The sequence below is a fragment of the Trachemys scripta genome, chromosome 8 (genome assembly GCF_013100865.1).
Source record: "Trachemys scripta elegans isolate TJP31775 chromosome 8, CAS_Tse_1.0, whole genome shotgun sequence".
Classification (NCBI taxonomy): Eukaryota; Metazoa; Chordata; order Testudines; family Emydidae; genus Trachemys; species Trachemys scripta.
The window spans coordinates 29,974,402-30,118,580 of record NC_048305.1 but is presented as its reverse complement, the minus strand read 5'-3'; the positions used below and the strand labels follow the sequence as shown (position 1 = coordinate 30,118,580).

General features: G+C 42.3%; 2 protein-coding genes across 8 annotated transcripts in view; both read right to left on the bottom strand.

Moving 5' to 3' along the window:
* DOCK2 (dedicator of cytokinesis 2) overlaps positions 1-69,375 on the bottom strand; it is a 494,284-nt gene extending 424,909 nt beyond the window's left edge. For both annotated transcript variants that reach the window (XM_034779264.1, XM_034779265.1), the window contains exons 1-13: positions 69,160-69,375; positions 40,990-41,073; positions 31,246-31,286; positions 24,972-25,027; positions 24,493-24,589; positions 23,163-23,311; positions 19,757-19,892; positions 17,343-17,497; positions 11,553-11,634; positions 6,679-6,814; positions 4,882-4,957; positions 2,615-2,691; positions 1,851-1,976 (exon numbers count right to left, since the gene is read on the bottom strand). In XM_034779264.1, the coding sequence (XP_034635155.1) occupies positions 1,851-1,976; positions 2,615-2,691; positions 4,882-4,957; positions 6,679-6,814; positions 11,553-11,634; positions 17,343-17,497; positions 19,757-19,892; positions 23,163-23,311; positions 24,493-24,589; positions 24,972-25,027; positions 31,246-31,286; positions 40,990-41,073; positions 69,160-69,202 (1,258 nt within the window). In that variant the 5' untranslated portion in view covers positions 69,203-69,375. The remainder of the gene's footprint in view (positions 1-1,850; positions 1,977-2,614; positions 2,692-4,881; positions 4,958-6,678; positions 6,815-11,552; positions 11,635-17,342; positions 17,498-19,756; positions 19,893-23,162; positions 23,312-24,492; positions 24,590-24,971; positions 25,028-31,245; positions 31,287-40,989; positions 41,074-69,159) is intronic.
* An 11,626-nt stretch (positions 69,376-81,001) lies between these two features.
* SPDL1 (spindle apparatus coiled-coil protein 1) lies at positions 81,002-143,251 on the bottom strand. 6 transcript variants are annotated; one of them, XM_034779597.1, is made up of 13 exons: positions 143,127-143,249; positions 125,985-126,135; positions 119,326-119,516; positions 117,362-117,538; positions 113,143-113,337; positions 112,645-112,794; positions 110,576-110,674; positions 109,556-109,666; positions 106,222-106,362; positions 104,646-104,758; positions 97,351-97,538; positions 94,766-95,105; positions 81,002-81,771 (listed from the first exon to the last, which is right to left on the bottom strand). In XM_034779597.1, exons 2-13 carry the CDS (start codon positions 126,004-126,006, stop codon positions 81,633-81,635), a joined length of 1,866 nt encoding a protein of 621 aa, XP_034635488.1. In that variant the 5' UTR covers positions 126,007-126,135; positions 143,127-143,249; the 3' UTR covers positions 81,002-81,632. The 6 variants fall into 6 exon arrangements, with proteins under 6 accessions (XP_034635488.1, XP_034635483.1, XP_034635485.1 ...); XM_034779592.1 differs by lacking the exon at positions 81,002-81,771 and having other exon boundaries at positions 94,299-95,105; positions 143,127-143,251; XM_034779594.1 differs by lacking the exon at positions 81,002-81,771 and having other exon boundaries at positions 94,299-95,105; positions 126,000-126,135; positions 143,127-143,251.
* Positions 143,252-144,179: the final 928 nt, after the last annotated feature.

The following is a 144,179-nucleotide window of genomic DNA, read 5'->3' as shown; positions in this document are numbered from 1 at the left end:
GTAGCTGAAGTTGCGTACCTTAGTTCGATTTGGGGGTTTAGTGTAGACCAAGCCACAGATGGCCTTCTGAAAACCTCCAGTGAAGGAGCTTCCACAACCTCCCTAGGCAGTCTGTTCCATTGTCCTATTGTTCTTACAATTAGGAAGTTTTTCCTGAGATCTAATCTAAATCTTCTATATTGTATAGTTTAAACCTCTTGTCCTGCCCTCTGTCGCAAGAGAGAACAACTTTTCTCCATCTTTTTAGGGCAGGCTTTCAAGTATTTGAAGACGGCTATCACATCACCCCTTAATCTCCTCTTTTCCAAACTAAACATACCCAGTTCCTTCAGCCTTTGCTCATATGGCTTGCATTCCATCCCTTTGATCATCTTTGTTGTTTGCCTCTGGATCCTTTCCTTTGGCGACCAAAGTTGGACACAGTACTCTAGCTCAGGCCTAACCAGAGTGGAATAGAGTGGTACTATTACCTCCCATGACTTGCATACTATACCCTTGTTAATGCAACCTAAAATTGCATTGCTTTTTTGCAACAGCATCACATGATTGACTCATATTGAGGTTGTGATCCATGACAACTCCCAGATCCTTCTCAGCAGGGCTGCTGCCAAGCCAGTTATCACCCATTATGTATTCATGCATTTTGGTTTTTTTCCTTAAGTGTAGCCTTTTCTGAATTTCAGTTAGTCATCTATGGCCCAGTTCTCCAATCTATCCAGATCCCTTTGAATTTTAGTTCTATCCTCCAAAGTGTTGGCAACCCCCCTCGCTTTCTGTGAAAATATGATCAGTATGCTCTCTATTCCTACATCCAGGTCATTAATATAGATGTAAAATAATACTGGACCAGAACAGATCCCTGTGAAACACCACTCGAGATTTCCTTCCAGATATCATTCCATTAACAGTTACTCATTTTTTGTGGTTGTTTAACCAATTATGTATCTACTTAATTATAGTTCCACTGGGCTGCATTACTCCAGCTTTCTTATCAGAATGTTATGTGGGGACTGTGTCAAAAGCTTTGCTCCAGTCCAAGTATATTATTTCCACATTTCCTTCTATCCACCAAACCAGTCACCCTAGCAAAGAAGGAAATCAAGGTTTGGCATGGATTTGTTCTTAGTATATCCATGCTGGCTGCTAATGATCACCCCTTCATCCTCCAGGTATTCGCAAATTGAATGTTTTATACATTGCTTTAGTAGCTTCCCAGGTACTGAGGTCAGACTGACTGGTCTATAGGTCCCTTGCTCCTCCTTTTTGAAGCTGGGCACTACATTAGCCCTCCTCCTGTCTTCCAGGATCTCTCCTGTCATCCATGAATTTGCAAATATTCAGAGATTTCTTCAACTAATTCCTTCAGCACTCCGCAATGGATAGTATCAGGCCCCACTAACTTGAATTCATTCAAATTAGTCAGAAGATCTTAAATGTTCTTTATTTATCCCAATCTGCATCCCTTCCTATTTATTGTCTATGGTAATTTCGCTAGTCGTCCAATTACATGTTCTTTTTGTGAGAAGACTGAAGCAAAGTATGCATTGAACTGCTCTGCCTTCCTATCATCTTTGATCACCAGCTCACTTTCTCCACTGAGCAGTAGGCCAACACTATCCCTGATTTTTCCTTGTCTTTAAGTATTTTTGTTTTAAATGATTTATCATTACATTTATTCCCCTAAGTAATTATATTTCACTGATTGATGTAAACTTCTAATATTTAAATTAGAAATCACTCTGAAGGGTACATTGAAGTAAGCTGCAAGTTAAATATTACAGATATTTATACTAGGCTTTATAGTGAAAAGGTGAAAGTCTATTTTCAGGGCAGAACAAATCACCACCTACCTGGCATGATTATTTCAGGGAATCCCAGCTTCCTTGCAACAACTGTTGTCCTGTCAACAAGATGCGGGTAGTCCTTCCTAATCTGACTCATGTCTCCAACAAGCATTTTCATAGTTACCCACAGACCTATAGAAAAAGTGTGTGATTATGTAATTAACTTCTTTTGAGTTTATTTTGAATTAAGTTACCATTTTTCTCTCCTCTAGAGAACTGCTTAGCCATGTCACTTTTCCCAACTGCCCAGCCAAAAAACAGCTATTACTTAGGGCTGGTGTACACCGGGGGGGAGGGAAATCGATCTAAGATACGCAACTTCAGCTACATGAATAACGTAGCTGAAGTGATTTCTTAGATCGACATACCTGGGGTCCACACGGCACGGGATTGATGGCCGCAGCTCCCCTGTCGACTCTGCTATTGCCGCTCGCTCCGGCGGAGTTCCGGAGTTGACGGGGAGCGCGTTCGAGGATCAATATATCACGTCTTAACGAGACGCGATATATCGATCCCCGATAAATTGATTGCTTCCCGCTAATATGGCGGGTAGTGAAGACGTACCCTTACACTATAACTAAAGGCACTTTTCTCAGTGGGACAGGTGCTTATCTAAATAGCCTCTAACTCCCCCCTCCCCAAAGCTTTACATTCATCACTGTCCGCTTTACAGTATATCTAGCCCAATGACTGAAGTACAGGGACTGATTTGAAACCCAGACTCTAAAAAAATATGAAACTAAGATTTATAAATACAAAGACTACTTTACCTTGCCCTCCACTGTCTCCTTTTGATGCTGTGACTTTGCCTAAGAGACTGTGCAAAGAATCATTCTCTGCCACCACCCTAAAGGAAAATAGAAAAAAAATTCCTAGTAAGCACTGAAAATACCAAACAATTAAGAAAGCAATAAGGCCAATGCCCTCAGTCATTGCTCTTTACAACTTTATTATTTACCAATCCCCATCACTACGCACTTAGTGATCATCCTTCAACACGCTCTTGGTCTGTATTTGCAACTACTTAATGTTACCACAATCCTCTATATTTAATATAGGTAATACCATGAATATTGAGATAATGTCAAAGACAGAACTGAAATGTCTTCAAAGACAGCCCCTGAACAACACATTCCAGAGCTGCTGAACAGTTTAAGGTGGTAAAGCTGATGAATCACAGACTTTAGTATTGCACAACAAGGTATTTCTAATCTATTATGTGGATAAATTAATTATTTTTAGGATTGAACTCTTCTAGTTCTTTGGTGGCAGAATCACAGTAGGATTGGCAAGACAAATGTGAAGGCTTCTCCTTTAATATTTTGGCCAGTGTCAGTCAAAGAGTTTCTCAGAATTATTGGGGAGCTACAGGCCACTGCCTATGCTCTATGTACTACCTATAATGATCGTCTGGCATATGGCTTCTGATGGCACAATGATTTAGATATTGGATAAGCGATGTAGCAACTATCACAGCAGCATCATTCTGAGACATCAATAGCATCCACCATCAAGACAGTAAAGAGGGATGTCCATAACCAGATGTCATGCTCTTTGTTCTTGATACTATGGTGATGAGTATAAAACACTAAGATAGTGTTGGACCCATGTCCTTTCTGGATGTTAAAGACCAGTGACCCTATCCAGGCAATTATACCACACTCAGGGTACGTCTTCACTTACCGGAGGGTCCGGCGGCAGGAAATCGATGTTCTGGGATCGATCCCGGAAGTGCTCGCCGTCGACGCCGGTACTCCAGCTCGCCGAGAGGAGTACGCGGCATCGACGGGGGAGCCTTCCTGCCACGTCTGGACCCGCGGTAAGTTCGGACTAAGGTACTTTGAATTCAGCGACGTTATTAACGTCGCTGAATTTGCGTACCTTAGTCCGAAGTGGGGGCTTAGGGGGGACCAGGCCTCAGTGTCTTTGTACCTGAGTCCCCTAAACATTCTAGAAGCAAGTACACCAAATTATACTCAACCAGTTCATGGAGGTAGCTAAACCTTATGTTGTATCTGAGTCTGTCTGGAATGAGATGAAGTCTCCCCTGCCAACTCTGCTGCGTGGTACAGGTTGTGCCTTGTTGCAAAATCAAATGTTTTTGATATGTGCGGTAATCCTAATGGGTTCAATTAGTGCCTTTTCCAATACAGTTTTCGTCATCAGAAGCCAGAGTTGCATTAGAACCCCCTTCCCCTTCCCTTTCCTCTACTATTCAGTTCAGGAATGCTTCTTCTTGATACCCAGCTCAAATGACACAGATGAAATTGTTTAAAAAAAAAAAGTGAAGTGGGGCCAATGCTTAAGTGCTTGGCAAACTGGCATATTCTCCACAGAACATACAAACACTTATAGTATTATGCAGAATGCCATTCAATAACTGTTTCACATGGGTACCTATACTTCAGGCTATATCTCCATTTAATTTATGTGTGAGCACCAAGTTCAGAGTCAAAGATTGCCTTGCATTGCAATTGAAATTTGAACTTCCTTTTTCAAAATTCAGCCACCTTTCAACTTGTTCGGTAGCCCAACTTCGCAGCTCCCTCAAACTCATGACATACATACGGTATTTACCGCCTACAATCATGGAGCCCATTGTTTAGAATGGATTGGTGTACATTCATATGCTTTGGTTTTGTTTAATAGGTCACAATGCTGGATGAGTGTGGAGTGAACACATCAGTTTGAAATCATTTATACTTAGTTGATGCCCTATGAAAAACTTCCATGTCTTTGTCACATTTCATGTTAATAAGCTTGAATCCTGCAGTATTTTTTCCTTGTGGCTACATTTATGAATATCGAAAGGGAAGGGGGGTTTGCTATCTTATTAATATTTTTCACTCATGTTACCATAAAATTTCTTGTTTTCTTTTTAATACTTCAGACTGTACTACATTGATGTTCATAGAATGCACTTAAAATCACTTTATCTGTAATAAAGAAAAGATCCATGACAAGCTCATGGATATAGACAAAAATTTTTGCATGTAAAATGAATTTTTGTATTGTAAAAAATAAATTTGACTCTTACGGGTGAAAGGGAATGAAATGCTGCTTTTCTTCATCACTTTCCACTTTACCTTTTATGGTATCTGTAATATCCATAACTAGAAAAGTAGAAATAAAATTCATTAATATATAACAACATGAAAATTATTCCTCTCTCTTACTAGCACAACCTACATTAAATGCATAAATTGTGCTTCAGGACAGGTATGCATTTTAGGATACAATTTTCAAGGTTATTAGATGGAAAGGTATCATACAATGGTATTTCATCAGTTATTGCTAGCAATGTAAAGTAAAATATACAGTTGATCTTTACCAAAAAAATTATTTACACTCAGTTGGGGTGCCATACGTTGTACCTTACCCAAGGAGATGATCTTCAATATGAATGGAATTGAAGCTGAAGCCTTTGTTAAAACCTAATAAGCTGAACTCTGTGTGTGTATTGGTTTAGAGAGAGAGAGTGAAAGAAAGAAAAAACCCTTTTCCAGGCGCTATGATATAATTTTCCATGTAGAAATGGTTTATTTTAATACTGATTCTCCCATTAACTGTTTCCAATCAACCCAATGGCACTGGAGCTTAGTTTTCCAATATGTAAGTTGTCAGTTATACAGTTTTCTATTTCATTCTTCATTTTAATATGGGGGGGGGGCCCCACAAAAATGTCTAATTCTAGTTTTGAAACCTGATGCAGTAGCACCCAGAAAGAATGGACACTTACCCTACAATATTTGCTGTTCTTTGAGTTGTTTTAGTCAGCGTTGATACCACTGTAGTTGGGCATAAGCCTCATGGACACAAGGCCAAAAGACTTTTTTTTTTTTAAATATCAATGAGCATCAGCATGAACTCTCTGTCTCTGCGGACTCCCATATGAAGGTGTAAAGGGCAATACTTCCTCAGTTCCCTTGTGACTCAAAGCCTATGTTCCAAAAAGCAGGGATGGAGAGCAAGTTGCAGGATCCATACTGATGACATCTCAAAGAACCACAGTTGCTGTAGAGTAAATGTTTTCTGTTCTTTAAGGATGTGTGAGTGCGGATCTCACTGTAGGTGACAGGCAAGCAGCCCCATGCTCTGGGTGTCCCTAAACCCGTGACTGCCAAAACCAGCCTCATATGGAAGCTGTTTAGGGACACCCAGAGCATGGGGTTGTGTTCCAGGCCACCTTGGCTAATAGCCATTGATGGACCGCTGCTCCATGAATTTTTCTAATTCATTTTTGAACTCAGTTATACTTTTGGCCTTCACAGAATCCCCTGGCAATAAGTTCCACAGGTTGACTGTGCATTGTGTGAATTACTTCCTTTTGCTTGTTTTTAAACCTGCTATCTATTAATGTGGACAACATGGGATAGATCACTCGATAAATTGCCATTTTCTGTTCACTCCCTCTGAAGCATCTGACACCAGCCACTGTTGGGAGGCAGGACACTAGGCTAGAAGGACAATTAGTCTGACCCAGTATGACCATTCTTATGTTCTTAGATGATATAGTGCTCTGCTCATATTCAGTGTATATTCTGTGAGATGCTGCAAGCTGCACAGCTCGATATACCTCACACATTAGATTCCTGGAGAATTTTTTTCCATCAGTAATTACTACAAATATTTAAATATGCTTTCATTTACTACATATTTTATTCAGGTGTTTAATCAAAGGCATTCTTCCATATTAAGGTTCATCTTAATGCTTTTTTTCTCTGCCTTTAAATAATCAAGTTTTTAAATTTTTCATTACAAAAAAAGAATAAATGTAAATGGGCTGTGATTAGAAGCAAATGCTGTTAATAATTTTAAATGAAATGGTTGTCACCTGCCACACCAAAAGGCCGACGCAATCCTTGAGTGCATTTTTTCGTATTGCTATCTTTTAGATCCATTCTTCCAACCCGGACTATCTGACAAATCAAATAAACTTTGTCTCGGTTAAGATCTTTGTTTCCAAGATCCTAAAAATAGATGACAAAAAAGAGAATTATTAAAATATGACCATTGATATTCTGCAGCAAATAAAATTTCAACAGGGCCCCTAGTTACAATACCAATTGACAAACAGCAGAAAAAGTAACTAAGCTATAGTCAGGGAAGGAAAGCTATGTTTTAACGTGGTCCAAACAAAGTTGACACTTTAAGTGATATGAAAAGGTAAGGAAAGAGAGAGAAAGGCATTTCCTCACGGCAAGAGCTACAGGACACAGAGTATCCTGATATTATACAAAAGTCATGAGTATGGGGAAACAGAAGAGGCCAGTGCTAGAGAACTGGAAGGAGATGGAGGAAGGATAAAGGAGAGAACCATCTAGAAGTGTTTATCATCATTAGTACAAACAGGAAATCACCCATCTGAATCTCTACTGCAGTGGTTTTCAAACTTTCTAGGCTGTGTACTCCTCTCCAAATAAAGTAGTCTACCGTATACCCCCATCTGAGATAAGGTCATAATATACCTAGGATTAGATTGCCAAATCTTACTACATAAATTGCTTTGTTCCCGATTACAGGATTTTTCTCACACATCCCAGTTTGAAACCCATTAAGCGTCTCCATTAATTCAAAGAGACTGGCAGTTGTAAAACCCATCAAATGCAGCTGCTAACCCAGCACCCTGAATAATATAACATCCCTACCAGCCAAAAGTTACACTAATAATCATCTTCCTTAAGACCTCTACCCCAAAAGCCCAGACAACTCAAGCCTCCTCAAGTGTCTGAGCAAATAGATGGGCTCTGCAGTGTTCCCTGAAGTGAATATGGGCTAATTTCAGATCCAGGGGCATGGGGAGAGTGATCTCAAGTCCCTCTCCTTTCATCTAAGGAGACTCAGGACTGAGGATCTCCACTGATCCCAGTTGTGGCAATATTACAAGGGGGAGAGGCAGTCCCCAGCAGAGAGTCCCCAAAACATTTAGGGCTTTCTAGGTCAACAGCAACTCAAACTCTGCCAGAAACAATAGGCAAACCACACTGTTTCTGGAGCATTGGTGTTATGTGCTCGTGATGCATAATAACCAGTAAAATATTTGCAGCGTCATCAGTTTGAGTTGATTTAATTTAAGCTTTAATTTACAATTACGATAAAGCTAATGTATGGTTTAATTTACTACATGCATTTAAGTAGTCAACTCACAAGGTTGTAAAGAAGTATTTACCATGGTATTCTGGGCCACATCCAGAGAAACAGCCTGACTGCAATTTGGGAGTTCAGTCAGAAATGGAACAAAGTTTTGTTGCTTCTGATGAGATTAGCAATCTTTACAATGTATTCTAATGTTACTGAAAACTACAAAAATTATCCTCACAGCACAGCACAGCACTGCAAGTCAGAAAAGTTTCAGAAACGGTGCAGGATAATCATCCAAGAGCTTGAAAGCTCATGCAAACATCCTGAATCTTCAAGACTGGGGATATATTGTGAGGACAGACCTAGTCATTAGATTTCTTGCACTTCCACTTACAACAGGAAAGGAGAGGATACAGTTATTGTTTAGTGGTTGCCCGGTAGCAACTAATATCATTAGGATTGCAAAAGATTTGAATTTATATCCTTGTTCCCGTGTCTCACACACAGCAAGTTTTCATGAAGTCATTTTTGGTTTGAAAGTTTCATGTTTTTGGTCCCTAACTAACATTTTAAAGCCAAATCTCTTCAGCCATTTTTCAGTTCTACAAAAGTGGGGAAAAAATATCCACTTTCTTTCTTCTTCTCCAAATAGGACATCTCTGACTTACCACTCACTGGATGGAAACTCCACATGTAACCAGTTCCAATTTAGAAGCATATCCAAGGCAAGTTTGGAAAAAAAAAATTGGGACAGGGAGTTGGGAATGTATACCCAACTGAAAATAAAATCATTAAGCACGGTCAGAGTCATCTGCAAAGTTTTCTGCCTTCCCTAAAAGGCCAGCTCCCTTTATGACATCACAGTGTAATTATCAGAACTTTCTAGTCTAGAAAGCTCTGGAAGCCCAGTCCTTCCCTGAAATCAGGGGTTATTTGCATGAGCAATAATATATCATTTGAATGCAGTAAAATCATTGCCTTAACATCAGAAACAAGGAGAACACTACAAGAATGGAAAAGTTACAGCTCCCATAATTTTAGGAGATCTCAGCCATTCTTTCTGCTCCTTAGAAGTTTCATACTTGCATTGAAATAGCTAATTCTGTGTCAAACTTTTTCAGTTGTCAATAATTAAGGCTAAGATTTAGCTGGGGTATTTTTAGTAAACATCATGGACAGGTCACAGGCAATAAACAAAAATTCACGTCCCGTGGCCTGTCCACGGCATTTATTATAAATACCCCAACTAAATCTTAGCTACTTCTGGCACCATCATTGATGAGCAACCAATTGTCTCCACCCCTGACAATTGTGTGTCAGTGCTTGAGTCTCTGCGAAGTCCATTCTTTTATGTTGTCAATCCATCTCTTCTTCTGTCTACCTCTTCTTCTCTTCCCCTGTACTGTCCCTCGGAGGATGATCTTGGATAGGCCAGATGATCTTGTTACATGGCCGTACCACTTCAGCTTGCGCTTCTTCACAGTCATCAGGAGGTCTTCATGTGACCCAGTGCATTGAGTGATGATGTTGTGGACCTCTTCATTAGTGACATGGTTGAAGTAGGAGATGCCCAGGGAAGTATATCATCTCTACCACTGTATTTTCCATTCAAGTTTTGCCATAAGGGTCCACGTCTCACGCGCATGCAGAAAAATGGAGATGACCAATGCATGCAGCAGTTTCAGTTTGGATTTTAGGGAGATGTTCTTATTCCTCCAAAATGGCTTTAGCTTTGCTGCTGCAGCTGTTGTTTGCACAGTTCTTGCCAGAATTTCTGCCTTTGATCTTTCATCAGTGAAATACTTGAACTGTTTCACTGTCTCCAGCTCTTCTCCACTGACTGATATGTTTCAGGGTGGTAACCGTATTAGTCTGTATCAGCAAAAACAATGAGGAGTCCTTGTGGCACCTTAGAGATGATGAAATGGGTTTTAGCCTACGAAAGCTTATGCTGAAATAAATTTGTTAGTCTCTAAGGTGCCACTGCTGACAGTGATATGTGAACTGATCCTGTCATGTTTGTTTGTCATCAGCTTAGTTTTCTCTGCACTGATTTCCATGCCGTATTTTGCAGAGGTTTCATCCAATCATTTCACAAGATTGGCAAGTTCATCATCACATCAAGGCCATCAATGTCATCAGTGAACCGAAGATTTTAGATTATTCGCCCCCCAATGCTGACTGTGCATATGTGATCCTCTAGGGCATCAGTCATTATGCACTCTAAGCAGATGTTGAACAGTGTGAGCAAAAGAAGGCAGCCTTGCCGGACTCCAACAGTGGTGCAAAACCACTCTCCTATTGTGTCATTGACGAGAACTGCACTGCTGGCCTTGGCAGACAATTGTTTAATGGTAAGAATAAGCTTACAACCAACACTGTACTTCTTCATGGTTGACCAGAGAGCTTCATGCCACATGAAGGTTGAAAATCTGTTTTGTGGTACTTCTTCCAGCATGAAAGCTAGCCTGTTCTTCATCGATAATATTCTCTGCTTGTGGCTTCAATCTGTTCAATATGACTTTCAACGTCACTTTAAGCACATTAGGCCCCATTAAAGTTAATCATGGGTACTTAAATGTTTTGCTGAGTGAAGCTGGCCTTAACCCCAGCTTCAAGTTATGATACTGAATTAGGGTTTGAGCAGCAGCTCTCTCAATAGACTAGAGACACACTTGGAAGGGACATTATAGAGCCTCAAAATTATGTGGTTCTAAAAGTAGACAAAAAATTGCAGAAATTCTCTCCTCCCACAACTGCATCATCCAGCACTTATTTTCACCTCTGAGTATTTATGAACATTATGTAGTTTAAACTCTTAACATTACATGAAAATAATTTACTTATATATGCATGGTTGTTTATCATTTTTAGTAAGTTCCCATTAACCTTGTAAGGAGAATTTCCAAATATGAAGGATCTTCCAAGGTTCCTCAGGTTCATTTGATTGGGGAAACAAAGTCACTATGTTGGTCCCCAGGGTGGTTAGAAATTTTCTCATTAATATTCAGTGACACCAATTTAGTGATGTCTTCATCTCTTTATATATTTATAGTATGAATCACTGGTTACTGTTCTGCAAGATGAATGTCTGATTGATATCTACATCCCCCTGCTTATTATACAACATCTGTCTACAGGTTTAGTAATGAAATTCTACTGGATTTTGATATTTGCAACAGTAATGGTATGAACATTAGCTTTTTCCAAATAATTTGACAAATCAGAGACATGAATAAATGCCAAACAGCTTCATCTAAATAATTTATGTCTGTCCTACTACATCATTCATATACCCTTTTGCTAATCTAACCATAAGCAGAGTGCACAAACATTCTCCACCTTAAAATTATAACTTGTAATGAGCCAACTTAATTGGACTTGAAGGGAAAATCATTTAAGTAGTAAGACAAGTTAATCAAACATGACATACCAGGAGGTGAACTCAGGACTAAACAGAGTTAGTTTACAAGTGCTCCTCTCCATTGAATTACTCAGACTAACTTCCTTTCTGAGCTCATTCAAGCCTTCCCGCAACATGTAAAAAAATTCTGGGAGTGACCATTAGCAATGAGAATCCTATTTGCAAGTTCAAAATCTAGTCAAATATGAAGACTGTTTACTCACAGTGAACACCACTTTCAGATTGTTGAGCATATCAATCTCCTTTGGAAAACCTTTACTCCCCCATCTCACCAAGTAATTTTCACTGTTTAAAGAGAGAAAGTAATAATTTGTTAATATCACTTAACAGAATTCTTCACCATGTGTCATTAAGTACTGTAGTACTGCTTAACACACAACACATAGGTGAATACCATACAGTACCACATCTTTAGATTCATAATGCATGATTTGACCATTTCCCCCACTCTTGGCATTGTTCCAGTCACTGAAAGTTTTTTCCTAAGTACATATCCCAAAGAAAATATTGTGCTGCCATTTTTGTGCCCAAAAACAGGGATCCAAAATCATTTTAAAAGACAAAGCAAAAAAAAATCCATTTCTATTTTATCTGAGTAAATATGAAAACTTTATCAGCCCAATATTATCAATTTTTAATATTTGTTTGACTATTTGAATGTATAAGTTTAAAACACAGAAGACTTAATCACTTGTCAAAATATGTTGTAGGTTTATGTTTACAAGTCCAGCTCCTGCACATGTGCCAAAAAGTAACTAGTATCTCTCACTTCTTGCACCAATGCATGAATAAAAAAACAATGTAGAAGCCCAATCCATCACAGTACATCCGCCAACCTCCCAAGATTGCATAAGCGCAGAAGGCCAATGTCTGCTTCAGAGCAGATGGAAATATCCAGGGGCAGGGGCAGCTCTATGTTTTTTGCTGCCCCAAGCATGGCAGTCAGGCGGCTTTCGACGGCATGTCTGTGGGCATTCCGTGGTCACGCGGATTCAGCAGCGTTTCTGTGGGTGATCTGCCAGTCCCACGGCTTTGGCGTACCCGCCGCCAAATTGCCGCCGAAACCGTGGAACCGGTGGACCTCCTACAGGCATGCCGCCGAAGGCCGCCTGACTGCCACTCTCACAGTGGCCAGCAGGCCGCCCCCTGCGGCTTGCCTCCCCTGGCACGTGCTTGCTGTGCTGGTGCCTGGAGCCACCCCTGTCCCAGGGAAAGCACCTCTCATTGGAAAGCCAAAACAAAGAAATGAACTTCATCTTCCATGGAGTAAGTCTACTTCAACGAAGTAATTATGATTACACTTTTTTTTACCACCTCAAATTACCCTTGGAATGAACTACCAGGAGAAGTGGTGAATTCTGGATAGATTGAAGTCTTCTTCAGATCAGGACTGAATGCCTTTCTGGAAGATAATTTGTTTGACTAAAAAGCCGCGGCCAGCACATCCCTTGCCTGCGCCACTTCCCACAGCCTCCATTGGCCTGGGACGGCGAACCGTCCAGTGGGAGCCGTGATCGGCCGAACCTGCCGACGTGGCAAGTAAACAAACTGGCCCAGCCCGCTAGGGTGCTTACCCAGGCGAGCCGCGTGCCAGAGGTTGCGGACCTCTGTTATAGACTAACAGATGTATTGGAGCATAAGCTGCATCTGACAAAGTGGGTATTCACTCACAAAAGCTTATGCTCCAATACATCTGTTAGTCTATAAGATGCCACAGGACTCTTTGTTGCTTCTTATAGATCCAGACTAATATGGCTACCCCTCTGATACTTGTTTGACTAAAGTGTATTGGACTCAATACAAGGTATCTGGGTAAAATTTAATGGCCTGTGAAATACATGAGGTCAGACTAGTGAAGTAATGGTTCCTTCTGGCCTTCAACCCTACAAATAGTACAAAACTCCATCAAAATGAAACAAAATATTTTTAAAACCAATTCTCCTTACATACACACAAAAATCTACCACCAGTTACAGTCTTACATTTTTAAGCCCAAAAGGGACCATTCAATCATCTTTGTAAAACTTCATGAATAATACTAGCAATAGGATTTCTTATTGTTCTCTTGTATTGAGCCCAATAACTTGTTTTGGCTAAAACATATCATCCAGAAAAGTATCCAAGCCCTGATATGACGATATCAAGAGATGGAGAACCCACCACTTTTCTCGGTAGTGTAACAGTGAGGGTGATTAACCATTGGAATAAAAAATTCTGCCTTATTTCTGACTTAAATTTGTCTGTTTTTAACTTCCAGCCATTGGTTCTTGTTATGCTCTTCTCCATTACCTTGACATTTTTAACTTACTGCTTGCTGAATAAGGTATTGGCTAAGGTAAGGCTAATTCTCTTGTTCTCAGAGAGCCAAAGTCAACAGCAAAACATAATCAAAATTAATGTTTAGTCATTCTTCATTACAGAGTGACTGAATTCAAGATGAATGCTCAAAGACAATTCTTTATAAGACCAAAACACGAGTTCACCTTACTCACATCAAGAGTCAATTTAAGCAAATGGCTTGTTGCTTGTCTAAGGTGAGCCGGATTTGGCTCCATCTTTAATACTGAAATCTTATCCAGGATGATTTTTGTTAAAAATTGGCTGTTTGAGAAGAACACAATAAGACTAAGACAGACAGAGAAACCCCCACAATGAAAGGAGAATTATGATACATAAATATAATAGAACCTACAAAAAGAATCATATGTAAGATAGATTTAAAAATAAATTCAATAGAATAGAATACAGCATGGTAACATTTTGGAGGTAAGCAATTCAACATGTATGTAGTTCATCTAGATGGCACTGGTCCTAACAGGACCACTTTTCAGACTCTTAAATCTCACAATGCTACAATTCTAAATTTCTCTGAGCATTTTATTCCAGGCATAACAACCATTGAGAAGTTAATAGAGTTAAGCCCAACAAAAATATAGTAAGTTAAAAAGCACTGCTCGAGTAACACCCATTAAGCACAAAATGTTCACCAAGAAGTATAGCGGCTATTTCATTCAGATAATCCAAAGGAAGAACCAAACATCAAACTGGTCTGTCTCCTCCATGGTATGGCTGCATAACAGTAACCTCTGTTAATGCTACCATGATCAACTGTGGTCTAAATTAAAGTGGGAAGGGGTCCACTTCAGAGCAATGTAGGAAGTAAAATCTGAATCTGATCATCATTTTAAGACTCCTCACTCTTATCACAGGCAATTCTGGAGGTATCCCTGATCTATCTTGAACAAAATGCCAAAGGAAGCTACAATTCCTAACTTTGCTGGCCCCTAAAAGTTGTGGACTGACTATGGACACTGGATTTATGACTTATTACAATGATCTTATAACCCCCTCAGCTTCCTTACCCCCCTCTCCCCCTGCCCAACAAATGGAAGAGTGTTATTGGGCCACTTCATCTTGAATGGTCCCTTGAAATATGAATTATCTACTTATGCTAAACAATCTGCTCCACCTTGTATTTAGCTTTGACACTCAGAATGTTTCCCAGACCTGAAAAGGAGCTCTGGGTAACCTCAAAAGCTTGTCTGTTTCACCAAACAGAAGTTGGTACAGTACAAGAGATTACTTCACTCACCTTATTTCTCTAATATCCTGGGACTGACATGATTACAACAACACTGCATACATAATAGAAGCTACTGTTTGTTACACACTGTCCACAGAGTAGCACCACACTTATATCAGGTCAAATGGCAAATTGCTCATTTTATTAGCCACAAGCAATCATGTCAAAGAAATATACTGAACAGAAATTTACAAAATATCAATTGGGAAATTAACACTCCCTTTGTACTATTTTTCAAATACAAAGTTTCTGTTGTCCTCCTTCCCCCAGAGTTACATGTCAATGAAAATTACATACTTTGGGATCAAGTATCAGAGGGGTAGCCGTGTTAGTCTGAATCTGTAAAAAGCAACAGAGGGTCCTGTGGCACCTTTAAGACTAACAGAAGTATTGGGAGCATAAGCTTTCAGTATTGCATCTGAAGAGGTGAGGTTCTTACCCACGAAAGCTTATGCTCCCAATACTTCTGTTAGTCTTAAAGGTGCCACAGGACCCTCTGTTGCTTTTTACTTTGGGATATAACCCCCCAGCCACCAATATCTAGTACAAACGTGTGTTTTGGGCGCCTTGCTGATCGGAAATGTGCACCAGTTTATTTAGCTTCAAGAGCTTAACTGGTAGCCATCTATATAACACTTAGAGATGGATTTTGCTCTCAAAACATAAAAATCACTGAAAGAAAATTTAGTGCATTTCTGCAAGAGCTACCCTACAGAAGTAAATAGCTTCTGTCCTTTCATTTTCGCGGTTCACAATCCCTTTTCTTCAGGATCTCAGTTTAGTAAATGATATAGCTGAAGTTTGAAGCTTCTTTTACACAACATTAAGAAAAATCACATAAGTGAAAACCTGCCAATCATGACTGACTCCACCAATAGGGAACAAATCCCAAATGAAAAATGGCAATGCTACTACATTGTTCTCCTTGAATTTACCTGGTTACAATACCTACTAATTTCTGAACAGTGACTAGCGAGAGAGTGTCCTATGACTGCAGTTTATTATACTTAAAATAATAGATTCAGTGCTTCTTTTTTCTCCTCTCAGCCCTCATTTGTTTGTTTTCACCTCCTGTTGCCCCATGTGCCTGGTCAGTGAGCTCGTTGGCATTAAAGGTTGTCTTCTTTATTACATGCATTTACAGTGCTAACACAGAGGGGCCTAAAGGTGCTATCCCATTACCAACAACCACCACCCTCTCGCCTTCTCTGTAGCAGCAGAAGGCCTTGCCCAGAGTGCACCACTACAAAGCCACAAAGGCCAAGATCTCAAGGGCAAAGAGCTGGAACTCTACTGGATTCCCCTGCACCAGACTCCAGCAGTTAGGGATTTGCCCCTTTTAAATTTTACCCATTGTTTGCTGTCTTCCCATTCAGAAAGGAGAAAGTGTCCTTATGCAAGTTTACAGCAAATTACTAGTTTTGTCAAACTTCTTCCCAAAAGCATACAACTCGTCAAAGAATGAATCCAATACAGCAACTTTCAAATCTGAGAATTTGTCAGATTAAATTTATAATCCAAATATAAGAATTGCTCAATAGAAAGGGAGCATGTGTGTACGTCTTACGTATGCGTTCTACTGCTCCAGTCCTAATCCTGAAATCCAGTATTATTTGACTCTCCTATATGGTCCAACATATAAACATAATCCCCTGCTTTCCCCATCAATAGAATTTCTTCCATACTAATCACCTAGGCACTGGTAGTCAAGGTGATGGAAACTTTCATAATCAAACACATTTTAGCTGCTGATGGTCAGATGTTTGTATTCTCCATTGCCTGTTGTAAAAGCTTCTATTTTGGCAATGAGACAAAGGAACATTTTTCACAGCAGCGAACTGTCCATCTACTGAATCTCTGTAGCTGCCTCGAGGTTGTCTGCCTATCAGCGATAACAGTGACCTTGACTTTTATTTTTTCTACAGATTTGAACAATCAGCTCAGCTTCTGCCCAAATGTGTTACTGTTTTGATTGAGTGGCTAAGGCTGGACTTAGACCAGTCATACAGAACTCACAAAATTTGATGCCTCACTTGCTACATTGACTGCAAGTAGTTTATTCCAAACGAAGACTGAACAAACTCTAAACAAACCGACTTAACATTTTATTAATCTTTGCTCAAGAAATCCCACACAATGCAGAAATCAGTCAGCTTTGAAGCAATATCAGCAGTCACTTAAGATTTCAAAGCACACTCAAGCCAAGACAATCTGGTCCATTTGCTCTCAATATAGTTTATTTGCTATTACACAATACGCCAGTCTAGCATCACTAGATTCCAGCAGTGCATGTGGTTTTTCCTTTAAAAAACCTTTTTGTACAGTTTTCCCCTTTGTGTGTGCATTGGCCCCTCCAGTTTGACCAACTCATTTTACTATTCATTCTTCAGGGGAAAATAATATAGCCTACCTTATAACTGTATGTTTCTGGGGATCATATAATGACATGAAGAGTTCTGCATCCTCTCCTATTCGGCATACAAAGTTTCTTACAAAGACGTAAAGGCTGTAGGTGGGGGATGAGGAGATTCGGGAGTACGTTCCATAGTCTGGTTGATCCTTTGACTACACACGGGAAGAAAATTATTAATTAGACCAAACTAATTTGAATGCCAGCAAGACCTGCGTTTTCTGCTCTATACTCAAGGTTCTTCTGAAAATGGCCCAGTTCTGCTCTCAATTTAAGCAACATGGTAGGGTAGAATTTAGCCTAAAACATTTATCACACTTTACAATCTTTTCTAGCACCTAACCACTGCTCCAAACATTCCTAAGATACACAGCCTGTATGAACAAGATGATGAGCAGCGAATCTGTTCCTGGACTGTCCTTAAAGTAAGTATATATGAGTCCCTTTGATGTTTTAATCAGTGTTTGCACCTTGCATCACTGCATGTTTAAAGAAAAAAAACAATACAATTCTCTAGAAGTGACTCAGGTTAGCAGGGCTTTAATCTGTCTCGTATCGCTTACTGATGACCCTTCCATATTTGGGGAGCATTGTTTGTTCAACTGAGCTTCTGACTGACAACAAGGCATGTGGTATTAAATACTGATTTATGATACATTATTCACAGTAGTCATGATTTGGAGATTTCATAACTCACTCAAACGTTTTTTTCTTCTTTAACATGTGCCTCATTTTATTTACATTGTGATTAATAAGCAAAAAAAGCCCAAACCTTACATCACTTGATAGTTCTCAGGATACATTTAATATTTATAAAGACAATGAAGTGTAATCATGTGAACCATGTTTTAAAATGTGACTGCAAATTATTTGTGTGCTCTGATCATTTAGACCTTGACATTATCAGCAAGCATACCAAGAGTTGCTAAATTTACTAACTTCCTCTCTCATACACATTAAACGTTTTGGCTCAGTCAGACCAACTAACTGTCAGTAGCTTATATCCCATGACCAGTATTTTCAAGACTTGGTACCTAAATAAAGCTCCTAAATCCCAGGTAAGTGGCCAAAATTCAATAGGAGCAGCAACTGAAAAACACATTGCATATTGGAAAACATAATCCCAACTATACATATAAAATGATGGGGTCTAAATTAGCTGTTACCACTCATGAAAAATATGAGAGTCATTGTGGATAGTTCTCTGAAAATATCCACTCAATGTGCGTGGCAGTCAAAAAAAGCAAATAGAATGTTGTGAATCATTAAAAAAGGGATAGATAAGACAGAAAATATCATATTGCCTCTATATAAATCCATGGTCCGCCCACATCTTGAATACTGCATGCAGATGTGGTCACCCCATCTCAAAAAAGATATATTGGACTTGGAAAAGGTTCAGAAAAGGGCAACAGAAATTATTAGGGGTATGGAACGACTGCCGTCTGAGGAGAGATTAATAAGACTGGGACTTTTCAGTTTGGAAAAGAGATGACAAAGGGAGAATATGATAGAGGTCTATAAAAACATGACAGGTGTGGAGAAAGTAGATAAGAAAGTGTTATTTACTCCTTCTCATAACACAAGAACTAGGGACCACCAAATGAAATTAATAGGCAACAGTTTAAAACAAACATAAGGAAGCATTTTTTCACATAATGCACAGTCAACCTGTGGAACTCCTTGCCAGAGGATGTTGTGAAGGCCAAGACTATAACAGCATTCAAAAAAGAACCAGATAAATTCATAAAGGATAGGTCCATCAATGGCTATTAACCAGGATGGGCAGGGATGGCATCCCTAGCCTCTGTTTGCCAGAAGCTGGGAATGGGTGACAGGGAATGGATCACTTGATGATTACCTGTTCTGTTCATTCCCTCTGGGGCACCTGGCATTGTCCACTGTCAGAAGACAGGATACTAAGCTAGATGGACCTTTGGTCTGACCCGGTATGGCTGTTCTTATGTTCTAATTCTACAAACCAGCAGTTGTGGAAGTCAGACCACATCGGAGCCTTGCCATTCATTTGAGAATCTTATTTTAGGCACTGAGTTTTGATATCTTGGCCCATGTATTTAATCCAGTTCCAGTCACTAACACTCATGTCTATCTTCAGTTGTTGGGTTAGACCAACAGTTGCACTTTTTCATCTTATTCAATGCATGGAGAAACTTGCTGAAGTCACTGTTAGGCAAATTTTGACAAAGTCTGGTAAAACAAAGTAAATATTTACAGCTGAGGTGACATGTTCCATATTTATCAACTAGGGATCAGAAACTGCTCCTTTAAATCAGTGGCAAAACTTCCATTGGTTTTACTGTGAGAAGGATCAAGTTTAAACAAACAGATAACACCTTGTAAACTAAATTAACACTTTCTGAAAGGAAGGGCCAATTTTGGCAAACTGTTCATACCATTTCTTCTTTAATTCGCTCTGTAATTTTATTAGTAGCTTCTTCATGTGCATGAAATAGGCTAATGACGCTGGTTTTATCTGGATCCAAGATATTTCCATCTTCATCTCTAACTATTAGATCTAGCTCAAGTATCCTGTGGAGATTAAAAAAGAAGCACTCCATAAGACATGGTTATTTTCTTCTAGAACAAATTATATTCAACTGACGGTCTTTGAAATTGGATTCATAATAAGCTGTTTGGAATGTTGAAGCAGTCAGTTCAGTCTAATAAAACAAGGAGGACATATATAATTTAAGTAATACATCTGATGACACTGTTTTGTTGAAGATACTTATAAAAAAAATATCTTTTCCCATAGTTTTTTTCAAGCTTTGGTTTTCCCTTTACAGACCCATATTAGGGTTTTATACTGCCACCTATCCCTATAGTATCCAAGTGCCTATCATGTAAAATTGAGCAACAGCCAAACCACTAGTAGATTTCATGAAGACTTTGCCTCTTATTGCTTATTAGGGTATAAACCTTCCCCAGTAGAGTGATGAAGTATCTCTGTCTGTCCCCTCCAATTTCATGTCACCCTGTTCCACCCTCTCAGTGTTGTCCATTTGGCTTCTGCCCTTTCTGCCAAATTCCATTCCTCTGCCAAACATTTCCCACCCTCTCCATTCTCCTTGGTCCTTCCATGATAGTCTTGGGACTCTCCTCCTCCTCTCCAGATCCCTTACCCACTGACTCTCCCCTCCACCAGACTGTCTCCCTCTTTCTCTACTCAGGGTCTCACTCTCTCAAGACTCCACGCACCTCACCATAGGTGTGTCTTCCTTATACTGAAGTCTGCCCCCTTCCAGTTTCTAGCTTGTTCTTAGAGCCCTGCTCTCCTTGGAACGAACAAACAATCTGTGCCCCAGCACTTTTCTTCTGGCACCCCAGCAACTTCCCAGGTTACCCATTCTGCCCCAGCACCTCCTCACTCCTCTTTTGTGCCCACAACAATTCCTCACTGCCCCCCTCAGACTGACACCCTCCACCCCCAACACCAACGGATTTAAATTCAAGCCATTAAATTATCGATTGTCATCGTGATTTCAATCAGCAAGCAGGGAACCCTGATTTAAATTATTGATTTTAATCAGCTTTTGCGTTTGTACTTTTTAGTTATTTTCCAAAGGAAAGGTTGATTCTCATTAGTTGGGAATCACTGAAACATATTATTTGTAACTAACAATGGTCTTTACACTACATTCGATGCTTCTTTTTGCTAACCAGGACAACACACTATATCTATACACATTTATTTAGGCAACTGTATAGCTTACTTTATTTTATTCAGATGCTTTTTTTTTACATTTTTATTATGTTAAACAATGGTGAATTTCTTATTTATTAAATGATTTAATTTCTTCCTTGTGATTTGTGTTAAGCTCTATTTGGATGGAAATGCGAATTCAATTAAAATGTAAAAAAACATTTTTAAACGTTAAGTAAAACTATCATAAAAGTGCTAGATAGTTCAGTATTTTTTTCTTAAACATGTTTTTCATTTAAAAATGGTTATACAAAGGAATTATTACCTTGAGTTAATGAATTGAACTCAGTGTCTGGTCACCATATCCTTCAAGATTTTAAAACCATTAGATGTCATCCCCTTACACCTAGTATTTATTCATATATTGTAAGAAGAAAACAAGCTTTCCTCCTTTTTCAACTTCCAGTTGGTTTCTTAACTTCGAATGAACAAGTCATTGAACTGAACTAGCTAAACAGACTGAAAAGAAGAAAATATTCTCTCTGCACCTGCATCATGTTTCCGTTGAGTCTACAGATGGTAGAGGATTTGAAGCTGGAGTGGGGGCAGGGTCTTAAGACCTCCATTTAATAATTCAGTTAATGTCAACATAAAACACTACCATCTATTTTGACAAAAGCAACCGAAAGATATCAATTGAAAAAAAAAACTTTCCTCTGAATTAAATCAGAGCTCACAAGATACATTTGTGAAAATGTCTGTTTCATACATTAATTACTCATGCTTTCTACTTTTGTGTAGCTTACTCAAGCCTTGTGAATGCACAATTTGCCCCCAGGGGTCATTAAACCCATTATTCATCAATTTGAAACCTTTGTTATGCAACATTGTAGCTCAGATGATCCAGCTCAATGTAAACTCCCCAAACTAACATGTTTAGACCTAAGTGGAAAACTGCTGAATATGTTTATATTAAGAGCTACACCCATGTAAACTCGTGGGTAGACTCAGCAGAAACATGGTACAGTGGTAACCAGCAGTGTCTGAATCAGAACAGGTGTCTCACTCCATAAATGAAAACAAGCTACCATGAGTAAAAGCAAACCACCTCTTTCCCTACAAAAAATAGCTTTCCCCCATCTGAACCAGAGGGAAATTTAATCCCTGATTCTGTGGGTACAATCACTGTAGGCTAGGTACACACTTCCCTGTCACCTAGTGTCAGTTATGTAAGTTACAGTAAATGCAGGCCACAGACAACCCATGATGTTCAATCATACACAGACCCTGGAACTGCCACTACCAGAACCATTTGCAACAGTTCAAGGTACAAGTAATGGACAGAGGCAAAAAGTCTGCCACCCAACTGTGGAAACTGGTTTGCAAAGCTCTCACTCGCATCTCAGGCAATGCAACACCACTCAGCTCTGCCCCTGTATTGCCCTGTGCTTGCCAGTTAGACTATGCAGTGGTGACTCTGCATCAGTGAGAAGCAATCAAAATATGAGTGAAGCTACCATCAAACCCACAGATATTTCACTTGTATTACCAGATTCTCAAACTGACTCAATCTTAATGGGCTTGGCCTGGAAACTTCAAATTATTTTTTTCTCTCGTCATCTTCATCAGGATTTTGTTCACTTCAGGTTCTTATATTTTACCTATGACCATCGCATTTCAGCACCTTTGTTCAGGTGGCAGCATGGTATTACAACCACTAGGTATCTTGAATGGGACTGGAGCTTGCCTTTGTTTGTGAGGCATGTGTGAACATGTTCAGATTGAATATATTAAGTGGATATGAATAGGAGTGAAAACTGCCCAACCTAGAACTGATCCTTCTAATATGCCTGTGTGTCTGCATAAGCAACAGAGATCATGCATCCTGAAATGTTTGATTCCAAATAGGGGAGCAGCTGAAAATTCTGGATGGCCCTGTTCAAGAAAGGATGACCATGACTGCAAGGGAACATGGAGTCTGCTGCTGCAGCAGGGATCGTAGGGGAGTGGTCTGCCAAAAAGGATGGGTAGGTACCCAGTATTCGCAAGCTAGGGACATAGAAGCAGGGAAAAATTGCCCCCAACTCTATACCAGTGACATGTCTGAAAATAAAGGAGCTGTTCCCAGTACTCGTTTAGCACAAGGAAAAACGTACTTGTTGCCATAGTCAATTCTGGATGTGACTTTCTGTTTGAGTTCTTTCAGTTCATCTTTGGGCAGTGTTCCCGACAGAAGCTGTGACCTCCACTCCATTAGGTCGTACATCATAGATTGCACCTGCCGGAACCGCTCTTTTTTGTTTGCCTGAAATACAAAATGTTCACATTTAGGGCTTGGTTTCATTTCAGCTTCCTACATTGTCCTTCATTGAATTGCATTCAATTCAAAATAGTTTAACTTCTACGTTGCTAAGGGTTCAAAGCCCGGGGATGGTAATTGTGTGATTGGATGGAGGTTGGGAGTAGTTTTGTTTTGTGCATTTTACAGTGTTATTTAAAGGGTGCTAATTCTGCAGGAGAAGAACGCCCCAGCTAGAAAACTGGAATAAGAGAGGTGATATTACATCTGTATACCGCACTGGTTAGACCAATATCAAAATACTGCATACAGTTCTGGTGTTCAGCTTAATTTTAAAGTGCAAAACTGGAGAAGGTGCAAAGAAGAACCACAAAAACTATTCAAAGACTGCAGACAATGCCCTACTCTGAGCAATTTAATCTGTTTAGTTTACCAAAAAGGAGATTAATCAAGTCTCCTGCCGAAGTCCAAGTACCATCACTGGGGCAGAGGGAAAAACACTGAATGCTAAAAAAGGGCTCTTCAATATAACAAAGAGGCATAACAAGAATGAATTGTTGGCAAGGTGGAGACTGACTGCCTTTTTGGAGGATAGTTGGAAGAGGGTCTTGAATCGAGGTCTCACAAATCGAACATGAGTGTCCTAAAAAATTGGCTATTCTGGTCTCTCCCCATCTCATCCTCCCCATGTCTGCAAAAGCTCTATCCTGGCCCAGAGAAACCTTCCCAACAAACAAGTGTCAGTTTTGACAATTTCCCATTTTCAGACGAAAAAAGTTTATTGAACGTTTCCTGATCTTCTTGCCTCCTCCTCCTTGAAGCACACGTACTTCACAGGCCAAATATATTATGCAAAATGAGCCAGACACGGGAGACTAATTATCTAATAGCATGAAGTTCAACTACTTCTAAGCAACAATTGCAAGCCATGTCTTTTATTTTAATACTACTGGAGAACAATGTATTGACCCAAAAACTCAGATGAAGAGATCACTTCTTAATTAAATCTTCTCTCAAATCCCACCTTGTATTCCAGAAATAAAACAAAGGCAGTTACAATGACAGTTTGATACATATAAATAAGCCTATTTAACATGCATAATGTAGCATCCCTGGATATCAAGCATTTTTCTCGCCAATCTTCCATCTAATTTGGAAAAGCTAACATGGCAAAAACTTCCCCTCACCACATAGAGTTGTTTCCAAATGCTGCCCCATTCCCATAATGTAGTGGTAACTTCTTGCACCAATGGAATTTCAGCAGGTACTATGTTCTCTGTATTTCTAAGGAGAGGGGAAAAAGTGACAAATTAACATGACTAAAACCTAACAAACCAACAGTGAAGTATTTCTCACTTAATGTCCTAGAACTTAGTTCTTAGACAGTGATGATCCATCCATTAGTAAGATTAAATGACAATTAATACCTACGTTCTCTGTCTCCTTAGCTTGTATAGTTAAAACTAATCAGATAGTTTTATTCCTTTTTAATGAGGTTGCAAGTGTGTTCACAATTCAGTTATTCCATTCCCACTTCCCAATTAATAAAAGCCCAGTATAAACTGAAGAGTCATGTACCAAGTAGATATCTACTTTCATTTTAGATAGAAGCAGTCTAAAATTCAATAATGTCAGTTAACCAAATGCAACAGTGACAATGAAATACCTTTTCTTTTCAACAGTAACTTCTTTGATGTGGATAAAAGATTTCGGAAATATTCCCTATTGGAAACAAAACCAAAAACAACACACATTTGTCATTCTACTCCAGTGTTTCTTAAAACAATAAATTCAAGTTATTCCAAAACACTACACCATGCCATTACCATAGTGATTTTCCCTGTTTATTAACCATAGAAAGCAGACCATAAATGTGCCTTGAAGTCCTCCAATGAGGCAACCAAACCCTGGGTTTTGGTCCAAAGTTATTTATACTTCAAACACATAGCTGGTGGTACTTTTGTTGCCACCTCTCTCTTTTTGCAACAATAAGATAAAATAGACCCCTTAGGTACACACATAATGGTGATGTACTATAAATGGACATTTCCCCTTTATACGTCAATTCTGCTGCTCCTTAGGCAGTTGTTTGCAATTTTTACTGTGCCCCAAAGGCTTCCTACTGCAAAACACTAAGTATCTGTAGTCACCCCTCCTGCCCAAGACACTCACAAGGCTTCTGAGAAGTAAACAAGTCATTATTTATAGGAACTTTGATAAATATTGTTTGGTTACAACTGGATATTTTTAAGAGATCACAAGTTTGGTTGATAAAAGTAATGGTGCTGAAGTGAATACTTAGATTTATGAAAATCAATTGACTTGGTACTGTACAAGATTTTGATTCAACTAGAATGATATACTTCGAGATAGGTCAGTTAGCCAGTGTTCAATCCATTCCATGTGTCATGTTAATTTTTCTAATTGTAAACCAAGGTGGTCAGGGACACAATACCATACTCCAGATGTCCCTAAACTTCCAGCTACTGGAAGTTGGGACTGGATGTCAAGAGATGGATCACTCAAAATTCCACTCTTCTGTTCATTTCCTCTGCAGGATCTGGCACTGGCCCCTATGAGAGACTGGATACTGGGCTAGATTAACCATTGGTCTTACCCAGCATAGCCTTTCTTAAAAGGGGAATCATTATCAAGCTGGTATGTTTTGGGGAGGGATCCTGAAGGGATTGCTTCTTGGTCCTACACTATTTAACCTTTTCATCAGTGACCTGGGAAAAAAAGCAAATTACTGATAAAGCTTGCAGGTGACAAAGATTGAGGGAGTGGTAAATAATGAAGAGTCACTGACACAGAGTAATCTGAATCACTTGGTAAGCAGGGCTCCGGCAACATGCATTTTAAGACCAACAAATGTAAAAAGTCAGACCCTAGGAACAAAGAAAATAGGCCGTCCTTACAAGACTTTATCCTAGGACACACTGACTTTGAAAAAGACTTGGCTCTCATGATGGATAATCAGCTCAACACAAGCTCCCAGTACGATGCTGTGGCCACAAGAGAGCTAATGCGATCCTTGGATGTATGAACACAGACATCCCAAGTAGGAGCAGGAAGGTTATATTATCTCTGTATTTGGCACTGGTGCAACTGCTAGTGGAATCACGTGTTCAGATCGAAAGTCCTCAATTCCGGAAGGATGTTGATATGAACATCAAGATTGGATTAATTCTATAAAATATGCTCTAGTTCAGGCAAGTCCTGTAGCTCACGTTATACAAGCAATCAAACTAGATGATCACAATGATCCCTTCAGTATTTAAAATGTATCTATAAACATATCTGGACAAAATCAGCAACGTTAGTGGTCTGAGGGAAACAGACGACAGAAATGGTAGAGTATATATCGACACTTCCATTGAAGTGAAGGAGCAACAGTCTGAAGGGAAGACGATGACTTAGTGGACCCAATCACCTCTGCCCAATAAATGGCTTTTGTGACAAATAACCTGTCCCTACCACCCTACAAAACGTTAAGCTCACAGTATGGGGCTAAGGCTGTGAGGAATCTGCAGGGTTTCTTGAATGAAACTGAAAGAGCGTCCCTTCCTTACACTTTATGGATAAAGGAAGCCATTTAAACTGACCATATGCCTTCTACATCCACAACCAGATGTGCCCACAAACAACTGAGATTTCAGTAATGTCTAGCAAGGTGCCAGGCACATGCTCTAGCAAGGGATTTTTCTCAAAAAACAGATTTGATTTTCTTATCGTCAATTGATCTCTGCAGACAACTGCTGAGTAGGCAAGGTTAGTTCATCTGATACATACTGGCACTGCAGCAACTGAGTTCTTGCATATTATCCTCAAGGAACCTTTGACTCTCTCAATCTGGTCTTTCGAGGAAGAAATCTCCCTCACGTTAGCAAGCAAAGCTGCTGATATGCCTAGATATGGTAACAGAGCTAGGATTTCTTTGGACTTGAAGGGATTAGAGCCAGCACATCATCTGTGACTGACACATCAAATGTAGCCTAATATGTTCCAGAAATTAAGCCTTTCAGACTTTCCTGGGAACACCCTTTAATTTCAAATGGCTCTCGCTCTAGATTTCAACTTGGAGATTTACTAAATTTTAAACCTCTGGAACATATTTGGCTAGATTTGATGTGTCAGTCAAAGATGATGTGCTGGCTTTCTATATCACAGCTCTCTTGCCCAGTGATTGGCTCAAGCTGGAAACTGAAATTGTTACCCTCCTAATTGTCGTACTACACATATTGAGTAACGGAATCTCATCTGCTGCCTCTTCTGCAGTGTACATCCTAACAGTTCACCTCTTTTTTGAAGGTGGTGGAGGATGAATACATTCATCAGTGTTTCTTGGCCCTTTTGTTTCATTGGGAAGGTCTCATAATACTATGTAGAGGAGTCTCTAGCGCACTTAACTTTGCAGGTTTCTGAATTTACAAAGTAGGTTATATACAAAAATCTACATTAAAGAAATTGAGATCTCAGTTTCAAATATTAGGAAGTGCTAGCATTAAGCTCATGCAAGCTCAGTTAGGCACCTCTATACATATATGTCTTATGATAAATGGCTCCCTCCCATCAGATAGCAAGTCTGTGGCAGTGTGTAATATACTGTTCAATATCCCCCCAATTTAATGAATATTCATTTTAATATGCACATTTTGGTGAATTAGTTGTACAACATTTGATAGAAAGACAGCCATATACAATTCTTTTGGGGCATAACGCTCAACACAAGAGAGTTCAAAGAATAGAGAGAGTAAAAAAACTTTGCAAATTGTTTAAGAAACATTATTGGCCCAATTCAGAATATTTTAGGCAAATAGTTCAAGTGCATCTGGATGAAAATTTTCACTGACCCGAATTTCAAAAAGGATGAGTAAGTGGCTAGTTCTGGTCTATATTTTAAAAGCAAGATTTTCAGGTTCACTTTAGTCTGTTAAGTCATTATCAGCATGAAGGACCAATTTCAACAGCAACTCCTGAGGCAGGAGAAGCTTCAAAAAGGGAGCAGCTCAAATGTCAAGGGGGTGAGGGGATGGGGAGAAAGAGGAGTGACTCTGCTTCCTCACCTTGATCTAGACAACACACATGCAGACAGCAACCTATTCTCTTCATGAAGATTCTGCTGAGGTGCTGCTACTGCACCAGCAGGTATCACCTCCTGTTCTTGATACAGTACCTGAGCATTGGAGGGCCCTCCATAGTACCTGCAACAGGTAGTAATGGCAGCAGGGGAGTCAGGTGGTCTACACATCTACTATTAGCACTATTATTTTTAGTGCTCAGATGGAACACAAATAAATAGATTCTACATATTTATAAAGAAAACATCATTTGCACTGATACCATAACTGATACAAAGAACAGGAGTACTTGTGGCACCTTAGAGACTAACAAATTTATTAGAGCATAAGCTTTCGTGGACTACAGCCCACTTCTTCGGATGCATCCACGGAAGCTTATGCTCTAATAAATTTGTTAGTCTCTAAGGTGCCACAAGTACTCCTGTTCTTTTTACGGATACAGACTAACACGGCTGCTACTCTGAAACCTGTCATAACTGATACAGGACTTCAAGTGACTCAGCCAGAGGTTAGGGGTCTATTACAGGAATGAGGGGGTGAGGTTCTGTGGCCTGCTATGTGCAGAAGGTCAGATTAGATGATTACAATGCAGATGTACCTTAGAGTCTATGAGTCTATGATACTCACTTGCTTAAAACATGACACCACGGGCACTTTAATAAAAGAAAATCAAACCTATAGGAGTCTGGTAAGTTTTATACAATACTTTTAACCTGGATCTCACCTGCCAACTTGGATCTCACCTGCCAACTGAGTAATTCATTTCTCAGTTAGGATTCTTTCTTTAGGTATTTGTAAAACAATTTACAAGATGCCTGTTGGATAACAGTTCCTTGCTTAATCTAAGAACATTAAAGTTGTAATTATGTCCATGTAAACACATCACAGTAAGTAAATAGCTGGTAACAAAGATGCAAATCTGTTCCAGTTTTGGCGGAGCCAAGTAGCAGTAATGTTTACATCATTCACATATTCTAATCTGAACACAGGGCAAAATGTTCTCAGCAAATTTGAAGAAACAAGGGTAGAGATATATGCTGCTCAAGTTTGATCTTATTATAGCTGATGGCTCCCCCTGCCTGAGAATAGCTAAAATTACTGCCCACAGACTACCTTGACCAGAAGTCACAAGAAAGTGTGCTAAACCAGCTGCAGACTCAGGATACATGAAGTGAGATTTAGACCAAAAGTGGGTGCATTCGGACGCAAAGGCAAATACTAAAAAACTTAACTAGTAAATGAAGGAGAGCAACAGATGATAGACTGAACACTTACTTCATAGTAACACCCAATCAAGATGGCTTATTGACTGAAACTGCAAGCTCAATGCTGAATCTTATGTTCATGGATCAATCTGTTCAGGGGCAGGTGGGCTAAGTTGTCTTCTGCACTTTTTAAAAGTATCCCCTGATCCTTAAGCATCCTCCTGTGAGTGGCTATACAGGATTTTTGTCCCCTTTCCCCAGACTAACAAGATTATGGATTTCCTTTATAATAGCTTTTGCCATTTTAGTGTGCACCTGGATCCACAGAAAGTATTAACAGCATAATTAGTTTCCAGTGACTGAAACATGCCCCTCCTAGGGACTGTAGTTTTGAAACTTGTTAAGAACATAATGATCAGGTTACTCAAAGCAGTGAAAATAGGACAAGAATTAGACCCTGTTAAGAAGGTCCTCCATGGATTTGGTTAGGCATTTATATTAAATGACCCAAACATCACTTTACTGACATTAGGAATGTCCTACTTCTCGGATATATTCATTTTCTGCGATAGCTCTGTTCTGAGACTTTCATACACCTGCAGGTAGTGCTGATCACATTTACAAATATTTCATCTCTTTTGCGATATTGACTACTGCTCCCTAGTAGTCTGCATGGTGTTTTATCCTAATAGTGGACTTATTTAAAAAAAAAAATCTGTGTTATCCTCCACTCAAACCCCCAAATAAACTTTTCGGTCTCTGTGACAAATTCAATACAAATCAAGTAAACCTCTAGGTATTTTTTACTGAACTCAGGTTCTTGAGTATGTCAAATGACAAGTTAACCTTGCAGGAAGTCATAACTGAAATGTATTATGTTTGAATTCATAACACAATGAAAGTTGAAGTTAACACAGTAACTACAAGCTAACTGAGGAACTCAGATTCTAACTCTGAAACATCCATGTTGACAAACATGCGCAAGACACCAAAACAATTACAGTTTAAGACTTGTGCTGTCATTCCTAGCCAATAACTTGAAGCTTGATGGGAATTTATATTGAATCTGGGCTTAGGAATGTTTGGAACGAATGCTGAAGCACTTACAATATTTTACAATTTCGCAATAAATTAACTTTTAACAAGTATTTCAGGTCACATCTTCATCAGCGCTCTTGACCTGGAGGCACAGCCGTTCTTTTCTCTTTGATTTGTTTTACACAATCCTCTCTTCTCTTCATATTTAAGAGCAAATTTCAGGTCAAATCCTTTTCACCTTACCCACCATGGAGTGTCCCACCGAACTAAAACAGAATGAGGTGGTTGGGCTAACTGATCGGGGGGAGGGATAGCTCAGTAGTTTGAGCATTGGCCTGCTAAACCCAGGGTTGTGAGTTCAATCCTTGAGGGGGCCACTTAAGGATCTGGGGCAAAATCAGTACTTGGTCCTGCTAGTGAAGGCAGGGGGCTGGACTCAATGACCTTTCAAGGTCCCTTCCAGTTCTAGGAGACAGGATATCTCCATTAATTTTTAAATTTAATTTAATTTAATCAGGATTTGATTCTTTGACAGCTCTGAAATAAACTAACACAAAGAAGTGAAGTTGTTTATTTTTAGCATAAAATCTTACAAGAATGTAAAGTACAGCCTTACCTCGAACCCTTTGTGTCTTACTAGGTATCCTTTGTACCAATCTGGAAAAATCGAGAAGAGAACAGAACTCAGTACAACGGAATACTTGCATAAATTGCACAAAAATAAATTCATATGATGTTTATTATCATCATTGCGTGTAACATAATAAAGCATGGAAAGTAACAGCAAAGCACGTTCAAGATTAAATATAGTACATCTAAAAATGTAAGGCCCTCCATTTCTTGTGTTTAGACAAAATCAAAGTGTGGGGCAGAAAGCACCCATTAGAGTAACTCCCCTTGTATGAATTTGGATCAATATTTGGTCACCCGGTGTTTATGGGATAGGACACATCCTGTACTCCCAACCCATTTATTCCTGGTTATTGTAAATAACCAAGTGTAGCCTATCAAGGCCCATTTACCCCGTATGTAGGAACTAAACATAAAACTTTCAAATCTGATCCCTTTGTGGTATCTTAGTCTTTAATTGATGATACCATTTCCACCCATGGTCCCTTTATGTAAGCACTGAAAATTATGACCCAAGGAAAAAATCTGCAAAAGACGACACTCAAAAAAAGTTGTAGGGAGTTTTAGCTTCTTTTGAGCAAGAAGAATAAAAGCTGTTCTTTTCTCAGGAGTGGCTTTACATGTAGGCATATATAATAGAAAACCACAACTCTGAACTCAACACAAAGCTATGAAGTACTAAATATATCAAACGCAAGCTAGAACAATTAAACCAAAAGGTGTCAAACCAACATGCATTCACTTCTACCTCCATTCCAAGTCTGCTTCTCTAGTGTTGCAGACAAAATAAATTCAGCTAGTCAGATTTTTCCCCTTCATATCATTTTTTGTGAATGCCTGAATGTTTTTAATGCCTTCTCCCTACTTCTCCTTAAGCTTACTTTCTACTGGCATCGTTTCTCTTGATTGCTGGTTCTGTTCTGTTCTTCTCTGCTATCTTTCTTCTTGTTGATCCCTTCTTCACCCATTTCTGCTCTATTAAACCTTTACTTTATTTGATGCCTACAGCAATGCTATTTGTAACAATTTTAATCGGCATTTACTCAAAGCAGCTTGCATTATGTACATAGAGACGTTCTGCTCTCATCTAACAAATTAGTTTTAAAACAACCCATTAAGTTTTCAGACTTGTGGGTCTAGTCTAGTATGTTCCCAGAATACCAGGTAATCTAGGTCACCACAATTCCCAAGACTTGATTTGCTTCACCTTTGTCATTACTCAGACGAAGATGTGACCTATGAATATCTGGTTACTGGATACTGACAGAAACAAGTATGCCCCACCCACTGTTAAACATCAAAATTTTGTAGTTGTTGCAAGAAGAACTAACCCTGAAGACTTCTGATATGCAGCTGAACGAAATAAGCAAAACAGGATGATAGAACGTACTACACAAGCAATACTGCAGAAATCAATAGAGATAGGTATTGAGGCAATACAAGGCATAGTAACATCTTCACATTCTAAACCCACTATTAATCACATAGCTCTCAAACATTCAATCACTCCCAACAAAGTACAAAAAGCAAGTCCTCTGTGCGCTCATTGCTTAAAAAAGTCTACCGAGGCCTGATAGTTCAGAGGAAGATTCAAATACATAGAGCTAAAGTGAGAGCTTTGAGAAATGCAGGACCATCACGGAGGTTTTACTCAATTCGTCAGCATGAGACTCATTCTCTTTTCATCAAAAAAAGCAGTAATAAAAAAGGGCTTGCCCCATTTATACCAAAATAAAGTTGGGATGGGACTTTGCAAGTAGTTTGAAACTTAAATGTTATGCTGTAATACAATTTGGAACGTATACAACAAACAAAAGAGATCTATGCCACCACCTTCAACAAAAAGCATGCTACAGGTCATAGTATATCTGGCAGAGAAACTGGGCCCACTGAGCTTTCAAAGCTGCTTTGTCCAAATATGCCCCAATCCTGCTATCTGATTGACACAAACAGGCCCATACGCTCATATGGATTCCCTCTAATTTGCATGGGATTCTATCTGGTTATTATGTACATCAGACAGCAGGCCACAGTTGGTTACTAATTGTCTGTGTTAACTATTTCACAGAGCTGTTAATAGCCAGGATATGAAGCCAAAATGATTACCCTGGCCCTCTTTTCTTAAGATGTAATAGAAATTGGTTTCACTATGGAAATTCCCCACAAGTACTTCATTTCTTGTTTTGAATTGCATTAAGATGTATTAACCTACAACCCTGTGAACATAACAAGTAGGGGTCACAAAAGGGTGCTAATTGGCTTCTAGCACCGAAGACATCAGGGCCACTGCACATTAGCTGCTAGTTCACATGCTCCACTACAGAAAGGTTTGCCAATCTCCATATAAAGCACTCTTGTTGTGAACAGCAGCACTCCTNGGGCTCCTCCCGTCCTCTTTTTTGCTTGTTGAAATATGGTAACCCTAATTTTGATGCCCTTTTGGGGGAAAAGAGAAGCAAGTTTAGACCTCCAAAGTCTGCCTAGAGAGGCCATCCAGGATCAATGGCTAGTGGAAACAATGCAAAGCTGTTCTTCAGCAGCTAGAAGGGCTGGGAGGGGCAGAAGTAAATCTTGGCAAGGCAGGCAAGGTAAGGAGGACTGGCTACTTCCTCCAGGAGCAGTTCTGGGTGAAGTGGCAACAAAAGGAAAGATCTCCCATCTTAACCCAGAAGTCCAGCCAGGTCAGGGCCCTAATTCTGACTGCACTTTTTGAAAATTTTGTTTTACATAGTAGAATTTAAAGCCCAAGTGGCCACCTTGAGTAGGACATCAATTGACTGCTGTAAAGTTAAAAGGAGCTTGCTTTGGGGGAATGCTCCACTGGCTCTGGCAAACCTGTCACATCCCCAGTCACTTCTGAGGGATGCATTTCTTGCCCAATGGGCCCATCACCATCCCTTGCTCAACTCCATTTTAGAGCCATGAGATCTCTTTTTTAGATGGGAAGGAATGACGTTTCTCCCCTCAAATCAAGACATACCAAACACTAGTAGTGCATACACCAACATCCTTTCCCAAGACCCTGTTGCCCTGTACAACCAGAGAAGAGTTCAGCTCTGCCCATTGGAATGAGTTGGGCTTGGATAGCTTCATATATATCCATTCCAAGGAGGCATGTAGGGAGGCATAGACTGGAACAGGCTTGTGGATCTACCATTAGAGCTAGTGTTTTTTTTTTTTTTTGTCAATTAGTAAATTTGCTGCAAAATATATATTTTTGGTGCACCAAAACTATTTGTTAATTTGGGCCTAATAGAGCAAATAGTTTCAGCTGAAAAAAGTGTACTGGGGTGGGGGAAGGGGATGTCAAATTGGTTTGTTAAAACATTTTTGGAATGTGTTTGGTTTTTCATTTCAAACGAGAAAAAACAAAGAAATCACTTTAACTACCATCCACGGTTACAGTGTCTGGTTCAAATTAAGCAGGCAGGGAAAGGACAATCAAGTTGAGCTGTGAATAAAATGTTTTTTCCCATCCTGAGAAAAATTTTCATTGTAAGAAGCTTCCTGTTCTGCACTGGGAGAAAACTGAGACCCTAGAATTTTTTTGTGCAAAATAGAGACCGCCAGCCCCAGGATTGCCAGAGTTTAGGGCACTCACCTGGGATGTGGAAGATGCAGGCTGTAGTTCCTACCCTACCAGACTTGCACCAGTGACTTGAACGTGGGTCTCACACATCCCAGGTTAGTGCAATAACTATCAGGTTCACACTCTCTCCAATTTCCCATCAGCTCTATAGTTAAACTTTGCAGGTTCTAGGGAGGTTGTGGGTCAGTACTTCTGTGCTTTTTTAAAGAGCCACCCTCCAGTCTACTAGTGAAAATATTTGTGCTCTAGCTGCTCATCATGCATTCCCTTTGCCTCCCCCTTGTTTTCATGCCATACTTCAAGATACCTTCATCTTCCTCCATGGCTCCACCAATTTCCTTCAAATTCCTCATTAAAATCCACCTGTTTATTTTAGCGTTCCAAGATTGATCTCCTCTCCAGCACTGTCTGATGTCATTTTCATTCCTCAGCATATTTCATTTGTGTTTTGTCTGCATTATACTCCAGCCCGTAGAGGCTGCAACCTTGTGCTTCATGGGTTTGTGAAGCAGTGTTCACATTTATGGCGTCTGGTAATAACTTACAAAACTGAACAGCAGCTGAACAAATGTGCAGAACAATAAAGCCTTCCCCTCTTAATTGTATTTTCTGTGTCCTAAGATGGCATTTTAAACAAGAAAAAGAAAAAAATTAAACACCACTGAACTACAGTAGCAATGTTTTCCAGTTCCTATTTAAGGCCAGCTTTAGGAAAAGGGGTAGAAACTTGTCATCATGGATGAATTAGTAGCTTGGTCCTGTGGACCTTGTGTATTTACAACTCCCACTAGTTTCAATGAGAGCAGAACTAGACCCAATGTTACCTGCTATAATCAGGATAGATTGAGAATTGAGTAGTAGAGCCACAAAGAGTTCACTTTTGCACAAGCCATGTTGTAATTCATTGTCGCGAGATGCTCTGGAGCAGTTTTGTTTATTAAATCTTTGCACTATAAAACATCTGTCTAATACTTCTCTTCCTTCACAGTATATATGCAAGTGTAACCACCACAGCTGTGGTTTTGGGTGGGAACCAGTCTCTTACAAGCTGCATGATGAAGAAATGAGGGGAGAAAAAACAAACACTTACCTACAGTAACTGTTGTTCTTAATGGTGTGTTGTGCACATGTATAATTTTACTGCATTTGCATGCCCCCAAAGCACTTAAGTCAGACTCTTGCCAGCAGTACTATTAGGTGGAATGTGCACCCTCACTCTCCTCATACATTGAGCTTAAGTCATAAAATGGGCATGTCCACCACTTCAGTTCCATCTCCCTCTAGTGAAGTTATTGTCTAAAAGTAGTGGGGCAGGTGGGAGGGTTGTGGAATGTATGAGCACACACATCTGAGAACAGTTACTGTAGGCAAGTAATCCATTTCTCTCCTTCAAGTGACATATACATTCTGCTGCCTCTGTAGCAGTTTCCTTACAGATAGTAGGATTTTGAATTATCTGAACCGAGACTGCAATGCTGACTTGCTGAAGCTCGGCTGTTCGAGAGCCTAAGTTATGTACAAATGACTACGTTTCTGCTTTACAGATATCTGTTATCAGAACATTGTTCAACAATACAGAGGAAGTGGACTGAGCCCTGGGGGCATGAGTTGGGGGGGGGGGTTTGGTGGTGAAGAGATTTTTGCAAGATTGTAATCAAGTTTGATACTGTCAGAGATCCAGTGAGATATGTTGAGCTATCACTGATTGGTCCTTTGACTCTCTCTGCATGGGCTATAAAGAGCCTGGGATCACACTGAACAACAGTGCGATCAAGGTGGAACAGCAAAGTTTTGTAAACATCCAAGGTATGAAGTCTTTCTTCATTTGAAAGAATGAGGTTTTGGGGGAAACACTGGAAATGAATAGATTGGTTCTGATGAAAAGATGACACCACATTTTCAATGAACTTAGGGTGTCATCTGAAAGGTACCTTGTCCTCATTCATAGGGGAAAAAAATTAAGGACAGTTAGTTAGCAGAACTCGTAGCTGAGACACTCTTCTTGCAGAAGTTATTGCCTCCAGAAATATAATGGTGATGTTACTAGGGGTTTTAAAGAGTCCATTAGCCTTTAAAGACTAGGTTAAGATCCCATGATGGTACCTGGTCAGATACTAGACAATATAGACATGGACTAGTTTTTTCAGAAATCTGGATACTGGAGGGTGAGAGTTGGGGTTATTTTTTCCAATGTACATTACTTTACATTTATCCACATTAAATTTCATTTGCCATTTTGTTGCCCAATCACTTAGTTTTGTGAGATCTTTTTGAAGTTCTTCACAGTCTGCTTTGGTCTTAATAATCTTGAGCAGTTTAGTATCATCTTCAAACTTTGCCACCTCACTGTTTACCCCTTTTCTCCAGATCATTTATGAATAAGTTGAATAGGATTGGTCCGAGGACTAACCCTTGGGGAACACCACTAGTTACCCTTCTCCATTCTGAGAATTTACCATTAATTCCTACCCTTTGTTCCCGGTCTTTTAACCGGTTCTCAATCCATGAAAGGACCTTCCCTTTTATCCTATGACAGCTTAATTTACATAAGAGCCTTTGGTGAGGGTCCTTGTCAAAGGCTTTCTCGAAAGCTAAGTACACTATGTCCACTGGATCCCCCTTGTCCACGTTTGTTGACCCCTTCAAGGAACTCTAATAGATTAGTAAGACACGATTTCCCTTTACAGAAACCATGTTGACTATTGCTCAACAGTTTATGTTTTTCTATGTGTCTAACAATTTTATTCTTAACTATTGTTTCGACTAATTTGCCCGGTACCAACGTTAGACTTACCGGTCTGTAATTGCCGGGATCACCTCTAGAGCCCTTTTTAAATATTGGCGTTACATTAGCTAACTTCCTGTCATTGGGTACAGAAGCCGATTTAAAGGACAGGTTACAAACCTTAGTTAATAGTTCCGCAACTTCACATTTGAGTTCTTTCAGAACTCTTGGGTGAATACCATCTGGTACCGATGACTTGTTAATGTTAAGTTTATCAATTAATTCCAAAACCTCCTCTAGTGACACTTCAATCTGTGACAGTGCCTCAGATTTGTCACCTACAAAAGCCGGCTCAGGTTTGGGAATCTCCCTAACATCCTCATCCGTGAAGACTGAAGCAAAGAATCCATTTAGTTTCTCCGCAATGCCTTTATCGTCTTTAAGCGCTCCTTTTGTATCTCGATAATCAAGGGGCCCCACTGGTTGTTTAGCAGGCTTCCTGCTTCTGATGTAATTAAAAAACATTTTGTTATTACCTTTGGAGTTTTTGGCTACCCGTTCTTCAAATTCCTCTTTGGCTTTCTTATTACATCTTGCACTTAATTTGGCAGTGTTTATGCTCCTTTCTATTTGCCTCACTAGGATTTGATTTCCACTTTTTAAAGGAAGTCTTTTTATCTCTCACTGCTTCTTTTACATGGTTGTTAAGCCACAGTGGCTCTTTTTTAGTTCTTTTACTGTGTTTCTTAATTTGGGGTATACATTGAAGTTGGGCTTCTATTATGGTGTCTTTAAAAAGCACCCATGCAGCTTGCAGGAATTTCACTTTAGTCACTGTACCTTTTAACTTCTGTTTAACTAACCCCCTCATTTTTGCATAGTTCCCCGTTTTGAAATTAAATGCCACAGTGTTGGGCTCTTGAGATGTTCTTCCCACCACAGGGATGTTGAATGCTATTGTATTATGGTCACTATTTCCAAGTGGTCCTGTTATAGTTACCTTTTGGACCAGCTCCTGCACTCCACTCAGGACTAAATCTAGAGGTTCCCATACCAGCTGCTCCATGAAGCAGTCATTTAAAGTATTGAGAAATTTTATCTCTGCATTTCGTCCTGAAGTGAAATGTTCCCAGTCAATATGGGGATAATTGAAATCCCCCACTATTATTGAGTTCTTAATTTTGATAGCCTCTCTAATTTCCCTTAGCATTTCATCATCACTATCACTGTCCTGGTCAGGTGGTCAATAATAGATCCCTAATGTTATATTCTTATTAGAGCATGAAATTTCTATCCATAGAGATTCTATGAAACATGTGGATTCACTTAAGATTTTTACTTCATTTGATTCTACATTTTCTTTTACATATAGTGTCATTCCCTCCCCCCTCCCTCCCCCCCGCACAACCTGTTCTGTCCTTCCGATATATTTTGTACCCCGGAATGATTGTGTCCCATTGATTGTTCTCAGTCCACCAGGTTTCTGTGATGCCTTTTATATCAATATCCTCCTTTATCACAAGGCACTCTAGTTCACTCATCTTATTATTTAGACTTCTAGCATTTGTGTACAAGCACTTTAAAAACTTGTCACTGTTTATTTGTCTGCCCTTTTCTGATGTGTCAGATTCTTTTTTATGTGAATGTTTATCATCTGATCTGGCCCTCACATTTATGATACCTCAAACCAGTATTGGAGGACTTACTGGAAGGCTTCTTCTGAGAAGATTAAGATTTTGAGCACTTGTCAGCATCAGAAAGCTTCAAGGAGGCCAGTGGCGAAGATGAAAAGCATTATTTTTCACCTGACTTGTGCTTTGAGTTGCTGGTGGCTGGAGGAACATTTCTCATGGATTTAGAATCTGTCACCTCATGTTTGGGATCTGGTTTCAATGCAGGACACATTCCTCTTTCATCAGATGAACTTCTAGACAAAAGTCCCTCTGCTTTTTTATTCTATACATGCAAAGATTTTCAGAGTACACTGGCTAACCAAAGCAAACAGCCACAGAGAACTCCAACTTTCACTGAGAGGAGATGGCAGACAAGGAGAGCTGGGGTACATATGCCACCTAGTGGTACTACTGGCAAAAATCTTCAACTCAGGTGCATTGGGCACACACACACACCTGCAATTTCCAGTTTGCATCAAGTTCCAGTCTTATGTTATTCCTTTTTGCATCTTCCCATCTTAGTTCTGTCTTACTTCCACCCTTTGTCCACATACACCAATAATTTGGAGCAACTCATTCAATGTTAATGATGTGCAACTAGTTTTAAATTTTGGCCAGCATTATTTAATGCATGCTAATAATCATTGTTTGGCACTTGAGGTAAATGGAGTGAGATGTTTTGATTTCTAAAAAGTGTTTCTTGTAAGGCAGCTCTGACATACAAGAAGAGTGAAATATTATGTATTAAAGAAGTTCTTTGTGTTAAGGGGGAATTTTAAAACATAATAAACCTCACACACATACAACCCATGTATTATCTTCAAAACTCAATTCTTCCATCAAATAAGCACAGTGCACCTAAGTGGGGCTGACAACAACCTCAACTCTTTATCCACCTGGATTCCTTCATCCTTAATGTTTTGCATGAAAACCACATACACTTTAACATTTCTGACAACAGATGTCCAAGGATGAATATACTCTGACCCAAAGAAAGCAAATTTAGACTAACCAAGTACAGCAGGACCTATCCTGGTTTTGAAACTCTTACAATATTAAATGTTGTTTTTGTAGTTGTAGTACATTATGTGCTTCTTGGTAGAACAGGTAGATCTAGATGTAAGACAATCCATCTTAACATCTGTGTAACTCTCATCAGTATACTCACAGGTTGAAGGGAAGTAGGGGAAGGGAAAATAAGTTGAATACCCCCTTTCCTTTACCACTAATTAGATGAAAAACCTGAAGTTGAAACTCACTACATCCTTTCATGTTAACCAGGCTTTTCCCAAACACACAGGTGATAAACTGGCTTCATAATCATGTGGTAGGTTTCAGGTGACTTGCATTAGTACATCCTATTTATTGAAATCAATAAAATAAAGACAACTGGCCAATGAAAGCGATTGATGCTTTATTGCAAGTTGAATGGTCAACTGAAATAAGCAGATTGGAAACAGCTTAGTTTAATTCTGAGACTTGAAAAGTATTCATTAATGAAATTAATAAATTTGTTAGTCTCTAAGGTGCCACAAGTACTCCTGTTCTTTTCACAGATACAAACTAACACAGCTGCTACTCTGAAACCTGTTATTAATGAAATAATTAGCCCTGTTTTCCCAGGAATATGTTAATGTAATACTGGTTGATGACGGAAAGCACATGAGGAAATGTGATATAAATGTAAGTTTTCAATGCAAGTAATTGAAAAGAGACACTATATTTTGAATGCAAGTGACTTACCTTCACAGGACTCTAATATATGGACCACATCACCAATCTGCAGAGGTAACTGTGATTCTCCTGCACCTTTAAAGTTGTATATGGCTGCAAAATTAAAGGACAAAGTATTCAATGATTCAAGTAGCGCAAGTCATACTTTTCAATTAAATAGAAAAGTAAGCTATGAGTGATGTTAAGATTTTGACTCCACAATGAATAGACTAGGGAGGACAAGACAAATTATAAATTATATGATGGGGCTATGATTTCAGCAAACAAGTTTCTTCTTTTCTTATCTAACCTAAACACTACCTGAAAAAAAGACAAAAAGAAGCTATGCATTGCTGGTAGTCAAAAGAGGATTGTGTATACATTTTCAAAAGATCATCATCATCACTAGGAATTTAAAGATAATGTTGTGGGAAATACTTTGGTGGTCACTGCCCAAATTCAGCCAAGCATTTAAGAACACGCTTAACTTTAATTACTTGCTTTAGTGTTTGCTGAATCAGGGCTTGTATTTTCCCATTATACATAGTTGTTAAAGCAAAACATGTAATGTATTGAGCGGTTTTGGTCAGGGTTTTAGCCAGAGTTTATTTTGCACATGCATTAGGGTCCCTACTATGATCCAAACACTCACTCTAAATATATATGCACACATTGAACACTTATGCATGCATATAAGTCTAAATAGCTATTATATATGCACAATTGAAGTTCAGGTGCAACAATAGAAAAAAATGCCTGCAGACTATGATTTTATTAATTCAAGCAGCTAAAAATGTTCCTAAGGTAAAGAGTTCAATCTTAAAGCAAAATCATGGCTAATACAGAGAAAGCGGAAAAAGTCTAGTTGTACTGTTTTTAGGACATTTGAATTGCCACAAAAATACTAGATGCTAACAATCTTGCTAACCAAAAGCAAGTAATTCAAATGTGGTTTCAAAGCACAGAAATGAAGATGAGAAGTGGAACAGGTTTCAAGAACATTGTAATAGGCTTTTTCAAACAGTTGTTCATTATCTTTGAGGCCTACAGGATGTGGGCTGGCAGGGTAAGTGTTTGGCTTTTTGTGTATGCAGTCTCCTAGGGGCTGGATGATAGAGGCACATGCTACATAGCGAGAGTGTGGCTAATTAATAAACATCCCACAGAGATCTTGTTAAATGTTTGTAGGGCTGAAACCTTTGTTGTATCAAAAGTAACTTCAATGCAGATATCTATTGCAGAATCTCTGATCTACACTGAAGTACACATTACTCAATGGTCATTTTTTTTAGTTCCATTCTCTTCTCCTCCTAGAACATCCCTATTCCCCCCCACCCTGCCTCACCCCAAAAAAAAACCCAACAAAAAAAAAAAACCACAGAGTACATCAAACCCACAAATTTGCAGTGTCTGTAGTTGAAATGAGCATGATCCAGAGGCACAGCTTCTCTTCAGCATACGTAATTACCTTTCTGTCCTATTTTGCTCCCCTTTGCACTCATGCAGCAGAAAGGCACCTGTGGCCTACTGTTACAGGACCATGAATTCAAGTAAATAAGCTGTATCTTAAATATATATTGCTGAGATCAACTTTGCCTTTCATAAGGCTATCAAGTTGCAATGGTGTAGCTGACAGCAGAATACTGTCCATCATACTCCTTTAAAAAGAAACTCCATTTTATTCTTTTAAAGTTCTTATCTCCTGTAGTCCAAATTCTTCCTTTCATTTGGCCTTCTGTTTTGTTAATACTTTATTGACCTCCTTGCTCATGTTTTCATCATCTAGTGCAGCAGCCGTCAAACTGTGGGTCAAGACCCCAAAGTTGGTCGTGACCCTGTTTTAATGGGGTCACCAGGGCTGGCATTAGACTTGCTCAGCCCAGGGACAAAGCCCAAGCCCCACCGCCTGGGGATGAAGCTGAAGCCTGAGGGTTCCAGTCCTGGGTGGCAGGGCTCAGATTACATGCCTCCCTGTCTGGGACTGAAGCCCTTGGGCTATGACTTCAGCCCCGTTGCCCGGGATGGTGGGATTCAGGCTTTATCCTCTTCCCCACCCCACCCCCCAGGGTAATGTAGTGATTTATGTTGTCAGAAGGGGGTTGCAGTGCAATGAAGTGTGAGAACCCTTGGGCTAGTGCTATTGTGTTGCTTTCAGTATGGTGCACCCAATAATTACTTTTTGAAAGCTTTCCATTCCCTCAGTGTCCCCTGCCATCACCTGAAACACTTCTCTCCCTAAAAGCTTATCCCATAGTCCTACCCATATTTTTTCAAGATCTGTGGACTTGCCACATTCCCTTACTCTTAATGTTAAAGGCATTTTCCCTGACTTTTGATTTATCTAGTGTCATTGATTTGTAGGTGGTATTCCCCTATATTTCCAGCCTAAAAACGAAACTGAATTTCCTTCCCCAAATGGCTTAAGACCTACTACTTTCTCTTAGAATGATTTATAGTAATGTGTATTTAATACTATGTTATTTAACATTTGTTTGAAGTGATACAATATTGTGTAAGCAAAAAGTGTTCTATTGCTAAGCTTTAAGTAAACAGAGTTCATCCTGCTATAAAAGGGTGTACTTGCCCTTTAGCACCCCCTGCTGGCCACCTGCAGTGTCCTGCCAGCATTTCCTTCTGTCCGGGCCCCTTAAGAACTCCATACAGTCCAAAGGTAAAGATACAATTCCCCTGTTTGGGTTGTACTCTACTCAATCCAAATAAACTTGATATAAAAGTCTCTTCCAGCTCCAGACTCAAAATAAAGTCTCCCTGGCCTGTAGTCTCTCCCCTCAGGTTCTGGGCTTGAACAAACCTCCTTCTGGGCTCTCAATAATTCCAGCAGCTTCTCTCAGGAACCCTTCATGCAGCTCTCCATGTAGTTCTTTCCCTTACCTTCCTGGGCTGAGAGAGGTCCACAGATAGTCCTTTCCCCTGCCCGTCTCCTCCATCCTGATGGAAGGCACAGAATATATACAGCCTTCTTCCCAGTGCTTTTTCCAGTTGGCTGGGAGAGGGGGCAGCCTTGCCTCATCAGCTCTACAAGGCCCCTGATTCCAGGCCCTAAAGAAACGGGCTGGGTTTTCACTAAGTTTTCACTGTTCCCCAGTGCCATCTTCCTTCTCCCAACTCCTAGTTCTCCCTTCTTCTAGGTCTTCATCCCCCCTAAAAATTCCCAGAAGTAAAAGGGATGCACCATGGAACAGATGTCACCTGGCCACTAGTCCTTATTACATGTAAGTGGGCAGTCACAGTGTTGCACATACATTTTGAGTGGCGGTGGGAAGTTTATAAGCCATTTTTCACTAGCCACTCTGTAAACACACTAAGTATATCATGCCAAGAAAACAGAGTATAGGAGTATAAAATCTATCTGTGCAAGGCTTCCAACTGGATCATGCACACCTTACACAAGCACTACAACTTAAGAGACAATACCCAAGCTGTCAGAGCTTAGCAACAACTCCAAAACTAAGAGCTACTCAAGAATTTGCTATGATTGCTAGTGTTCCACTGCTGCCACCCTGCACATAAAAGCTTTTGTTAGGAGTATCTGAGCAAAGCAACATAATTCAATGTGCGCTGAGGCAGCCTGTGATGATGCATGTCATATTGGCCTATGTTTTACTTTACTGTAACCATTTTATCCCTGAGCAGCTTGCCCCAGAGCCAGCTGCTTGGGCGGCCCTGAGGTCAACCATACCGTCTCTTCCCCCTGCCCCCAGAAGCCACAGAGGTCGTGGAAAGTCACAGAATCCGTGACTTCCGTGAGCTGCGTGACAAACACAGAGCCCTAGCCAAGATTAATTTAGTTTTCACCTTTCACTTGAAATATGCATTCCTCCACTACTGGTTGCCTTGTGTTAAATAAAAGCCAAAACATTATAGATACTAACAATCATCAATTCATGTTGTGAACTAGTTTTGCCTCCTGTTAATTGCTTCCTTTAACACCAGTTAATATGTTGAAAAAGCACAATAACTGACAAAGGAAGTGGCTTAGTTTGCAGGCTAAACATTTTCTAAATGAGTAAGTGGAAACTTACAGACTAAACAGATTTCTTGGTTGAATTTTGATTGCTTAGTTGAATGAGTTTATAAAGACTTTATATTCTTAATATAGGGCTGTTTAAAGCCCAAATACACATAAATATATAACCTATTACATAGTATAAATTATCTGCAAACTGCATATATTTGAAAAAATACCAACAAAGCCATTGACTGCATCCCTGATCATCTTGGCTTATAGCTATTGAGGGATCTATCCTTCATGAACTTATCTAATTCTTTTTTGAATGTCATTAGAGTTTTGACCTTCACAACATCCCCTGCCAATGAGTTCCGCAGGTTGGCCATGTGTTCCGTGAAGTAATACTTCTTTATGTTTGTTTTAAACTTGCTGCCTATTAATTTCATTAGTGAACCATGGTTCTTGTCTTACGTGAAAGAATAGCACTTCCTTATCCACTTTCTCCACACCATTCATGATTTTATAGATGTCTATCACATCCCCTTTAGTCTCTTTTCCAAGCTGAATAGTCCCAGTCTTTGTAATCTCGCCTCATATGGAAACAGTTCCATTCTTCTAATAATTTTTGTTGCTCTTCTCTGAACCTTTTCCAATTCTAATGCATCATTTTGAGATGGAATGACCAGATCTCTATGCAGTATTCAAGGTGTGGGCATACCATGGATTTACATAGTGGAATTGTGATATTTTCTGTCTTATTGTCTATCCCTCTCCTAACAGTTCCTAACATTCCGTTAGCTTTTTTGACTGCCATAGCACATTGAACAGATGCTTTCAGAGAACTACCCTCAATAACTCCAAGATCTTTCTTCAGTGATAAACATCTAATTTAGACTCCATCATTTTGTATGCATAGTTGGAATTATGTTTTCTAATTTGCATTTATCAACATGGAATTTCATCTGATATTTCTTGCCCTGTCACCCACATTTGTGAGGTCCCTTTGTAACTCTTCACAGTCTGCTTTAGACTTAACTATCTTGACTAATTTTGTATCATCTGCAATTTTTGCCACCTCACTGTTTACCCCCTGTCAAGGCTGTATCCGCACTTTGAACTTTAGGGTACAAATGTAGGGGCCTGCATGAAAACTTCTAAGCTTAACTACTAGCTTAGCTCTGGTCCCGCTGCCACCATTCCCAATGGATTCCCTCCCTGGGAAGCCTTGAGAAACCTTTCACCAATTCCCTGGTGAATACAGATCCAAACCCCTTGGATCTAAAACAAGGAGAAATTAACCATTCCCCCTCCTTCCTCCCACCAACTCCTGGTGAATCAAGATCAAAACCCCTTGGATCTTAAAACAAGGAAAAATCAATCAGGTTCTTAAAAAGAAGGCTTTTAATTAAAGACAAAAGTAAAAATCATCTCTGTAAAATCAGTATGGAAATTAACCTTACAGGGTAATCAAACTTAAAGAGCTCAGAGGACTCCCCTCTAGTCTTAGGTTCAAAGTACAGCAAACAAAGATAAACACTCTAGTAAAAGGTACATTTACAAGTTGAGAAAACAAAGGAAAACTAACACGCCTTGCCTGGCTATTTACTTACAAGTTTGAAATAGGAGAGACTTATTTAGAAAGATGTGGAGAACCTGGATTGATGTCTAGTCCCTCTCAGTCCCGAGAGCGAACGCCCTCCCAAACAAAGAACACAAACAAAAGCCTTCCCCACCCCCACCCCCAAGATTTGAAAGTATCTTGTCCCCTTATTGGTCCTTTGGTCAGATGCCAGCCAGGTTACCTGAGCTTCTTAACCCTTTACAGGGAAAAGGATTTTGGAGTCTCTGGCCAGGAGGGATTTTATAGTACTGTACACAGGACAGCTGTTACCCTTCCCTTTATAGTTATGACACCCCCTTTTCCAGATCAATTATGAATATGTTGAACGGCATTGGTACCAATACAGATTCCTGGGGAACCTTGCTATTTACCTCTCCCCACTGTGAAAACTGACTATTTATTTCTACCCTTTGTTTCCTGTCCTTTAATCAGTTGCTGATTCATGAGAGGACCTTCCCTCTTATTCCATGACTGCTTACTTTGCTTAAGAGCCTTGGGTGAGGTACCTTGTCAAAAGTTTTCTGAATCACCCTTGTCCACATGTTTATTGACCCTTAAAGAATTCTCATTGGTGAGGCTTGATTTCCCTTTACAGAAGCCATGTTGATTCTTCCCCAACAAATATTATTCATCAATGTGTCAGATAATTCTGTTCTTTACTACAGTTTCAACCAATTTCCCTGGTACTGAAGTTAGGCTTACTGACCTGTAATTGCCAGGATCCCCTCTGGAGCCTTTTTTAAAAATTGGTGTCACATTAGCTATCCTCCAGTCATCTGGTACAGAGGCTGATTTAAATGATAGGTTATATACCAAAGTTAGTAGTTCTGCAATTTCACCAAAGAGTTCTGAAGGAACTCAGATGACTAGCATATGCTCCTAGTGACTTATTACTGTTTAATTTATCGATTTGTTCCAAAACCTCCTCTATTGATACCTCATTCTGGGACCATTCCTCAGATTTGTCACCTAACAAGAATGGCGCAAGGGTAGGAATCTCCCTCACATCCTCTGCAGTGAAGACCAATGCAAAGAATGCATTTAGCTGCTCCACGATGGTCTCATCTTCCTTGAGTGCTCCTTTAGCACCTGCATCATCCTGTGGTCCTACTGGTGGTTTGGCAGGCTTCCTGCTTCCGCTTTACTTAAAAACTGACAGCAAAAATATATATAAATACACCTCTACTTCGACATAATGCTGTCCTCGAGAGCCAAAAAATCTTACCGTGTTATAGGTGAAACCGCGTTATATTGAACTTGCTTTGATCTGCTGGAGTGTGCAGCCCCGCCCCCCTGGAGCACTGCTTTACCGCGTTATATCCAAATTCGTGTTATGTCGGGGTTGAGGTGTATAGTCTTTTGCTAGTTGCTCTTCAAATCCTTTTTTGGCCTCCCTAATTATACTTGTACACTTGATTTGCCAGAGTTTATGCTCCTATTTTCCTTGATAGGATTTAACTCCCAATTTTAAGGGATGCCTTTTTGCCTCTAACTGCTTCTTTTACTTTGTTTAGCCAGAGTGGCTCTCTTTTTGGTTCTCTGGGTTTTTTAATTTGAGGAATACATTTGAGCTTCTATTACGGTGTTTTTAAAAAAAACTTTCCATGCAGCTTGCTGGCATTTCACTTTTGTGACTATTCCTTTTAATTTCCATTTAGCTAGTTTTCTCATTTTTGTGTAGTTCCCGTTTCTGAAGTTAAATGCTACTGAGATGGTCTCCATTGGTATGTCCTCACCACCATGACGACCACATACACATGAATGTTAGATTAAATTCTATTATGATTGCTATTACCAAGCAGTTCAGCTATAGGCACTAAATCAGGACTAAACCAAGATTTGCCTCTCCCCTTGTGATTTCCAGGACTAGCTGCTCCAACAAGCAGTCATTTATGTCTAGAAACTTCATCTCTGCATCCTGTCCTTCGGGGATATGTACCCACTCAATATAGGGATAGAAAACTCAATAATGGGGAATTTCAACTATTTTTACAGCCTCTCTAGTCTCCTAGAACATTTCACAATTAGCATCACCATACTGATCAGGTGGTCGGTCATATATTCTATTGCTATACTCTATGCTTTAATAATAAGAATTTCTATTCATGGAGAGCCTATGGTACAGTTTGATTCATTTAAGATTTTTATTATATTGGACTGATTTCTTGCACGTATAATCCCATTCCCCCACCAGCATGACCTACTCTGTCATATACTGTACCCTGCTATTACCGTGTCCCATTGATTATCGTCGTTTCACCAACTTTCTGTGATGCCTACTATATCAATATCCCCATTTAATACCAGGCAATCAAGTTCACCCATCTTAGTATTTCAACTTCTTGTATTAGTATACAAGCACTTATAAAATTTGTCACTGTTTAGCTGTCAACAATTATGTGATGTAACTAAATGGGACTTTTTCATTTGACTGACTGTCTTCAGTTCCTACCAGTGCTTTATCAACTTTTATCCTCTCCTCCTTACTGGGGCATGGAGAATCACGATCAATAGATCCTCCTCCTCAAAGCCCTTAGTTTAAAAACTCCTCTACAAACTTTTTCATTTTACATGCCAGTAATCTGGCATGGTTTAGGTGGAGCCCATCCTTCCCCAAAAGGTGCACCAGTTCCTAATAAACCTAAACCCCTCCTGCCTACACATCTCATCCATTGAGACCCTGCAGTTCTGTCTGTCTGTATGACCCTGCACATGGAATTGGAAGATTTCAGAGAATGCTGCCATGGAAGTCCTGGACTTTAATCTCTTACCTAGTAGCCTAAATTTGTCCCCAGGACTTCTTTCCTACCTTTCCCTATGTCACTGGTATCTACATGTACCACAACCACTGGCTCCTCCCTACGCTGCACATAAGATCTGCAATCTTTGCACCCATCAGGCAATTCAGGCAATGCATTTCTCCCAGTCATCACAAACCCAGATATCTATACTTCTAATGATTGAATCCTCCATTACTTTTACTGGTCTCCTCCTAATAACGGGATTCCCTCCCCCAGAGAGGTATCCTTAGTGTGGAAGGACGTCATGACAGTTGTTAATGCACCCTGCTCCCACTTTTCAAATTAACTACAAATATCAAAGGTCTATTAATTAATTGTATTGTGGTGGCACGTAAGCACCCAAATCAGGGACCCTATTATGCTAGGTATTATACAGTCACGGAACCCAAAGAATAGATTAAATTTTAAAAACAATGTGATGTGTTCAGGGTCCTGTTGGAAGTTAGATGTCATTTTGAATCTGCTTCCTAATAACCAATATTGACCTAACCAGGCACTAGTATTAGCATTATTGGCATGGACACTCTAGGTCAGTGATTCTCAACCTATTTGCCATTGTGGGCCGCATATGCAACTCTCTGCGTGCTATGTGGGCCACATCCACACTGTATTTATGCCATCTCTAGGGCCCTGATGATGTCACATGGGCCACAGCTGTGTACTGATTGGGTCATGGGTTGAGAACCACTGCTCTAGGTGAATGAGACATCGACAGTCAGTATAGTCTAACCATAGGCCACACCTTAACCAACAAGTCCTTCTTTGACCTGGGAGTACAGCTACCACCCATTTTCCAATGTAGTGACATATGCAAAATCTAGTCTTCTAACCCCACCCACAAATCCTTAACTAACCTCTCATCTCAGCTGCTCCTCAGATTTGGCTCAGTATAAAAGTCCCCTGCAGCCTAACCACTTTTTCTTTGTGACAGCAATCAAGCAAAGGGGTGCTTTAATCTGTGAGAGACATTGAAGTGAAGCCCTTTCCAATCCCAGAGAAAGAGTCTGCTCAATTAACTCTGTGTGAGAGTTTAGGAACAACAAAAGTCACCTATTAGCCAACCATTCCTGCCATGAACACCTATGGAAGGTCAAGACTAACTTGATTAACATAACCTTGTTACAGCCCCTCCCAGACTTTTTGAAGAAGATTAGCAACTTCCAATTGCCACGCCAATCCACCATCTGGGAAATTCCATTCTCATTCAACAGACCTCAACTGAGAGCTAAAGCACTACATTCCATTTACCATAAACCCAATATTAGCTTCTAGTCAAGCCTAGAAAACACCACCAGATCTGACTGGTGACACGAGGAACGCCCACTTTTCAAGCCCCAGTGCTGTTGGGAATTCCACTTCAAGTAGATGGAGATGAGACCTGTGAAAACTTCCTCAGGTAGCATCTTAAGTGACCAATGGGAGATGCCCTGAGGCAAGAGTGACTTTTCACCCAGTCAATGGCCATACATTAATGACAAGGAGGATCTGCATGCTGACTGTCACTGTCCAGGGCTTCCTAAATCCAACTCCAGCATATGGTGTGAGCATTCTTGGATGTCTTAACCAAATAGCCAAAAACTACATTGGGTACGGAAACTGAATAACCCCCTGAACAGCCTGTTATATTTTCAGTCTTATTTGGGTAACTGTTACTGCTGGATAAGTTCATGGATAAACAAAAAAAACAAAAAACAAAAACACTAGACTACTCCTCTAGGCTCTGTCTGTATTCTTGTGCACACAGTGACAATACCACTATATCTGTCAACAGCCATTCTCTTGGTTCTCACTGACACAGGGTGCAGGAAATATAGTCGCTATTTACTCAGAGAATTCTTACTAAAATTTGAATTAAGGTCATTTGGGGATTCAGACAGGAAACCCATATTTTAAGATTTGAAACCCACTGGATTAAGAATTATTTGAAACAACAGAATCCAAAGCTCAAACACTTGGCTAAATTTAGTTATAAGGCCCTGCCCCTAAGCAGAGAAGGACAAATGTGAGGGTCAAGCTCTAGGATCGCCATAGAAACCAATTCTAAGGAAAAACTTAAGGGCCCAGTCCTGCATGGTGTTGATTGCCCTAAACTTTCATTCACTTTAAAGGGAACTAAACGCAAGCTAGAATCAGGCTGCAAACCAATAGTGCATCTCAACAGGAATGCTGACCTACGAAAAGGCTGCAGTCACAATCCTCAGCACAAAGTTAATTTACTAACCTTTTCTCACTACCCGCATCTTTCCCTCTGCATGTTTTTTTTCCTTCATTCCAAGTGCCTAATCTGGCCCTTTATACCATTTCATCTACTAGTGCCTTGTCCCTCTGTCTAGTCACCTAGATCAATCATCAGCCTTCCACTTCACTGTCTCTCCTCCCTGTGCCCTCCCCCACACAGAAAAAATGTACTAATGTTTCTCTCAAACTTTTCTTCTGAAGCACAGCTGTGTTAAACTAGCTTTCCATTTTCTTTCATTGCAATAAATGTGAACTAACAGGAATGATTCTGGCTCTGTACCTCATCTCAGGTCTGTTGTATTTGCCAATATGTTGAATCAAGAACTTCAAACACTGATTGGGCTAAACATATTCTGTCTTGCAAAACTCAACAGTTGTGTTGGAAAAATAAGCTGCATTTAAAAATCATCTCAATAGTTTGGCATTTAAAAGGGTTCTCAGTGGCCTAATAGGAAGTCTAATCTGAGCCTAACAAATTATTAACTGTACATTTTGCCTTTTTCTATAATCCCAATCCAAGTTCCTTAAAATGCAGTTCTACTCTTAAGAGAAAGAATGTAAAAATTCTACCCGCTGACTGAACAGAACTGCTTCATGCAAAGCTACATGAGTCCAATCATCACTTATAGCCAAAATAAGTCTGGATTGATTTTTATTCTTGGTGATCATGTAAAGCCAGCACATGAAGTGCAAGAGCTACATTCTATTCCCCTTGTTTACTGTGGTCTATTTAACAATTTATTCCATAATTAGTTAATAAGGACCTGGACACAGGAAAATACTCTGTGGAAACACTGTGCTGCACAAACTGGGTTTCTTGAGTTAGAGAAAAGCAACAGAGGGTCCTGCGGCACCTTTGAGACTAACAGAAGTATTGGGAGCATAAGCTTTCATGGGTAAAAACCTCACTTCTTGCATCTGAAGAAGTGAGGTTCTTACCCACGAAATCTTATGCTCCCAATACTTCTGTTAGTCTCAAAGGTGCCACAGGACCCTCTGTTGCTTTTTACAGATTCAGACTAACACGGCTACCCCTCTGATACTTGAGCTAGAGAGTGCATGCCAGTACCCTGAATTAAGAATCCCTTCTGAGTCACGGCTATAAGAATAGGTGTTACATTTATTAGGTTATCCTCAGTTACACCTGTGCAGCTCCAGCAAACCTGCTGAGGTTCCACACATGTCAGAGACCAGTTGGCCTGCAGACTCTGTTAGTGATGTGCAGCAAGGAATGAATCCAGCTTGATTTTTGTATCTCAGGCTGAGTTTGAGGGAAAACTTTCATTGTTAACTGAGAAACTTTTGGAGATGCATGTTAATACTCAATTCTATTGCTGAGTCATTTTTAGATGTATAGCCACTTCAGTGTTTAGGCAGTTTTTATTATAGTGGCTCTCACACTAAGAACTAGAAAACCACCTGTCAAATGGAGCTGCAGAGAGCACCAGTATAATTGCAGGGGAACAAGCTGATAATGCATTGCAATGTTTGTGTCAGCACCTATTAACACAATGCAAGGGTGACCATGACATGAAAGTGAAGAGCTCATCATTAAGAGCTGGACACAAGAGTCCATTTATACTCCAATCCCCATTTTATTGGTCCTGCAGAACAACTAGTATACATATTCTTGAGCATAACCCACTCCTGCCTTATTTAGGAATTACATATACACACTAGGCAACTTTGAGCACGTAACTCAGTTGTGTCTTGGTTTACCCATCTGTAAAATGAGTCTATTAATGCTTTCCTACCATATAGGTGTAGTGAGGCTTAATTCATTACTGTTCATAAATTGCTTTGAGATCCTCCCTGGGTGCAGTAGATAATATTACTGAACTCAGCTTACTTACATGCACATTTCCACAGTCCAAAAACATCACAATTCTGTTCATTTTTTGTTTAAAGCTATTACTCACTGAGGAGATTCTTTTGTAAGCTAAAAGCCACAAGTATCTTTTCTCCTTTTGTTTGATATACCTTAAAACTTTGGGGTTTTGTGGTACAGCTACAGAAACTGACTATCAAGTCCAACATGCAATACAAAATAGTCGTTTATGAACTTTAGTGGAATTATTTTTAGTAATTTAAATCAAACACAACCTGGGTATATGCTTGGGCTCAGGTTAGCAAAAGAAATGTTAAAACTGTTTGGAAAATGTAATCCTTTATGGATCCAGCAATCTGTTACTTACTTCCAATTTTTTTATTGCAGAAATAATCAAAAGAAAGTAAGTCATCCAATCAACTTTTCATACTTTTTAATTCAATTTTCCATCAACTGCATTCTTCAATTCTAGCTCTTGTATCAGACTGACCCACTAGTTAAACTACTATTGCTTTTATGACATAACCATGGAAACCAGTACCATTTAAATTCTCTTATTACATTTATTCTAGTTAACACTGCACATGCTTTAGGAATAGAAAAAAAATTCAAGTTTAGAATATTTTTTATCTGTGCTGATAACTGGTTACTAAAGCATTTATTTGGGCACTCTTTGGGCTAATTTTTCAGGGTGCTTCCACAAATCAACTTGCAATATTTTCAAACAAATTTGTACAAATCACATCAAACGTTTGTATGCACAAAGTAATTTAATGATGGAAATTAATTTAGGTTGCGCAAGCAAATACTGTAAATTTGCTCTTTCAAAATACGGTTCTACTTACTCTTTTGTGCTTTTCATCTGTATATCTCCAAGATCAATTTACAAAGTCCAAATGAAAAGACAACCTCAGATTTACATAAGTGTATGTGTAACCATGCATGAAATTTAAGCGTGAAACAGAGATTGTGCTTATGCTTGACAACACTCATTTGCATATGCAACTCAAGCCTGGCCCTAGTAGTAAAGATGCTGCAGAGTATAAAGTCAAGTTATGTTTAAATCTGAAAAGAACAGGTAAGAACTCAGAAAGGAGTTAACTATTTTTAAGCAGAAGTTCCTGCAGAGAGAATTCATTTCCTGCCACACTGTGCATCCTGTAGCAAGGAAACGCCATCTTCTGGAACATGAAACGATCAAATCTTGTTCAAAAGTTGTTTGGCACTCAGGTGACCCACCCTCCTGAACTGAAATTGTCCCATAGCAGTTCTACATTTTAACTCCAGTTGATCTGTGCAAATGTACTGAGGAGTCAGTTTCTCCCTTTTAAATATTGATTTTTTTACCATAAGAGCTTTTACGAGCTGGGCAAAGGAGGTTTATTCTTCCAGAACTACATTTTTGGGTAAACAACAGATTTATTACAAGAAGGCCAAAGACTAGTTTGCATTTCTTTAAGATAGGCATAGTTGGTTTACTAGAGGTCATTTAATTGTATTTCAAATTCTGATTTATGCCTGTAAATATCTGCCCCGCCAAATTGGAAGCTGGATTGTTGGCCCTCCAGTGGAGGCTAATAAGGATTCTTTAGAGTTTTCAGTTCAGGAACCTCTTTAAAGGAACATATGTTGATTTGGTTAGAACGGCATGATCTTTTCATGTTACTCAAGCTCTCAGAGCTGGTTATGATAAAATATATATTTCAACATAGTTTTCAAAGACCTAGCGCCCCATCCCCACAAGGAACATAATAGTTTGTGGGGGTTTTCTTACTTTTTATTTTGGCTGAATATTAATGCTAAGATCGAAAAACACAAAACCAATTAATCAGCTCTAAACTAAAAGATAGATAACGTTAACTAATGAAGTCTGAACTACTGTCAGATGAGTAGGAGGCTCCTTTAAACTGCACAGTCCCTGGAAATAATTCATGAAGGGCACATTTTCCCCTCCACACCAGTAAAATCTTCAGGCTTGATCTTCTTGTCATTGCTGAATGGATTTCCTCTCCCATCCCCCCAAGCAGCTACAGTTTCTTACTGACTGTGGGGCCTGTTTCCAATCCTCTGTCCATTCATGTATCCGGGCAGAGTTCCTCTGGGTGGCGTTCACTGGCTCCCTTGATGCCTTCGAGGAGCAGTGGGGGCTGTCTGGGGTTCTCTACTCGGTGTCCCCATCAGGTTCCCTTCTTTTGACCCTTGTTTAACCACACTCCTGTCCCTGTTTTTACATTAGTTGTCCCCCGTAATCATTTGGGTTTTAGGCCCTGTGGGTCCTCCCCTTAGGCTGGGGGGGTATCCTTTAGCAGTGGGCGGGCTTCACCCACCCACTTCCCGGAACCCAATATGTACAGTTTCTTACTAACAGGCCAACGGCTTCCACAAGTTAAAGAGGCCTGTATTAAAACCAAGATTGCTTCAGTGTATTGAATCAATTATATTTTGACTGCAGGTGTCCTGTTTTCGACCGGAACACCCAGCTGAAAAGGGATCCTGGCAGCTCTGGTCAGCACCACTGACCGGTCCATTGACTGTCTGGTTGATGGTGCCATGCAGTGGGGCTGGCAGGCTCCCTGCTAGCCTCCATGCTGTGTGCCTCCCAGGAAGCAGCTGGCATGTCCGCCCTCGGGCTCCTATGAGTAGGGGCAGTTGGGGGCTCCGCACATTGCCCCCACCCCAATCACTGCCCTCACAGCTCCCATTGCCTGGGAGCTGTGGGGGCAGCGCTTGGGGAAAGAGCAGCCTGCAGAGCCGCCTGGCTGTGCCTCCACGTAGGGTCCAGAGGGGGCACATGCCAGCTGCTTCCGAGAGCTGCTTGATGTAAGTGCTGCTCAGAGCCTGCACCCCTGACCCCCTCCCTGGCCCCAACCCCGATCCCCCTCCTGCACCCCAAACCTCTCATCCCCAGCCCCACCCCAGAGCCTGCACCTCCAGCCAGAGTCCTCACCTTCTCCCACATGCCCCAACCCCCTGCCCCAGCCCGGATTCCCCTCCCACCCTCCAAACCCCTCGGTCCCAGCCCAGACTACCCTCCTGTACCCCAAACCCTCAGCCCCAGCCCCATCCCAATGTCTGCACACCCTTCTGCACTCCAACCCCCTACCCCAGCCCAGAGCCCCCTCCTACACCCTGAACCCCTCATTACTGGCCCCACCTCAGAACCTGCAGTCCCACCTCAGAACCCATACCTCCTCCCACATCCCACCCATGCGTCAGCCCAGAGCCCCCTCCCATACTCTGAACCCCTCAGCTCCACCCCCCAGCCCAGACTCCCGTCCTGCACCCCAATTCCCTCATCCCGTCCCAGAGCTTACACCCGCAGCCAGAGCTCTTACCCCCTCTCACATCCCAACCCACTGCCTTGGCCTGGAGCCCCCTCCCGCACTCTGAACCCCTCATTTCTGGCCCCACCCTGGAGCCCGCCCCCCAGTTGGAGCCTCACCCCCACCCCTGCACCCCAACCGCCTGAAGCCAGACTGGTGAAAATTAGTGAGGGTGGGGAGAACGAGCAACAGGAGGTGGGGGTGGAGTGAGCGGGGCTGGGGCCTCATAGAAGGGGTGGGCAAGGGTGTTCGGTTTTGTGCAAGTAGAAAGTTGGCAACCCTAGTAGTATCTAGAGGCCAAGGACCCATTGTGTATAAAAGCAAATAGACAGTGACTCCGGCTTACTATTTCAGTGCAAGATTATAGTTAGTTAGCAGGAGGCGCAGGTTGTGGAATTACAAGTAAATAATGAAATGACACTGGTTGGTATGAAATACCATAGTTATAGCAAACCAGCTGCTTAACCAGTGCTGAATGTTTTGTAGGCATCATTGCAGAGAAGAATTTTAAGGAGTTATTGGGAGTAAAAGGAGGTGACTTTAATATTATTTAAGAAATCTAGGATCTATCAAGTCTGTCCTTTCCCTCAAGAACCAGGTTAAGTGTCAAGGTGTCTTTCCTGCTAGACACGCTGTGTACAACATTGGGTCCTAGAACCATAAACAACTCTTGGGAGTTCAGGTGAACAGACTCAGAACTGATTTTCTCTCATTCCTAAACAAAAATAGATATTTTGGGCTTCTTAATACAAGTGACTATAAAGATGCTAATAATAATTACTCTAATTATTTTCCTATCCACAATACATTAAGAGCTTGAAGTCCAGAGTGGAAACAGAATGGAAGTTCTTGAGCCAAGTCTTCCTTGGGGTAACTATGCCTAGACCTTTACTTGATAGCTCACTACTATCCAAAGGCTTCAGTATTAGACTCTTTTTAAAGCAGGAATCGTGGCTGAGAAGGCTCAGGGAAAGCAATGGGAGGAAAGAGGGAGCAACAGAAGTTAAGGAAAAAATTCCACCTTTCCTAAGGTCAATGAGCCTCTTCCCAACACCTCAACAGTGAAAAGCTTCCTTTTTTTCTAACTAGATTACAACAGCAAGATTTTCCATGGCTGCATATTGGCAATGAGATTGAAGTAGGTTCACTATAAAAATGTTATTTCCTACAAAAATTTTCAATCCTGTCTTGCCATGACAGTCTAGAGTCCAGACACCACGTGGAACTGAGCAATTAACTGATCATAGAACAAGCCTCAGTACAATAAAACAAAGGTTATACACAGCACTGAATATCTCAAAATACTTTAATACCATACAAATGTTGATAACCTTTTGGTGTACAAGTTCAACAGCTGTGCAATGCCACTATATAGTTTAAAAGAACACCAGTCCATTTATTACAAGGATATGAAGTGAAATTGTACGGCTAAACTGAAAAAATTGATCTACCATGAAATAATAATACTTGGATGGAAAAATATCAGTTGTATTTTAGTGGCGTATTTTGCCTCTTCATTTCTGTAATAGAACTTTTCATTTGACAATGGAGGGAAATACATCTATAGCTCCCTTTAAGAAACTGCTTATTTTTAAAGTTTAATTATCTATCACCACACTCTCAAAAATGAGAAATACTTTATATGTGCCTTGTGTAATAATGCTACAATATGTTTTTGTTTGAAATAGCAGCCACCAAGCCATCTAAGGGAACAAGTTAGCTATTAATCCTTATTCCCAGAATTGTGCTGCACTGTGCTTTAAGATACACAGTGAAGTTAATCAAACTTCTCCAGAGATGTTCCATCTAAGGAATTGTAGCAAAGAACTGGAGCAGTCAATAATAAATATGATAAAAGACACAAAATTGCTTTGACATATGAATGCCTTTTCTATCTCTCTGGTCTAGATACTCAACTTCTGAAGAAAATTTAGATTCTATTCTATAACGAATGATTCCCCTCTGATTATTGGTCTAACCCAAATATATTCTGAACAATTCTCACATGACTTGTACCATTGATATCATAATTGAGTACATATTATACACCTTCTAATCATTCTGCACCTTCTTTCATTCTAAAATTTCATAAATTAGAAACTAAAGCTATAAAAGCACTCCAATCGGGGACAAAATTCAACTGCTGTTAAATAATACAGAGCAACAGTACAGAACAGCTAAGCATAGTCATACTGTAATAAGGTTAACATGCTACAGAAGTTCAAGTAGAAAGAATGCAGTTATCTTTCACACTCACTCTTTGCTCTCAGGCTCACCCCACCCAGGAGTCTCGGGCACCCTGCTCCTGTCAGTATCCCAGTTCTAGTTAGTTTGGCTTATTTCTTGGAGCAGTGACCCCAAGGCTGCCTCCCTGAGCACCAAGCCCATTGATACAGTCCATTGTGGCTTTCCTTCTCCTAGCACAACCTCTCCCAAACACTCTCTTCCTGTGCATAGCCCCTAGCAGACCTTTTTAGACCCAGGTGTGTCCCATCCTCTTAATTGGCTGGACTGGGCTCACCAGCTCTGACACAGGGACCATGGGCCCAGTTCTATTTACCAGGACTAGCTACCCTGTCACATTCCAATATAATCAGTGTTCCAAGATCACTTCCTACAGCTGCTATTTATCCCACTGCACGGCCTTTGCCTTTTAGCAATTGTACAACTGTCATGCTTTCTAATCCAGTCAGGCAGCTGAGAGGACCTTCCCTGTGAGTACACTGCAGCCTCTTTACTTCAAGAACCCAGAGTGAGACCAGAGATATAAGATTTAAATCACAACCCTATTAGTTACATGACTCTTGCAGACTGAGCATGCAGACCCTGAGTGCCTGCATCATGTTGGAAACCCCCCTGATGCTGTGACTCCCTCTGGTGACTACACAACTCATTTTAAATAAACCAACATTCTACAATATGTCAAAAAGATCCCTGTTTCTGTACCCCATGCTGGTGGTTTGTTAACTTTTATTACTAGCCACTATCGTGGAAAGGATATGTTAGAAGTCATGAGTTTTACATTTCACTTAAAGACAGATTCATTGTTAGTCTCGTTTTAGAGAGGCTACTTTCACAGGCACGGTCCTGACATCAGTACAGCTCCATCTCCTGCACTCACAAGTTTTGTTCTTGTTGCACTGATCCATGCGTACGAACTGTCAGTCATGTACCCAAAACTGTGCAGAGAAGGCGCATGTACCGCAGGGATGCTAGGACTAGGTGGTGTCTCCTCTCCCCTTTCCCAGCTGCAGAGGGTGCAACTCTGTAGAGAGAAGCCAGGTGGAGATTCGGGGGGAGAGGGGGCAGAAGCAACCACAGCACGGAATGTTGGGTGGGGGTGGGACAAAGGGAATGGCTCTCAGACATATCCACCCCTCCTCCCAGCACCATCTGGACCCAGAATTGTAGAAGGAATGATACACACACACACTTTGGGAGCGCTAGGACCCAAGTGGCGTCCCCTCCTCCCCCACTATGTAGCCTTGGGAGAAAGCAGCAGAGGAGCCAGCCAGAGACTCCAGCAGCTAGGGGCAGAAGCAGCCACCTCTGGTCCTTTGGAGAACTTTCTAGTTTTTACTGGACTGTCTCTGCCCTGTGCTGACTGGCTGTTTGCTCCAGCCCTCCCCTCCCCCTTCCTCTGTCTCTTCACCTCAATCACCTCAGCATCACTCCTCTTACCGTCTTCACTGCTTTCCTGGCCCCCGTAACCTCACCCCATCGACATCCCTCTCCCTTCATCCCTCTAACTAAACCTACCAAAACCATACAAAAAAAAAGGTGGGAATCCAACATGACCTTTGCTGCCATCCCATTGTTCACACCACTTGTGTGTTCTACTCCTTCCCCCCACCCCACATCTGTTTTGTCTACTGAGGTTTTAAGCTCTGTTGCTCATGTAACAGCTGCTGCACGCTGAACCAACTGGAGCTCCTCACAAGCAGGATTCTACTGTGATTTGGTGGAGGTGGCATTGTGGGTTTTCCTATTTATTGTACCTCATTGAGGCAGGATGGTGCAGTGGTTGCCAGCATAAGACTCAAAGGGACATGGATACAATTCTCTGCTGTGCTACAGGTTTCCTGGGTGACCTTGGGCAATTCTCTTAAATCTCTCATTTCCCCACTGGTAACATGGAAATAGTACTTCCCTGCCTCACAGGAATGCTGTGAGGATAAATATATTAAAGATTGTGAGGCATTCAGTTGCTATGGTGATGAAGGCCATACAAGTACCTTAAATATAGAAACATAAGTAAAAATATGCCTTTCCCAGGGTGCCATCTCAATACAGGATTTCAAAAGTCATTTCAGCTCACACACTACCACCCACCAAAGGTTGTGCAAGCCAGCTGCTGACAACTACGCTCACACAATCCTATGGTTCTCAATCATGTTTTCACTGTCCCTTGGGCAATCGTAATCAGTGTAGTTGCACGGGTGCAGTGGGGAGCAGTATATGAAGATATCATAGTGGGTCCTGCAGATTTGGATTTACTTAGCAATTCAGCTGATGATGCACAAACCAAATTAACGTATAGTTGTCTCCAAGAACTGACTGAGGTTTGCAGCAACTGCAATAGTCATGGATATCAGCTGATGTGACTGACTGCTCACCAGGATCAGATCTGCTGAGTAAGAAAGGGGAGATTTTATGTTGTCACTTTTCAAAGGAGCACACAGTTGGCATTTTCATTTGAATTTACAGTAACCACCCCTGGAGATTATACAGTCATGATTCACTGTGCTCGTGTCCAAATTTAGCGTGATGGGGGTGCAGTTTCCTAGCTTTTTTGGTATCCCCCCCCCAAGTCCAGAATAACTCCAAGGCTGAAGACCACATTGACTCAAGGCAGATGCACTCACTGGAAGAAAGTGATATGGCAATAAAGCACTTCCCTTCCTACTATTATCTTCATCTCCTTCTGGATTTATACCCTCAGCCAGCTACTCTTCACCTAGGTGCTGATATCTCTCAAGCACTGCGTCCTGTTGGGATGCTGGAATTGGGTGGTCAGAAGCCCGCCCACTGCTAAAGGACCTCCCCCAGCCTAAGGGGAGGATCCACAAAGTCCGGGATCTCAATTAATTATGGGGGACAACTAAAGATACAACAGGGACAGGAGTGAGGTGTCAGGGCTAAACAAAGGGAACCTGACGGGGACACCAAGCAGAGAACCCCAGACAGTGCCCACTGCTCCTCGAAAGTGTCAAGGGAGCCAGTGGACGCCACCCAGAGGAACTCTGCCTGGATGCGTGAGTGGATGGAGGATCAGAAATAGGACCAGACACTCTGTGGAGGCATACAGCACCCAGAAAAAACCCACAAACTGGGTTCCAAAGCCGAATGCCCGCAGAGTGCCCAAGAGATACCTATGGTCCTCCTGGTCGAACGTCTTCTCCTGATCCAGGGACAGAAGGGCGAACAACAGACCATCCATACACCTGATCTCCAAGAGATCCCAGACCAAGTACAGATTATCAAAGATGGTACAGCCCGGGACCATGTAGGTCTCATAGGGGTAGACCACATCTGCCAGCACAGACCCCAGCCACAGCGAGATGGCCTTCACTATGACTTTGTAGTCTGTACTGAGGAGCAAGATGGGACGCCAATTCTGAAGGTCACGGGGGTTCCCCTTCTTTGGAAGCAAGGCGAGCATGGCTCACCTGCACGACAGGGGGAGGACCCTGCACTCCAAGGACTCGGCCCAGACAGTGACAGTGTCCGGGCCGAGGATGTCCCAGAACACGTGGTAGAACTCCACGGTCAGCTGGTCCATGCCTGGGGATTTATTCATGGGCATGTGGCGGAGGGCTTCCAAGAGCTCAGCCACAGTGAGAGGCAGCTCTAGCCGGTCTCGATTGCCTGCGCTGACCATTGGGAGTCCGTCCCAGAGCACTCTGCAAGCATCGGGATCGGTTGGATCCAGGGAGAAAAGGCTCATGTAGAAGGTCCTGGCCATCCCGTGCATCTCCTCTGGATCTGTGAGAGGGGTGCCTTCCTCTGCCAGAAGGCAGGTGACATGCTTCTTAGCCCCACTCTTTTTCTCCAGGACATAGAAGAAGTGGGAGCCATGGTCCATCTCCCGAAAGAGGTGGATGCGGGATCAAACAAAGACACCACGAACCTCACATCCTCCAACAAGCTGTTATTAAAGTGGCAATAGGCCAGCCCTGGTCTCTCCTTGCTGAGAGAAACCATCACGGACGCCAGATGGTGATCCAAGAACGGGGCCAGCCAGATGATGGAGGAGTGTGCCCATGAAAGGTGACAGTGTGATAAGTAAATGCGGTCCAACCAGGAGTGATGCGACCGATGGGCCTCCACCTGGACAAAGGTGAATGTCGACATGTCGTCCGGATGGTGGTCGCGCCAGACGTCCACCAGGGAGTGATGGTTGACAATCTCCTGGACGACGTCCATGGCAGCCGGACACTGCTCGGTCCCCGAGCAGTCCCACTCCTCAAGGGTGGTGGTAAAATCCCCGCCCAGGACCAGGCACTCGTGAGGATCCAAGGAGCTGAGGAAGGCGGATGCCTGGTGAAAAAAGTGCAGCCTTTCCGGGCCTGATTTCGGGGCATAAATGTTAACAAGATTGACCACCAGCCCCTCTCTCAAGCACTGTGTGACGGGGTGTTCCACTCACCGCTAAGGTGGCACCTTCTCCCAATCATTCTGGGGAATAGCTCATAAGGTCAACCCCCCTTCCCAGGGTTGCACTTCTAGCCAACTGCCACCAAAGAAAGAAAAAGGGGGGGGGGGAGAGAGGAACAGTCTGCCACATTTTCTTTGCTGTCCTAGTCTTATCTAACACTTCACACAAATAGGACAAACCTATGTATGAAAAGTATGTCACTAGCTACCTACAATCAGTGATTAATTTGTAATGAAAGAGCTGCTGGGGCTCAAGCAATTATTTTACTTTTATAACTGACATGGCAAGCCCAGAGGTGCCAGGGCTATGAACTGCTACGCCTAGAGATACCAGGGCTAAGCCCTGGCAAAAGTTAAGCACTGCGTGCAATAAAATCACAGCCACCTCACAGGTTCAGAACAACAGCACACACCAACGTATCTGGAATGTGCTGAGTAAAGAAACAGAACAAAACATGAAACCCTCTACTCCTCTCTTTACCAAGAACCTCACTCTGAGTTGCACATTACTTAAACCTTGCTGGATGACACCACAACCTTCTTTTCTCAAGGCTGACCGCAACATTACCATGCCAGAATGGACAAAACCAGATACGTAGTTTCCATTCTATTCCCTTCCAGCCTCAGAGAGGTTCTGCAGGATCAATGGAAAGTCATTTGAGGAAATCCCCTCAATAAGAGTTCAAAGGCAAAGCCAGTATGGGCATCACCCTTATCTATAGGCCTCCAGACAGAAAGGTTTCAAAGATAAATGGAATGGGATGCAGTCACCCTGGGAAACTTCATAGTTTATACCAGGAGTCGGCAACATTCGGCACTTGGCTCGCCAGGGTAAGCACCCTAGCAGGCCGGGCCAGTTTATTTACCTGCTGACACGGCAGGTTCGGCCAATCGCGGCCCCCCACTCATGGTGGTTCGCCGTCTCGGGCCAATGGGGGCGGTGGGAAGCGGCGCGGGCCGAGGGATGTGCTGGCCGCGGCTTCCCGCCGCCCCCATTGGCCCAGGAAGGCGAACCGCGGCCAGTGGGGGCCACGATCAGCTTACCCGGGCGAGCCGCGTGCCGAACGTTGCCGACCCCTGGTTTATACTAACACCGCTTTTGTCTCAATGGCCTCAAATCTCTTATCTACTCTTTCCACCTCAGGACACACAGTGTCTGGTCATATCTTGGATCTTACCTCCAGAACGGATGTCTGGTTAGAGAACATGACAATTACCTCCCCATCTCTCAATTCCTAATCAGTCCATCTTTTACAGGTGTAAGTCAGAATCCACCCTGTTTCCCTGTAAATTCCTCCTTCAAAAGGCCAAACCCATTTCAATTCTAAAACATCCTTAGAGTACCTTAACAAGAAGCTAAAAAGTAGGATTAAATGAAACACTGCCCCTCACTGACTCATCTCTGCTACTTACTTAGTCTCATTTGAAAGACACTGCCACCTTGGTTTCTAGGAGTCTCGCATCTCTTTGGTTTAACAGTATGTGACAGATCAAGGAGGAGGGAAGGGGAAGAAAGCAGGTTAGCAGCAGGGGTGAACCATGTGAGCTCAGGCAAGTTGTGAGCTAAAACAGATGGAAGGAAAGAATTCTTAAAAGCCTCCATAAACCTTAGCTATGGAGGAGAGTAAGAGGTGCTGCTACTTTCACTATACCCACCATAAAGCCTAGTTTAGCAGAACTTCTATGGGTCTTCAGTTGTCCATTAACCAGGAAAGCCTTTACTGAAACCCACTACCCAGTAGCATCTTTAGAGGGAAGTAAGTTCTACCTGCTTCACATAGATGATAGACATCTTATCCAAAAACAAGGGGCATGCTTTTGAGTGCTTATACTGCTGGTATTTAGTATTCTTGGGACATCTTATACGAATGCTGATCGTGTCTTTCCCTGTCCAGTTTGTGAAATAAGATATAATCCAAATACCCAGTTTTATGATAGCAAGCTATTTTCCATCCATATTATAAAAAAATCTTTCATTGATAAAGCATTTTAATGAAAAAGCATACTATATACTCAGAACACAAAGTGGCAGGGCTCACTAGACTGGGAGAGCACCTGGATTACATTCCCAGATCTCCCATTCACCTGTTGTGTTAAGACTAGTCACTTCATTTCTGTGCCTCAGTTTTCCCATCTGGAAAACTAGCTTATTCATACTTGCCATGCTTTGTAGGGTATTCTGAGATGTACAGATGAGAGGCCTAAGACCAACTCATTATCATGGCAGTGCAATGGTCACTTATTAAGATGGTAACCACAATATAGTTAATGCTATTGCATGACATTTCAGTATTTCAATATTCTCCCCAATTAGTGAATAAGCTAATCGGCAAATATTACACTACCTCCCCTTAGTCATACCAAATATACACACACCATGTTTCAAAGCAGATGTTTTCATCTCTTTAAGGTTGGACATAATACTGCTCTATAGCATTCTGCTAGTTGATTGCCTGGTAGGTTACATTGGATTAAAACCAGGGCCATAAAGCTTGATGAAATATTTCTATAAGAATGGGTTTAATGCAATTTGACCCACAGAAAATCATGCATAGCCAATGCTGCATAGTGTTTATGCAATGTTCTATTATGCTATTCCTGATAAGATTATTTATGCCTCCGGGTGCACAAATAAACAAATCAAGTCTTTGCAAATTATCATTAGGGAAAAGTTGCAATACAGCAGCTGTTTCACCACTCTATAAAGCACTTGTCTGCCTTATTTAAACAACTATATGTACAGTACACTTATCCTCTGCTCCCAAATGCCAGTGAAGTACCTTCACATACTTTAAATAAGCAGGTAGTGGTCTGTGCCATTCTCACCTTCCCGTACCTCATTCTCAATTTGTCTTAGTCAAACTGCAACAATATGTTTCTTTGAACTAATCTGGGATGTAGTTCAAATGATAACTGGCGCACTGTATCCTTAATTTGCAGCAGGAAATGAATTGGAGATAAACTTGCAAGTATGAAATAGCTACATCTTGTCGAAAAATTCTTCCATTATCTTCACCCTGTTCTACTGAAGTTGTGTGTTACTGCCCTGATGTGCACTATATGTAGAAGTAATCAACTAATTTTCTCTCAGCTGTACTGTGTTCCCCCCACTCATCCTTCACCACCCCACTCTCAAGATTGCAGTTTACTCATTTGGTCCCTATAGCAGGCCAAGTTGTGGAATACCTTGCATGCAATGCAAATAATCCCATTGACTTTAATTAGGTGACTCATGAGTATTGCAAACATGATTAGCAGTATAAGCAGCCATAACTCCATCATTCACCTCTCTAATGTGCTTCTTCAATTCCAAGCCCTGTCATGAGCCCAGATAACAGGTTTAAGGAGGAGCCAACAACTTTATCTCAAAAAAGGTGATACTTAACAGGTGTTAAGTTTCATTTTAGGCAATAAAGGATTTTCTGTCATTTTCAGAGACAACCCTAGTTATTTGGGTTGATACAAGACAGAACTAAAGGAAAGCTACCACCCTATTATTGTATCACCTGTAATTTAATTGCGTAGACATTCATTTTGTCAAGTTGACACTTAAGATTTTATTCTTGTACTAAAAGTAGAAAAAATTCAACTGAATAATTTCAACAACAACAACTAATTACATACTTTTTAGCCTTATCAAAGTACTTTTCTTTAAAATGTCACTTGACTTGGTTATTTTCTAAAGGAAACTTCAGCTAATGCGTTTAAGATGCTAAAACAATATAAAGTGTTCATGATGGTAAGTTGCTAGGGATTCTAATTCATTATGCAAAAAGTTACACGGCTAAATATTCAGACCACAAACCCGAGCAACCGTCTTGGAGCAACTGTAGACTGACTAACATTAGAAACCCTTCCTACTGATAATACTGAAAAAAAATTGATTTTGTGTGCAGTTATATTTGTGGATAAATCAGTTCAGTAAGGATACAGCTTTTATACAGACTAATATATTAATTGAACCAGAAATCTTTGCTGAAGAAAGCATTGTTTATTTTATGTACTAAAAAGGATATGTTATTTCAGATAATGAACAGTGCTTGTGGCATTCAAATCGCTGCTATGGTACAGCTAGCAAATATTATAAAGATTCTTGCAGTCACATGCGACACTTAAAACCATAATGCGTGTTCAGTGACCACATGAATGGAAGCTGAAGCCAGACAAATTCAAATTAGAAACAAGGCACACATTTTTAACTGTGAATGTCATTAACCTTTGGAATAAGCCACTAAGGTAAGGAGTGGCTTCTCCATCTCTTGATTTCTTTAGATCAAGACTGGGTGCCTTTCTGAAAGATATGCTTCAGTCAAACACAAGTTGTTGGCATCAATGTAAGGGTACGTGGGTAAAATGCAATGGCCACAGGCAGTTAAACTAGATGATCTAGTAGTCTTTTCCATCCTTATAAGAATCTATTAATTATTAGCCTTTATTTACTCTGACTAGCATTACACAGAAAAAAATGAGCACGCCCAGAATCAGTGTTGTCTACAAAAAAGCTTAACACAGACTGAGCACTTAAATTGTTTTCTCATACATAAGTGATTTAAATTCTATGTTCTAGCTCACCCAAGCAGTACACTCTGATTACCAACATATGGACATTAAGACACAACATCCTACACAAATCCAGCTGTTACAGGGCAGATGATCAGCTTGCCAGAACACAGAAGTTCAAAATTAAAGTTACATGTTTCTGCTTTCTGTCCCCACCCCCTCACGACCGAAACAGAAAATCAAGTATCTTAGCCCTTTGGTTTTGCAATGGAAATTACCACCAGTACAGAATACTTAGATTTCACAATTTTACCACTTCTGTGCATGGAAATTAAACAAGGAGAAATTATTTTGCTTTTATTATTTCCTCCAGGAAAGTAATCATTTTACTCCATGTAACTATCAGCCCCTATGATGTGTACTGCGAAGTACTCTGTTCTCTCCTGGGTTTGTCTTTTTTTTAATTTTAAAAAATCCTTATGGTGCTGCATATATAAGTACACATCAATGTGTATTTTAACAGTGACTTAAGGTTCCTTGCTATCAATAGCGGTCTGCCCAAGGGAGCGAGAGAAATATTTTGTTACTAATTAGTGGAAGGTGCTCAAGGGACAAATTTTGAGTGCTTCTGTTCCAACTTTGATTATTGTGGTTTTCTTCAGTTTAATTTAGCACTTACAAAATTCCTATTACCGCCAGGAAGAACGCCAGTCTCTATTTAATCAGAGAAACCAGAGATGGAAGAGGTCATCCCTCCAGCCAACAGAAGAACTTCATTCTTATTTATTAGCCCCTTTTCTAGTACCACTCTCAGTGGTACTAGAGGGGTTCACCTCCTTCCCCAATAAACACATGCATTACTTTTCCTGACATGGAAGTCCGTTTTCCCATTTCAACTCCCTGTTGTTCCTCAAGCAGCACCCTAAATAGTTCCTTGTCTTACTGCATGCTGACACCCTGAAAACCCTGGCTGTAGTCACTTTGAAGATGTAGCATTTCCCTACCATTTCTAGAGTGGCAGCCTGATTCTCCCAGCAGTGGCAAAGAGTGAGGTGAAAAAAATCTCAAGTAGGCAACACAAAGTTTTCCCTGCAAGCTCCCCTTTGGGTTTGTGTTAACACAGAATTTCTGTTTTTTTCACAAGGTACTGCAGGAACATGGTAGGGAAGGGAGTTCATTGCACTGCAGCAAATACCTGCCCACATCCTGCTTGAAAACTGAGAGCGGGCAAAACCCAAATGGCAGTCTGCTATGTTACATACCCACGCCACTCCTCTCCTTCTCAGTCTTGTGCCAGGGCGCCATTGCATGTGTGTCCTCCAGGTCCCAGAGGATGCCAGCCCCCAGCAAAGCCACTGAATGTGAGCAGCGTACTGCAGCAGTGGTGCGAGTGAGGCTCTTGGAAGTCAAATCTGTTACCCAGCTCTAGTCACTGATGGCCTGGGAGGAAACTGGGGCTGACTAACGCGGCTGCTACTGCTCTGTGCACTTTGCTGCTGTTCACAGAGGCTCCTGCTTCCTTCCTCTTTTCTAACTCTCTCCCAACTGAGTCAGTCATTACCAAAAAGTCACGCCTATTGTGGGGGAGGGGTGATCTGAAGTGGGTGTCTTAGCAACAGAAAAATGACAGTAATATGTGAACAGACAAGATGGAAAGGGAGTCACGCCAAACACAGCCTTCTACCACACATCTTTCAGCTCTGGACCTGGTCCCATTTACAGTAGAAGGCTACTGTGCTGTATGACCTGATTATAATATTGCAGCTCTCAACACTGAACATTTGAATCTTGTAGTTCAAGTCTCAGTTCCCATACTGTGCTACAGCCTTGGATTTTTCCAACTGGCCCCACAAGATGTGACTTAACTATATGGGAACTGCCATGTTTTAGCCCTGTCCTGCAGAGTAGTTTCACAGCATAGACATAGCAAGGGCAAAAATGTGGCTGCAACCAAGGATGGATGAGGTTTGAAGTCTTTCATGTAAGATTTAGAGCAGTAAGTAGTAAACAGTAATGCTAGTTGCTTAGGTCCTCTAGTTCAAAATAGTGAAGCACTTTAATATTCCTTTGTAATGTCACAAAACCACAGCTCAAGAAAACCATGGATTTTTCCCACTTACAGACTGACCACACAGTCCATGCTCAAAACTCCCATTGACTTGACTTTAAGTTTTGGACGTGCAAACATCATATAATCTAGATGTTCAAAGTTGGGTTGGAGAGCAAGATACAGATGACGTATGCCATGAAGCCCTCACCTTCACTTCTCTCTCTTGGCTTGTCTTACAAGGACAGAGGCTTAAGAGAATCTTTTAGATGAAGTTATGTTCCCAAGCTTTTTCAGTGGGGATAAATTCACTTTACAAGATTTCTTTGCACCCACTTTTTACCTTTAAACATTTCTGAAAAATTCAGTAGCTCTAATGCTGGTATCACATTCTGCATTGACAATCCTGGCGATTTCAATCTTCATTTCATCCACAGACCACATACGCAAGCACAGACACTGCCAATCCAAGCTTCAGTTTACTGAAGACAGTGTGGAGCAACAACAGATCTTTATAGTGCTAGCTTGTGAACATCAGTCCTGTCTGCAAACTTGAGTGTTTCAGTTCTGTTTGTTTTGTTGTTAATTCAAGCGCTATATGGTGTAGGCTTATGAAAAAAGGTATTTTCAGAAGGGTGATGGAAGTTCCCAAGTGACCACTTATTTTAAGTCAACTTGAAAAAGGCACTTTATATTTTAGGAGTAAAGATAACATTTGATATACAGAAATGGGAATTTACACTAAAGGGGATTCTGGGCCACTGAAATTCTCCCCTCACGCAACCACCAGTCTGTTATTCCCACCTCTATAATGAAATCTTTAGCCCTTCTTTGTATGTAGGCATTTATAGTGTGCAACTCATCATCCCCAATTTAGACTAATGGAGCAAATTAATCCATTAGCTAACGTACATTAGCTTGAATTTACACCAGTGATAAAAAATTTCTTGATGTGTCTCACTGAATTTGTTGTATTCAGCCATCCCCTATCTCTATTTTATTGGACCTGAATGCCCAGGCATTCTTAATTTGGCTGTTTACATTGGTCCTCCCAGATAGGCTTTCTAGAGTGTGACAGGAGACTCTGGAGAGGATTGGTCTTCTTAGGCACTAAGGGTATGTCTACACTACGAAATTAGGTCAATTTTATAGAAGTCCAGTTTTAGAAATCGATTTTATACAGTCGATTGCGTAAGTCCACACTAAGCAAATTAAGTCAGTGGAGTGCATCCTCACTTGTGGCTAGCTTCGACTTACGGAGTGGTGCATTGTGGGTAGCTAACCCACAGTTCCCGCAGTTTCTGCCATCCATTGGAATTCTGGGTTGAACTCCCAATACCTGATGGGGCAAAAACATTGTCGCGGGTGGTTTTGGGTACATGTCGTCAGTCACCCATCCCTCCGTGAAAGCAACGGCAGACAATTGTTTCGAGCCTTTTTGTTGCGCAGACACCATACCAGGGCAAGCGTTCAGCCGGCTCAGCTCAGCTCACTGACACCACCACTGTTGTGTCCTGGGTGCTGCTGTCAGCAGACTGTGCAGTAGGACTGCTAACCGTCATCATACACTGCTCCCACTGCAACTCTGCTCCTCTGCTATTGTCTCAATAGCGAATTTCTCCATGTTGTCTGTCATGTGCTCCCGGGTATGTGTGTTCTTCCTCGGGAAATGTATGCAGTGCTAACCGTCGTCCTCAACTGCTTCCACTGCAACTCTGCTCTCCTGGTGCCATGAATCCACCTCGCAGATCCTCTCGTCGTTCTGCATAAATATCTATTCTCGTGGCATCCGTCGTCATGCAATTCCACTGCAACTCTGCTTTCCTGCTCTCCTTCAGACGCCACACCATGGCAAGCAAGGAGCCCGCTCAGCTCACCGCTGCTGTTGTGAGCACTGTAAACACCTCGCGCATTATCCTGCAGTATGTGCAGAACCTGCAAAAGCAGGCGAGGAGGCGACAGCAGCGTGGTGACGAGAATGATGAGGACACGGACACAGACTTCTCTCAAAGCACAGGCCCTGGCAATTTGGACATCATGGTTGTAATGGGGCAGGTTCATGCCATGGAACGCCGATTCTGAGCCCAGGAAACAAGCACAGAGTGGTGGGACCGCATAGTATTGCGGGTCTGGGATGACTCCCAGTGGCTGCGAAACTTTCACATGTGTAAGGGCACTTTCATGGAGCTTTGTGACTTGCTTTCCCCTGCCCTGAAGCGCAAGAATACCAAGATGAGAGCAGCCCTCACAGTTGAGAAGCAAGTGGAGACAGCCCTCTGGAAGCTTGCAACACCAGACAGTTACCGGTCAGTCAGGAATCAATTTGGAGTGGGTAAATCTACTGTGGGGGCTGCTGTGATCCAAGTAACCAATGCAATCACTGAGCTGCTGCTATCAAGGATAGTGACTCTGGGAAATGTGCAGGTCATAGTGGATGGCTTTGCTGCAATGGGGTTCCCTAACTGTGGTGGGGCAACATACGGAATGCATATCCCTATCTTAGGACCGGACCACCTTGGCAGCCAGTACATAAACCACAAAAAGGGGTACTTTTCAATGGTACTGCAAGCACTGGTGGATCACAAGGGATGTTTCACCGACATCAACGTGGGATGGCCGGGAAAGGTGCATGACGCTCGCATCTTCAGGAACTCTGGTCTGTTTGAACAGCTGCAGGAAGGAACTTACTTCCCAGACCAGAAAATTACTGTTAGGGGTGTTGAAATGCCTATAGTTATCCTTGGGGACCCAGCCTACCCTTAATGCCATGGCTCATGAAGCCATACACAGGCACCCTGGACAGTAATAAGGAGAAGTTCAAATATAGGCTGAGCAAGTGCAGAATGGTGGTAGAATGTGCATTTGGATGTTTAAAAGCTTGCTGGCGCAGTTTACTGACTAGGTTAGACCTCAGTGAAACCAATATTCCCATTGTTATTGCTGTTTGCTGAGTACTCCACGATATCCGTGAGAGTAAGGGGGAGACGTTTATGGCGCGATGGGAGGTTGAGGCAAATTGCCTGGCGGCCGATTACTCACAGCCAGACACCAGGATGATTAGAAGAGCACAGCTGCACACCCTGCGCATCAGAGAAGCTTTGAAAACCAGTTTCATGACTGGCCAGGCTACGGTGTGACAGTTCTGTTTGTTTCCTCTTGATGAAAACCGGCTCCCTTGGTTGACTCTACTTCCCTGTAAGCCAACCGACCTCCTCCCTTCGATCACCAGTTTCAGAGGCAATAAAGTCATTATTGTTTCCAAATCATGCATTCTTTATTAATTCATCACACAAATAGGGGGAAAACTTGCAAGGTAGTCTGGGAGGGGTGGGTGAGGAGGGAAGCACCGGGTGAGGTGGTGGATGAGGGCAGGAGGGAAGGATAAGGCCACAGTACAGTTCAAAACTTATTAATGCCAGCCTTCTGTTGCTTGGGCAATCCTCTGGGGTAGAGTGGCTGGGTGCCCATAGCCTCCCTGCGTTCTTGGGCATCTGAGTGAAGAGGATATGTAACTTGGGGAGGAGGACTGGCAGTTATACAGGGACTGCAGCAGCAGTCTGTGCTCCTGCTGCCTTTCCTGCAGCTCCACCAGATGCCTGAGCATGTCAGTTTGCTCCCCCATTAGCCTCAACATTCCATCCTGCCTCCTCTCAGTGTGCTCCTCCCTCCTCTCATCACGTTCATTTAATGCTTTCCTGGACTCTGCCATTGTTTGCCTCCATGCATTCTGCTGAGCTCTTTCAGTGCGGGAGGACTGCATGAGCTCTGAGAACATGATGTTGCGAGTGCATTTTTTTCGCCTTCTAATCTGCACTAGCCTCTGGGATGGAGATGATAGGAGGAGCGTAGAAACATTTGCAGCTGCAGGAGGAAAAAGGTTGCATTTTGCCTCTTATATTGAGTACCTGCTGGTTTGTTGTGAGACATCACACACGCTCGGCTGGGCAACAGAATTCAGCTTACAGGCAGCCATGGTAAGGCAAAGGGTTTCAGATTCTTCACGCTTCATAACTTGTGGGAACGGTTTCAAACAGCAGCGCCCTCCTTTCCCATACCAAGCAAAGCCCGTTGGGTTGGCCATTTAAAAGGAGGAGCTGCGGTTTTAGGGTGAACATGCAGCACAATCCAACCTCCCCCTCCAATTCTCTAGGATGATTGCTTCACCCACACAAACACACACACACACACACACACACACACACACACACACCACGTGGCTAGTATAAGGGAAGATCCTGGTCAGCCAAACGCAAACAGCCCAGCAGGAACGGGCACCTCTGAATGTCCCCTTAAACAAATATCCCATATTTCAACCAAGTGACCATGAATGATATCACTCTCCTGAGGCTAACACAGAGAGATAAAGAATGAATGTTGCTTGAATGCCACCAAAGCCCGGGCCCATTCGCTGCAATGTTTTGTAGTGCAATGATTCGAGACTACTTGTTACTGGCTTGGCGTGGTAAATTAATCATTAAACACACTTGCTTTTAAACCCTGTATTATATTTACAAAGGTACACTCACCAGAGGTGCCTTCTCCAGCTTCATGGTCCGGGAGCCCGCCTTGCAGGGGTTGGGAGGGTATTGGCTCCAGGGTGATGAACAGTTCCTGGCTCCCGGGGAGAAGGGATTCTTCACTTGCCTGCTGTGCGCTATCCTCAACCTCCTCATCTTCCTCATCCACAAAATCCTCATCCCTGTTGCATGAGACTCCCCCCTTGCAGGTGTCCACAGGCGGTAGTGGTAGGGGCCACCCCTAGAATTGCACGCAGCTCATCATAGAACCAGCATGTATGGGGCTCTGACCCAGAGTGAACGTTTGCATCCTGTTTTTTGGTTGGCTTGCCTCAGCTCCTTAACTGTCACCTGGCACTGCTGTGTGTCCCTGTTGTAGCCTCTGTCCATCATGCCCTTGGAGATTTTAGCAAATATATTTATATTTGCAAATATATATAGAGTTCTGCCTGCACGGATTCTTCTCCCCATACAGCAAACAGATCCAGTACCTCCCGTTCAGTCCATGCTGGAGCAATTTTGCGATTCTGGGACTCCATGGTCACCTGTGCTGATGAACTCGCCATGCTGGCCAAACAGGAAATTAAATTCAAAAGTTCCTGGAGCGTTTCCTGTATACCTGGCCAGTGCATCTAGTTGAGAGTGCTGTCCAGAGCGATACCTTAGTGGAGCAATCTGGGAGAGCTCCCAGAGGCCAATACCGTCGAATTGCACTATCCCAAATTCAACCCAGCGAGGTTGGTTTTAGCACTAAACCCCTCACCGGGGAGGAGTACAGAAATTGATTTTTAAGAGCCCTTTAAGTCAACAAAACAGGCTTGGTCGTGTAGATGGGTGCCGGGTTAAATCGACCTAACGCTGCTAATTTTGACCTAAACCCGTAGTGTAGACCAGGGCTAAGTTTAAAGTCAGTAACTGTTTGGGTACAATGTCTCAATTTAAAAAATATATATATTTACAGGTCAGGCGGCTTCAACTTATAAAGAATGTTTGGAAAGTGCAACCTTGCTATGATACAGTATAATACCTACATCTCTGAACCACTCTCTGATGAAGGATAAGGTTAGTAGGAGCCAGAACCAACATGTGCATCTTGGTTTGTCTGACATAACTGTTAGATTTCCTCAAGTCTATGATGGGACTAAGGTAGTCTCTTTTTAGATGTAGTACTTTTAATACAAATGTTTCTCTCTCTTCTCTTTGGCTACTCATTGTACAGCTCCCATCACCAACAAACGAACAAGTAGTAAGAGAAATAGGAGAAAATGATGAGTGGATGGTAATTACATTTCCTCCTGAAGCATCTTCCGTTAAGTCTTTTTTTTTTTTTTTTTTTTGGGCTGGCAAAACTCAGTCTTCAGCGGGAGGAGGGGTTAAGAAAGTACCCAGTGGAAGATACTGGGTCTTCCACTTGTTAAAGAAGCCACCTTACAAAAAAGAATAACACTTCCTAGTAAATGCATATTCATCATAATACTACTATGAAAATCCATTGTAGAGAATTAATTCATCTTTAGTGGAAACATGTGACATGCCTCTTGTCAGTTTTACTGCCCATTCCTCCCTTCCCTCGCCTAAATGTCAGAACATGAGTCCTTACTGATTTACATAAACTTAAGATAAACTACATATAGTTATAACTCAGACATACACAAAGGAGATGTAATGCAATATCTAGTTATGCTCCAATGCTATATGTCTTGAGTAGTTGTAGTATGTTAAAAGGTGAGAGTGCAATAAAGGTAAATAGCATTGTGCATTATTTCCTGTAATTTATTGTGGAAGACACACGAGATACTATCTCCTGAAGTTAAGCTTACAAAGTAAGTCTTCATTTTTCCAAGTCATGCCCACTTAACTATGATTCTGTAAAACGGGTTATAGCAATATAAATAATGCCATCCAAGATCCCAAGGATTAAGTTCTGCTTGTTCAAAAGTGACATGGTAAGTATGATAAAAAAGTAAACAGTTTCATAGTTTAAGAGCCACTTGATTTTCAGTCAGCTGTTTGTGGTCAGGATGTTCTGCTTCTGGTATTAACTAAACTCATTTATTTCCTCTTCAAAATGAATCTTAAAATATTTAAATTAAACCAAAATCTTCATATTCTGAAGATTTGTTAGAAGTCCAAGTTGTCAAGATAGAGATCAGTATCTCACTGATAAAAACATATACTCAAAATTAAAGTTAACAAACCACATATACAAGTTTAAGAATGATTTTAATATTAATAAAATAATGTAATATAAAGTAGTTGTCTCAGAACAATTCCTCAGCTACTTGTGTTACAACATAGCACCAGGATTACTTTCCAGTGCGAAAAAAGTAGCTGATCTGATTTACAAATATTTTTCCCCATCAATATTATATATCCCAAGAAAGATTTCCCACCTCTTTGAAGTTTATATATCTTCACTATTTGGCTTATGGTTACAGAAGTACATATTTAAGGTGAAAGTTAATTTGTATTTCAAATCAGCTTGGCACTATACTGTAGGTTAAGTTTTATGCTGCAGTACTACTGTATGAATAACACTTGACTTGAATAACCAGAACTGCGGATGAAAAAAAAAAAAAAAAAAAAAAAAAAAATCTTTGGAACTTTGGTTCTAGGGGAATGTGATACTTTTGACAGCATCGCGAAAAAGATGGCCAAACTTATTTATAGAACAATTTAAGTAGCATCTAAAATTAAAGAAGCCTTATACAGTAGAAATTGTTAGGCAATCAATAAGGTTTGAATATGGGAACAGTAACACTAAAGGATGACTCAAAGATGCTTGGAAATAATACTGTTTGGTAAAGTTGCCCAGCTGGGAATAAAATTTATTGGCTGGATTAATCAATTTGTCAGGGAAAAGCAATGTTGCTGTTTACGTATCAGTACAAAAATATTCACTAAGCTAGCTGACAATTTATAAAACTGTATGATGAAAGCAATATTGGAGGCAGTTGACCAATGCAGACTTTTAAGGCCTGTATGTTTAGCCTTTCACACTTAGTCTTCACATATGAAGACTTTAACCTATTTTAATTCTTTATTCATAGTAACATGCCAGCTTTGCCTGCCACGGTTTACCTTAGTACATATTTGGAACAGTCTCAAGTATGTTCATTCAAGAATCATTAGAGACAGAAGGAACCCCTTGCAAGTGTCACTCTTCTCTGGGGCTATTGGGTTTTTCTGGGTAAGGATTGCCTATTTGAATAGACAATTCAGAAAACTGTGAGCCAATATTTCTGTATGTATAGACTGCTACACAAGTAGTTTTAAACCACATTTTCTCTGGCTATTAACAATTAGATGCCCTGCCCCCCCTTGACCTCAAATATGAAAGGTTTAGAACAGTTGTTTTCCATCTGTGGTCCATGAACCTATGGGGGGCCACAGACTATATCTCAGATTTCCAAAGGGGGCCGAACCTCAAAAAAAAAAAAAAAAGTTTGAATGGAGTCTGCAAATGAAAAAAGGTTGAAAATCACTGGTTTAGGGCAATAAAAACCTGTACTCATTTAGTCATTTATGGATCAAGACTGAAATGAACTAGAGACATAGCTTTACAACTGGAAGTCGGTTGTTAGCTCTTGCTGTACATCACCCATGCAATTCTTACTTTACAACTCAAGTCTATTGCCTGCTTAGTGATATTTTTACTAATTCTACTCTAAGGCAGCACATCTCCCTTTGATGTTATACTTGCTTAACACAGTATTAACATTTCAGAACTGAATTTTGGATTATTTTAGAAAGAAAAGCCCCAGGGGGGAAAAAAAAACCCTAAGCTTTTACATGGATGAATTCTTGAGAGTCAAATAAAACCAAAAGTTGTCAATATTTCCTTTGGTGAAAATCATGGACACAGTTTTCATGTACAAGACCAAGAAAAGCAGGTTGATGACAGCTAAAGTCACCGATTTACTGCTATCAAACAACATCAGAGATATACTCCCCTTCTTTGCTATCACTTACCTGCTAAGTTCTAAGGATCCCCAAATGGCAATGGCTCAAGAATTTTAAAATAGAATAGCAGCACTAACATAGTATGCAAGGGTGGGAAGGGGTAGTAGGGATTAAGTATGTAGAGCCACTTCAAGTTAATTATAAATTTTAAATCAATTTAAGATTTAAAAAGAAAATTATTGAGTGTGGATTTAATATTCATACAAGTGATGTGAATGCAAACTTACCAGCACAGCTTTGACAATACATCTCAGTCCTTATGTGCAATATACTCTGCGGTTCTATATCTGAAAGACAGGTCTCCTATTCCATAGGTTTTCATTCTCATCTCCCACAGAAAGATGATCTAACCCAGGGGTCGGCAACCTTTCAGAAGTGGTGTGCCAAGTCTTCATTTATTCACTCTAATTTAAGGTTTCGCATGCCAGTCATACATTGTAACGTTTTTAGAAAGTCTCTTTCTATAAGTCTATAATATATAACTAAACTATTGTTGTATGTAAAGTAAATAAGGTTTTTAAAATGTTTAAGAAGCTTCATTTAAAATTAAATTAAAATGCAGAGCTCCCTGGACCAGTGGCCAGGACCCAGGCAGCGAGAGTGCCACTGAAAATCAGCTCATGTGCCGCCTTCAGCATGCGTGCCCTAGGTTGCCTACCCGACCTAGCCCATGGTCTGAGGTTATTTTTAAGAAGCTACCCTAAGCCACTGTTCAAGTGCCCATAATGATAATTTGGGGAATTTATATATAGCTTATGAATTCTGTTTGATAGACTGTGTGTGCAAGGTGGTGAAGTCCATTTTGAATGTGGGGCTTGCCGCCTTCTCCTGTTTTACCTCCATTTTGGACTGAAATTCAAGTATGACAATGGAGTGAACCTGAAGAAGTTCAATTTGAATTTGACCACCTAGGAACAATAGGAAGGTTGTATCCTTTGGGAAGCAAATTTCTCTAACTTTTCTGTAGGGTTTGGGGCCTGGAATTTTCTCTCAGAGGCAGAACATCGGAACCAGACATTTGTGTTAGGATTTATAAACAAGAAATTCATAGGGTGAGTGAGAGGAACAAAAGGGGAGTAAAGTTCTGACATAGGGAAGTGATTTTAACTGTGGAACCAGCCAACGGCAAAGCACGCTGACCTGTAGAAGACAGACTCCATGATTCAAAAAAAGCTATAATCCACAGAAGAATCCTGGACACTGTAAAGGACTTGGACTTAAGCCCAGAGAAAGCTCCTAAAGGATAAGGAAACTGAGGCAGGGAAATGAATGAGAGATTTTATTATTTTTGTCTCACTCTAATGTAATTATACTTAAACCATTGCAAAACCCGTGTTTTACATACTATACCTATTACACATCACCAAAGAGGTGAACTATAAACCCAGGTTGGAACTCTGGTACAACATACGGTGCAGCCAGTAGACAATCAACACTGGTCCTGAGGCAGCTGGGCAAGGTGGTCCCATTTCTGTGAAAGGGTAACAGTCTGTGCCCAAGAAGTGCACCGGGAGACCAAGGAAAAAGACAGGGATGCCACCTACTCAGTTCAAAGGAAGATTAAGAGCTCAACAAGGTCCAGTGTGGAAGGACACAAATAGCCTGGTCAGTCTCCAGACAGTGGCAGCTCTACCAAAGCTGAGATATGAGGTAAGTGATTTAAAAAAAAAAAAAAAAAAGAGGCATCAGTACAACACAAGCTAAGAAAAAAATTAATTGAATTGCTGAAAGTACAACAGACTTATACATCAATGGCCATGTTCTATTGCTGGCTAAGACTCAGGCTGTGTAATAAGTTTACCTTTGATTTTTAGTCACCTCAGTTTTCTAATGAGTTGATTACCTGCAACTAACAGAAAAACTTGGATCCACTTTGGTTTAAGTGCTGAACATATTTAGGAGCCTAACTTCAGGCACCCACATTTTGGAGTGTTTACATTTCCAGTTTGGTGCACACAGTTTTCAACGAAAGTTTCAGGGGATTAATGCCAGGCGGGGAAGGGGCTAGGGGAAAATCAGGGCACAAGTGCATAAAGACTTACTCAACAAGTTTATCAATGGGTAAAAAACTACTGGAATCATTGCCCAACTAAGACTTTCAGAAATCTTAGGTACAAAGGCTATTGGGAGGAACTTGTATGGGCTGAATTAGCCACTAGGGGGAACCAGAGCAACTGTAGAAATGATCATATTTCAAATTTAATTAAGTAGTTTAGACGTCTTAATTGGGAACACAAACATCCATTAGAATTAACCTGCACATTATCTGCATATTTATTCCCAAGTACAAAGTGCAAGTTGCAATAAACCATTTATTGTTACAGAAAGCTTATGTTTTGTATTCTACAAACACAATTAACAGAAAAAAGTAATTACATTAAGAACAGTAATAAACTTTTAGTACATAGTTTTTACACAGAATATTACAGAAAGATTTCCTGAATTATTATTATTATTTTTTTTTAGAATTTTACAGTTAGTAAACTAAGCACTTTGTCATACAATGCAACATTTATCGGCACCTTCGAAAGGAGTAAAGCAAGATTTATTTTAACTGTTGGTACATTTATAAGATCCACCCCACATTCACATGACTTTTAAAGAAAATGTTAAATGTGTGATTTAAGTATATAGGGTGTGCTGAAAATCAGAAATTGCTACACACTGGGGGAAAATGTAGCTTTGAAAGGTGCCCATTTAAAACAATTAAAACAACCTTTAGGAATTTAACAACATTAGTATTTATTGTTCTCTCTATCTTCCCTTCCATCAGTCCAGTGTCACAATAGTTTATTCACTAGAGAAATATGCAGTCCTACTCGGCTTATATCTGTATTTATTATATAGCTTCACAGGATGTCTATAGTCAACTCTAGTCATTCTGAACTGAGCTACACTTTTGGAAACCCAAAGCAACTAATGATTAGGGTCTTAACTAAAATTCAGCATGAGACAACATTTTGGGTCAAGTTACCAAAGAGAATTTATTTTTGTGGCACTTCTGAGGTTAACCAAATAGGGATGGTGAGAACCCTGCATAATAGAAGCCATAATATTAATAATTGTTCATGAAACAGAAGGCAGATACACAGGTTTCTTAAAATTCAAAGTATACGTACATTAAAAATGGTACACTATGTATTCATTGCTTCACAACAGACTCTTTAAGGCAAGACTAAGTTTCCAGATTTGCTCTGGAAAAACAGTTTTATTGCTGAGGACATTGTGTTTCAGGAGTTGGTTTAGAAGACACATATAATGTAGTGTATGTTTTCTTCTCAGGCTTGATTGTTTTTTCACTCAGGTCTTCATTTTCCACAGTTTCAAGTCTGGATCCAGCTGTTAACCTACAGGCAAAGCATCCATTCTAAATACATATTTAATTAAAGACGAAAATCAAGGCTGAGGGTCTCATTTTAACTTAGATCAAGCACCAAAATGGAATACCAATTGCCCTATTCACAAGAGAAAGTGAGGTCAGCTAGTATTTTTACTACAAGATTTGAAAACATCAAAACTGTTTTGAATTCACATAGCAATGTTCCCCATCTTTACTTTGCCACTTTAAAAAGCTTTTGGTTTCCAATTTGTTTGATCTACTGAACCAGTTTGAAACTGATGATTGAAGATGGTAACTGGTTATCAGCATGGAAACAATATCATGCCATACGTGGAACAAAAAAAAAATGAACACAAGTCACACAGAAAAGCACAAGTTCCAGGAGAACACTACCTATCAGTTCCTGATTAGCACATTACATACGACCATATAGTGGCAAAGTTATAATTCAACTTTTGTATTGTAACAGACAAAAATATAGGGCCAAACTCTGTACAATTTAAATAGAAACTGGGAATGGCTGAGCCATTACAAACATTGAATCTATCTCCCCATGTAAGTACTCACACACTTCTTATCAAACTGTCTGTACTGGGCTATCTTGATCACTTCAAAAGTCCCCCCCCCCTTACTTAATTGGCCTCTCAGAGTTGGTAAGACAACTCCCACCTTTTCATGCTATCTATCTATGTTCCATTCTATGCATCCGAAGAAGTGGGCTGTAGCCCACAAAAGCTTATGCCCAAATAAATTTGTTAGTCTCTAAGGTGCCACAAGTACTCCAATTTCCATCCAGGCTCTCTGCTACAGTAGCCTCTGTCCTGATGGCCATGAACACCTTGAAAGCTCAGTCAGTTTTTATTGACTTATTTGGGCTCAAAGTTTATCATAATTTGCCAAAGCTATGTTTTTAATTTGCATGTAGTCTAAACGTGGGAGGGGGGGGGGGAGAGAATGTTGGCTGCCATGCTGTGAGGTGTAAGACCTCCATTAAGACACAGGTTCTCAGACTTCAAGCTACAACTACACAAGTTTTTAAACTGCATAATAACTAATTAAGCTAACGATTATAATTGATTTTTACAAGCTTGTCAACTTTCAGTACATCAGACATGTCATGTTGAGTCATATTGCTTGTAATCTATTTCCAACATATATAAGGGAATTATTCAGTTATTCTCCAATAGGTCTTTCCCATCATATGGCGCTGGCCCCTCATTTACTGCTGCTATATAGCCATTTTCAATGCAAATGGTTTTCCTATTATTTTTCCCCATGTAAACAAGTGCTGCAGTTGTCAGAGATCACTTGCCATGGAAAGGGAGGAACAGCATAAGATCCACACATTTGGGTAAGGAAATCTAATTCTGGGGACTTGAAAAGCTTTATTGGAACGTGAACCTGACTTCTAGAGTCCTCACCCGACCCCATCTATCTGCAAAACATCCCACTTAGTTTTCACACCAAATATAATGGCATAAAATTCTCACCAGTTGTGGTATGCTGCACACAAGTCCCTGAAAACACTCATTTCTCACCTTCAATAAGCCTCAAAACTGTAGGCCAAGAGCTAGGCTCCCTGTGTAATCTTTTCAAGTTAACAAAAGGAGAGATTTCTTATCTTACAGCAATTTGAATTTTTAGATGGTTTTTGTCCCCCCATAGGATGCAAGTGCTCATACGCTCTTGAAAGGAAAATGCAAAGTACTGCGCAGGTGTGGCCTGCAAGCACAACACTTTGTGATCCAAACAAGGGGATAATAGGCAGGTGCGAGCCCATCACCAGTCAGTTCCTTCACAGCAACGAACCAGAGACTCCATAGAGGGGAAGGAGGGAGGTGGAGCTCTCACAGGGACAAGTTACTGTAAGGTAAGTAACCTCTCTTTCTTCGAGTACATGTCTCTTTGGGCACTCCCCTATAGGAGACTCCCAAACAGTAATTCAAAAGGTGGTGGGTACTGGGAAGGTAAGTCAAGAACTGTTGAGAGAACTGCATCACCAAAGGCAGGGTTGTCTATGGAAGCAGGTAAGGTGGCATCAGGCTTGGCAAAGGTCTGAAGAGAAGACCAAGTTGCAGTCTTGCAGATTTCTCCTCTCGGAACATCTTTTAGTAGACATGGACTGAGCTCTAGTGGGGGACTGTGCCTCAATTATTTCCCAACAGGTCAAAATACAACCCAAAACTCACTTGGGCAACTACTGCAGAGAAATACATTGGCCCTTCATTCTTTCTGCAAATGAGGTTACTCACGATGTTCAGTAACTGAGGTTTTCCGAGATGGTTGTCCCTGCAGGTGCTACTCTTTAGGTGTCTTCACGCCCTGCACTTGTAATCGGAGATTTGTGGTAGCTGCACCCGGTTGGTCCGCGCATACGCCATTGCCATTTTGTGGTGCTCCGAGTGGTTACATAATGGTGCACAGTCAACCATCCCTCTGTTCCTTCTCTATCCTGGAGTTTCAAGCAGTTTCTCTAAAGGGAGAGGAGGAGAGAGGGCTTGTGGAGCACCCACAGGAATCACCATCTTGAAGAACCTCAGTTACAGCACAAGGTGAGTAACCTTTTCTTCTTCGAGGAGTGTCCCTGTGGGTGCTCCACTTTAGGTGACTGTTGAGCAGTGCCCTTCAGTGGGGGGGTGAGGGGGGGAGAAGAGGGGCTTCAGAGTTGCAGTATGTATGGCAGATAATACCTTGAGTCCAAAGCGAGTGTCCGAAGCTGATTGTTGCTCTAAGGCATGGTGTTTCGTGAATGCATGGGCTGATGCCTAAGTTTCTGCTCCGCAAATGTCAACAATAGGGACGTTATTGAGGAAGGCTACTGATGTCCAAAATAGAGTTCATTGGGACTGGTAGATGAGAGTTTTGATAACAGAGGTGGATACATCCTGATACCCACTTAGATAGTCTCTATTTTGCGATAGAACAATAGGAGAAGCTGTTATAGCAACAAATAGTCTTGGAGATTTTCTAAATGGTTTTGTTCTTTCAATGTAGAAAGCTAGAGCTCGATGAATGAACAGCGTGTGGGAGTGATGCCTCCCTTCCGTTTGCATCTGGTTTGGGAAAAAACACAGATAAGTAGATAGGCTGATTCAGATGAAGAGGGGGAGGAGATTTTGGGTAGGGATTTGGGGAGTGGTCTTAAGGAAACTTTGTTTTTAAAGAAAGTTGTGTATGGGGTGTATGCCAGTAATGCCCCTAGTTCTCCCAGCCTTCTGGGGGATGTAATGGCAAGAAGTAAGGCCACCTTCATGGATAAGTGGAGGAGTGAGTATATGGCGAGTGGCTCAAATGGTTTTCCCATAAGCCCATGTAGGACAAGTTTGAGCTCCCACATGGGCAAAGGGTTCCTGATTGTGGGGTAGGCATTCTCAATGCCCTTAAAAAAGCGTTTAATCATCGGGTGGGTAAATATAGTGGCTCAATCCACTTTGTCATAGAAAAAGGTAATAGCTGCCAAGTGTACCTTGATGAAGCTTGTGGAGAGCCCCGTTTTTTTAAATTATAGTATGTAGTCCAGGACCCTTGGTAGAGGGCAAGATGTTGGTAAGATCTGTTTATCTTGACACCAAACACTGAATCATTTCCACTTACGGATATAGGTCTTCCTTGTACTCACTCTCCGACTGTTCATTAAATATCTTTTACTTCATCTGAACAGGCCTCCTCAACCACAGTCAGCCATGGAGTAACCAGGCTGTGAAGTAGAGTGGCAGACATGTCCTGCATATTGTGATAGAAGGTGAGGTACTAGGGGAAGGGTTCGAGGCGGGCTCACCGCCATCTCAAGGAGATATGGAAACCATGTTTGTCTGGGCCATGTAGGAGCTATCAGAAGGACACTGGATTTGTCCTCCTTGGTCTTGTGAATGACCTGGTTTAGGAGTGGGGTCAGAGGGAATGCATACATCAGTGGCATATCCCATTAGATGAGGAAATAATCACCTAGGGAGCAGTGTCCCAATCCCACTCTGGGGCAATATTGTGGGCACTTGGTATTCTGTGCTGTTGTAAAGAGGTCTATGGTGGGAAATCCTCAGTTTGAATATGGCATGTAGAATTCCAAGATCCATCTCCCATTCGTGGGTTTGTGAGAACTCTGCTTAGGGCATCTGCTGTTGTGTTCTGAAATCTCAGAAGGTAGGATGCTGATATGTTGACGTGGTTGTTGATGCACCAATTCCAAAAAGTTGTATTGCCTCTGTGCATAGGGAGTATGATTGTGCTACCCCCTTGGCGGTTTATGTAAAACATGCATGGTATATTGTCCATGAGGATCCTGATGGCTGTGTTTTTAATTAGAGGTAGCAAGTGATTGCATGCATTTCAAATGGGACTCCTGTACAAACGTTCTTTGGTTGTGTTCACCATTTTACTCTGTGTGGTGTCTATTTAGAGAGTGCCGCCATGAGAGCTAGAACTTTGGAAAAAACCTTGGAGCGGAGGACAGGCCGAAGGGTAATACTTTGTATTGGATCTGTTTATCTTGACACCAAACACTTTGTATTGTTACCCTAGGGTGAACCTCAGGAATCTTCTGTATGACGGGTGGATGGTAATATGAGCCCTGCAGATCGAGAGACAATCTCCCTTCTCTAACGCTGGAATTATTGTAGATAGTGCTACTATTTTGAAACACTGTGTTCTTACGAATTTGTTGAGTTTCTGTAGATCTGGGATGGATCTCCACCTGCCACCGCCCCCTCCCGCCCCGGTGTTGCAATGCAGGTTCCTTGGCACCGAGTTGTACGAAGTGATTTATTTCCTGTTGCAGCAGGTGCTCGTGAGAGGAGTCTCTGAAGAAGGATGGGGGGGGGGCAGGAGGAGACTGGATAGGTGGAATAGAGGTAAAGGGGATGGAGTAACCCTTTTGGATAAATTTCTAAAACCCATCTCTCTGTTGTGATGATGTTCCAGACTTGGTAAAATCGTGACAAGCTATCTCTGAATTGACAAGAGACTATTTCTGTTTCTGGAGTTAGAGAGCATGGGGGTCTTGTGCCCTTGATCACACCTTGAAAATTGTTGTCTGGAGTGGACTGCTGAGATGTCGAGGGTTGATCTTAGTTTTGCCGACATCTTTGTTTATGCAGTTAATCATACTGCTTGTGGGGTTGCGAGTACAGCGTTAAGCAGAATCTTTGTGTACAATACCTGCCCTGTTTCTTTTTATTTGCAGGTGTATAGTTTCCACAGAGATTTTAAGGTTGCCCTTGAGTCCTTGAGGGTGTGACAGGACTCATCTGTTTTGGCCACAAACAACTTTGGGCCTTCAAAGAGCAGATCCTCCACTGTCGACTGGAATTCCCTGGGAAAGCCGGAGAGATGTAACCAAGATGCACAGCGCATGACCACACGTTGCTATTGATTGTGCAGCCATGTCTGCAGAATCCAGTGAGGCCTGTAGTGCTGCCCTGGCGATGAGGTGGCCTTCTGACTTTAAACTGTTCCTTCCTCTCATCTGGCAAATGGTCAATATGTTCAGATATCTTTGAAAATACAGTGTGAGTGTACCTGGGTAGTAAAGATGCACAGTTTGCTTTGCGGAACTGTAGCGTGCCAGACGAATATGCTTTGCGACTGAAGAGGTCTAGCCTCTTTCAGTCCTTGTTGTAAGGAGTTGTTCTAGCTTGGTGCTGATTCCCCCCTTACATTAACAGCCTCCACTACCAGAGAATTTGGTGTGGGGTGTGTAAAAAGGAATTCAGAGCCTTTGGATGGAATGTAGTATTTCTTATCAGATCTTTTGCAAGAAGGTGGCGCTATTGTGGGCATCTGCCAGATGGTTTTGGCAGGCCCCATAATAGCATCATTGATTGGCAATGCAATCTTGGAAGAGGTGGATATCTGGAGTATATCCAACAGATTGTACTGCGACTCTGGTAGCTCCTCCTGAGGTATGTCCAGAGATTCTGCTCCTCTCTTAAAAAGGTCCTGGAACTGCTTGAAGTTGTTGCTGTGGTGGGGGAATTATTGTTTCGTCTGGTGACAAAGACGACAGGTTAGCTGGTGGTAGGGCTTCCTGATCTGAATTTCTCTGTTTCCTCTGCCCTTCCCTCATGTGTGTCTGGAGATGGTGGTGGCGGCGACTGCGGAGCTGTAGATCTTGATGGGATAGGAGGTCTGCGATGTTGGGCCCCGTATTATGCCCACAGGTCCCAATAAGGCCAGTTGGGAAAGAACGGCATCGGAGGCAGAGCCCATATGTGCCCAGACCAAGAGCACTCATCTGCAGGGTAATTCGATTGGTGGGATGGCCCCGGTTTGGGTGAGGAGGTGTGTAAAATCTCCTCTGTCTTCCTTATCCTTATTGCTTGACAGAGGTGGAGCTGAGCGTGGTGAAGTTGACAGTGGACTCAGTACCGACCAGGTTGGAGTGCTGTCGGTACTGAAGAGCGGCAATTCAGGGGTTGAGGATTCCCGCAGATCTGACTGCCATAAGAATTGGTGCGGTACTGATGGCATCGGTGTCAACGTCAGCGTTGCAGCCATACACATTACAGGTGTCGGTGCTGAGGGTTTTATGCCAAGCTGTGCAGGCACCACAGGTGGTGTCACTGTGCTGCTTGGTGCTGAGCACCTCTTCGGTTCCGTTGGTGCTGATGTGGAGGGCTTTATTGTGCCCTCTGAGGCGCTGTTAGAGCTTGCCCGCTTTGGGTCCTTTGCTCTATGAGAGCTCCCAGTGCCGGAAGGACCTAGGGTCTCTGAGTCCGAAGTGCTTGGTGCATCGGTTCAAGATAGACTTGGCAGATGGGGATCGCTGCTTCTTGGCTGATTCCCTCTGAGTAGAAGTCTGAGCCCTCTTTTGTGTGGCCTTTTTAGGTAAGTGCTACTGGGGAGGGGCGGTAGGAGCAGGTCCTCTGTCAGAGATTGCTGATGGAGACTATTGGCCTGGAAGGGTCTGAGACTCAAGGTCCAAGGTCTCCATAATGAGCAATTTCAGTTGGAGATCCCTTGCCTTCCTGGTTCTGGCCATGAGGTTTTGGCAATGTGGACACTTTTGATAAATGTGTCTTGCCGAGACACCGGACGCACTGTGCGTGTCCGTCAGATACGGGGATAGAAAGTCTGCAAGTCAGACAGTTTGAAACCCAGTGATCCAGGCATGCCGGATTAGTCTGTCTCCAAAACGCAATAGGGGACAGTCTATGGGAGCCTAAACCTAGCTTCCTACTAAGGGTAGATACAGAGAAAAGAAGGGGAACATTTTTTTTTGGTAAAATAAATAAGATAAGGGATAACTATTTAACTGTTACTTATCCCACCACTAAAACTATCTAATGCTAGCCTCCCCATCTTTTCTGGACTTAAAACTATAAACCATCTTTTTTGGACCTGCCCTTACATCCCAGACAGACCTTGCATTTTGAGGGATATGGGAGTCCCCCAAACACCGCAGGCTACTTAAATGTCCATCAGTAGAGGGAAAAGACCTGTGGTAGGACTTAAACACATGTGCTAGGCATAAATTTTGTTCTGGCATAAAGGTCCAGAAGTAGGAGGGGGAAAAAAAAAATCCCTCTCCAGAAGCGCGCGCGCGCACACACACACACACACACACACACACAGAAAACAAAGTAAATAACTGGGAAACAAACAATAATGAATAAAGACTTCCACAAGGTGAAAATGGCAAGAAGCTGAAACAGCCAATAGCAAAGACTTTGTCTCAAGCTATAGGCGGCTGAGCAGGAACTGAGTGGTGGCTGGCTTGTACCTCTCTATATCTTCTTATAGATATGCATAACAGGAGATGTTGTTCTGTGCAGGCACAGGCCCATGAGCACTACTTTCCAGTCTCCAATCAAGAGCGCACGGGCAGATACTATGGTACCAAGGTGGATGCACTCATAGCAACATATACTCTAAGAACCATCTTACAAACTTCATGGTTGGGTAAGGAGTCTGTCCAGCTAGATTAATGAGCTTCATCTAAAAAAAGCAATTATGTTCCTGTAATACTGGGAGCTTTGCTTGCCAAGTATCTTCTTGCTAGCGCTCCTCTGCTTGATGGCTCCCACACCCCTCCTTCCCTTGATGTCCTCTGGACCACTACCTGCAAGTCCCTCAGGCAGTTTAACTTGTACATGAGCCCCTCTGACAGAGAATTCAAAGTGTGCTACTCTGCTCATTATCTCTTGATAATGATGTTTAGCCAGTGGTTTCTATAGTGTAAACAAACAGATGAACAGTAATTAATTAAAAATAAACAGTTAAACTATGCCTGAGCTTTTGTTTGACTCCACACATAATCCAAGCTCTCTCTCTCTCTCTCTCTCACACACACACACACACACACACTTAATAAAAAATGGCTGAGTTTTCTGACAAAAAATTGTTAGAAGGCCAAAACACACAGAAGGCCAATTAAAATCCAGTATGCTTACATTACAAATCCTGGTGAAACATTGCCAGAAACTTTTACAAGATTGTTATATGCCTCCATGAATAATAAATAGGGCCCTATCGAATTCACTGTCCATTTAGGTCAATTTCAGTCATAGGATTTTAAAAAATCGTAAATTTTATGATTTCAACTATTTAAATCAGAGCTGTCATGGTTTTGTAATTTTAGGGGTCCTAACTCATAAAGGATTGGCGAGGGGGGTATCAAGGTTATTGTGGGGAGGTTGTAGTACTGCTACTCTTAATTCTGTGCTGCTGCTGCTGGCTTCAGAACCGGGCACTGGAGAGCAGCGGCTGCTGGCCAGGAGCCCAGCTCTGAAGGCAGAGCCGCCACCAGCAGCAGCACAGAAGTAAGGACGGCATGGTATGTCTATAAATGCCTGATAAATGTCTATCAGGGATGGTCTAGACAGTATTTGGTCCTGCCATGCGGGCAGGGGACTGGACTCGATTACCTCTCGAGGTCCCTTCCAGTCCTAGAATCTATGAATCTATGGTATGGCATAGCTACCCTTACTTCTGCACTGCAGAGCTGGGCACTCAGTCAACAGCCACCACTCTCTGGTTGCCCAGATCTGAAAGCAGTGCAGAAGTAAGGGTGGCAACACTACAACCCCTCTAAAATAGCCTTGTGACCCTCATGCAACTCCCTTATCGGTCAAGACCCCCAATTTGAGAAATGCTGGTCTGCCCTGTGAAGTCTGTATAGAGTAAAAGCACACAAAAAAGACCGGATTTCACGCTCCGTGACGCATTTTTCATGACCGTGAATTTGGTAGAGCCCTAATAATAAAACGTCACATGTCTGCAAGTTTCAAGCTGCAACATCTTTCTGTACCATGTACCCAAGTCAAGAGTTCTGTTAAGACTATTTCTACCTTGAAGCAAACATCAACTTGCATCTTGTATGACTCAGATATTTTTTACACACACCCACCCACCTTATCAGGTAATTAAGCTTTTCACCTAAACAAAAATATATTAAGCCAACTGACAAGTCAGATATACAAACCCTCTCTACCTAACCATCATCAGTTCTTCTCCACCCTAAGGAAGTAAAAGGAGGATGGTATAGCAAGTATCTATAGGGAAAGTTAAGTGATCTCAACTCTGGTTATTGCTAAGTAAACTTCCTTTCTCCTTCACATTATTTCTTCTGCCAAGCCCCATTATAGTAAATCGTGAAACAAACAAGGAGATTATGGAAGAGAGCTGAGAAGTGATAACTAAGCAGAGAATGAAGGACTGTGTATTGCCAAATAGCATGCAATCTGGCTCCTACACAGAAAGATATTTCAGGAAAAAAGTCAATTTAAAACTTCAAGATGGAACATCACAAATTTCAAAGAACAGACACTGAGTAAAGCAGTTGCTCCTCCTCCTGGGGATCATGAGCTTAAACAGGCTTATAGAACTTTGCCAACAGGAATGAAAGCCTTGCTATTCTCTAATGAGTCTGTACTATGGGGTGCAGGGGGCACAATCAGGATAATCCAAAAGGAAGAGTTAAAATGAAATTAAAATAGCTGAGTCAGAACACTTTCCTCTTGCTTGGAAAGGAAAACCATGGAGAACAAACCAACATTTAATACTATAGAGGCCAAAAGCTTTAGAGTTTTGATTTTTCTTTTCTATATCTATGCGCTATCTAGGCCAACAAAGTGGTGCAGGAGAAATAAATCTTCCCATAAATTAGAAATTTTGCTTGATTTTATTTAGTCTTCATCCCTCCCCCCCCCCATCCTTTACTCCCCAAACCCTCCATTTGTCATACACACTTTCCTCCTTGGCTTTAACCTCCCTTCAAACCCACAGCTGACTTCTCTAATCCACCTTTTCACCCTCAAAAATGCTACACATTTTAACTGCCTTCCATTAACCCATGAATTATGGATGTTACTTTCTCCAAAGCCTGCTGATGCTACTTCATCAGTTAGTCATACGGGGCACCTCTTTCACATCCAGCTTTAAGTGTTTCCTTCCCTTCTAGATAAGGCAAGATGGCCCCAAAGGAGGCCCGAAACTCCAAAAGCCATTATAACCAATTTGACCCTCTCGGGCCTTTCCAATTTTTGACATTCCTGCTCATTCCTCCTCACCTTCCTCCTAGATGAGGGATGTGGAGTCAGTATTTAGGACTATTTACTTAAAATCAGTTGGACAATAAGCTCATAAGACTGTTTGGGAGGGGAGAAATTCTATTCTAACTACATTGAAAGCTCAAAATTGTGCCCCTCAAACCAAAACATTCAATATCTGAATTATACCACAGAAGCCAGAAGTGTGCATCCAATAATTACCTTTGAGTTCCTTATATTTCTTACAAGTTGTACATGCACTTAGCTGAACCTTTGTGACCTTTTCCCACATGCATTGAAACAGACAGTTGTCACCGTTTAATTTGTTATTAAGCCCACTCTCACCCATTAAAAAGGTACTTTAGTAACTAATGCCAACAAATAGCAGAACTAAGCATCATCTTCTAGCATTAAGTCCTTCTGCACTTCCTGGCCAATATCGGATTTTGTCTTACCGTATTCCCCTCTGTTCCTCTCATGACAGACTTGAGGCTACCTTGATTTTCTTCTCACCTAAGCCCTTTTCCATGCTTCTGCATATATGTAATTCCTCCAGGAACCCCACTTCCCAAGTCACAGCCCCATCATCATTCAAAGCATTCTTACCCCCAGTCCATTTAACCTACTAATTAAAATGGAACCTGCAAGTTCTTCCAACCCAGTGATGATGCAATGTTACACTGAGAAAGCTCAATGGGGGTATCTCTCTATTATTCATCAGATCTTCTCTGAATTTATATTTTAAAGCTTCTCTAAATAGTGTAAATATAAAACAGTAGTTATGAAGTGCAGTGAATGAGACTTGAGTTTTGCAAAAAAAAATTGTGATCGCACCATTTTAATTAAAAAGAAGAACAGGAGTACTTGTGGCACCTTAGAGACTAACAAATTTATTAGAGCATAAGCTTTCGTGGACTGCATCCGAAGAAGTGGGCTGTAGTCCACGAAAGCTTATGCTCTAATAAATTTGTTAGTCTCTAAGGTGCCACAAGTACTCCTGTTCTTCTTTTTGCGGATACAGACTAACACGGCTGTTACTCTGAAACTTACCATTTTAATTGCCTCTAATTACATCCACACAAGGAAGCAATAAAGAGGTTGCACAGGAATCTTTACTTCTAGCATTTCCTAACTTTGATCTCACAACCGTAACATTCATTCAGCATAGTTTTGTATCTGATTTCCATATGTTTTTTAAACAGTTTGTATTATGTTTGATTGTAGTATATATGGTTCCAATATAAAACATTATGCTGTACCATGAACAATGCTAAATGGAAGACTGAGAAAAAAAATATTTCAGAAACAAGTGAGGAGCGAAAAAAGGGGAAGTTTCTGCGGGGGACTATAAAGGAGACAGAGTCAACGTTAGAGGGAGTGGCTCACGTTCCTGCAGCAATTATTTTCTGGCAAACTAGCTTGCCCCATGGGGAGTTATATTCCATTCTAAGTTGAAAGACTGACGCAAGAACATGGTAAAAAGCAAAATAGTAAGGCAGCTGGACATCTCATGGAAAATGAACACTTTTAAAGGAAACTTAGCTTTTTTCCACTCAACATTCTATTCCACCCTCCTTCCAGAACGACTTCACTCAGCAATCTTCTCAACATGGCTACACTCTATTGTGTGCAGAATCTGACCTGAAATACTAGAGATAGCCAGCATTTTCTGATTATTTTTACTTACGTAGCTTTTTGACCTATCATTAGAGCTCAAATGTGTAATATTAGCCTTCAAGTGATTTCTATGTTCTCACACACGCTCCCACATGAGAATATTAGCTTGAACAAAAAAACAGAGCATCAGCAAACAGAAAACAGAGCATCAGCAAACAGAAAGTAGCATTCTTTTTACAAAGACAAAAAGGTTGGACCTCTGTACACAGTGCTAGGTGTCTATCAATCATGACTCAAATTTTGAATAAAAGTGAAATTTTTAGTAATTTTGACAAATATTAGTTTTCAAAACAAAAGTTGTGTTATTACATAGTCCATTAAAACATGACCTTAAATAGTAAAAAGACATTTGAAAGCTACTGGTAATCATTTTTTGATAAGTGAAAATTTTAGGTTATGTATTACTTTAAGGTCTCAAGTTTTCGTACTATTGGAATGCAATCCCTAAAGTCCTGCCATAGTTAGTTTTGTATGGCAGCCTCAAAGTACCCATGAAAAGAAGCCTCATTTGAAGCCTCAGCAAATGAAGTCTGATCTATCATGGTTAAGTTAAAGATATACAAATTGACACTGATATTTTGAATAATATAGTAAACGTTAAATATCAGTTATTCCCAAGATCCAGGTTCATGATTTTAAGAGTCATTTACATTAGCAATCATTTTAGCCTTTTTAAAGGGTTTTGAAAAGTTGAGTGTAGGCAGCCGGAACTGAGGAATTACACTGCATGCAACACTGAGAAAATAGATAAAGAAGTGGATAGCATAGTTCATGCAGCGAAAGAAAACAGATGCAGGTCTGCGCTGATTGCCATCAGCATACACACAAGATGACACTGACCTGGAGGCAGCTGGAGTTAGAGAGTTATTTCCATTTCTTTCACTTGAACCTTTGATGTTCTCTTTAATTTTAACTCTTTTCCTATCCTTCTCGGGTTCAGCCCTTTGTTCTGTTGCGGGAAGCGGAGTGATGTTCACTGGTGCTGCCACAAGTACATATTTTCTTTGAGGATCATCACTTGGATCCAAGTTTTTGGTACATATCTTTCTTTCTTCCTTATTTTGAGATGAAAAGTGAGTAGTTTTCTCTACTGTAGCATTTTTGCTATCTCCAGGTTCAGAAGTCATGTCCACTGGAATCTTCTCCCTCCTTTTTATGCTTTTAGGGATTTTAATTAATTCTAGAGAAGAATGATAGTTATATTTGTATACAAAGAAACATGTTGGTAATTGAAATAAACGTACATGTTCGTATAATTACTGAAACCAGCAAGATAGCATTGAATCTATTTAGGTGAGAATTTGTTTAATGCAGACCATCAAGATGTTTAGCTACCTCCATCAGCATGGAGCTATCAGACAGTGACTTTTTAGTAACATACATGTAGGAGTTCCAAAAGACTTTAATTGGTACCTCTGCTTTCGTCCTCTCACCTCTATTTTAAAACTTTCACCAAACCCTTTTAAGCAGATATACCTAACTTCACATACCTCCTTTTATGTTTTTTTGATTCTTTTGACATTTGGGCTGATGTCCTGGTAGCTAAAACATACTGATGACGTACTGCTCAAATAAAAGGCAGGTGCTTCTTTTAGGCAAAAGGAGCTACCTCAAACTGTACTCTATTTCCTAACTTTAGTTTCCTTTCTTCATGACCATGGACTTCTTCCACATTTGTTTCACTACACATCTGCCTATTATCTTTGCAGTACTCTTCATGTGGGCCATAGTTTCATCTCTAGGTGGGCAAGTGTGACCTCCCCGACCCTAGGGCTTTCCAATTCCCTAACTTTCAAAAATGCTGATTTTTTTTTTTTATGATTATGAAGAAGCGTGACACCAGTTTGTAGCCGCAAAAAGAACAGGAGTACTTATGGCGCGGTCACAATAGTGCAGCAATCCCACCATGCCCTCTAATCTAATCTTTCAGTGTACACATCTCAACTGCTCCAAGAAATGCATAGGAAGTTTGCAATTGTCCCAAGACAACTAAGAGAAAAAAAACTGAGGGTTATACAGAGATCAGCATACCCGGCAGCTTGAAGCTAATGGAAATTTAGAAATAATCACAACAGTTCTCATTCACACTGAACTAGGCTTTGCTCCACTGCTGAAACAAGACAACAGTTACAGCTAAGCCTTTTTAGCTGTAAAACATTCTTGCAGGCAACAGAAAATAGAAAATATTACCAACGCTTCCTTTTTAGAGGCAGCATCTCGAACTGGCAGAGAGCTGAGCTTGCACTTCTCTTCCTGCCAGTACCTGAGATAGCTGACCTCTCTGTGGACTCTGGGACCCCTTCAAATTCCCGTTGTAGGATTAAATGTGAGCTGAACAATTAGCTGTATACACAAGCTTTGTAGTGGCCATACAGTAGCACTCAACAGGCTTCTCAGTGAGGCAGATTCTGGAAGAATTCACTCACAATAAGGAACTACTGTGGCATTCTGACTTCTCCCCAGTTTGAGCCAGCTTAGAGTATGAACAAGCACTGACATGGCAGCCTTGTCAGACTGAACCAGCACATACTCGTTTCTGGTAAGATTTTGTGAATTCAAGAGAGATTCAACCTGACCACCATTTTCTAGTGGAGGAGAAATGTTTTGTTCGCCAACTATGCCATACTGGGGGGGGGGGGGGAGAAGACATATAAAAAGGAAAGAGTTTAACAGGTAAACCCATTCAGTAAACAGCACCACAAAAGATTTCATACTCAGTGGATATGTCTATACAGTCCATGGGCAGTGAGCCTCCCACTCTGGCTCAACAGACTCTGGCTCAGGCTAGCACTCTAAAAATAGCCGTATAGACAGCTCTTTCAAGCTGTGACTCAGGCGGGAGCTTGGGCCTGAAGTGTAGGAAGGGGTGGGCTCCAACACAAAATTTGCCTTTAAAAGCTGGGATAATAATGCGCAAGGTTAGAGTGCTAAGCCACTGCTTTGTATGCATGGTTGTGGCAGATTCTCTCTAACAAAGGAGAAAGTTACATGGTCAACCCTCACTTTCAAAAACAAGTCTGAGCTGCTTCAGAGATCTCCAGAGTAATGTGTAGGCCAAGTGTCTTGGACTGGTAAAAATGTTCTATTCACTATTTGCTGTGAATTTCCATGTTTCAGTTTCAGAATTCTATAGCACAACTATATATACACACGCACACAGATTTCAGACTTGTTAAATTAAAAGTCAGTATACTAATTCAATATATTCATTTCAATAAAGCAATGTTTTAAAAATCACTTCCGTTCTGCAACTTACAAGACAGTGGGATGTTTTACAGTCACTTGTTTAAGTAGAGTGTTTATGGTCAGGTTGAAGGAATCTTTTTAGTTGGTTGAAAACTCAAGCCTCAACAAAAAAGTAGTTATAGCAAAAGAGGCTCAAGTATTTATTTTGTTCAACTTTATTAGTGATCAGAAATAGTTACCTTCAGGTTCGTACTTCATTTTCAGCTCGTCCAGCATAACTCGCAAGTTCATGTTCTCACTTTGGCATACCTGCAGTTGCCTCTCATTGGCAAAAAGCTTCCTTTCTACCTCCAGAACCCTCTGGCTCTCATATAAAGCTTTCATCCTCTGTAAGGATAGTTCGTTTCTCAAAGTTTCGGTCTCCTTACTGGGAAGGAAAAGGAATTGACCAGTTTGAAATTCACAAGGGTCAAATTAGGTAACAATTTACAGTGAGCTTTCAAAGCTAAAGTATTTGGTTTCTCAAACCCTCTTAGAACAATTAACTGCAATTGGAAGTCCAAATCCTCTAGGAAGCTTTGAAAAATCCCAACCCAAAGTTGAATTTTGAAATCTCTTCATTTCTCAAATAAGAAGAATAGTTTAATGGAGAACACAAGGTACTTGAACAAGCAGTTATGTAACACTGTAGTGAAAATTATACAATACAACTTTAATCTGAGAACCCTCCCTCCCAAATAACAACCTGTGCATGGACAAATACAATTTAGTTTTGTATTCAACTTCAGAGCCTGTATTTGCAATGTTTGGACTGGGAGTAGTCCATTTGAACTAAATACTGAAGACTGGGGGACAGATCTCTGGCTGATCTAAATTATCATAGCTCCACTGAAGCCGAGGCTTTGCTCCTCTGCATACAGTACCAAATTGGATCATTTTAGTAGAAGACTATACTGCTGTTATTCTGTATGATCAAACCTGGACTTCAAACCAGAAGGAAGTTCCCAATAATATTTTAGATACAATTTTCTCTTTAATTTGAAATAAGTGTGTAACATGTCACCTTAGACTGGGGGTGGCAATGGCATTAATTTATAAACAGCTAAGGATGAAAGTAAAGCCAAGGACCTCTAGAACTAAAATCCAAGACAATCAAAACTAAGAAAAACCTCTAGAGTAATAGTAAAAGCCACACAATGTCTTTCACAATCACATCAGTAATGTAGATTTCGGTTTCCTGGACCAAGAGAGACTAATATAAAAGGTTAACAAAACAAAGACAAAAATGAGCATTCTAGGTGTTAAAGAAGGGGCATGCTGAAGCCAGGCTGCAAAGGAATCCTAGAGGGCATTGTCCCTGGGGAGGCACTCTATGCCAATGAGATAAAAGGGCTTCAGTAACATGGAAGGGATCTGTAGCCCTATGGAGAGCAGAGGAGATTTTAAGATAAAAAACAGTTACCTACCTTTTTGTAACTGTTGTTCTTCAAGATGTGTTGTTCAAGTCCATTCCAAGCAGGTATGTGCGTGCCGCGAGTGCATGCCAGCCAGAAGATTTTCCCCTAGCAGCGTCCGTGGGGTCGGCGTTGGCGCCCCCTGGATTGGCGCCTCCATGGCACCCTATATAGGGGCCCACCGACCCTCCACCCCCTCACTTCCATCTTGCTGGCACTCCAACAGAGGGGCAGGAGGGTGGGTACTGGAATGGACATGAACACCACATCTCGAAGAACAAGAGTTACAAAAAGGTAGGTATCGTTTTTTCGAGTGATTGTTCATGTCCATTCCAAGCAGATGACTCACAAGCCTGATCTTAGGCGGTGGGGTCGGTGTTCACTGCGGACTGGAGCACTGCGCAGCCAAAGGCTGCATCATCTCTGGCCTGGTGTATGATGGCATAGTGCTATGTAAATGTGTGGATTGAGGACCACGTGGCAGCTCTGCATATTTCCTGTGTTGGGATCTGAGCCAGGAACGCCACGGAGGAGGCCTGTGCCCTTGTGGAGTGGGCGGTGATTGGCGGGGCAGGCACGTTAGCCCAACCGTAGCATTCTCGGATGCAGGCCGTGATCCATGAGGAGATCCACTGTGATGAGACAGGGAGTCCCTTCATCCTGTCGGCCATGACAACAAAGAGTTCCGTTGACTTCCTGAACAGCTTGGTTCTTTCAATATAGAATGCCAGGGCCCTGACATCTAGGGAATGCAGCCTACACTCCGTGCTGGAGGAGTGTGGCTTAGGGTAGAACACAGGGAGAAAAATGTCTTGACCCATGTGGAATTGGGAGACCACCTTCGGAAAGAACGCCGGGCGTGGCCTGAGTTGGACTTTGTCTTTGTGGAAGACAGCGTATGGAAGCTCAGATGTCAGTGCTCTGAGTTCCGACACCTTCCTGGCCGAGGTGATAGCCACTAGGAATGCGACCTTATATGAGAGAGATAGCAGAGAGCACGTAGCCAGGGGCTCGAAGGGGGGCCCTGTGAGGACAGAAAGGACCAAATTGAGGTCCCAAGTCAGTGCTGGTTGCAGAGTATGCGGAAACAGTCTGTCCAGGCCCCTGAGGATGCGACCAACCAATGGGTTCGCGAAAACTGAACCACCTTCCACTCCTGGGTGGAACGCTGAGACAGCCGCCAAGTGGACCCGAACCGAAGAGAGGGAAAGTCCTAGCTGTCTCAAATGAAGCCAGTAGTCCAGGATAAGAGGGATCGGGGCGAGCAATGGAGCCTGTCCCTGCTGTTCGGCCCAGATGGAGAGGCGCTTCCACTTGACCATGTACGTGGCCCTGGTGGAGGGTTTTCTGCTACCGAGAAGGACTTGCCTGACCTGCTGAGAGCATTGCATCTCCACAGGGTTTAGCCATGGAGCATCCAGGCTGTGAGGTGGAGCGACTCCAGGTTCAGGTGGCGGAGATGGCCCCGATCCTGCAAGATCGAGTCTGGGTCAGGGGCAGCGTGAGGGGCGCCCGTGTGGACATGTGCAGGAGCGACGTGTACCAGTGTTGGCGCTATCAGGATGACACGAGCATGATCTCTGCGGATCTTGGAGTACCCTGTGAATCATGGGAATCGGGGGGAAGGCGTAAAGCAGGCCGCCTTCCCATGAGAGGAGGAAGGCATCCGTCAGGGATCCTGGACTGCGCCCCATGAGAGGGCAGAAACGTCGACACTTCCTGTTTTCTCTCAAGGCAAAACAGGTCTATCTGGGGATAGCCCCAGAAACAGAAAATTGAGCATACTATATCCTGGCGAAGGGACCACTCGTGACCATGGAACGAGCGGCTGAGGGAGTCCGCCAAACCGTTCTGTTCCCCCAGGAAGTAGGATGCCATCAGGTGAATTGAGTTCTGTACACAAAAGTCCCATAACACAAGGGCTTCCCAGCACAGGAGCGAGCACCCCCGTTTGTTGATCTAGAACATCGCTGATGTATTGTCCCTGAGGACTGAAATGCACCTGCCCACCAGGTGAGATTTGAAGGTCAGACAGGCTAGACGCACCGCCTTTAGCTCCCTGACGTTGATGTGTAAGGAAAGGTCCTCTTGGGTCCTGAGGTTCCCCAGATGCACCCCACATCCCATGCGTCTGTTACCAAGGATAGGGAGGGCTGGGGGCTGGCGAAGGGTACTCCCACGCAGACCTCCTGCAGGTTGAGCCACCACTGGAGGGAATCCAGCACCGTCTGGGGGAGCATCAGAGTCTAGGACGTCCCTGGCCGGCAGGTATACGGTCGCTAACCAGGCCTGGAGAGGGCGCAGCCAGAGCCTGGCGGGGCTCACCACATATGTGCACGCAGCCATATGACCCATTAACTTGAGGCAGTTTCATGCTGTGGTGGTCGGGAAGCGTTGGAGACCGAGAAGGATTTCGGACATGGACCAGAACCTGGACTCCAGCAGGTACGCTCTGGCGTGTGTCAAGTCCAGAACTGCCCCTATAATTTCTATTCTCTGGGTGGGGGATAGGGTGGACTTGGCCTCGTTCAGCAGGAGGCCGAGCTCGAGGAAGGTCCGTATGATGAAGACCGCCTGAGCCACCACCTGTGCCTTGGCACGGCCCTTGATGAGCCAATCGTCCAGGTAGGGGAACACCTGAATCCCCTGCTTGCGCAGGAAGGCTGCCGTGACTGCCATGCACTTTGTGAAGACCCTCAGGGCTGCTGACAGGCCAAAAGGCAGAACCGTGAACTGAAGATAGTCATTGCCCATGACGAATCTGAGGTAACGCCTGTGTTGGGGGATTATTGCAATATGAAAATACACGTCCTTCAAGTCAAGGGCGGCATACCCGTCCCCTGGATCCATGGAGGGAATGAGAGGACAGGGAGATCATGCGGAACCTGAGCTTCTTTACAAACTTATTCAGACGCCGCAAGCCCAGAATAGGTCTGAGGCCCCCTTTCGCCTTCGGTATTAGGAAATACTGGGAGTAGAAGCCCCTGCCCCTGAGCAACTTCCTCCACTGCCCCTGCTACGAGGAGGGACTGCACTTCCTGAATTAGAAGTTGCTCGTGAGAGGGGTCCCTGAAGAGGGATGGGGAAGGGGGTTGGTGGGGCGGGAGGGAGGAGAACTAGATAGAATATCCCCTGTCTGCCGTGTGAAGCACCCAACTATCCAATGTTATTTGGGACCAGGCACGATAGAAGGGGGACAGACGTGACAAAAAGGTAGGGTTGGTAGGATCCAGAGTCCTGACTGGTAGGTTGGCCCTGACTGTACCCTCAAATTGGGGGTCTAGGCCCCGATGGGGGCCTTGGCTGACCAGATGACTGGCCGGGGGCTGTTGTTGCCTCCTTCTGCTGTTCCTGCCCCGCCTACGCAAGGCATCCGTGCGGTGCTGAGGCTAGTAAGGTCACGGAGCCAGTTGCAGCCTGAACTGCCTACATTGGGTTACTGGGGTGTGTAATCCCAGCGAGTGAAGGGTAGCCCTTGAGTCCTTTAGGCTATGTAGCCTCTTGTCCATCTTTTCGGAGAAAAGCATGGGCCCTTCGAAGGGGAGGTCCTAGATGGTCTGTTGGACCTCATGTGGAAGGCTTGAGACCTGAAGCTAGGCTCCCCGCCTCATAACCAGCCCGGTCACCAGTGTGCGGGAGGCTGCATCCGTCGCATCCAGGGCTGCTTGGAGGGATGCCCGGGAGATTAACTTCCCCTTCTCTACGAGAGCAGAAAAGTCTGTTTGCGATTCCTGGGGAAGGAGTTCAGCGAACTTAGACAATGCTGAGCATTTATTGTGTCCGTACCGGCTCACTATAGTTGGTTGGCTATACGTAATTGCAGTCCCCGTTGAGTACACCTTTCTGCCAAACAGATCCAACTTTTTGGCCTCCCTGTTCTTCGGTGCAGACTCTTGGAACCCTTGACGCTCCCTTTGGTTGGCCGCATCCATGACCAGAGAGTCCGGGGGAGGGTGGGCATACAGGTGGGCACGAGTAGCACCTCTATGTCTTTTTGGCCGTAGGGGCCAACGAAGCTGGCGTCTGACACCGAGCGTGGGATGTATCAGCTATCGTTTTGATCAACAGTAGGGCTACCCTGGATGGGAGCAAGGGGGCCAGGATGTCCACTACCGGATCCACATCCACCTTGATCTCCTTCGCTTGGATCGCCAGGCTCTGGGCTGCACGCTTAAGTAGTTGCTGAAGCACCCGGTTGTCCTCTAGTGCCGGTGCCGTTGAAGTTCCCGCGACCGCCTCATCCGGAGAGGAAGAGGAGGAGATCACCTGCGAAGGGCCTTCCTCTGTACCCTCAGTCTCTGCAGGGGCCAGAGGCTCATGGTACTGCGGTTGCGTGGCCGGTGCGGACGTGAGATGTGGCACCGCGGCTGGTACCGGAGTAGACACTGAACGACGAGGCGTGCTGGGCGGTGCCTACGGTGTCGGAACCAGGTCCCTGCCGATACCTATGACTAGGGGGTGCCGGACTTTGTTGTGGCACACCCCTATCGGATGGCAGTGCCAGTGGTGGAGCCACCAACGTCGAGGAGACCGATGCAGACCTTGAGCGAGGGCCGTACGCCTGTCCCATGGACTGATGGTAAGCCCAGGGAGTCCAGAATGCCACTGCTGCTGCCACTGTGGCGAGTAAGGTTGCTGGCTCGCCTGTGAAGCCGACCTCCTGCTCCTCAATCTACTGGAGTGGTAGGACTCCGCCTCCGAATCTGAGGTCTCCTAATAGGAGGACCTAGGGGAAGCAGTACCCACTGTTGCCGGGGAGTGGTGCCGCGGGGCTGGGGAATGCTCCTTCTACGCCAGTGCCGGTGGAGTGGTGCCGGGCGGGGACTGAGGTGACATCATGGCTGGCTTGCCCCTTGATTGTATTGGGGGTAGGGCCATGGTCAGCAGCTCTTTCCACCGGTGCAGAGAGGCCAGCACCGGAAGCTTAATAAGTCAGAGACCACCTCAAACACCTCCGGCATAGATGGGAGACACACGTCATCGCTGAGATCCGGGGATCTCGACCGGTCCGGACTCGACCGCACCCTCTCCGGGGCGGGAGTCAGAGCTATGGGAGGATGAGTTTGTGGCACGGCTTGTCCCCTTGCACTTGTGGATGCCACCGGCCTTTTAAGGTCCTGTTGGGGTGATCGGCCCCTCACCAGCCTCTTCTTTTTGGCGGGCACCGGAGATGATGATCACTGCCTTACGGAGGCCGATTATCTAAGTCCCGACTCTCTCCAGTGCCGGGACTTAGAGGTTTTGGACTGGGCCTCCTGCCTTGTTACCGGTGCCAGGGCGCTGCGCACCAAGGAAGAGGCGCTGGGCACCGGATCAACCGGCTCAGGGTCTGAGTGTGGCCGTAAGGCCGCCTCCATCAGGAGCACTTTGAGTCTCTGCTCTCTGTCCTTAAGAGTCCTGGGACAGATATTGCACTGGTCTCTCTGTCACTCTTCGGCATAAACTTCCCGCAGTCCTTGCAGAGTTTAAACCCTGGGGACCCGTGCATGCCCCAGCGGGGCGACGCGTACTTTGGGGGAAAGCCCCCCTCCCCCCAAACAACTATCAACCATCAACAACTAACTCTAATTCTAAACTAAGAGAGGAAACTATTATATACACTGAAACGGGACACTGCTATGCTTGCTGCAAGAGCAAGCAAAGTTCCACCTAGCCGTCACCGGCGCTAAGAAGAAACAGTGAGTGGAGGGTCAGCGGGCCCCTATATAAGACGCCATGGAGGAACTACTCCAGGGGGCACCAAGGCCGATCCCACGGACACTGCTAGGGGAAAATCTTCCGGCTGGCGTGCACGCCACGCGCACACACCTGCTTGGAAGGGACATGAACAAATCACTCGAAGAACTCATTATTACATCCTCTCTCAATATCAAGGGACAGGGCCATAAGCCTCTGATGACCTAAAGATTCCAATTTTGAGCACCCGGGATCCTTGTGCACTGAGATCAGAATACGTGTGGACAAACGAAGAAATGGCAGAGTGTAAGACAGCTGTAAATTAATTTAGATTACAAGTATTTTTTTAATCATTGTAAATACGTAAAATTCTATTTCTAGGCTTTAAACCCCCACACACTTACTTGGAGTTCTCAAGTTTCATTTGAAGCAGATCTGTATAATAGCCATCTTCAAATTCTCCACCGATTGAACTGCTACTAGAAGGTTTTGATTCTTTCATGTTCTCATATAAATTCTGATGCAAGGGAAGAGTTCAAAAAATTGTCAACTAGTATTTTTTTCAGAAGTGCATTAGTTCTATTCTATTTAGAGTTTTCACTGTTTCATCAAAATTTTAATACAACCGCTGCAGACAAAGCTACCTGCTAAGTAGTCTTTATAAAGGGATTTAAACTTGAGGTATCAAGAGCTTCATTTCATTTGAGTGTTTTCATCCAAAATTTTGTTTTAGAGAAGCAGACAGAACTGAAAAAGATCTTCCAGTCTCAAAGGTACACAAAAAGCCTTGATTAAAAATTTACCCGCCTTTTCCAGCATAGAGTAAGCTACCTGGACATTCTGTAGATTAGTGAACAACAGAATGAAAAAGTCTCCTTGTTGATACCAGAACTGGGACAATCACAGTATCAATTGTCCCTCGGATCCCCTTCTTCAGCTCTGTTAGGGCATCCACCAATGTTTCAAGCTTCTTAGCCCTCACTTTTCTTCAAGCAGGAACCTGTATCCCTGCTCCTCCACATTGAGTATTTAGGCTTCCAGCTGCCCTGCAAGCCAAAGCATTTATCCCAGCAGGTCTGACCTTAGTCTAGCCCTTGAAGTGTTCGTGTTCTCACACACACACAACCAGTGACCAGCTAGCCTTTACAAAGCAAAATACATTTACTTTAAAGGGGCAAGTGAGAAGGAGAAGAGGAGATTTTACCTCTGTATATGGTACTGCTGAGACAATAATGGAATATTGCATCCAGTTCTGGTGTCCAATTTTTTTCACTTTTTTAAATTAGAGGGTGCTGAGAAGAGCTACAAAAGTTATTCAAGGGCCAGAGAAAATGCTTCACAGTCAATGACTTATAAAGCTCTGTTTAGCTTATCAAAAAGATCGAGAATGACTTGATTACAGTGTACAAATACCTTCATGGGGAGAAAGATATAGGATACCGAAAGGCTCTAATTTAGTGAAAAAGGGATAACAAGAACCAAATAACTGGAAGCTAAAGCCGGACATATTCAAATTAGAAAAAACAGACATCTTTAAACAACGAGGGTAATTAGCTATTTGAAAAAGCTAACAAGAGTAGTAGCAGATATTCTATTTCTTTAAGTCAAGACTAGAAGCCTTTCTGGAAGATATGCTTTAGCCATACATATTATTGTGCTCAATACAGGTGCAACTGGATGAAATTTAATGATAGTCTATGATATGTAGGTGGTCAGACTAAGTGATAGAATGGTCCCTCTGGCCTTAAAATACAAGAATAAAAATTTGAGTTGTGTGACTCTTTAGGACTTAAAAGATGCACACAATAGTTGTAAAATGGAGACGGTTACCAACCTAAATAAGAGTTGTGAGCACCGTTGAGATTATATGGAATTACAAGTAAGAATTTATACTGAAAGCCTCCTTTCATATTTTGAAGAACTTATTTGTCCCACATTACGATAGTTAAACTTCTCAAGTTTCTTTTGTGAAATACGTACCTTACATTTCTCCAGTTGCCTCACTTTCATTAGAAGATCTTCTATTTCACCATTCTTTTGTTCTAACATTGACTGCAAGCGTTCTAGCTGCTCAAGTTCTGCCTGAGAACCTTTCATCTGAAGCAGCGTAGCCATTTGTAGCTAAACATCAAGCAAAAATCATACCAATGTTAAGACTCAAAGAAAAACCTTTCAGTACTCATATCCTTACCCAGGAAACTTTGGGGACTGCAGTCTTAACTCAGCAGCTGACATTCACCGCAATACTTTTTTAAATACTTTTCTACTCCTACAAGTACAGAAATGGCATTGAGTTATCTCATCATATTAAATATGCTCTTATACAATAAAGATGGATTTTTAATACTTGCTGGTCTATGCAACTCAACCTAGGCTGGTTTTCAAGTGTCATAACTGTCCTTATTGGGCATTACCTAATGACATTCTCCAAGGCTAGTTACACACTCAGTGACTCCTCTGTAAGCCCAGCTAAAATTTCATGAACAATTGTGTTGGTTATACACAAGAAAGCTATGAGATACTTTGTTTTGTATGGCTAAACAAAAACAAAGCAGTAAAAAGGAATCATCTAGTACACACAGGGAGCAGATCCAAGAAGATGCCTTTGTACAGTCATTTAGCCAGAGCAGTCAACAGTCAAATAAAATTCCATATACAGTCCACATGTTCAAAGAACAAACATTAATATCTACCACACCCATTTCTATTATAAGGCATATGAATAATTAAAAGATTGATTTCAGCTGTAGCCAGAGAGAACACTTAAATGTGGATTTAAGACAATGGATTCAACTGACTTGCTTTTGAAATGATTTTCAAAGTAACAGACAAAACACAAAAAAACAAAAAACAACAAGAAAAGCTTTCATCTGAAGTCTTTTGTTGTGTTATTTTATTAAATTAACATCTGCACCATCCAAAAAAATCTTCACTACATGCCCTATAAAGTCAGAAGGTCTGTCCTCTACATCCAAAAGACTCCAGTTTAATTTATATGCCTAATGTGCATATGTGAAGTACAATAAAAAAGAAGCAACATGCAATTAAGCAACACAGAATAGCAGCGTATATCCTCTATGTAAGAGCACAAGCTGAAAGTAATGCTATGGCAAAGGCATTATGAATTGTATTTCACTGATTTAGTAAAAGCAGCTTTAACAACCTCATACACAGTTAATATTGAACGAGACCGTATAGAAGTGATAGGGATAGAAATAAAGACTACATCCAAGCATGTATGTTACCAGAAGTAAAATATAGATGGATAAATGAAGTGCATTAACCCCTGAAGTCACTGAGGTCAAGTATATTCATCCTTAAGATTTGTAACAGACAAGAGCTGGTAAGTTTCTGCTTCTTCCTATTCCTTCCCCCTCCTCCTAATCCACCCAATGCTATCTCTCCCAACTCCTCTTTCCTGAGAGATGCTACTCTTACTCCTCCCAGCAGGCAGAAAGCTCATTTCACACTTCCTCTACTCATTTTAGAGTAGAGCCAGTCTGCACTGTCCGATTCTATGCCCCCAATACTGCTCCTCATGCTGATTGCCAGTCTAAGGAAGGGAAGGAATTGGCTGTGGGAAGCAATATTTCAGATGTGATAAAGTTATGGAAATCAACAACTTTCCACTACACTCAATGACTGGACCCACAGGAACAGGCTAGTCCTTAATACATTTGGAATTTATGTGGGGAGGGGAAAGAGGGTGGCAACAGTGGGTATCCACGCAGTGTAGGATGCTCCCAAAGCATGTAGTGACAATATGGATTTCCTCTTCCAGAGCTAGCCAATGCTAATCCAACTGAGGACTGTTAAACGTAGTACTGTTAGGCAAGAACTGAACAACATTACAATGCAGAGTGGAGTAGAAAGGAAACTGATAAGGAAAAAACTAACATGGCTAAAGGACAAGGAAATAAATCCATCTTGACAAAAGCAATGTTTGTCAGAAAAGGCATTTCGAATATTGGTAAGAAGCACAACAATTGGGGAAAACGATCACATTTTAAAACATGCGAACTGAGACAGTCACTATTCTTACCTTTCATATTTACATTTAGAATTTCATTTTTTGCTTTTTACTTATCTTTGCTGGGAAATGAACAATTCAGACATCAGGTGTCCAAAATGCAAAAATCAGTCAAAATCAAAACTAATATTTATAATAGTGAAATATCAGAAAGTCTTTTTGAAGGCTAGCTAGCCATTTTAGTTGCTCAAACGTTTGCTGGGAATACAGAGCAAGAAATTTCATCTCAGCTGTTCAACTGGGTGAATATATGCACCAGATGATTATCTTAAGTAAGCAGAACTTCTACAGTAAATCTTTTTCCAAGTCTTTTATCTTTTGGAAGAGGATTGTTTTAAACTTATTTCTGCATCCAGGTAATACTGTGGAGGGAGTGGAAGTTCCTATTCCACCCATAATCATCATCCCCACCATGGTAGTTGAGTCCTTTCTGTGCATCCAGCCCCACTCTTTCCCAACCCAAAATTGGCCCCTTCACCTTAAGATAATGCAAATGCTGGCTTCCAGGCTATCTTCAGAGTTTCTTGTGGACAACTTTCCCTTGGAGTTTTTCCTGCAAGATGGGACAACTATGTTCTAACTCAGGAGGGTGCACAATATTTGATGTTTAGATGTGATGATTTTAATTGACAAGCAAATTGGGAAAAAAAGTACTCAAGGCTTGAGGAAAGTATGACTTGTGAACTGTATGACTGAGTTGAGTATTGGGACAGGGATGACAGATCAGCAGAGCAAGAAAGCAATACACAGTAAAAGTAGCAGGATCAGAGGAAAAACCATGAAAACATGCTTAGTTCTTGGCATGACCTGCAATGCATAGGCAGCCAACATCATTATTGCCAACCTCTATTAAGGCCCAGAAGTAAATGCTTAGAGTACAAATAGATTCCAACATTAGGGCAAAAGGACAACTAATGAGTACTGGGGGTAAAACAAGGACAAAAATAGGATATTTTGCATGCTTTCAAAAATCTGTATTGAACGACTGACAGCAGAACAAAATAGCTACTACTAATGAAGTAGCTTTAGTCTAACGTTTGATTTCTTGGATGACTGATATTTAAGTTGCCAATAAAATATCCTTAACAATAAATTAAGTCTTCATGTGATACTAAACTGAACACACACAAAATCCTCAAACATATTCTGTTTGTTATTTTTGCATGAATACTACTTGTATGTTTTTTAACTATAGCCTGTGGAATCAAATTCCTAACCTGTTTTCTCAAGCAGTGTCTTGTCAGACCCCAAGGAAACCCTGGAGTATTACAATAATGGTCATACCTTCATTCTTTGCAATTGTTCTCTAGTGAATGCATGCTGTTTTTGTAGTGATTGATATTTTACTTTCACACTGATCAGCTGACGTTCCATTTCTGCCCTACGGTCCTCCACCTATAGAACATTGTTAACACATTATTACTATGGAAATCATAATGATGGTCAATTGGATTTTAAGATGTTTTTAAGATGTTAAGGTAAGAATATGAGGTTACAGTGATCACCAGTAACACTTCTGGAAGTGTGACTTCTCCAACAAAAAACACTTCATGTACCTCTAGGACATCTAAAATGAATAAGATATGGCCTTACTACCAGGAGCAAGGTCAATGGAGATTTTAGCCCCTTGTGCTATGGTTATACAAGTAAAGTAACTCCTAAAATCCCTTAGTAGTACTGTACACACTTGATTTCCTTACTGACATTAGTGCAAGTGGTCATGAAGTTTTTATATACCCAAAAATAGGTCTCATGCCAGTTACACTAATTTACGGAGAAGTTGGAACAGAACTACAACATGGTACTCCCATAAATGCCAGGTAAAAACATCTGATCCCCTTCAGCTGATTGGATTATCCGGTACTTGTATGTCTCAACTACTAAGCCAAACACAGGCAGGCTCCTACATGAGGTCAGACACATCAGTTAACTCCCCAAATACATTAGATAAGAACATCCAGCTGAATATTCCTTCCCAATTTATGGTTTTCATTTAGCTTATTATAGTAGCCAAAAGTACACCACCAACCCTCAATTTTTTCCAAAGTGGTCCATTTAGTTTTATTAACGTTGCTACCATACTTAACTCCCACACCACTTCAGAGATTAGAAACAGATGTCTACTACTCAGTCCCCACAAATAGCTCAACATGGTAGTCTTTGAAGAGAGAGTCATAGTTGATGACTCAGGAACACAAATACATCAGCATTTAGTGTGTAACTGAAGGTACAAATTTATAGTGATTGAAGTATTTATAGCTCCTCCCAATGAACACATTCTGCAATAATTGTGATATAACATACCTCTGCAAACAGAGAATTGCCTTTACTGGTAGGGTCCAAAGCCTGAACCAGTGCATGATCCAGCTGACCTTGAAGTGCCTGGTTAGCTTCACGAGCTTTCTAGATTAAAGCCAGAAAAACAAGGAGTCAGTAAAAAGTGTGTGTTTCTATTACAGGTCAGAACTATATAGAAATGTTTTCAAGACATGAGCTAAATGCCTCACTGTTGTTGCTGGAGCTTTACCATTCAGCTCAAGCCATTAGAAAAGTTCCGTAAAAATACTCCAGCAACTGATTATTAATAATAAGACAACTAATTTGATAAAACTGTAATTAAGGCAAGTATATCTAATTCTCCCTTTAGAGGAAAACAATCGATCAGTTTGTTATAAGCTGCACTCCAGTTTCTCAGGCTACCAGGGTGGATACAATGAGAGAAGATGCCAGCAGAAAGTTATCAGGTGATTAATTTTGCATTCTACATCAGTTTCTCTCCTCAAACACTACTGGGTAGTAGTAAGCACAGAGTAAGAAACAAGCAACGGGACAGGAAGAAGCAGCAGAATTGAAAGTATAGTAGAAAAAAGGTAGAAATGGGTATGCCTCCTATAAAGCCTGAGCTTTGCAATTTAAAAAATTAGGAACCAGTGGTAACTTCCCACTAGAGGATACCTCTACACTGGAATGGAAACCTACTCACTAAATCTTCCACATACACTTTCCTCACATTACTAGGGACCTTTTCCTTCTCTCTAAATAGTCGCCCAATTGCCAAACATACAAACTGAAGGATTTTAAACACCTTGCCTGCAGCAACTGGAATCCCTGAAGACCTGGCATTTTGGATGGAATGATGAGCAGGGTACAATCTGTGTGTGTACTGCATATCTTTGAGTTATATCTTCAAACTTCTAGGAATGCTCATTCATTGCCACCTTCCAAAGGGGCCAGAATAACATAAGTGACGGGAAAGTTTTTTCCCCAGCAACTGTAGAAAGAACTATCTTTCTATATGCATCCGAAGAAGTGGGCTGCAGTCCACGAAAGCTTATGCTCTAATAAATTTGTTAATCTCTAAGGTGCCACAAGTACTCCTGTTCTTCTTTTAGCTTTCTAGAGGTTTCTAGGTTTCTATAACCACCTCTTCCTCACTGCAACAGCAATGTGATCCTCGTATAGAGGAATTAATTTCAAAGCCTCCCTCTTTCTGAAATAATGGGAAATACAAATTCAGCCACAGGCTTGTTTAGCATCATTCCACTTAATGACAACACCAGGAGTCGTCCACTGTGCCTGCCAAATCAACATTGCCAATTTTCTATGATGGCTAGTCATAGAATTCCAGCCAACCATTCTGAAGAAACGCTAGTGTATCTGAGGCAGAAGTCATCAAGTCAACATCAAGAGACCAGGGCTCCATTGTGCTGGAGACTATACAACCAAGGAGGTCTCTGACCTGAGAAACTCTGTTTCCTCTCTCACAGAAGCATAACTTTCAGTGCTCTCTATCAGGCTTCCAGGTGAGACAGGGCAGTGAGTCTATCAGGACATGCAGAGAAGCCTGATAATCATGTGAAGCCCCTCCTCAGGCTGCAGTGTTGTGGGAACTACTCTTGTCTGGTTTTGAGCCCAAGAATCTTTGCTCTTCCAGGCAATGGGGCTTAGTCAGAAAGGCAGGAACGGGTGTCTCTCCAACCCTCTGTTGTTCCATAGGTTCCAATGTGGGGGGGAGGGATAGCTCAGTTGTTTGAGCATTGGCCTGCTAAACCCAGGGTTGTGAGTTCAATCCTTGAGGGGGCTACTTGGGGATCTGGGGCAAAATCAGTACTTGGTCCTGCTAGTGAAGGCAGGGGGCTGGACTCGATGACCTTCAAGGTCCCTTCCAGTTCTAGGAGATGGGATATCTCCATTAATTATTATTATAGGTTAGCTCCATATTAAAGTGCAAGGAGCACTTCAGACAGTCTCTGACCAGATCTGAAACACACAGCGATTCCACTCCCCAGTAAACTATAACTTCATGGGATTACAGAGGGGAAAAAGAAAACTTCCCATGTTCAAAATGGTATATAAAACTATAGGCACAGTACCTCTAATGCATTGTAGTAAGAAACTATTTCCTTTTCTCTCTCTTCTTTTTCTCCTTGAAGGCGTTCCAACTGGTTGCGTAGGTTGCTGTTCGCAAGTTCTAGTTGCTCTTTACTGTATTGCAATTCATTCATCTTCTCTTCAACACTGGCCTGTCCCAAAAACAAGTAGCAGCAAAATGATTTTACTTGTATTTTCTACTTTTTATCAGTAGTTAGGTACTCTGGCATCAGTCCAACTTTTTTCCAGTGTAACCTACTCAAAAAAGAAGGCTCTCACCCTCCAGTGCCAATCATACTAAGGTAAAAAGTTTTCCCTCAGTCATCATTACTAGCTTTTGGAAGAACCATATTAGCATTCCAGTTTATTCACAAGATGTAGAGTACTGTACATGACCTTCTAAAATAGTGTTAGTACAGGAAGAGACTAGAGGTAGACATTTGTCTTCAAATAGAACGTTCATACCATGAACTTACACTGATAAAGTATTAGTCACATACCTTCACACTTTCAAGTTCCGTTAGTTCAATCTGGAGATTTAGCACTTCTGAAGACATGGTTTCATGTACACGTTCAGACATCATGTGCAATTCTTCCGATTTAGCATTAATGACTGCCTTTTGATGTTCCACTTTGTGCTTTAGTTGTTTCTCACTTAGTCGGGTTTCATCTAGGTCTGCTTTCAACTTCTCCAACTTAAAAACACAGTAGTTAAGCAAAAATTGATATTGTAAGCATTGCCGGAGCCCCAGGCACAATTAACAGAACGAACTAAAGACTGAATTAGGGTAGGCTTTACTAAAATAGTAATACTGGGTATCAGCTATTCCTGCCTAAGAGCATGATACAGAGATACACAGCGTTGTCAGGTAACTACATAAACACATTCCTAAGAAATGGTACAGGAACACACTGACCTCTCAAACTATCAGGTACAAGAATAAAGGTGGTAACTAACAACATCTGGAGTGTAATACTTAACTTGTTTATACCAATGTATCAAAAGAGTTTATAGGAAGGACATCTTGTACCGGCCTAGGGGACAGTACAGGAACTCCTCACTAAAGTCCTCCCGGTTAACACTGTTTCGATGTTAAGTTGCTGATCAATTAGGGAACATGATCGTTTAAAGTTGTGAAATGCTCCCTTCTAACGTTTGGCAGCCGCCTGTTTTGTCCATTGCTTGCAGGAAGAGCAGCCCGTTGCAGCTAGCTGGTGGGTGGTTAGAACCAGGGAGGACCACCTCTTCCTCACTGCAACAGCAATGTGATCCTCGTATAGAGGAATTAATTTCAAAGCCTATCAGTCCCCCCTATCAGCTCCCCACTCCCCTAAGTTCCCTGTGCAGCAGCTGTCCTTCCCCCCTCTGCCATGTGCTGCTCCTGCCCTCTACCTTGGAGCTTCTCCCAGAGACGACTCCTTGCTGTATGGGGGGGGCGGGGGGGGAAGAAATAGGGACGCTAATGTCAGGGTGTCTCCCTCACCTCCCTGCACCCCACTTACCCCATCTTCCATAGAGCAGGGGGGACACGGGATGGAGGGAGGGAGCTTCTAGGCAGTAGCTGAGCGTCTCAGGTCTCAACAAACTGATTTAATTAACAAGGCAGTGTACTTAAGCCTGGGGTCCACTACTTAAAGGGGAAATGCAAATTTTTTTCCCCTCACACACAGGGTGTGCATCTGTCTGCTCTCCCTCCTTTCCTGCTGCCCTGTAGAGTGTTGTGAGAGTTAACCCTTGAGGGCTCAGTCAATCGGTAGTTAATTTAGCAGTAAGGCATTCTCTGGGAAATATTCTACCCTCTGACTCCTCCACCTCAACCAAGCTTCACAATCATCACTGTGTACCAGTATTAAATTGTTTGTTTAAAACTTACAGAGAGAGAGTGAGAAAAATTAGATAGACATTTCCCTGGAACTTAACCCCCTCATTTACATTAATTCTTATGGGGAAATTGGATTCGCTTAACATCGTTTCACTTAAAGTTGCATTTTTCATAACTCCAACGTTAAGTGAGAAGTTACTGTATTACATTATGTTGATTAAGCTGCTATGCTGCCTCGGGTATACATCTCTTAGTGTACCTGTAACCATTAAGCCAGGGCACTAGGACTGCACTTTGTCAACAATAAACCTGGCCCTAACCACCAAACCAAGCACGAGGTCTTTATGAGTAACATCGAGGTCTGCTGAATCAACACGCTGAACCCTCTGCTAAGGCATAATATACTGGTTTTGTAACAGGCTACCATGAAGCCAGCCACATTGTTTTGTGACAACATTCTACCTAAATTCCACATTGCCAACAAATAGCTGGCTTGAGTAAACTGCAGAACAACATACTTATCTTATATAGAATCAGCAATATTAATTTAAAAATTGCTGATATTTTCCTCCCTCTGAAATTCTACCATAAGCAGCCTTTTGTCTCCAATACTGTTTTATTAAGTACTAACTATTACTTATTTTTAATCAAACTTTCCAGTACAGTAAATGGTCAGAAGGATTGACGGCTAACTAAACTCTGGAATTTTCAATATAGATACCAAGTACAAGGGGAAAAAACTAGCTGCATGCCTGAGCCATTCATTTGATTTTTTGAGGGTGATATTGTAGTTATTACTTAAAGAAATAAATTACTGTATATACTCGTTCATTAGCCCGTTCATTTATAAGCCGACGCCCCAAAATGATTAGGTAAAAATAGCAAAAACTATATGACCCTTTCATAAGCCAACCCTATATTTCAGGGGCTGGCAAACTTTGGCTCCCGGCCCGTCAGGGTAAGCCGCTGGTGGGTCGGGACATTTTGTTTACTTGGCGCATCTGTGGGCACGGAGCCCCTCAGCTCCCAGTGTCCGCGGTTTGCTGTTCCCAGACAATGGGAGCTGCGGGAAGTACCATTTCCGAGGGAAAGGACATCCACGCATCCTTCATCCACTGGGCAACCAGACGGATTTCAGGCTTCATAAGATTCCGCCTTTTGTCAACTTCACCATACCTGAGCATGTGATTCACACCACATTTTGCATAGCCTGTCTTTAAAGGGTTTGGTTCAGGCAAACATCAGGCGGTTGTAGAACTGAAGTTAAGCCTCCAGGTATTACAGCCAAAGTAGTTTTCATATTTTTGGCCACATTTTTCACCTCATCCATTTTGTGTGCCCCGAACGTGTCCCAAACGAGCACAGCAGGTTTCTTGAAAAGTGCTCCCAGTCTCTTATTCCACCCTTTTTCCAGGCATTCAATAGTCCCATTTTCATCCATCCATCCATCCCTTTACGTGTGCACATACAATGACCCCAGCAGGAAATTTCATGGTTTTGGGCAATGTTTTTCTTTTAAAAAACAACAACAGGAGGGAGCTTTGATCCATTTGCCAAACATGATAAAACCACCGTAAAATGGATTTTTTCATGGACAGTAGTTTTAAATAAAACTGTTTTTTCACCAACACCAGTTACCATTTTGTTGTTCGGGAGATCAAATGCCATTGGTGTTTTGTCCATATTTCCTATTTGTGACAGTTCAAATGCATATTCCTTTCGATATTTTATAATAAATCTTTGGAAAGAGTCTATCTTTTCTTCCAGATCTCTCGACCACTTTTGCGCTATCTTTGTTGGCTGACAAAGACAGAGACCATGACAGTTCATGAAGCAAATACACCAATCCGCTGATGTGACAAACATTAACGGCTTTACTGACTTGTATTTGTCATCTTTCGACATTTGCAGAGCACGCAGACGAATTCCAGTTCTAGTGACAATGTACCCATTTTGTCGACGTTCAACAACCCAATTATTGAGATCTTTCTCTAGCTCAGGAAATGAAGCGCACCTCACTGGGTATTTTTTCTTGCTTCTTGGCATGTCTTTTAGTGTTTTATTTTTTTGCCATTCTCTTACTTGCTTCTCATTGATACAGAATTCACGAGCAGCGGCACAATTGTTTGCTTCTGCATATTCAACAACAAAGTTTGAACACTGCATGATAAGACTCTCTTTTGATTTCACCGTTCATTTTAAATACTAGCATGAAAATAGATTTTTATTGTAGTTATAGATTTTGTAGGACATTATATAGTAAAGTCACCTGCTTTATCACTGTCAAATTATTATTGTTCTTTGTTTATTTCAAAGCAGCCCTGTAAATTGGCATGTCTGTAGGGATAACAGGCTATTTCAATTTTATTAGCGATTCCATCGATTCTGCACATTATATTTTCATATTGGCTCAAGACTTATGAGGTCCGTTTCAAGCCAATCTAGTCCACTAAACAAAGCCTTTGCAACTTTAAAAGGCTGCAGTATTAACATCAATAAATGGGTCAACAAACTTTGGCTCCCAGCCTGTCAGGGTAAGCTGCTGGCGGGACATTTTGTTTATCTGTAACGTCTGTGCCACTTCCCACAGCTCCCATTGGCTGCGAACAGCGAACCGCGGCCACAGGGAGCTGAGGGGCTCCATGCCTACAGATGCTCCAGGTAAACAAAACGACAATGTATTAGATATTCAATTCAATGATTCCATAGAGTTTAAAATCATCAAATTTTGGCATAGACCCGTTTATAAGCTGAACCCCGCTCTTTGTTGAGTCACTTTTTTCCCAAAAATATTCAGCTTATGAATGAGTATATACGGTAAGTATTCTTCCAAATCTTGCAAACATTCCTTTATATGCATTTCAGCAACATTTTAGCAATTCATTACATCCCAAACCTTGTCTTTAAGTTGACTGATTTCTTGTCCGTGGATTCTTTCAAGTTGTTCTCGCTGTTTGTCCAGTTGCACATTTTGTTGCTGCTTAAGAGCATCACATTCAAAGCTCAAGCTTTCCAACATTCTATTCTTGAGCTCAACTTCTCTCTGAAGTGAATACTTGTCTTGTTCAAATTTCTGAAAAATAAATGTGATATGGATAAGTCATTGTATCTTTTTAAGTGACTCCTCAGGCATCGGTTTATTTTAATACATTTAGACTCGAGATCCAAGACCAATTAATTACTAGGATTTCTAACTCCAGCTGACCTGTCTTTCAAAAGTCATCAATTGCTTCATGAAGATTTTCATATCTGTCTTACAGGAAACAGCCATCCACCCAGAATTTTTGTAATTTATTTGGTATTTCTCATGTTGCTCTAATTCTCCAGGCAGACTGCAGAGTCCTCCACCCCTGTTGTCCCATGTACTTAAGTTTGTGTTAGTATTTGGGCAGGTCAGTCATGAACCATCTTGTGACATCACCATCCAACTAACGTGAAAAGCATGACCACAACATGAAGTAGTTGAATGTGTTAGCATTTAACAGTCATTTTAAAATGTTAGCTTACGTGTTATGTTTCGGCTATTAAGGAAGAAAAGAATTATTCAAATGGTTACTCACTGTTGAACAACTTGATCTGAAAGTCAGGAAGACATATGACAAAATAGATGCAAGTCCCATTTATCATTCCAGCTTTCAGTTCGAAGAACCATCTCAGTGGTTTATTACAAGACTTCCAAAATAGTGTGCTAGCTAACTATAAAGGAGAGCTTGAGTTTCCTACATTTTATGCTTTCATTCAGCTGGAAATTTGGAAAAAAAATATTCCAAGGAGAGGATTGTATAAAAGCCTAAACCAATGGACTCTAATGAGACAGAATGGCAAAACCACCACTCTAGAATACATGAATATAACTTGGCACAATTTGATTGAAATCTAGAGATATCAGAAAAGGTCAATTTCAACTGACAAAAAAAAAGTATCCATCAGTAACAGCTGGCACAAGCACAACCTCCCACCTACAGGGATCATGTGTCCCCTGTGGCAGCAGAGAACTCTCTGCAGCCCTGCTGTCACATGAGTGAGGGAGCAAAGCTGTAACAGTGGAACTGCAGAGGGCTCCCTGCACAGCTCCAAGGTTGTTGATGCTGGATTCCTGCAGGCACAAGGTGCAGGAATCACTGCAATCCTGCTCTGCCCTGCCACAGACCCCAGCCAGGGCCACAAGAAAAAAGAATAATGCCTGGCAGGTGGGGAGGACACCCCACTGCCAAGTGGTGCCTGCCTGTGGACAGCAGGGTGACCTCTCCTGTGGCCAGGGGATCATCATCTTCCTCACAGTCCACAGCCTTCTCTGCGCCTGCAGAAATTAGGTGTCACCAGCCCTGCAGCAGTGCAAGGAGCCCTCTGAAGCCCAACTCTCTCACCAGGTGGAAAAGCCGGGGTCCTCTGCTCCTCTCCACCACGACTGCAACCTTCCACACAACTTGTGCCTGCAGGGATCCAGTACCATTAGCTCAGCAGCCACAGAGGGAGCTCTCTGCAGCCCTGCTGTAACTGCCATGCTCATTCACTCACCAGCCAGAAGTGCAGGACTGACCCCAGGCACAAAGTGTTCAGCAGCAAGGTGGCCTCCCCACACATCCAGGGTCTTGTCCTCCTCACAACCCTGGCTATAGGTCTCTGCTCTGCCAGCGGCCCGCAGTGTCCCCCACAAGACACCTTGTGCTCAAGTGTCTTGGGTTTGTCTGCCACACTGGGAGCCCCATCCCGCTTTCAGAGCTGCACTAACCGTCCCCTGCTTAAAATTGCCCACAACTGTAAAAATTAAAGTAGTTTAAAATCATAGAAGTGTTAAAAATGATATTGAAGTTACAAAATATATATATATATTCTGCCAAATCCAACATGAAAGTCCACCTCAGTTTTGGTGCTCAATTCACTCCGTAGCTCATCTAACTGATTCTGCATCTCATTTTGTTGCTCCAGTATATGCAAGCCATATTGTGCTGCCTTTCTCCGCTCATCTTCTGCTTCCTTCAGTTGGCGACGAAGATTAGAAACTGCCTCCGTCTCCATTTTATTTTCTCCCTCCAGCTTCTTTTGGAAGTCTGCACATACAAGATGAGCAAACAAATTTAGAGTCAACATAAAAACAAAGCTCAATATAAAAACATAGTTTGTAGTATACAATTCCTATTCAACATTCAAGTATGATGTATGGTCTTGGGCCTGGTCTACATTATACCTTTAATTCGGATTTAGCAGCGTTAAATCAAATTAACCCTGCACCAGTACACACAACGAAGCCATTTATTTCGAAATAAAGGGCTCTTAAAATCCATTTCTGTACTCCACCCCGACGAGCGGAGTAGAGCCAAAATCAATATTGTCATTTCGAATTAGGGTTAGTGTGAATGCAATTCGATGGTATTGGCCTCTGGGAGCTATCCCACAGGGAACTGGCCCTGAGCTTTTCGCGTTTGGCTAGCAGGGATCTTCCCTGATACCAGCCACGTGGTGGGGGGGAGGGATAAAGCGATCATCAAGAGAATTGGATTGGGGGGGAGGGCTGTTTGTTTTCTGCTGCTGTAGGTTAACAGGAAAACCGCAGCACTCAACAGGCTTTGCTTGGTATGTGGGAAAGGAGGGCACAGAAGCCGAAAGACAATGGCTTACCACGGCCGCATGCAAGCAGAATTCTGTTGCCCGGACCTGCGTCTGTGATCTCTAGCAGCAAAGCCACAGGCACTCAATATTAAGAGGCAAAATGCAACCTTGCACAGAAATCACGTGTGCTATGTAAAGTGAATAGTGTTGGTCTCCGTGAAAGAGTATAAGAATTATTCTGTAAACTGTATCTTCTTAAAAAATTCTCTCCTTTTTTCCCCTCCCTCCTGCAGCTGCAAATTTTTCAAGCCTCCCTCCTCCGTCCCGAAGGCTATCTCAGATAAGGCGTCGGAAAAAGACGACGCGAGACGAGATGTTTGCGGAAATCATGGAATCAACCTGCAGTGAAAGAGATCATCTGAATGAGTGGAAGGACACGGTTTCAAAGTATAGGAAAGATGTCAGTGAAGGTGAGGACAGGAGGGACGCTCGAGATGAGAGGTGGCGGCAGGAAGATCAGAGGGGGCAGGATGCAACACTGGGGCTGCTGCGTGAGCAAACAGACATGCTCTGGCATCTGGTGGAGCTTCAGGAACGGCAGCAGGATAACAGAGTGCTGCTACAGATCCCGTGTAACCCTCCTCCCCCAGACGTGTAAGAACACGGGGGGGGGGGAGGGGAGGCTCTGTACACCCTCCCATTCCACCCCAGTGGACAGCCCAAGCAAAAGGCTGTCATTTTTTTAAAACCTTTTTCTAGCGGCCTTTTCCTTCCCGCCGATCCTCCTCCCAACTCCACCCGGGTTCTCTCCCTCTTTTTATAATCAATTAATAAAGAATAAATGATTTTTAAATGATAGTGACTTTATTTCCTTTGAAAGCAAGCTGGGGGAAGGGGGAGGATGGGTTCCTTACAGAGAATGAGTCAATAAAGGGGGCCAGTTTTCATGAAGGAGAAACAAAGAGAAATTTCACACTGTAGCCTGGCCAGTCATGAAACTTGTTTTCAAAGCTTCTCTGATGCGCAGCACTACCTGGTGTGCTCTTCTAATCGCCCTGGCGTCTGGCTGCACGTAATCAGCAGCCAGGCAATTTGCCTCAGCCTCCCACCATGCCATAAAGGTCTCCCCCTTACTTTCACAGAGATTGTGGAGCACACAACAAGCAGCAATAACAATGGGGATATTGGTTTGGCTGAGGTCTGAGCGAGTCAGTAAAGTGCACCAGTGACCTTTTAAACGGCCAAATGCACATTCTACCACTATTCTGCACTTGCTCAGCCTGTAGTTGAACAGCTCCTGACTCCTGTCCAGGCTGCCTGTGTATGGCTTCATGAGCCATGGCATTAAGGGGTAGGCTGGGTCCCCAAGAATAACTATTGGCATTTCAACATCCCTAACGGTTATTTTCTGGTCCGGAAGTAAGTCCCTTCTGCAGCCATTTAAACAGATTAGTGTTCCTGAAGACGCGAGCATCAGGAACCTTTCCCGGCCAGCCCACGTTTATGTTGGTGAAACGTCCCTTGTGATCCACCAGTGCTTGCAGCACCATTGAAAAGTACCCCTTGCGGTTTATGTACTGGGTACCCTGGTGCTCCGGTGCCAAGATAGGGATATGGGTTCCATCTACCGCCCCACCAGAGCTAGGGAATCCCATTGCAGCAAACCCATCCACTATGACCTGCACATTCTCCAGAGTCACTACCTTTCGTAGCAGCAGCTCAGTGATTGCTTTGGCTACTTGCATCACAGTAGCCCCCACAGTAGATTTGCCCACTCCAAATTGATTCCCGACTGACAAGTAACTGTCTGGCGTTGCAAGCTTCCACAGGGCTATCGCCACTCGCTTCTCAACTGTGAGGGCTGCTCTCATCTTGGTATTCTAGCGCGTCAGGGCAGGAGAAAGAAAGTCAGAAAGTTCCATGAAAGTGCCCTTACACATGCAAAAGTTTCGCAGCCACTGGGAATAGTCCCACACCTGCAACACTGTGCGGTCCCACCAGTCTGTGCTTGTTTCCCAAGCCCAGAATCAGCGTTCCACGGCTAGAACCTGCCCCATTAACAACATGATCTCCAAAGCACCGGGGCCCGCGGTTTGAGAGAATTCTGTGTCCATGTCCATGTCCTCATCATTCTTGTCGCTGTGCTGCCATCGCCACCTCCTCCTCCTCTCCTTGTTTTTCTGGTCCTGGTTCAGCATAAACTGCACGAGAACGCGAGAGGTGTTTACAATGTTCATGACTGCTGTCTTGAGCTGAGCGGGCTCCATGCTTGCCGTTGTATGGAGTCTGCAGTGTTCACCCAGGAAAAAAGGCGCGAAATGGTTGTCTGCCGTTGCTTTCATGGAGGGAGGGGTGAGGCTGTACCCAGAACCAGCTGCGACAACATTTTTTGCCCCATCAGGCACTGGGATCTCCACACATAATTCCAATGGGCGGGGGAGACTGCAGGAACTATGGGATAACTACCCACAATGCAACACTCTGGAAATCGACGCTAGCCCAAGTACATGGACGCACACCACCGAATTAATGTGCTTAGTGTAGCCACATACATTCGACTTTACAAAATTCGAATTCTGTAAACAGATTGTATAAATTTGGATTAACCCCATAGTGTAGACATACCCTTTGTGTAGTGGATTTTGAAGAATAAAATTAAAGAACAGACACTGCTCATTTAAGAAAGTAAAAACCAAGATAAACATTTCCACTTTGTAACACTGGGACAGCCAGCCTCAAGTAAAATAAAATGCAGTGACAATACTCTGCAAGTGCTACTTAAAAGCTGGCAAACTAATCAGTTGAAGGGGATAAAACAAATAAAATAGCTAAATCCTCAGGTTCAGAAGTTGTGTAGCCAACATGAACTGGGAACTAGCAAGCAGGCTTTGAAGCTTATTGCTCTTCTGGAGCAGCCAATTATTTAAAAAATTCTGATAAGAAATCAGACCATATTTTAGCAGACAAGTCTGCAAATGCTGTTTTTTCTACCTGGGATATGAATACAAATTATTTTCTAGTCTTGCACTAACAAATGAAGATTCCACAAAATTACATTGCTGATGACGCTCGTTAAAAAATGATGTTTTTATTAAATTTGTAACTGAACTCTTTAGGGGAGAACTGTATGCCTCTGCTCTGCACATTGCGCGATATATTTCATGTTATAGTAGTCTCGGATGACAATCCAGCACACATTCGATTTAAGAACACTTTCTCTGCAGATCTGACAAAACACAAAGAAGGTACCAATGTGAGATGTGGACTGAAGAACTTGGGGATCTAAAGGTGGAGTAAGCCTGGAATTACTTCAAGTCAAAGTTGCAGAAACTATCAGAAGTCTGCATCCCAAGAAAGGGGAAAAAATTCATAGGCAGTAGTTGTAGACCATACTGGATGAGCAAGCATCTCAGAGAGGTGATTAAGAAAAAGCAGAAAGCCTACAAGGAATGGAAGATGGGAGTGATCAGCAAAGAAAGCTACCTTATTGAGGTCAGAACATGTAGGGATAAAGTTAGAAAGGCCAAAAGCCATATAGAGTTGGACTTTGCAAAGGGAATTAAAAACAATAGTAAAAGATTCTATAGCCATATAAATAAGAAGAAAACTAAGAAAGAAGAAGTGGATAATCGAGGCATGGCCCAATATCTAAACAAATACTTTGCCTCAGTCTTTAATGAGGAGCTTAGGGATAACAGTAGGATGACAAATAGGAATGAGGATATGGAGATAGATATTACCACATCCGAGGTAGAAGCCAAACTCAAACAGCTTAATGGGACGAAATCAGGGGGCCAAGATAATCTTCATCCAAGAATATTAAAGGAACTGGCACATGAAATTGCAATCCCATTAGCAAGAATTTTTAATGAATCTGTAAACTCGGGGGTTGTACCATATGACTGGAGAATTGCTAACGTATTTCCTATCTTTAAGAAAGGGGAAAAAAGTGATCCGGGCAACTACAAGCCTGTCAATTTGACATCTGTAGCATGCAAGGTGTTGGAAAAAAATTTGAAGGAAAAAGTAGTCAAGGACATTGAGGTCAATAGTAATTGGGACAAAATACAACATGGTTTTACAAAAGGTAGATTGTGCCAAACCAACCTGATCTTCTTTAAGAAGGTAACAGATTTTTTTAGACAAAGGAAATGCAGTGGATCTAATTTACCTCGATTTCAGTAAGGCATTTGATACGGTTCCACATGGGGAATTATTAGCTAAATTGGAAAAGATGGGGATCAATATGAAAACTAAGGTGGATAAGGAACTGGTTAAAGGGGAGACAACAACGGGTCGCACTGAAAGGTGAATTGTCAGGCTGGAGGGAGGTTACTAGTGGAGTTCCTCAGGGATCAGTTTTGGGACCAATCTTATTTAATCTTTTTATTACTGACCTTGGCACAAAAAGTGGGAGTGTGCCAATAAAGTCTGCAGATGGCACAAAGCTGGGAGGTATTGCCAATACAGAGAAGTACTGGGATATCATACAGGAAGATCTGGATGACCTTGTAAACTGGAGTAATAGTAACAGGATAAAATTTAATAGTGAAAAGTGCAAGGTCATACATTTAGAGATTAACAACAAGAACTATTGTTATAAGCTGAGGAGGCATCAGTTGGCAATAACAGAGGAGGAGAAGGACCTCGGAGTATTGGTTGATCACAGGATGACTATGAGCCGCCAATGTGATATGGCCGTGAAAAAAGCTAATGCGGTCTTGGGATCCATCAGGCGAGGTATTTCCAGTAGAGACAAGGAGGTGTTAGTACCGTTATACAAGGCACTGGTGAGACTTCATCTGGAATACCGTGTGCAGTTCTGGTCTCCCATGTTTAAGAAGGATGAATTCAAACTGGAACAGGTTCAGAGAAGGGCTAGTAGGATGATCCGAGGAATGGAAAACCTGTCTTATGAAAGGAGACTCAAAGAGCTTGGCTTGTTTAGCCTAACCAAAAGAAGGCTGAGGAGAAATATGATTGCTCTCTATAAATATATCAGAGAAATAAATACCAGGGAGGGAGAGGAATTATTTAAGCTCAGTACCAAAGTGGACACAAGAACAAATGGATATAAACTGGCCATCAGGAAGTTTAGACTTGAAATTAGACTAAGGTTTCTAACTATCAGAGGAGTGAAGTTCTGGAACAGCCTTCCAAGGGGAGTAGTGGGGGCAAAAGACATATCTAGCTTCAAGACTAAGCTTGGTAAATTTATGGAGGAGCTGGTATAATGGGATAGCCTAATTTTGGCTATTAATTTGTCTTTGACTACTAGCGGTAAATATGCCCAATGGCTTGTGATGGGATGTTAGATGGGGTGGGATCTGAGTTACTACAGAGAATTCTTTCCTGGGTGTCTGGCTGGTCAGTCTTGCCCACATGCTCAGGGTTTAGCTGATGGCCATATTTGGGGTCGGGAAGGAATTTTCCTCCAAGACAGATTGGCAAAAGCCCTGGGGGGTTTTCGCCTTCCTCTGCAGCGTGGGGCTCGGGTCCCTTGCTGGAAGATCCTCTGCACCTTGAAGTCTTTAAACCATGATTTGAGGAGTAGGTGGGTGAGATTCTGTGGCTTGCATTGTGCAGGAGGTCAGACTAGATGATCATAACAGTTCCTTCTGACCTTAAAGTCTATGATTTCTAAAGATAACTACAGGACTCGACCCAAGGTTTAAGAACCTGAAGTGCCTTTCAAAATCTGAGAGATATGAGGTGTGGAACATGCTGTCAGAAGTCTTAAAAGATCAACAGTCCGATTTGGAAACTATAGAATCCAATCCATCAAAAAACAAAAAACAAACAAAAACAAAAATCAACTTTATGTTTGTAGCATCTGACTCAGATGATGAAAATGAACATGTGCCGGCCGCACTGCTTTGGATTGTTATCAAGCAGATCCCATCAGCAAGGAAGCACATCCTCTGAAATGGTGATTGAAGCATGAAGAGACATACAAATATTTAGCATACCTGGCATGGAAATACCTTGCATCGCTGTCTACAACCGTGCCACGTGAATGCCTGTTCTCATTTTCAGGAGACGTTGTAAATAAGCAGCAGGTATCATCTCCCGTAAATGTAAACAATCTTAGAGAATTAGGACTGAATGGACCTGTAGGCTCTAAAGTTTTCCATTGTTTTGTGTTTGAGTGCAGTTATGTAAAAAAAAAATTTCTATATTTGTAAATTGCACTTTCCCAATAAAGAGATTGCATTACAGTACTTGTATGAGGTGAACTGAAAAATACTATTTTTCTTTTTACAGTGCAAATATTTAATATAAAGCAGGCACTGTACACTTTGTACTCCGTGTTTAACTGAAATCAATATATTTGAAAACAATCAAAAATATTTAAATAAATGATGTTCTATTTTTAATCTTGCGATTATTTTAATCTCACAATTAATCCAAATTAATTGTTCGACAGCCCTAGTTCTAACCATGTTTCATCTTGTACAGGCATGGTAGAAACCCAACCCCTCTAACCTTTGGAGATGTTGAACTTTCATCTACATAATAAATTTAGATAGAAAGCTTTTGCTATAGTTAAGTCAAACTAAAAAAATTACTCTGTACATATTCAGTTTCCATTCCATGAGTCCATTACCTTAAATCAGTTTTCTAGCACCAACTTTTGCCATGCTTTTATTACATTTAATTTTTCTGACATGTTAATGACAAACTTGTGCTTAGTGGCAAGTTTACATTTTGAATATTATAGTTATTAGTTAAGCATTGAAGTGCAAACCTTTTCTAATATTCTGTTTGACATTCATACTGCAATTTAAGTCCAACTAAAGAAACTTAATCTTCGAGTTTATTTCGTTTTTTTCCCACAAGTAGATTCGTTTGAGTGAACACTTCATAACTCAGAGCAAATACTGTCTGTGAAGGCCAGAGAAGAGTATCTGGGTTAATACTTATGTCTATTATTCAGTGGCTTTGTTTTGTAAAATAGAAGAGAAAGGCATACAAATTAAGAGCCAAGTAATGCTGTTAATGAGATACTGTAAATCATGCCAAACTTCACATTTAGTCTATCTACAGTGTTTCCTACTGTGCATACCATCCAGTTAGTGTAGAGACCAAAGTCATAACAGACAGGGCAAGAAATAATATTAAGAACGGCACTGCTGCCAGATTAACTGCTAGTTTCAGGGCATTTTATGTTAGATGTGTTTGTCCTCTGAAAGCTTACTAAAATGGCACAATAAGGTTGCATAATCGCCCAATTATGATATCTATAAATTAATGTTAACTTAGTCACAAACTCAGCCTGGGATCAAACTGTTCTAATTTTAGATGATACTGGAATATTAAATCCCACAATCATATTTTAAGGCCAGAAGGGACCATTATGATAACCTTACCTGGCCTGCCTAATACAGGCCATAGAACATCAACCAAAAATTTCTGCATTTAGCAGATTAGATGCTATAGGCAGAAGTTTTCTAGAAAGAGGCAGACCAAAAGTCCAGTATCCTGTCTTCTGACAGTGGCCAATGCCTAGTCCCCAAAGGGAATAAGCAGAACAGGTAATCATCAAGTGATCCATCCAGTCACCCATTCCCAGCTTCTGGCAAACAGAGGCTAGGGACACCATCCCTGCCCATCGTATCTAATAGCCATTGATGGCTCTATCCTCCATGAATTAATTAGTTCTTTTGTTATAGTCTTGGCCCTCTTCCCACACACCAGAAAGCATCAAGCAACTTCTGAATTAGAGACACACAGGGATTGAAGATATTACTAGAAAAATTGGGAGAACAAGTTTTCCCCAACCCCTCAATATGGTGCTCGTGTCTGGAGTTGAGATAATATTCAAATACAGAACAAAGACCCCAAGGTGCTGATGCTAGCCTTTTGGGGGAAAGGGGAGGAAGAATATATAAATAAATAAAACCACTAGATGGGTTTTCATAGATTCAAGATCAGAAGGGCCCAACCACTGCGACCACCTAGTCTCTGTTATAACACAGGCCCTAGAACTTCCCTGTAATAATTCCTGTTTATACTAGAGAATCTTTTAGAAAAAGGTTCAATCTTGATTTAAAAAAAAAAAAATTGCCAGAGATAGAGAAAACACCACAACCTTGGGTAAGTTGCTCCTACTGTTGATTACTTAAAATTTTATGTATCAGAGGGGTAGCCGTGTTAGTCTGAATCTGTAAAAAGCAACAGAGGGTCCTGTGGCACCTTTAAGACTAACAGAAGTATTGGGAGCATAAGCTTTCGTGGGTAAGAACCTCACTTCTTCAGATGCAAGTCAGAAGTGAGGTTCTTACCCACGAAAGCTTATGCTCCCANATTAGGAGTGGGGAGATGATTTTACCTTTGTATTTGGCACTGGTGAGACCACTGCTGGAATAAAGTACCCAGTTCTGGGATCCACAGTTCAAGGAGGATGTTGATAAATTGGACAGGGAGAAGAGCCATGCAAATACTGAAATAATTAGAAAACATGACTTTAAATATAGTGACACTCAAGGAGCTCAGTCGTTAAGTTTTGCTTAACAAAGAGAAGGTTAAAGGGGTGACCTGTTCAATCTGTAAATACATAGGTGGGGGACATATATTTAATAATGAGCTCTCCAGTCCAGCAGACAAAGGTATAGAAATAGAAGCTTGAGAAATTCAAACTGGAAATATGCATAACATTTTAAAAAGCAACAGAGGGTCCTGTGGCACCTTTAAGACTAACAGAAGTATTGGGAGCATAAGCTTTCGTGGGTAAGAACCTCACTTCTGACTTGCATCTGAAGAAGTGAGGTTCTTACCCACGAAAGCTTATGCTCCCAATACTTCTGTTAGTCTTAAAGGTGCCACAGGACCCTCTGTTGCTTTTTAAAATGTTATGCATATTTCCAGTTTGAATTTCTCAAGCTTCTATTTCTATACCTTTGTCTGCTGGACTGGAGAGCTCATTATTAAATATATGTCCCCCACCTATGTATTTACAGATTGAACAGGTCACCCCTTTAACCTTCTCTTTGTTAAGCAAAACTTAACGACTGAGCTCCTTGAGTGTCACTATATTTAAAGTCATGTTTTCTAATTATTTCAGTATTTGCATGGCTCTTCTCCCTGTCCAATTTATCAACATCCTCCTTGAACTGTGGATCCCAGAACTGGGTACTTTATTCCAGCAGTGGTCTCACCAGTGCCAAATACAAAGGTAAAATCATCTCCCCACTCCTAATTTGAGATGCCCCTCTTTATACCTTCAAGGATCACATTAGGCCTTTTTGCCACTGCATTGTACTGGGAGCTCATGTTCAGCTGATCATAAACTGCAAATCTTTTTCAGTCACAGCTTCCCAGGATAATTCCCCTTTCTGTGATTATAGAATATCTTTGTTCTTGGATGTGAACATTTTTATTTAGCCATATTAAAATTCATATTGTTGGCTTGCACCAAGCTTACCAAGAGATCCTAACAGCAAAGGTCACTGATACAGCACAATTTACCACACCCCTAATTTCTGTGTCACCTGTAAACTATCTGATTATTTTTTTCTTCGGGTTATTGATACAAATGTTCAATAGCATAGGGCCAGGAACCCATCCCTGCTAGAAACAGCTGGAGAAGACTCAGAACCATAGGGAGTTCTGGGAAGGAGAGGAATAGAAGAGGGTTTTTTTTGTTTTTTTTAAAAAAGCCAAAACACACAGCGGATCCAGTTTAGCTTCAGGAACAATCAAGGTCAAAGCAAGCTGACTGAGGAGGAAGCAGATGAGAGAGGCTCCATGGTTAGGACGACAAGTAATGTACTGCAGGAGGACACTGGACAACGTTAGAAAACTGACCCTAGCCCAAAGAAAGCTCAGGAGTGATGAGGAAACTGAGGCAGGAATGTGTGTAGAATTTCATTTTGTATAGACCGCCATAGTTCTCGTGCAGTTAAATAAAGACCAACAATGGCTAGGAATCCTGTGCAAAGTCTGTGTATAAGTTGTGTTAGACCTATCACTTGTCCTCAAAGAGTTTATTTGTGGATTCAGAATGCCCACATGACTAGAGTTGTGAAAGAGTGTGTGTTTAAGCTATTGGGGAGGGGAGAGTAAGCACTACCAGGGGCTAGGCAGTTATAACTTGGGGTCTTAACTGTCAAGAATGGGTGCTAGACAGAAGACCTGCATCCTGAAAGTATGGCCAGGGACCCCAAGATAAGATCTATGCGTGGACTCTGTTCAGACTCTGCTTAAAGCACAGGGTATCTAGTGGTTGGTTCCCTCACAGCAATCTGGAGAGTCCCCAAGAGACAGAGTTCAACTACATATGAAGACATCTGTCACAGATATTTCAGTATGCCTTTGCTATTCCACACACTAATTTTTTGCTTCTTTACTATGTTGGCATTCAATTCAGATTTATTCAAACCATAGGGTATTTAAATACCCTATGGAGGTTCTTAGTCATATCTCTCTACTACCAAAAATAAAAGATTGTGTTCTCCAGGTAGAAAACCAGAAAAGCTTGGGAAATTCTGAACTGAGACCCGATTACTAATTACAGTACATCATTGGATGGTTAAAACTTAAGTTCAACATACAGAAGATGCAATATAAAATAGTTCAGACTATATACACACACTTCAGCTCCACTGGATCTAGCCCAATATGTTTAAAATAGAGAGATCACCACCAACAGTTCATTCTTGAAGAAACTGTCCAAATTGATGCCTTTTGGGCATAGTTCATTTTGTAATTAAATGTTTCAGCCAGGTTATTCAAGACTTTCAATTCTTTATACTGTTGCATGATGCCACTTAAAACTACAGACCTGTCAGTCTTGAAGATTAAACTAACAATTTGAGACAAAGGCTTAATCCTAGACCCTAATTCTACCAACACTTATGCATGCAAGTAGTTCCAGTGTTTCTATTGAAGTTAATTACGTCCATATGTGGTATCAGGTACTGGGTGTATTTTACTCTACTCGATGCTGCTAAATACTGTATAAACATTTATGGTATGAATAGTTGGAGTAGAGTGAATGAGAACAAATTGAATTATTTCTAAAAGGGTTCATGTATTTAGTCTACTTATCTACTGAGTCTGAGGCTTATTCTTAATTGCTTTTGAAAACATAGGCTAACCTGATAAGAGAAACATATGGTTAACAGGTTAAGTACAGCATAATCATTTGGAAGAGCATCCCAAGTTGACATACCAAGAATTAACTACTAACAGTTGACTCAAGTTTACAAATGAAACGCCATTTGTTTTTATACATCTTGTACCATAAATAACAAGTATTCTGGCCTTCAGTCCATTTTGTAATAAGACATTAAAACCCTAATTGAGGCTTACAGCTGCTCCTCACCACTACACACACGCACAAAAAAACCCACCAGCCATATCAAAATCTAGCTCACAAGCAAACCCTCACCACTTTCCTGAACTACATACCAGCCACTGTTAAGCACCTGGAAATATAGCAATTGCAAGCTCAGATCACTGGGTTCATCTAGTCCAGTATCCTGTTCTTTAGAGTGGTCAGTACCAAAGCTTTATATAGGAAAGGGATCGGCAACCTTTCAGAAGTAGTGTGCTGAGTCTTCATTTATTCACTCTAATTTAAGGTTTCACGTGCCAGTAATACAGTTTAACGTTTTTAGAAGGTCTCTTTCAATAAGTCTAGAATATATAACTAAACTATTGTTGTATGTAAAGTAAATAAGGTTTTAAAAATGTTTAAGAAGCTTCATTTAAAATTAAATTAAATTAAAATGCAGAGCACCCCGGACCGCTAGCCAGGACCCGGGCAGTGTGAGTGCCACTGAAAATCAGTTCGTGTGTCACCTTCGGCACATGTGCCATAGGTTGCCTACCCCTGGTATAGGCATTGTGAAAAATTTCAGTTGTCTGTTATGGAATAACCTATCCGTACACAGTTTCTTCCTAACCCCTATATCAGTGTCCTCAGATCATAAGCCAGTCTCTGCTGAGGTTTTTGTCCCTCTAAACTAGTGGTTCTCAACCTTTCTAGACTACTGTATCCCTTTCAGGAGTCTGATTTGTCTTGCGTACCATCAACTTGCTTAAAAACTACTTGCTTACAAAAAATCAGACATAAAAACACAAGTTTCACAGCACACCATTACTGAAAAATTGCTTACTTCCTCATTTGTACCATATAATTATAAAATAAATCAATGTACCCCTAGAATAGGGGTGGGCAAACTTTCTGGCCCAAGGGCCACACTGGAGTTGCAAAATTGTATGGAGAGCCGGGTAGGAAAGACTCAAACAGCCCAGCACCTGCCCCCATCCAACCTCTCCCACTTCTCGCACCCCTCAAAATCCCCCACCCAACCCCCCTGCTCCTTGTCCCCTAACCACCCCCTCCCTGGACCACTGCCCCTAACCGCCCCCGGGATCCCATCCCCTATCCAATCCCCTGCTCCCAGTCCTCTGACTGTTCTGACCCCTATCCACACCCCCGCCCCTTGACAGGTCCCCCGGGACCCCACCCCTATCCAAACACCCCCACCTCCCCATCCCCTATCCACACCCCGCCCCCTGACAGCCCCCCCCCAGGACTCCCATGCTTATCCAACCCTCTCCCAGTCCCCCAATCCGTGACCGCCCCCCAGAACCTCCGGCCCATCCAATTGCCCCCTGCTCCCTGTCCCCTGACTGCCCCCCCAAAACCTCCCACCCCTTATCCAATCCCCCAGCTCCCTTTCCATGGCTGCAGGGCAGGAGGGACAGCAGGGGAGGGGCCAGGGGCTAGCCTCCCCAGCCAGGAGCTCAAGGGCCAGGCAGGACAGTCCCGTGGGCCGGGTGTGGCCCGCGGGCCATAGTTTGCCCACCTCTGCCCTAGAAGACCACTGCATACTCCACGGGTACACGTACCCCTGGTTGAGAACCACTGCTCTAAACAATTATTTTTAAACACCTAATTTAACTGATGGCATTGCTGTTGATAAACATGTCATTCTTCTTTTGCATTCTACCAAGATGCTGGTCTCAATCTGGTGGCAGCAAGTTCTACAAGTTTTGTATTAAAAAAGGTTTCCTTGTATTAGGTTAAAATTAGCTGCCTTTCCATTTTACTACATCCCCTTCTTCTTGCATTTTTCCCCCCATACAAGTACCTACTTAAGCCACAGATCCTCCTCTGAAATAAATACCATTTTACAGCACAAAAATTGAGGTAGAGAAATTAGATTACCACAGTGAGTGTGGGCAGAACTGGAAACAGAATCCAGGACTCCTTATCTTTTCCTTTATGATCAGCATATCATCTTAACATGTGTTTTGTCACCAAATTTGGCATTTATAACCTCTACATCTGGCCAGACAAGAAGGACTCTAAAACATAAGATTTTTATATCTTGTTACCTTGGTAGTTAAAACTCTAGATTCTTCACGGCTCATAAAAGAAGGCTACTAGGACTAACTAGGAATAGTGATACTAGTGATATTAAGAAGCATTGATATTGTGTCAGTAATATCAGACCAGATTTTATACTCATGCACAGGATCATTTTTCCCTCTGCCTTGTTCAATGTTAGTAAATGAACTATGACTAACAGCTTGTAGTGTGGATTTATAAAGGAAAAAAGACAATACAAAGTCAATTTGAAATTACCCCAGAAATACATTCTTATCCTACTTTAATCAAAAAGTTTGTTTTTTAGAAATCGTTGAGAAAAACATTTCTAACTCACCTTTACGAGTCCATTAAACTATTCAGATTTTATCATCAATGTACATCTTTTATTTAAATATATATGAACAAAGTTTCTGCCCATAGCTGAAGCTGATCATACCAGACTATTCTCCACACTCCTTTCAGGTCTGTTGCTGCCTTTTGAAAATGCAAATCAGATTAAGACCCCATGGAAATGCAAATCCCATTCAAATCCCATTTGAGGCAGCTGTCAGCTAGTACAGGGACAGCAAAACCACACAAGGCTGCCAAGGGACAGAGATTCTCTGTAACCAGCACCAGTCAGTAAAAAAACAGGAAGCTACATCCCTGGCTCTGCTCTACTCCTAACACAAACAATCTGCAAATTTCAACCTGACTCTGATACACTTCCCCTTCCTTAATTCCCTCCCTCTGAGGATCTCAAAGGATAACCAGCAAACAAAACCTAGTAGACCCCAAAGAAAATTAAGAGGGAGGGAAGAGAAGATTCTAAAATATTTCAGGCCAACATCTTCATGAAAGGCTCAGTTGCCATAACATTCACTGCTGGGAAGAGGGAGAATTGTGACATTTTGCTGCTACTTGGGGGGTTACAACAGCATAGGCAGTGACCTGCATGTTTATCATTTAAGCTGGCATCGATGGTTCTAGGAGCTTTTACCCATGATCTGCTGACAAAATGTTACACATTAAGGTCGCTGTCTAAACTAAGTCATATCTAACCCATCAGGTTAACTCAACTACTCAAGGTCATGTTAATATACTTTTATAGTTAGCTATTAGATACAAGCCCAAGGTTCAGAGTAACAAAAGCGACCAGGTTCTTATTAATTTCATTTAGCAGCTACTTGGCAGAGCTGAGTTGCAGGAGTTCTATCTGCAGTTTCTGGAAGAGAGCAGTGCATCTCTTTTCACAGCTACAAGGGCTGAACTCATTTTTAAACAAAAAACTGACTCTGTATGACATCACGTTGTGCTCTCTCCCACCACCCCTTCACCTCCCCACGATTCACTGGTTTTTTCAAGCTCTGTGGAAAGAAATCTGCAGCCCAAGCCCATTCACAGGCTCTTAGAAGCTACACCAGGGGTCGGCAACCTTTCAGAAGTGGTGTGCCAAGTCTTCATTTATTCACTCTAATTTAAGGTTTCGCGTGCCAGTAATACATTTTAATGTTTTAGAAGATCTCTTTCTATAAGTCTATAATATATAACTAAACTATTGTTGTATGAAAAGTAAATAAGGTTTTTACAATGTTTAAGAAGCTTCATTTAAAATTAAATTAAAATGCAAAGCCCTCCGGACCAGTGGCCAGGACCCAGGCAGAGTGAGTGCCACTGAAAATCAGCTCGCATGCCGCCTTCGGCACGTGTGCCATAGGTTTGCTACCCCTGAGCTACACAAAGTTTGGTAAACTTACTTACCTGAAGTAATGCTTCTTTGAAAACATAATGAAAGATTCTTACACCTGAACCTTACAACGTTAGTGCAAGACTGATAGGATCCACATACTCATTTATTTCATTCTTGGTAACAGCAAAAACAGGACAGAGTGCAAAGCCAAACTTCCTTCTAATTTTTGCATATCACCTCTACTCACAATATAAGCAATGCTCTCCAGATATTCCAACCAGTTCTTTCAATTTGACAAGAGGCAAAACTCTCTTCAGAAGAGTCAACATAGGATGGCTTTACCTCCCACAAAATCTGCTGTTGTCAATTATATTTACCAGCCTCTCAAGGCAAGTAAAATTTTCAAAAATGCCTTGTTGACTTGGAAGCCAAAAACCTAGAGGAAGTCATTGGACATTGCTGCTTTAGAACAATGGCTCTCAACCTTTCAAAACTACTGTACCCCTTTCAGGAGTAGGATTTGTCTTGTGTACCCCAAGTTTCACCTCCCTTAAAAACTACTTGCTTACAAACTTAGACAAAACACAAGGGTGTCACAGCACACTACAGCCTAGAAGATGTAAAAGGAAACTTAGTTTGATAGCATCCTGTCTGGCAAGAACTCACTTATCAATAGCTGGGATGTGAAATCCTAATTTTTGTATTGTTCTATCACTGTAGTCTCCACTTCCCTATTGTTTGTCTGTATAATCTCTGTCTGGTTCTGTGATTGTTTCTGTCTGCTGTATAATTAATTTTGTTGGGTGTAAACCAATTAAGGTGGTGGGATATAATTGGTTAATAATCATGTTATAATATGTTAGGATTGATTGGTTAAGGTATAGCTAAGCAGAACTCAAGTTTTACTATATAGTCTGCGGTCAAACAGGAAGTAAGGGGGGCAGAATGGGAACAGGGGGTGGGTGGGGGAATTGGAATCATGTTTCGCTAAGGGAGTGGGAATGGGAACGGGAACAGGGACACAGGCAAGGCTCTGTGGTGTCAGAGCTGGGAAGGGGGACACTGAGGAAGGAAATTGGAATCATGCTTGCTGGAAGTTCACCCCAATAAAAACATTGAATTGTTTGCACCATCGGACTTCGGGTATTGTTGCTCTCTGTTCATGTGAGGACCAGAAAAGTGAGAGGGTGAAGGAATAAGCCCCCTAACACCACAGAGCATACTCCATTTCCTCATAGCTCCAGCAAATGACAAAACTGCACAGATGCTATGCCCACAGAGTGACTGATTATGCTCCCTCTAGCCTAGCACTACAAGCACTCAATAGCTTCTCTTGGCTGGGCACTAGAGCTGACAGCAGAGAGTCTGTTTCTCCTGTGCTTTCTATGACCACTCCCACCCAGGCAGTGTGGAGGAGAAAGCCATTAGATTCAAGTGTATGGGGTTGCAGGGCAGGAGTAGATTGGGACAAGGAGCTGACAGTAAACTAGGTCTGGGAGCCAGGGAAGGAAATTGATGCAACACAGGGAGCTGGTGGGTGGAGAGAACTGAGAATAGATGCAGAGCCAGAGGGAGAGGAAAGGGGAGACAAATCTGACAATGAGCCAGGGTGCAGGGAGTTAACTATGGCTGGGTAAAGAGACTGGGACAAGGAGCTGGGGCATGCAAGAACACAGATAAGATGAGAAGTCTGGAAAGGGAGATTGGAAGCTAGTGGGGACAAGGAATGCAGCACACAAGAAACATCAGGAAGCAGGGGAGTGAACTGGGAATGGCTGGACAAGAATAAGAAGACAGGGAATATGGAGAAGTGAACCTAGGGCTTACTAAGCAAGGAGACTGGAACTGGGAACAGAAGGCTAAAAAACAGAGACTAGTACAAGGAGCCAGTAGTGGGATAGAGATAGGACTGGGATGGGGCAGAGGTGGTCAAGCTTGGGGAAGTGGACAGAAAAATGTGTCCACTAGTGCATGCTCCCTTCCAGAGTTTGGAATAGAACTCAAGATTCCCAAGTCTTTACCACACCTCTGCTGTCAGCAAACATCTGTAAAAACTACAGTCAAGGTGCCCCATTCCTCTCTAGTGCAGGTCCACAAAGAGGCTAATTAACCATGTGGATATCAGTATGATACCACAAGAAGGAATCTGTTATCCCCCCCACCCCCATTTGCTTTTTTAACATCTTAGGAAAGTACACAAAAAATACATTAAAGGAACATTATTAACAGAAGGCTGTTGTCTGTTTCGTTTGTTGCAACAGCTAGAAGACATAGTGAATGAAGCATGGGACTACTGGAAGAGAAAGGATAATCACAGGGTTAAAGTAGTTGAATGCTGTCCACAAAATTAGATTCTATCCCTGCCTTTTGCCACTAAGTTCCTCCATGTTGCTTGCTAGGCAATCACTTAAACCAAACTTTTCAGATGGTCACTAATTGTGTGTTCATTTTCTGGGTACCCAACTTAAGACCCTAAGGTCTGACTTCCAGTAGCACTGAGCAGCCATAGTAACAATTGCAAATATGCAGTAAATAAGGTCACACATCGAACAAACAAGATAATTCATTCAGGGAACACCTCCCATCCCATGCACTGAATAAGACAAGGGTGTCTCTTATAAAATTTATGTGGGCACCTAAAACTGTGTAATAATAAATATGCACAAGAGGGTTGAATTACAGTTGCAATTGGCACGTGAATCCTGTCATTCCCTTCTGAGGGCTCGACTTTGCAACCTGAATGTTCTTCTAAGATAGTCACTGGTTACACTGGCTGCTCTCAGTGGTGGAGATGACAGAACAAGAAGGATGATCTCAAGTTGCAGTGGGGGAGGTCTAGGCTGGATAGTAGGAAACACTATTTCACTAGGAAGGTGTGATGAACTGGAATGGGTCACCTAGGGAGGTGGTGGACATAGGCGGCGAGTTATATGGGCCCGTGGTGCCCATGCTCCACCAACATTCATGAAGGTGGGCCCAGCTCCACCAATGTTTGGGCCCCGGGTCCCAAACCCCAGGCTTTGGGGGGCTCTGCACCATGGGTCGGCAACGTGGGGTGTTCTCACCTCGGGGGCAGCTCCCCTGCCTCCCCATAAGCAGCTCCCCTCAGCCCCGGAGTCCCTGCGTGCTGCAGAGAGGCCCCAGCGCGGACCCGGCTGCCAGCCAATTGGACGGGAACCCCAGCCAATGGGAGCTGCAGGGGGCAGTGGCAGAACTGCCTGGCCACGCCTCCACAGCAGGGAGGGGGAGAGAGCTGCAGGCAGAGAGACCCCCAGAAGTCTGTCACTCTCAGAGGCACACACAGACACAGTCGGGGGGGTTGTGAGGACAGAAAAATGGAGCCGGGGGCGGGGGAAAGGAGCAGCGATAGGCACCCCGGGGCTGGCATAAAATACACAGTACAGAGGGGGCTTCCTGAGAGGGCTATAGCAACACCACCACCCCCCGCAGAGCAGACCTGGGCTGCAGCTGGCTCCATCCATCACTCCCCCCAACCCCAGAGACCCACACAACCCTCTGCCCCCCCGAGAGACCTCCAACAGTCCCTGTGCCACGGTCACCCTTCCCCAGAGGGCCCCCCCTTTGTACCAGACAACTCCCCCCCCACACACACTGCCTCCCCTGCTCCAGAGCTCCCTACAATCTCCCCCTTTGCCTCCCCCCCCTCCCCAGCCCATTGGCCAGGAGGCTCCCACTCTATTGGCCAGCGAGGCCAATGGGAGCTGCACCTGAGGCAGGGCACCTGCTTGTAGCTGCAGACCTGCCTGGCTGTGCCTCCACAGTACAGGGAGGGGAAGCCACAGCCACAGCAATTCTCTGGATATTTGAATTACTTGCCTCAATGAAATTAATCTCTTCCTTTCCAGACAGTTGGTGGCTTTTCCTGTAAGAAAACTTACAATTTTTTTGCAAAGAAGTCCATTTATAGTTTTTTCACTTGAGAAGTATATTTTCTGATTGTTCAGAAGCTCATTTATTTTGTTAACTCAGTTTTATAAATCAGCAATTTTAAAAGTCACTTGAATTGTACCTGGTTTTTGCTATTGGTCCAAAAACACATGGAAGATATGCAGATTTTTATTTCTGTGGGCCAAACCACACTGTGTAGAAATGTAAATGTCGGAGCTAGAAAAGCTCTGTAAGGGCAAGTATTGGGGGTAGCCGTGTTAGTCTGTATCTACAAAAACAACAAAGAGTCTGGTGGCACCTTAAAGACTAACAGATTTATTTGGGCATAAGCTTTCGTGAGTAAAAACCTCACTTCTTCGGATGCATAGAGTGAAAGCTACAGATGCAGGCATTATATATTGACACATGGAGAGCAGGGAGTTACAGACGTGCACAGGCTGAAATTGTGGACAAACAACATCACTTGTCCCATAACCTCAGCCGTACAGAACGCAATGCCATCCACAGCCTCAGAAACAACTCTGACATCATCATCAAAGGGGCTGACAAAGGAGGTGCTGTAGTCATAATGAACAGGTCAGATTATGAACAGGAGGCTGCCAGGCAACTCTCCAAGACCACATTCTTCAGGCCACTATCCTCTGATCCTACTGAGGAATACCAAAAGAAACTACACCATCTGCTCAAGAAACTCCCAGCTACAGTACGGGAACAAATCTACATGGACACACCCCCAGAACCCCGACCAGGGGTATTCTATCTGCTACCCAAGATCCATAAACCCGGAAACCCTGGACGCCCCATCATCTCAGGCATTGGTACTCTGACAGCAGGATTATCTGGCTATTTGGACACTCTCCTCAGACCCTATGCTACCAGCACTCCCAGCTATCTTCGAGACACCACCGACTTCCTGAGGAAACTACAGTGCATTGACGTTCTTCCTGAAAACACCATCCTGGCCACCATGGATGTAGAAGCACTTTATACCAATATTCCACATGAGGATGGACTACAAGCTGTCAGGAACAGTATCCCTGATGAGGCCACAGCAAGCCTGGTGGCTGAGCTTTGTGACTTTGTCCTCACCCACAACCACTTCAGATTTGGGGACAACTTATACCTTCAAGTCAGTGGCACTGCTATGGGTACCCGCATGGCCCCACAGTATGCCAACATTTTTATGGCTGACTTAGAACAACGCTTCCTCAGCTCTCGTCCCCTAGTGCCCCTCCTCTACTTGCGCTACATTGATGACATCTTCATCATATGGACCCACGGAAAGGAGGCCCTTGAAGAATTCCACCTGGACTTCAACAATTTCCACCCCACCATCAACCTCAGCCTGGACCAGTCCACACAAGAGATCCACTTCCTGGACACTACAGTACAAATAAGTGATGGTCACATAAACACCACCCTATACCGGAAACCTACTGACCGCTATACGTACCTACATGCCTCCAGCTTCCATCCAAGACACATCATACGATCCATTGTCTACAGCCAAGCCCTAAGATACAACCGAATTTGCTCCAACCCCTCAGACAGAGACAAACACCTACAAGATCTTTATCAAGCATTCGTAAAACTACAATACCCACCTGGGGAAGTGAGGAAACAGATTGACAGAGCAAGACGGGTACCCAGAAATCACCTACTACAGGACAGGCCCAACAAGGACAATAACAGAACACCACTGGCCATCACATACAGCCCCCAGCTAAAACCTCTCCAGCGCATTATCCACGATCTACAACCTATCCTGGAAAATGATCCCTCACTCTCACAGACCTTGGGAGGCAGACCAGTCCTCGCTTACAGACAACCCCCCAACCTGAAGCAAATACTCACCAGCAACTACACACCACACCACAGAAACACCAACCCAGGAACCTATCCCTGTAGCAAACCTCGTTGCCTACTCTGTCCCCATATCTACTCTGGCAACAGCATCAGAGGACCCAACCACATCAGCCACACCATCAGGGGCTCATTCACCTGCACATCCACTAATGTGATATATGCCATCATGTGCCAGCAATGCCCCTCTGCCATGTACATTGGCCAAACTGGACAGTCCCTCCGCAAAAGAATAAATGGACACAAATCGGACATCAGGAATGGTAACATACACAAGCCAGTAAGTGAACACTTCAATCTCCCTGGTCATTCTATCACAGATTTAAAAGTCACTGTCATTGAACAAAAAAACTTCAGAAACAGACTTCAAAGAGAAACAGCAGAACTAAAATTCATTTGCAAATTCAACACCATTAATCTGGGCTTGAATAGGGATTGGGAGTGGCTGGCTCACTACAGAAGCAGCTTTTCCTCTCCTGGAATTGACACCTCCTCATCTATTATTGGGAGTGGACTACATCCACCCTGATTGAATTGGCCTTGTCAACACTGGTTCTCCACTTGTGAAGTAACTCCCTGCTCTCCATGTGTCAATATATAATGCCTGCATCTGTAGCTTTCACTCTATGCATCCGAAGAAGTGAGGTTTTTACTCACGAAAGCTTATGCCCAAATAAATCTGTTAGTCTTTAAGGTGCCACCAGACTCTTTGTTGTTTCTGTAAGGGCAAGGGTCCCTTCAGGAAATTGTCCCCATGTCATTCATTCTTCTGGGCATTCCATTCTATTGTTCCCTCCTATAGTGATAGTTATCAGTGTTTCCACCCACAGGGCAGAGGGGGAAAGACTTTGGTCTCCCTGGGATTGCCCCTACCATTACTCCCTCTGGGTCTTCTTTCTCTGGAGCTTCTCATGAAGTAAAGTCTGTCATGTATATAATTTTGATGTATTTATTAAGTGCTACTTAATGCACTATGATAGTCCCCTTCAACCCTCTGTATAAATTGATCCTATTCTTTCCATATGTTTTGCCCATAGGGTTTTCTGCAGCCCTAGGGCAGCCAGCAATAACCTCTGTGCCTTTGCAATGGGGTGAGGGAAGGGGACCATGGGTTCCCTATTTATGTGATTTGCAAGAAATGTTATCATTACTCAAGGTACCAAATGTGTTTAAATGATATAAGTGCCTTGTAAAATCCCAAAGCAAGCTTATTTCCATTTCTCATTAATCGTATATACAGTATACACACTTCATTAATTACATGAATAGAATTTATTATTATTATTAGCGAGGTTACTGGTGTTTTTTTTCCAGTGTGGCAAAATATGTGCTATTTTATCAGTTGAATGATTGAATGACATAATACCGCCCCCGGCCCCAATGTTCGTCACTAAGTCCAGTAATTTTGTCAAGTGTTCATCGCACAACATGGTGGTGCCTACCCCGCCTTGTACTTCAGAGGGTCACGGAGTCCAGGGCAGCCTGGGGAGTTAGCGGGGGGCTGGCGCTGGCAGCAGCGAGTGACCTGGCCCCAGCCCACTCCGCTCCACCTCGCTGGCTCCCGGCATTGCTCAGGGGCAGGGGACTTCAGGGAAGAGGTGGAGTGGGGACAGGGTGGGAAGAGATGGAGTAGAGCAGGGTTGCTCCCTGCTGTCGGCACCAGGCACCCTGCTAATCCCCCAGGCCCCCACCCTGGACCCTGTGTCCCCCTGAAGAACAGGGCCCCCCAAAGCACGGGGCCCAGGGCAGTTGCCCCAGTCTGTCCTATGGATGGGACAGATCCACTTGGGCACCACCAAAAATTATACAAAACTGCCGCCCACGGTGGTGGAATCTCCATCCTTAGAGGTTTTTAAGGCTGGACTTGACAAAGCCCTGGCTGGGATGATTTAGTTGGGAATTGGTCAGGGGGGTTAGGGGACTAGATGACCTCCTGAGGTCGCTTCCAACCCTGGTATTCTATGATTCTACACACACAACTCAGTCTACTGCAGAGTCGCTCAGGTTCAACCGCTGCCACCCAGCAGCCTCCGCGGAGGGAAGAGTGGAGAACGAAAGAAAGGACAGTCAGCTCCAACCCCCACCCGGGGAAAGGGGGGCTCCGTGTGCCCAGCTCCGGCCTGCCTGGGGAAGGGGACAACCCAAACCCGCCCCCAGTCCGGGGAAGCTAACGGCGGTTGCCGACACCAGCCCTCAGGGAAGAGCAGCAGCGCGGAGGCGACAGTGACGGCCCCGAACAGCCCCTTCCCGCCACCAGGCCCGGGGCGGGGAACGCCTCCACCTGCCAGCGCGCGCGCGCTCCCTCCCCCGGACTCTCCCGCTTACCTGGCCCGGCCCGCAACGGGGCTCCGGCTCCGCTCGCCGAGTTCAAATTCCGCTCCACTTCTAGGCTTACCCCACAAAACTCGCGATAACAACCTCCACCCCTCCCATCAGTCCGCGTAGCACGTCAACGCGCATGCGTCCACGCTCCCCCCCATGCGTGTGCTCTCCGCTATATAGGTGCGTGTACGCATGCGCAGAAGATAGCAGTCGGCCGACGTTTTCTTATTGCGCATGTGCGAAGCACATAATTGACGCGAGCCAGCCAGCCAGTTGCCACCACAGCCAGCGCTAGAAGCGCCTGTCCCAGGTGGAGCAGGCGGGTTATGGGAGCACGATGCACGGAGCCCTTAGTATGCACATAACGCTACAGCGCCTGCTTGCAGCCCAGGGAAGAGCAGCATGGAGCGGTGCACAACAGGACCCCGCCACACTACAATTGTGCCCAGTTAGCTACCATGCAATATATTTTGTCCCTTTCATTCCCTCTTCTGCTCTCTTGTACTGCTTAAGCTCAAATGCGGTGTTGGACACAGCAAATGGTTCAGACTAGACGGGCAGGACTGGCTTTAGGATGATTCCCCTGATTTCCCAGAATCGGGCCCTACAGGTAAGAGGGCCCCACGCCTTAGGTTCACCCAGTGGCGGTCCACTCCGGCGGCATTTCGGCTGCAGAGGCTCCTTCAGTACCACGGAAGATGCGGAGCGCACCCCCTGCCACCGAAGAGCCAGACCACCACCAGGTATTCAAATCGGGTCCCATAGGTCCTAAAGCCGGCCCTGTAGATGCCACACTATAATTCTCCCACATGGACACTGCAGTCCTGAAGTTCTTACTTCATATTAATGTAGTCCTGTTTGAAGAGGACAATTTGAATGTGAACTAGGAACTCTTGTTCATGCTTGCAACATCCATTCCACCAAGGGAGTTACAGCATCGCACTGCAGTCTATATCCCCATAGTCCAAACTGCAGGACTATGTAAACTTGCCAAAGTTTTAGTTTTGAAACTGACAAAGCCATGGAGGTAAAGTCTCATTGAAAGTTACCAGGAAG

Coding starts and splice junctions, on each gene's coding strand:
- SPDL1 (XM_034779592.1), bottom strand. CDS start 126,006: ATGCAAGGTATTTCCATGCCAG. Junction 117,539..119,325: donor AATTGAGCACCAAAACTGAG/GTGGACTTTCAT, acceptor TTTATTTTTCAG/AAATTTGAACAAGACAAGTA. Junction 104,759..106,221: donor GGCAACTGGAGAAATGTAAG/GTACGTATTTCA, acceptor CCCTTGCATCAG/AATTTATATGAGAACATGAA.